This window comes from Echeneis naucrates, chromosome 1, assembly GCF_900963305.1.
Source record: "Echeneis naucrates chromosome 1, fEcheNa1.1, whole genome shotgun sequence".
Lineage (NCBI taxonomy): Eukaryota > Metazoa > Chordata > Actinopteri > Carangiformes > Echeneidae > Echeneis > Echeneis naucrates.
Genome location: NC_042511.1, coordinates 13996561 through 14118456, shown reverse-complemented (window position 1 = coordinate 14118456; position 121896 = coordinate 13996561). Strand labels below are relative to the sequence as shown.

Below are 121896 nucleotides of genomic sequence, written 5' to 3'. Positions count from 1 at the left end.
CCTGGATGTTCCTTCACGTGACTTGGAGATGTGAATTTATGACGAGGCAATATCCTATTTCATAGATACTTGTAGTAGTTCAGACTGAGGGACTGCCATGCCTGGTCCCTGTTTCATGTCTCAGCCTGAGCTTTTCTGAATGAGCCACTTTTAGAGGTGACGAGCGTAATGTCAGATCCTTTTAAGAGTTTGAACTTGCTCCTGTGCTGCGTAAAAGCTGCAAATCAAGTGTTACAAACTGCATAAAAAAAAAAAACCAACCGCACTTTAAAGCGCAGCTGCTGCGGAGGAGGCGGCTGCAGCTCCGTCACTCCTCCACACTCTGACAAGCGGATATTCATCATTTTGACTTTATTCCTCCCTCGGTTCTCCCCCAGCGGACTTCAGAAACCAGGTCTCGGCCAGTTTGTGAGCGTGTGTTGGCCCATGAGCGGACACCGGCAGCACCCCGGGGTGCCCTCGGCCTCTGGCTGTCGCCCATAAATAACCTTTTGGAGAGCGTCAGGCTGTTCGTGAAGGCGGCAGCCAGCATCCGCCCGCCCGAGGCTCACACAGGAAAGGTAACCAGCTATTCTTTGCCTTCGTTTTACTTCAAATATGTTAAGACGCTCTGAACTCAGCTACTGGCTTAAATGTATAATTAGAATAAAAAGTCAGGTTGGCAAACTTCTGAACTTGCTTCAAAAGCAAAACCGTTAAATGAGTGAGTGAGATATTCATGATGTGTTCTTTGACTCTTAATTTCCTGAATGTGTAAAATTATATTTCACTGTAAATGGCTGTAAAGATTAACGTAGGGGTATTATTATTTATTTTATTATTATTATTATTTATTTTTTTTTGGTGTAGATTTGAACTCAGGGTTTGATCCTTGTTTTGTTTTATTTTTTTCATATTTTTTGGATTCATTTATTGTTCCTCTAATATTCACTGAGAACAAAGAACCGAAGAGTCTCTTTGTGACAGCGTTTGACATGAACGGAAGCAGTGGAAAAACCAGTGATTAATGTCCCATCAACTTTACCAGGGGTCTTTCCATCTAGATGAAGTGGCAGGTGGTTTTGAGGCTATGACTTCTTGTCTCCCTTGTTTTTCGATTCAACGGTCACGATGATTTCAAACTGATAAGAAGCCACTTGTAGGAATTGTTTCATCGAAAGCCATAGAAAACGTCAGCATATATCTGTGACACAGTTTCAAACAGTAACACATGCAGATATCCTCATCCATTATCCAATGTTCGTTTAGTGTGTGAACGGCAGGATTAGGACTGGTTCTTAACTAAGCTTTATATACACAGCTAAATATATTACCATCATGGCAGACAGACGTGTCGGATTTAAGAGCTTTGTAATACAGCACAACATTTTTTTGTTGTTACATAGCACCTGTTAATGTCTCCAGGACCGAGCTTTGAATTCTGGGTCACACCCAAATATACAAATCTATACTTCCGTATTTAATCTGTGCGATGTCATATATCTAATGCCTTGTACGCCTAAATTTCTCTGTAAAGATGCTTTCAAAAATGAAAAGCTGAAGCCATTTATTACATTCAGTAGTCTGGCAGTCGACTACTAAATTGTTTAAGCAGATATATCTGCAATGAGACACAAAATGTATCACATTGAGAGCGATGGTGCTGCCATGTGTCACAGTTGGCTTCATGGTGTATGAGAACAATCTGCCGGCTATCCGGAGACACTTATAACTAAAGGATAATTTAAATTAACATTTTGCTGAAGAAATTCAGCTTCTAACTGTTCAGCAGTCTTAAGACGACGTAGCGTGTTAACAGCTGCTTCATGTTCATTAACCCCCACCCCTCCCCCAATCTCTCTTTCTCAGCAGAGTTTGCTCGTCACTGCTGAGAGTTTAGACTTGTCAGAACGGAATGAGGGTCTTCGAGACGGAGACGAGGATCAGACCCTGACCACCATGCTGCAGAGGCCCACGGGAAGTGCAGCTCGCCGAGAGGCCTGAAGACCTAAGAGGTGATATGAAGCCTTTATAAAGCTCACAGCTGGCACACTGCAGACTGTCTACACCTGCTGTGTATGAGAGATGAGTACAGAGTAGTCACAGATCAGTTTCACAAGATGAATGGCCGATGAAATGTCTGTGGATGGACATACCATAAGGCAGGTCTCAAAATCGTGCTGAGAAAACTGAGCACGGAAGTACAGAACAGCGTGTTAACTGGTTTTGACCTGCGGAACCAGCAACCAGGACAAAGTTTAAAAAAAAAAAAAAAAATAATAATAATAATCAAAACAACAAAAAACCAACCAACATTAAGACTTTTTCAACAGCCACAGCAAGAGGAGAGAAATTCCCATTGGCAACCATGAATGACCTGGCAGAGATGTCGGTGAAGTGTGTCCTTGTTGGGGACACTGCAGTCGGAAAGACAGCGCTGTTGGTCCGCTTCACCTCAGACACCTTCCCGGCCACTTACAAGCCCACAGTGTTTGACAACACAGGGGTGGATGTGTACATGGACGGGGTTCAGATCCGCCTGGGGCTATGGGACACGGCAGGTAATGACAACTTTCGACAAATCCGACCAAGGTCGTACCAGCACGCCGACGTCGTTCTCATCTGCTACTCTGTGGCCAACCCCACCTCGTTCGCCAACGTCCAGCACAAATGGATCGCTGAAGTTCGGGAGAACCTGCCCCGGGTGCCGGTGCTGGTTGTGGCCACTCAGACGGACTTGCGGGAGGTGGGAACCCATCGGGGCAACTGCATGTCGGCAGCAGATGGGCGACGTTTGGCTCACGATATCCACGCCAAAGGTTATCTGGAATGTTCTTCCATAAGCAACAGAGGTGTGCAGCAGGTGTTTGAGTACGCTGTGCGGACGGCTGTCAACCAGGCCAGGAAGCAAACCAGGAGACGCATGTTCAGCATAAACCAGTGCAAGGTCTTTTGACTCTGTGGTTTGACTTGTGCTTTAATTAAATAACTTGTCTAGTGATGTGTTGGTGTGCCGTGGAAACTCTATCAGGCCTTGTAAATACACAAGAACTCAAAATCAGTTTTTGTTTTTTGTTTTTTTTTTTGCTAACCCAGTGTCCTGACTACACCCAACCCACGGGTCGCCTCAGTTCATATGTAACTGAGAATACATTGATTTAATGATAGACCTAATACACACTCAAAGCAAATGGAAAGTGTACTTTTGTTTGATTCAAGGAGCAATGTGCAGAAAAGAAATGATCTTTGTTGTGATCTGTTTCTCAAGTGAACCACAGGGGAGGATCTCAAATATGCCATCAGAGGATTTTAATGTGAATTACACAGCATATTGTTTTTAAATGATTTTGCTAATCACTGATGTAAAGAGGGCAGCATAGGGGTTAGCACTGTTGCCTCACAATAAGAAGGTCGCGGGTTAATGCATGACGTACGTTTGGGTTAACTGGTGAACCTAGTCTGTGTGTTGGCCCTCTGATGGACTGGTGACCTGTCCAGGGTGTACCCCGCCCTCGCCCAGTGTGAGCTGCGATTGGCTCCAGCACCCTCCAGGGCCCGGAAACAGATAAGCGGTAGAAGATAAATATTGAAAGTGCAGTGTAAAGCAGATAAGCTCCTTTGCCAGCACAAATAAAGTTACACAACCCATACATTTTTTTATTTATTGTTTATATATATATATATATATATATATATATATATTTCATGTTTATATCAGATGAGGAAAACTTTAGTCTAACGCTCCGAAAACTTTTAAAATCGTGTGTATGCGCTGCCCAGCTGTGAACTGTTTACTGCTCAGGGAGCACAAAGGGACAGTTTTGCAGTATTGGGCTCCATCACGCTGTTTCTCTACTGAATTTTTGTGTTTCCTTTAATATTAGATATGACTAGCGATGCCTGTCCACACATCAAAGAGTAGACAAATGTGCCGTGGATATTTCTCTTTGTCTAGTAAATAACTGTAAACACCAAAGTTACCTCAAACATTTTTATTCATTGTTCAGTTTAACACAGAGAAGGCTGATATCAAACACGCATGCAAAAATTCAACATACTTTCACCAAATGTTGCTGCTAGTTGGATCTTTTTATTTAGTCCTACTGGCAAATAAACAAATGTAACTGAAAAATGGAGGAAATGAACCTTACAGAGTTTTTATGTTCTGAAGGGGAACAATGCAATTTAGAATATGTTCTAAAATAAAGCAAACGAACAGCATCAACATCAGAAATTTTTATGCATCACATTGAAACCAGAGTGGCTGCAGTGAATTTTTGAAAGTCACTGCATTCACTTGAATTTTTGAAACTTATATATATATATATAAAGAAAACTATGGATTGAAGAAATTTGTTTGTCATTTACATCAGTGAACAATTGAATACAGGGGAAGGTAAAATCCTCCCGAAACATTGTTTGCCTTGAGCCTGCATTAGCTCCCTTTGGTATATTCTACTTTGTATGTGAACATATGGTCTGCTTTGTGTGCGTTGTGTGACAATTTCATGGTCAATAATAAACAGGTTTTATTTTACTATATGTATCATTGATATGCTTACGATGGTGGGATGGGGTAGAGGCTTATGTTGTGTTTTGAGTGGCTAAGGATGACAAGTACACCACAGCCTTTTCAAGGTTATGCCGACAAGCACCTAACCACATCTCAGCACACACGTACACACACAACTGTGCATTATACAGTCATGCAACACGCACATGCAGTGACTTATCCATTCATTATCCGTCCAGACACCATTTTAGAAAAGAATGCTTTGGGAGAAATAAACCTCATCTGTCACTGTGCTGTCTCCTACAAAATCCACGGGACGTGATCCCTCACCAAACCCTGTTAGCATCTAAACACTAAAACTGCAATGCTGATTTTATAATTCCCATAATTGCAAAGTAATAAAATGACCTGAATTTAAAGGATAATGTGAAATCTCAGCAGCCATTTTCACATTACTGATAATACTGATGAAACTCTTTTCTGTCCAAGTGTCCCAGTCAAAAAAAAAAACAAACAAACAATGAATTGGTGGCTGAATTCCATGTTTGAAATTCAGCCACCAATTTATTTAGTCATTTACACGTGTGCTTTTCCTCCTGTAACATGTTAATGTTACGTGTTTAACAGCTTCTGGATTGCTTTGGAACTCAATGGCAAAAAGGAATAAAATGAACCAGCTTCTGTTGCACCGTTGACTATACTTGTTGGTTTGATCATTTCGTTGTTGGACTTTTTGTTTTCACAGGAATCGCTGTGCAAAATACAGAATAGGCTTGTGTTACTCATGCTTCTCAACATTTATTAACAATTTAAAGCACTGCATAAGTGAAAGGACGTCCTCAGTATAGTAAAGTGATCGAAGTCCACCAGACTTTACTGTGAACTAGTGAGGGACAGTGAGTGTAAGGTGTCTTCACTCAGAGACACCTTAATAAAAAGAACGCACATTGAAACCTTCAGTTGGATTAACAAAGAGCCCCAAAACATAGCTTGGCTTACAAAAAGCTCATTTTCAACTCTTACACTTGTACAATGACACTATTTCTCTCTCACACACACACAGGAAACACCTGTACTAGGCAAGCTCAGTACCACAGAAACTCAGTGACACATTACCCATGTTGTACTGCAGAGCAAGTGGAACAATATCAGTCACATTTATTGTTGAAACAATAATTTTGTGAGACATTTTTTGATTAACTGTAATCTTAAAGGATATTGCTTTGAATTCGGTAAATCCCAGCAATGACGCAACATAAACTACAAATTAAAAAAAAAAGAAACAGTCGAGTTTTTCAGGTACAGCTGTCTTAGTTTTTGTATAACACAGAACCAGATACACATTCAGAGTCAGCCCTGAAACAAAAGTGACAACGATAGGGATTTCTCTGTACTCTGGGTGTACATTTCACGTTTCTACATACAGTATTATTTCACTTTAAAGATAAAGTCTTTAAAGCTATGCATAGTGGCGCTCTACCCTAAAGTCGGCTGAGAGAGCCAAGCACACGGCACACTGTGACATGCTGCAGATGCACATAACACAACCTAATACACTGTGAACCAGTGTCAGCTCTTTCTCAGGCTCAGTATCCATGCCAGATGTTTAAAAAAAATCCTAAACGGGCGAGAATCTTACTGTCTGTTACTGTCTGATCTCCCCAAACTGTGTATCTCACCCCATCCTCTTCACAATTTGATTGGAGGTAGACAGTACGTAGACAGTACGTTGTAATTGTGTCAAATTTGCGATGTAGACACTTGGTGAGCGGCAGGGGAATCGAAAACCTTTTAGTTCACCGCAATATTTTTCTTGTAAATAATTGTTCTTTTTTTTCTTGTCTTTTAAAGGTTTTTGACTTTGTTTGCTTTGGGTCCTTAATGCTCGCATAATTTTACTTGTAGATTTAACTGTCGTCTGATTCATGCAAAGCGAAACAAAAACATAAAGCAAAAGTTTAGAAACATCAGTGTGTGTAGTTACATGGAGACAATAAGATAAAATAAAATGAACTACATTATGTCATGTATCAAGAGTTCATCTTTGTATGGTCTATGATGAGAACATAAAATTGTTAATAAATAGATTTCTCTTTCTCCAAAGTACAACACTAAAGCTTCAGTGCAGTTGTGTGTGGAAACCAGTGGAAATGGTCAAGGTGAAGAGGAAACAGTATCAATTAGACAAGCAAACAACTGTTTAAGACTTTCAGTAGGATTTTTGAATATTGACACAGAATATTGTTCCATAAGTGGAGCAGCTCATTTCAGGTATTTCTTAGTTGGTTGCAGGCTTGGCAGATGAGAAACAGGATGGTGAAGGGTAAATATGTTCAGACAGAGAGCAGACCTTTAGTTTTAGAGATTTAAAACCAAAATGTAGCAGTGTGGATGAAAGTCTTTACAGATAGAGAGAGAGAGAGAGAGAGAGAGAGAGAGAGAGAGAGAGATGAATGAGTGCATACCAACTTACCTCTAAACCTTTAAATTGTTGTGATTGCTGGGCAATATTAAAAAAGTCTTGTTAGAGAGGATGAAAACTAATGTTATCACCGATCTACACCTGTGAACAGCTTTAATGCTGACCTTATGTTAGACATTCATTTTTACAGGGTTCATACCTTGTCTCACATGCTGACACGTGTGAGTGTATTCATCTAGAGTGACCTAAGCATCATTAAGAAAGTGTCCCTGTATGTGTGCCACTGACACATGTCATTAGCTGTGTAATGCAGTAAGGTTCAGTGTGTTCGTGTGTGTGTCATACAGCTGGTTGTGGTCATGTACACAAGTGGATAAGGCTGTAGGCATCACATTTCACCCAGTGTCTCTGTGTTATGTGATACTGTTAGTGTACCTGCGTGTGTGTGTGTGTGTGAGAATAATACCCCCCAGGTCTTGTTCCAGAGCGGCGATCACACACATAGAGTCAGTGACAGAAGCGAACTACGACTAACAACCAGTGAAGCATTCGATGCTTCTGACAGGATGTAAGATTTCGAGAATTTTCTGTGGTTTCGGCTCGCTCTGCTTCAGCAGGGGAAGATGGAACTGACAAGAGTGAAGCTGTGAATTCGGATTGTCCAGGTTGTCCCAGTGAGAACTTGCTGAATAATTGATCCCTTGGCTTGTGACTGGTTGAAAATGAGGAGGCCAGTGTTGATGGTTTGGATCAGCCTTTTGGTGCAAGGTCAGTTCTGCACGAGGGAGCAGTTTAATGTCTATATGCCATCAGTTTTTGCGTGTTTAGTCTCTTGTTTTGTTTGTCTGCTCCTTCGCTTGTCCCGTTTCTTCTTCGCCATCTTGTCCCATCCATTGTATGCAATCATTTTTTTCTTTGTGTGCCTTATTTTGCTCTTGTCCCTTCAGTGTCCCATGGTGCCCAGGGCCATTATGCCCGCAAACTGCTCAATGACCTGATGGAGGACTACTCTAATGCTCTGAGGCCCGTGGAGGACACAGACAAAGCCCTCAATGTCTCACTGCAGATCACGCTGTCTCAGATCAAGGATATGGTGAGTAGAGAGGAAACCAAAATATATCACCCGGCATGATGTAGAGCTACATCTGCACCTGTTCAGTCTGTTTCAAAGCGCCACCTTTACATCACATGGAGTCCTCAGTTGCAGCCGCTTCATATTTTAAGAATGAACACTTAACAATGAATGCGATTATGAAGAGATCAAGATCTACAACCACGGAGCCAAAGTCCAAAAATTTGCACAATTGATCCCATGATCACATAGTATGTGGAATAAAATCTGGACTACATCTTTTTTAGGCCAAAGAATTATTGTTAGAATGGGAGTGAAAATACTGAGGATAGATGAACAATAAATGAAATCTGTTACAAAACACCCTGAGGTGGAGAGCCATCCAAGTTGATAGAGCATATATACCCATTAAAACATGCACAAGCTGCTCTGCCATGAAGTCTGCTTTTATAATGCTCATGTGTCACAGCATGTGGGTCACAGATGGTGATAGTGCTGCATGGTATTCAGTATAATGGAGTCCGGTCCGACACCACCGTTAACTTTGCCTACGCTTTTCTTGCAGTGTTATGAGATTGCCATTGGAAATAATCAAACTCTAAAGATTTCCCAAATAAACAGGTCACAACTGAACTGCAGCTACATGAGCTAAGACAAGTAATTCAATGATCAAGTATTGAACTTTTATAAAGGCAGAGAACTTGGACGAACTGAGTAGGAAAAAAAGGTCGACATCAGCTCATCCGGCAAATTACTTTTGTTCTCAATATTTTGTAGGCTGATGCTTCAAAAACATTGATTGCCTTCACATTATGCAGCCTGTTTGGTCAGACAATCCCCCGCTGCTGAATTCTCACATCTACATTCTCCTTAGTGGCATTGTGTAGCTCGAGCGTCGGCCTTCAACGCAGAGGCTCCATGTACAAGTGTCCTTTGAGACTGCGAGCTGCTCCTGTTGACCAGTGAAATCGGGTTAAGATGCAAAATCTGTGGATCGCTGGTTTGATTTGCTTTTGTTACAGCGGCACAAACACGTCGCTCTCAAAAACTCTCATGCCAGCAGAGCAAGCATTCAACCTACTGTTCAAGCAAAGGCCACCAGAGGCCAGCACTAAAAAGCACTGCAGATGATGTTCAGTAACACCCTGCTGCTTTGCACCTCCTGCACAATTTGCCTGCCTTTATCACTTCACAGGGTTCAGCAGTTTTTAATGTGCTCTCTGTTAATGTGTTTGTTTGTTTGTGCAGGATGAGAGAAACCAGGTTCTAACCACATACTTGTGGATCAGGCAGGTGTGGCATGACGCCTACCTGAAATGGGAAAAGGAGGACTACGATGACCTCGAGATGATCAATATTCCCAGCGACCTGGTTTGGAAGCCAGACATAGTGCTCTACAACAAGTAAGGGACAAGAGCCAGTTGTGAAACACGGAGTGAGAGAGAGAGAAACCGAAAGAGAGAGGGGGGGGGGGTGCAAAGAGAGAAAGAAAGCAAGATGCATCGATTTGAAGCATCTACAAATGTGTGCTTTCCGCTTGATGCCATTTCAGAGCAGATGAGGAGTCGTCAGGGCCGTCCAGCACTAATGTAAAGCTGCGTTATAACGGTGAGATCATCTGGGACTCTCCAGCCATCACAAAGAGCACATGTGTCGTGGACGTCTCTTACTTCCCCTTCGACTGGCAGCAGTGTAACCTGACTTTTGGCTCCTGGACCTACAATGGCAATCAGGTGTGCATAAAGAGTCACTTTCAAGTTTTGATGGTCAGCAAAGAACAAGAAAAGAGTTGAAAAAAAAAAAAAAAGACAACCGTCCCACTTTTTTCGTACCTTATGAAAAACATCCAAGTACGCTTACAGAGAAAGAATTTATTTTTCCTGTGTATGTCGTCCATGTTGCTCCTTTTGCTGGAATAGAAACTCTGATTCTTTGTTTGGGGCGTGACATATGTGATGCCAACAACTTTCACTTGGTTGTGTGCCATCTGCGCAGGTGGACATCAGTTTGGGCATGGACAGCGGAGACCTGTCAGACTTTGTGGAAAATGTGGAGTGGGAATGCCACGGCATGCCCGCCGTGAGAAATGTTATGATGTATGGATGCTGTTCGGACCCTTACACTGAGATCACCTACACCCTCCTCCTGAAGCGCCGCTCCTCTTTCTACATCTTCAACCTGCTCCTGCCCTGCTTCCTCATCTCATTTCTAGCCCCGCTGGGTTTCTACCTGCCAGCTGACTCTGGGGAGAAAGTTTCTCTTGGGGTCACTGTGCTTCTGGCCCTCACTGTGTTCCAGTTGCTGGTGGCTGAGAGCATGCCTCCTGCAGAAAGCATGCCCTATATAGGTCTGAACTATTATATATTATTAATATGACCTAGCAACTATCTCAAGTATGAATTCACAATGAGAAAAGATTTCTACTGAAAGCTCAGTTATGTGACTGAGACAAAATAGGCCAGACCTCTAAATAACCTGCATATGGCAGGCGTATATGTATTTATATCAGGATATAAATGGGACCAAAGATTTCCTGATCCCTGGTAAATGAGTGAGGAAGTTGTATGTAATGTCCAATTCTTCTGTCTTCATAAATTTGTCTCATTGTCTGCTTTCTTCCGAAGGGAAATACTATATCGCCACCATGACAATGATCACAGCCTCCACCTCTCTCACCATCTTCATCATGAACATTCATTTTTGTGGCGCTGAGGCAAAGCCAGTTCCCCACTGGGCTAAAGTGCTCATCATCGACTACATGTCTAAAATCTTCTTTGTCTACGAGGTGGGGGAGAACTGCACTACCCCAGAGACCGAGAGGACCCCGCTGTACCCAGAGGAGCCCGTGAGTGATAAGGATTGCTACCACGACGAGCATGACAATGGCCCCTACATGTACAGCAATGGCCACACTGTGCACCACAGCGACAAGCGCCACAAAAGCCAGGCAAACAGCACCGCCAACGGCAGGGCTCACCATTATAACAACCACAAGAACCACACACCCAGACTGGAGAGGGGTGAGGCAAGGCGGGAGCCTGCGAGATGCTACCACCACATCGGGCGGGATGAGCTGGACTACCAGGTTCCTCCGGAGCTACAAAGCCTCCAGCACCTCAATGGCGGGCTGAAGGAACAGCTCATCTATCCCGCAGAAATAGTTCAAGTCCCAGCCTGCCCCTGCTGCTGCCCCTGCCTCCAACATAAACAGGTGCCCCGCCACGGCCGGCTGTGACTCACTTGGCCTCTTCTTTTTAAAGTTGCTGCAGTTTACAGATCTGTCTCTTCCTCAGGTGGTGAAGAACATCCAGTACATCGCCAGCTGTTTCCGTGAGCAGAGAGCTACATGTGTCAAGGCGGCAGAGTGGAAGAAGGTTGCCAAGGTGATGGACAGGTTTTTCATGTGGATCTTCTTCGTCATGGTCTTCCTCATGAGCATTCTCATTATCGCCAAGGCTTCCTGACAGCCTCTTCCCCCTCATTTTTTCACATCCATGGTGGCATTCGCCTCGCCTCCCTTCCGTTGCTGGAGCTCAGCGTCACATCCTTTCTACTTTACCGCGGTACATCAATCCAAAAAAGTTTACCTTCAAGGAGACACGATATGACAGCAACATGTTTGTGTGCGCATTTATGTCAGGCTAACCTTTCATTCTGCTCTGACGTAAGAGCACAAGGAAGGTCACACAAAATCGTCCATCTAACCGCACAAACACACACACACAATGAAATTCATTCAAGCCTCTCAGTTACTTAATGTCAGGTGTGCTTGCATGTGCCACAGAGCAGTGGAGCAGTAAGACAATCCAGGCCTGGTCTCGAACATGCATGGACTCTCCATTATTGATGGCCTGACTGCCAGACATGCATCTATGGGCTTTACATTACAGCGTTACATCTTAAGCAGCTAGAGAACGCTGTTTTTCAGAATTGGATACATTGAGCACGGCGGCAGAACGACCTTAAATACAACAATTTTATGTACTGTTAAAAATAGGGCCAAGGTCAGTTACAGATTCTACAGGCTGCGACCAGCCGTCAAATCACGTGTCCTTATAATAATATCATATTCGTGCAATAATTGTCATTGGTTGTGATCGGGCTAAGCTTAACTACAGGCGACACTGTTCAAACACTTTTGCAGTCTTGATGTCAGCGATCTGTTTACATAAGTTGTAAATACTTGAATTGTAAGTGAAAGGATGAATGTTTACTTTTCTTCTATAGGACCTCTTACTTTTTATTGAAACATTCAGACCTTGCTGCCTACCTCCAGAGAAAGAAGGCTGGTGATACCTGTTGATTACCTGTCAACGCTGTGTTTATTGGTCCAGTGAAAAATAAATCTGATATACTGTCATTAATACAGATTGCACTCGCTGCACTGGGATTTTACATTTTGATGTGGTTTTAAATTTGTTTTTTGGAAGATTTGCATAAATTCAGCCGTAATGATCAAATGTTTACACTCAGTCGTTATGCATTTAAATAGCCCCACAATAAATCCTCCCTTCATGAAGTATAGAGAGCAGACAGTTAATTCTTAATTCTCTTGTATCTGCATTAATTTTGTCTTGCTGTGCCCAAAAAATAGCTAAATGAGTATAAACTCACTTAACAGGAAGGTGAAAATAAGAATAAGATAAATCAACGGTTTTATCACAATGTGTGAAATTATAGTGCTCATATAAGGCAGAAGTCATGAATGAGAACACACACAGACATATGCACGCGCACACACACACACACACAGGAAACCTCCCACACAAATTCATAATGAATGACTGAATTCATAAATGAATGAATGAACTGGCGAATGAATGGTTGAATGAATGAAGACCACACATAACTAAGTGAAGCTTGAAGTACATGTTCTCAGTATTCTGCTTCTGATTGGACAGATAAAGGTGTGATCCAAAATGTTTACACAAATGACATTATGAAAGATTTGATTTTGTTTCAATAAATAAAATCTCTGCTGCCATGATTATTTGTCAAATCCAGATGAGCTGAGGCTCAACATGTAATTCATCACAATTCCTACGACTAATTGTTCCCATTTACTGCATCAAAATGCATTCTCTTGTACAGTCCCTGAATATCTTTCTGTATGTTAACATATTAAAATAATAAAGTGACAAAAGTGGAATAAATGCAAACGCAATCATTCAACAATCAAAATGCTGTCCATTTAAAGTTCACTCATAATCTTTGGTCCCTGGGTTTCCAAAGCTTAGACACAGTCTGTTGCCTCTCCTCCACAACATGATAGAAGTCAACAACTTGTTTGACACATTGGGGGTGGGGGGGGGGGGGGGGGGGGGGGGGGGGGGGCACTCACCTCTGCCTCCCTCTAGTGGACATTTGCAAACAAATACACAGCATACACGCTATATATTATATTAGCACATTTTACCCAGTAATGTTAATTTACAGGAAAAACATATACATAATTGTCTTTGTGTGTCTTAAGTTGGAGCTTTGTGTCACACCGAACACAAAATGTATCAAGTGCTGCCCAAAAGTCCCCAGTGAGATGACAGTCTGCATACAAATGAAGGAGAAAATGTTATTCTCCTCCTCACTACGTTATCTGTCAACATTTTGTCCAGTCTTTAAATATTGCAAATCAATGTTGTTCATTGATTCTTCATTATTTGTAATCAGCAACAAATATTTACAATAAAGCAACACAACTCTCAATCGGCCTGTTACACATAGATCACACTGGACTCAGTTTATTCTTATCATCCCCCTTCTGTTTGGACTACTGCAGGATCTTCGACTCCGCCAGATGATGATCTCCGTGCTGGAGCGTGTTTAGTCAGAGATAAGGTGTGTTGTGCTGATTGTTACAGAGACAGACTATTGGGCAACAATTTCTCCAGACTGACATTGTAAACATGGTGATGGTGATGGTTTGAGTTCAGAGGGGATTAACGTGTCATCGGGGCACACACACCCACAATGTTGGGATGTACATATATACACATATATGCACAGAGAGACAGAGAGAGAGAGAGAAAAGATAGTGAACAGAAACAACATGTCATCTCTTAGCAGGCAGCTGTCTTCCATTAGCTGTGCAGGTAAGCCCGGCCTTTGTTTGTGTTTTCCTGTTTCTTTCATTCCCACATAACTAATCTTTCTCCTTTTCTGTTTCACCAGGCAGGCGGCCAGCTCCTTCCTTCACTGAAATCAGGCTCGTCCTGCTTGGGAAGACTGGCAGCGGAAAAAGCGCCACTGCCAACTCCATCTTGGGGCGTAAGATCTTTGACTCGAAGGTCAGCAGCTCCTCTGGCACCCAGCGCTGTCGCAGAGCAAGTGGAAAATTTCACGGACGACACCTCACGCTCCTGGACACTCCAGGGCTGCTGGACACTTCTCAGACTCCACAGGAGGTGCAGAAGGAGCTGAGGAGGAGTGTCAGCCTCCTGTACCCAGGGCCCCATGTTTTCCTCCTTGTTATTCAGATCGGGCGGTTCACTCAGGAGGAGAAGGAGGCAGTGCAGCAAATCAAGCAGGCCATGGGTTCCCCAGCTTTGAGATTCTCCGTGGTGGTTTTTACCCGTGGAGATCATCTGGAGGAAGGGGCATCCGTGAAGCAGTGTCTGATAGATGAGTGCAAGGATCTGGCTGAGCTAATAGAAGAATGCGGGGGCAGGTATTGCGTCTTCAGCAATTATAGCTCCAAGAATAAGGAGCAGGTGTCCGAGCTACTTGCCTTAGTTGACAACGTGATGCACAACAATGAAGGAAGCTACTACACCATCAAGATTCTTCAGAAAGCAGAGGAAGACCTGGCTCAGGAGCTGCAGGAGGAGAGACAACTGCTGAAGGAGAAGGAGGAGCTGGTGAAAAGGAAGCAAGAGGCTGAAATAAAAGAGTGGTATGAAAAGGAGCTGAAGATTGTTCAGCAAAAAAGCCTGATGGAGATTGAGGAGCTGAAGATGAAACAGGAGCTGGAGAAACAGAGTGCAGAGAAACTGATGAGAGATCAAGAGGAGGCCTTGAGACGACAAATGGAGGAGCATGAGAGGATAGAGAAGGAGAGAAAAATAGAAGAAATGGTAAGACTGATGGCGATATGCAGAGAGGAAGAGGAGAAGAGGGATTTGCTTCAGGAAAAACTTGACAACGTTACTAAAATGCTGGAGGATCAGGCTGAGAGCGGGGAGAAAATAAGAAGAGCAATGGAAGAGCAGATTAGAAAGGAGAGAATGGAAAACCAGAGGAGAGAGAGAGAGAAAGAACTCCAGCAAAGAGAGAAGGAGCAGGCCATCAGGCAGCGAGAGGAGATGAAGAGAGAAGTTTTACAGAAAGAGCTGGATAGACTGATGGAGGAGCAGAGCCAGAAGGAAACGGAGAGGAAAAAGCACATGGAAGATGTGCTCAGACGTGAGAGGGAAAAGAATCAGAGAGAAAGGGACATTCAAATGGAGAATCAGAAAGCAGAGAAACAGAGAGCGGAGGCCCTGAGGCAGGAGTTGATAATCCTCAAAATGAAGATAGGACAACAGAAAAAAATTGAAGAAAGCCTCAAGAAACAGCTGGAGGAAAACCAACGCAGGGGGAGAGAGAAGGACAAGAAAGAAATCGCCGAGTTGATAAAACAGCATGAAAAGAAATGTCCAGAGGCTACGAAGAAGAGGCCTGCTGAGAAACACAGCACGATGACAATGGCAGTCGGATATCTGCAAGAAATGGGACTGGTTGGGCTGAATGCAACCTTAGAAACTATTGGTGCTCCCTGCTGTATACAATAACAACCTGACCATTACTATTCCATTTATTGTTTTACATTTCTGTACATGAGGTGAGATATACTTGTATAATGGCACAATAAGTCGTCACTTTTAAATTATCATGATAATTATATACAAGTATGCATTCACAGTTAAGTAAAGAAAGGAAATTAAGACCCACGTGAAAGGAATTTTAACAAATGGATTTAATTCCAGTGTGTCCTAAATCGGCAAATGCACAAATGTAGTACAAAGTCTCAAACGCGATGGAGATAATCTTATCTCCATCAGCACCCGCCGTCTACATCTGCCTGTCTGTCTCTGTCTCCATCATTTAAATCTGTAGTCAAACAAAACCCTGCTGCCATTAATAAAGAAAACAGATTGAGTGCTATTTCAGTGTTCCTCGCCGATGCTCCAACTTCAGCACTGCCATCTGGTTCTGTCCCTGGCCTGAAAGACCGCTTTTATCTACAATGGTGTCCTTTGTGTCTTTAAATGTGTGTGAGAGAGAGAGAGAGCGAGAGAGAGAGAGAGAGCTGTGGAAGCAGGGATATTAAATATAGAGTGCACTGTCATGGCAGTTTGTTGTCCGAACAATAATGGCCATTATGCAGCACGTAGAGGAGAGACAATGCAGTCATCATAGAACATACTGGAAATTTGGGCAAATGCTTTGAGAACTTAAGAGAAAGTATACGTCTGTTCTTAAATGACAAGTTCTCCACCAACGCCTTCCTGCTGTCGAGGAAGGGAGTTTAATTTGTCCTCTAACATAGGACTCATAAGGCAGCTGATCGTATGGTCATTCTATCTGATATCACTGAAAGACAATAGATGGAGATCTTGGCTTTGGCGTCATCAACATGACCCATTCCCACGCTATTGATTGAAACATTTTTGATCAAATTTCACACACATTGCACTTTAAAGACTCAATTAAAAAAGTGGCCCTAATCTGCTTATGAATTGTTTACATTAATGTTTAAACAACAAAGGTTTTGTAAGTTGAGATGTGCATCACCAAATTCAGTGTGAGGATGAACAGATGACATTTGGGAAAATAACGCAGAGTCCTCAAGAAAAATTAAGATTGGTGGGCCGCTGAGCAGGTTCTATATTTGGATATTTCAGGAGGGACCAAAGTGCATGAGCATTTAGGGAAACATCCACACATCAGGCTGTCACATCGACTTCACCACCAACGAAAGTTGAGTGGAGAGTGAAGGGGGACTGCAGTAAGTTTATAACATGGAGTCATCCTCTGTCTCTCACTCTCCTGTACACAATAAAAAAAACCAAAACTCTTTAGTCATACATCCACACATAAACTCTTCTGGGAGCTTCTGGAGAAGATGATGAAGAGAAGGAAGGAAAAGGGATTAAAACATCACAGTACCGTCGTGCTCTACACCTGCAAGCCTTAAAGTGTGGGGCCGCAGACACGACGTGCGCAAAGAACTGGGGGAAATTTCCCCTTTCATGTCATCTTTATCGATGCATTTCTTTATTGACGACAAACATCCTATACTAAAAACGGCCACACGTAAACAAAGTAATCATTATTAGCCTACATTTATCCCCAAAGAACATTAGCGAGGCGGAAAATGTAACCCGGAACCAACGTGCGAAATTAACGAACAACGTCGGCAGGTTAATTGCCGCGGAACAATAAACAAACTTTCACGCGCAGAGGCGGCAAGCTAATGTTACTTCACAGCGCGGATTAATCCGCGACACGGACCACAAACGCCGGCGATAGATCGTATATCCTGTTAGTTTATTATTATTAGTTAAAGCTGGCGTGTTTCATTGGCATTAGCGTTTTGCTGGGGCGATGGAGCCCCTCCGGTCAAAGGGGATAAGCACCGAAACAGTTTGAGGATCACTGGATTACAAACACTTCATGTAGGTAAGTGGCTTTGTAAGTTTTGAAATAAACATGACACATTGGAAAATTCAAATACAAGCAAACAAACATAGTAGTAAAAACATAGTATTGGATGAATGAGGTAAAAAAGCGAAAAAGAAAAAAAAAAATAAATCGGGGCAACATCAGACCTGTTTTTTTTTTTGTTTTTTTTTTTACACAGAGGAGAAATGAGACATGACAATTACAGAAGCTAGAAATAAAATATTGTATGGCAGGCAAACGATATTATGCAATATGATATAAATATATGATGCAAGTATAAAATTATCATAGGTCAGCTGGGTCCAGTATTAATTCAACAAACAAGCTCAAAAATGATTTAAATTAAATACAGTCTTGTTTCATTTATTACTTCACAGGCAGCAGTCGATTAATTTTAGATACATTTATTGGTAAGTGAGTTTGTGTTTCTGTTAAGTGTTTTCGGGTTCTGCATGATTTGCTTTGTTCATTTGACCTTTTCTTTCTTTTATTGGTGAACGTTTTGTTGATTTATAGTGTTGAAATTTAAAGCATTTGTCCTGAAAGATTTAAGAGTAAATAAAATGACTCATAACAACTTTCTGATGTTAAGCCAGTCCTAAATACCAATGGAACTAATGGGATGTCTTCACATGCAGAGTGGGAATTAGGGGAAAATGGGCGCTGGAATATAAAACGGAAATGCAGATTGAAAGTATTAAAGTAAATAAATCCAGTGATCGTGGCTTGGCACGCCTGTCTCTGCCAAAGCAAAGTGTGCGTCTGTGCGCGGTGCAGCAGCTGGTGCTTCATGTGCTCCCTGTAAATCTGCTCTGCACTAGCAGCGGCGGCACGGAGCGGTCCGGACGCTCGGCCTCCGCTCCCGGCGACTGTTAGTTTGTATGAATGGTAGGAGCGAGCGGGATCCCTCCGCTTTTCGTTTCACCTATGGCCGACCGCTGCACCGGGCGATGAACAGCACCGCCGGCCCGGCGCTGGTCGGAGCCGACGGTCGGGAGGAGTCACCGGCACACCGGGCTCTGACCGGCTGCGTCCTGGCGCTGCTCATTGTTTGGACGCTTTTCGGCAACTTCACAGTTTGCGCGGCGGTGTGCCGCTACAGGCACCTGCGCGCCAAAGTGACCAACATCTTCATCGTGTCTCTGGCTCTGTCGGACCTCCTGGTCGCCGTCCTCGTCATGCCCTGGAAGGCCGTGGCCGAGGTGGCGGGTTTCTGGCCGTTTGGTGGTTTCTGTAAGACCTGGCTGGCCTGCGACATCATGTGCTCCACAGCCTCCATCCTCAACCTGTGCGTCATCAGCGTGGACAGATACTGGGCCATCTCCAGCCCCTTCCGCTACGAGAGGTGCATGAACAAGAAGGTGGCCTCCGTTATGGTCGGGGTGACGTGGACGGTGTCAGTGATCATCTCCTTTGTCCCGGTGCAGCTGAACTGGCACAGGGCGGATATCGGTGATCCGGCTCTCCACGGCGACGCGAGCGCAGACGGCAGCTGTGACTCCAGCCTGAGCCGCACTTATGCCATCTCCTCCTCCCTCATCAGCTTCTACATCCCCGTGGCCATCATGGTGGTCACGTACAGCCGCATCTACAAGATCGCCCAGATGCAGATCCGGATGATATCCTCCCTGGAGCGCGCGGCGGAGCACGCGCAGAGCTGTCGCTCGGATGGCGGCCCTGAACTTTTTCCTCCCTTGTGCTCGGACTTCAGGGACAACTCATACGAGTCCCACGTCGGTCACCACTCCGTGTCCCAAAGCACCGCTCAGTCACACCGGGAGCTCAAAGTGTCCATTAGAAAAGAGACCAAAGTCCTGAAAACTCTGAGCATCATCATGGGTGTTTTCGTCTGCTGCTGGCTGCCGTTCTTCATCCTAAACTGCGCTCTGCCCTTCTGCCCTGGACCAGAGGCCCCGGGGGGCCAGCGGGGCCCCCACTGCGTCAGCGAGAAAACCTTCGACGTGTTCGTGTGGATCGGCTGGAGCAACTCATCCCTCAACCCGGTCATCTACGCGTTTAACGCGGATTTTAGAGACGCCTTCCTGCGCCTGTTGCGATGCCGCGGAGGAGGCTGCTGGGCCGCTGTGAGCGCGACGGTGGAGACGGTGATGGCGAGCAACGTGGCCGGGAGCCTGAAGCAGGAGAGCTCGCTGGGCGCCTGCGCCACGACCGCCAGGGGAAGCCAGGATAGCGGGAGCACCACGGTGACGGTGTGCTACCTCAGAGGGACCACAGCGGAACCGGCCGCGGACACGGAGGAAAGCAACGACAGAGACAGGCTGAATCAGATCCCGATCTGAGGACGCAGAGGGGTCAGGGAGCAGGTCACAGTCAGACACAGCCAGTATCTTACAGTGTAGGCCGTTAAGGTCATGTGTTGTGAGCATGGACCTTATTAGGTGGGACTGTTTATTTATAGCTTTCGTTTTTGTTCATATTTGTCAACAAAGATGTTAATGTGCGTCATAATTTGATCAGAATTTGAGGTGTGTTTATGCTTTTCTTTGGACAATGCAAGTTTCGGAAATATGAGATGAGGCCCTATGTGCAAGATTAAGGTCGAATGGTTTGTTCAGGTTTTTTTTATTTTCTGCAGTCTTAATTAAATAATTTTTCCTGGATGTTACAGACTTGAGAAGTCTGTATGTGGGGAAGCATTTTATGACAGATGCCTGTTTATGGTCTTCAACCTGTAAATTTGCCTCACTACTAGATGTTCAATATGGATGACATAACACCCTAAATTGACATTGCTGTGCAGTAATTTCAAGAGATTCTGCAGGAATACAGCAAATAAGGAAGCGATACAAACCCAAACCTGTTTTGTGATTGACAAACATTGAATTGTTGACCTACCAGTAAGGATGACAATTTGGCATTGGCTTTTGCTCTCTTTTGCTCCCCATCATAGAAAGAGAGTTACTGGAGTTCAGGATTTCTCTGAATCTCTCGAAATGGGATTATGTAAGTAATTCACATTAGCACCCGTCAGCTATGCATGTGCAGTGTGCACTCTGCCCCCCCCCCCCCCCCCCCCCCCCCCCACCCACCCCAATCCCCCATCTCCTGAAAGAAACAAACATGAATAATGTATAAAGGTTGTTCCTGTGAACCACGCCCTGGCCAGTGAGAACATGTGACAGCAGCTCAAAAAAAAAAAAAAAAAAAGGTGACAAACTCCAAAAACAGCAGGATGCGATTATTGTCTACGCATTGATTGATGCATATGATTATTATGAAGCTGATGAAGGAACATGCAGAGACCGCACATCCTGCTCTTTGATGAACTTTCTACTGTTCTAACATCAGTTCATTGCTGCTTACTCAAACTTCCAAACATGAAATGAAAGCATGTGTTACAACCTCAAGGAGCCAAAAGCCTTAATGGAGTCAACAAGAACTATGAGCTTGTCTTGAGCTTACATGCTGGTTGTGATTTGATTTATAGAGAACGTTTTTTGTTTTTTTTTTTTGGTAAAAGCACTTCTTTGCATTTTTGTTAGTATTGAGAAGATTCATGTTCTTTCATGGTTTTGCAAAATATGTAGCTAACAGAGCTGGGTGTCGTGGTTTAGTGTAAAAACTGTAAACAGCAAGCTTGGCTCTGTGTGATTGGAAGGAGGAATAGTTCGGCACAGAACTTCAGAAAAACAAGTGATTGCTGTTTTTACACTTTATGTTGTTAACAATGGCCAGAGTGAAGCTCACTGTTGCTAAGCTCCACTGTTAAATTGTATGTAAAATGCTGTGATACATAGCAAACACTAACACTAACAGCTAACACCAGTTTGGAGAGCAGTGCAACAATCACAGGCAGCCTATTCAGGACCTAAATGGAGACTTTTGGACAGTGTAGATTCCGTATAATAATTAGTAGAATTTATTTAACAATGAAGGAAAAACAAAGATTACAAGCGGTGAAGTGAGGAAGTACATGCAGAGGAAGCAGGAAATACGAGTCCAAAACACCGCAAACAAAAATAGAAGCAGTAGGAAAAGTCAAGAATACTCAATGGATTTCAGTCTATTCCTTTCCTCTTCTGACGTTAGCACACTAAAAAGTTGGGCCTGTCCAGTCCCCTTCTATGAGTCACTGAGGAAATGAGAGGATGCTCTTTCGACTCGACATGAATAAAGATGGCAAAATTTCTAATCCAGCAATAATTGAACCTCAGTTAGAGCAAACAGTGACCTTGTTTAACATGTAGGCATGCAAAGTATATTGATGCCATTTGGGAGGTCAGCTTGAGGACATTTAATGTACTTCTGAATAGCCATAAGATGAAAAGCTTCACTGATAATTCCTGTATGACAATTACAATAATGAATCTTTCATAATGAATAGAGAGAAATAGTTGTAATAGTGCTGCCCAAATGTAACATTACCTATCCAACTCATTATATATTTTTTATATTTCCAGGGGATTAGGCACAGTGTTATTAGGGAAAGTTGGTGAGAAACCAGCAAAATGTCAGAGAGTCAGGATTGAACGAGTTAAATCGGCCAGCTATAATGTGTTAAGAAAGAAACCTTGGTGGGTCTTTAGTGTTATTATATTACCACATAAATCTGAATTACATTTCCCAAAATGCCAAACTATTCTGCGATGGACCGCTGACCTGTGTACCCTGCCCTTGCCCAATGTGAGCTGGGATTGGCTCCAGCACCCCCCGTGACCCGGAAAAGGATAAGCAGTAGAAGATGATCGAAATGCCACACTATGTTGGAAATCGCACATGTTATGGATCAGTGCAACAACTGATAAGCAGTTACCATTTTCACTTAAAATGCATACACTTAACACATGCATGACCTGTGTTAGACACCATTGGTAACACGTTTTTGTGTGTGTGTCTACTCTGATTATGTAAGAAGCTGAAGACACAAAGATGGTCGTGTATACTCTAATTGTCTCCAGATTGGAAGAGTGTGTGCAGCCTTATGGTATTCGCTGTGTAATGGGATTTTAACTTCCACAGAACATCAGTCACCTGTAGGCTGCTTCTGCTGTGTGTAAGAATAGTCACCATACCAAAGATGATTAATAAAACAGCGTTCAAATGAAATTTTAAGAGCATGTCTGCCATTTACAGAAGCTACACGTAGGTTACAGAGTGAGAAGTGTCATTAGAGGCCTGACTGGAGCCAGTTCAGAGAGAAGTGTGTCGTATATATTTGCATACTGTTCTCTGAAGAGTGAAGATGTAATTACATCTATTAATACTGACTCACTAATAAATGTCTGTTTCATTCTCATGTTTTCCTAAAGGAGCGCACTGCTTTATAGTTTCCCATGAGAGTTGTGACCGCCTGGAAAAGCTTTTAATGGACTACATCTGCCCACATCGAATCTGTGAGACTCAAATGAGCTCCCATGGCTGCAGGTAAGACAGAGATTGAGACAGTCTCATATGGAGTCCGTGCTTCAGCTGGAGCAATTAATATAACAAATGTACTGTAACTACTGCTGTGAGGCCTCGCCATACAGATATTTAAAAAAAAAACCCCAGCTATTTCTGTCCCTTTGTCAAAGCTCAATGATTTGTGAGCAGCTCAGATAACATGATTTTCTTGCTGGCTGTTTTTTCCCCCTCCTGTACCTCAGAATTGTCTTTCTTGAGGCAATGTTTAGCAGACCTTTCCGACTTTGGTCCCTTGAAATGAAGCAGTGATATATTATTTATCCTGTATACCTGCTGGAATTTGGAAATTGCTGCTTTAACAAACATGTTTCTGTATAGTCACGGAGAGTCAACTGAATGCAGGGTCAAATAAAGTCAACAGGTTTTAAGAGCTGCTATTAAATAAAAGCAAATCATCGATTTAAAATGCATAGGATGGCTCCTGCCTTTTCACGGATTGGTAAGGCACAGAGACATTAATTGAATACTAACAAATATAAAGGTTATGTAAACTGCAATGTATATTGCAAATATAGTAGCGATGGAAATGCGTTAGTATATCATACGCACTGATACTGGGTAACGGATTTACTTTACATCACACACTGTCCCTTCTACTTTGATCCAATTTGTGAAGTCTTTCCTTGTGAAAAACCTTGTAATCCCCTCTGGTCTCTTTTGGGATATGGGATCAGGTTGTTTCTGTTCCTGCAATAATCCTGCTTTTCCAGAGGGAGACATCGTTGCTCTCACAGATATTTGAAGACTATTTTTTACACAAATGTAATCTGCTTATAGAAGTGATGAAACTCTTTATATCTTTTATGTTTAGGAACAGTCAACGAATGCCTGAAGACTGAACAATTTGTTTTTGTATTTTATTTATGATTGTACGCGATTTAATGATTACGAATTATTTCTAGTAGAAAAATGAATTAGGTCACATAAGATGAGCAGACCGGACTCAGAAAGGAAAGCAAAAGGCAGATGGGAGAGAGCATGTGTTTATGTGTGCGTGTGTGTGTGTGTGTGTGTGTGTGTGTGTTACAGAGAGTGTGAACTATAAAAGACATGAGAATTCAAGAGGGAAATATTTTTTAGGTTAGATTTTTAGGGTAGGTGTTGTAGGTTTAAACAAAGATTAAATCTGAACTAAGACAAACCCAGTAACACAAGAAAAGCCTTAATATTCAGTTTTTTTCAATCTTAAAAGCACAAGGTTTTTCTTCTTCACACCTTTTCTCCCAAAAGTGACTATTTTCAAAGACAGCACATTGCCGGCCTTATCATATACACTTCACATCAACATTTACATGTATAAAACAACAATTATCCTGCTAATCCAAATGGAAATGGAATGGAAAACGTAGTTCTGATAAAAAAGATCGAGAAACTTGTATAAAGCCAAGAGAACGGAAGTTGATAATCAAAACGCTTTCTAATTATTATTAATAAGAAGTGAATATTTCCGAATGGTCACATGTAGTTGGTGCCGATGGTGGAGCACAGCTGGCTGCTGGTTTTCATTCCTTCTGCTGTGTGAAGGAGCTGAATTATTAGTGTGAGGCATCAGAAAGCCTGCCACTCCACCCCTCCCTGTGTCCCTTTACCCTCTAAAAATAGACCACAGAGGTAAAGAAGGAAAAAGAGGGAAGGATTTGTTATGGTTTGTTTCCTACTGGCCAGAGAATGAAGATGTCAAGTTAAAGAAAACGGTGAAATGTAGTAAAAGAGGTCTGATGTTGCGTTGGATATAGTCGACCATCACAAAGTTCAATAAAACCGTTCTGCAAGTGCACCTTTTTTTTTGAAGGAGTATGACATTTGTCATTGACATGAAATAGATTCACAACTTAAACTGAAGTGAACTTACACTAAATCACACATCGCACTCAGTGCTGGGGAAACTACCTTTGAAACCAAAGCTTGGATGGTACCACTTACTGCATGAAATTTCATTACAGTAAAGCTTTCCATGGCTGAAATGCAGTCTGGTCAATTAAAACTACTGGTGATATTATGAAAAAGCTAGTTCTAGTGGTTTAACAGGATTGGCATTGCCAGCTTTCAAAATGTGTTTACCAGATGCCGTGATAATTGACAGATTTTATAAAAAACAACAACAAAAAAAACCCATCTGCTTAAATCTGTTTAACATTAAAGTGTCAAGTAATTAAATGAAAAAACTAATAAACGTAGTTCTTTTCTCACTGGAGCTCTCAGCTTCCCCATCCTTTCATGGGCTGCAACTTGAAGATGTTAGTTTTTACAAACAGGGTAACATATATTTTCTTTTTTTAAAAGAGCAAAATAATACACTGAAACAATCAAGCAGTGTTACTTCAATACATTCTTAGATTTAATCTTTGTGATTTATTAATTATGATAAATGCAAAATATTGTCAGACTTCTCTTTTAAATAGATGTTATTTTTATTTCTCAGCTTAGATTTTCCAAATTACTTCAACCTGTGTGTTGAATGCACAACTTTCAGATTATCGCTTCACAATAGATGTATGATCATAGGAAATATCATCAGCCTTACTTTCAAGTAGTGGGACTGGACTGTTTGTGCTATACTTACAGTAAATTGCCACAAATAGTATTTGTCACAAATGCAAAGTCAGTGTGGAGGAGAAAACGGGATCAAACTTCAGGTGAAACTCAGGCAGCTGAGGTCTTTGAGGAAGTGACAGAAAAGGATGGAAAAAAAAAAGGAAAAGTGAGTATGAAAAATAATAAAATAAAACAGTTTATGCTGTTGTCTCCATTTTATGCACATCACCCTAAAAGAATAAGGAAAGGTTACTGTTGTGGTTCAAAACTTTATTAATCCTTCTCTTCAGTATGTCATTGGGGGAGGGGGGATTTCTGATTTGGACCTCTTAGTGTGACAAAACAGGCAAAGGTGAGAAATGTGAGGTAAATATTGTGTTTAATAAACAAACATCAGTCAGGGAACTGACATTAGTCTGGGGATGGAGAAGGGAGGGGATATAAAGCACAATGCACATGTGTAGAGGTGGAGGGGGGACATATTTATCTGTTACACAAGGTGCCCCCTGTACAGTAGGAGCAGGAAGTTCTATATAACATACAGATCAGGATCCAAGTCTACGGTACAAAAACTTAGCAGCAACATGTTAACATCGGGAGACCAAGGGGCTAACAAAGTAGTTTCATTTAGAAAAAGTCACAGTATTCTTAAAGCATAAATTTGTTAAAAAGGTAAAAACAGTTCTAAGCATCCTCTAGGGTCAATGCTACTCACAAGATCTGTGTGTGAAATACATAGGTAGGGAAATTATCTATACATTTATACTCTAATATAAAGACCTTCTGGTAATGGCACAGTACAAACTCTCAGGAAACGCGACAAAAATATACAATGTCTTCACGTCACATTTGCAGATTAAAATGTAACTAAGGTCTCTGGCAAGCACAATAGTCTCAGTGATCAAAAAACAACTTCTCTTCAACCAAAATAAAGGACACCATTTTGTTAGTTCAGCTATCTTGACAGATTATGCCTTTTTAATACAAAAATAAGGACAAATATAAATTAATATATATTAAAAGAATCAGATTGATACATGGGGGATCTACTGAATAAGCACAGGTATTTATGGTACAATAAATACTTGTCATTCATGACTGGGGGTAGATGAGCAGAGAGTAGTGTATTTAACCTGGCAGGTGATGTTTAACTCCTCTACAGGTGAGAACATACAGTATGTGTGTGTGCCTGTGTGTGTGTGTGTGTGTGTGTCTGTGTGTGTGCGTGTTGTTCAGTAGCTGTAGAAAATACCACACGTTTGAGCACAGCTGTGTGTAGGATGGTGCGCACAGTCTCAGAGGGTTCAGGAGCTCTGTTAAGGGAGGCTGCACGCTACAGTGGTGGTTTCTTGTGTTGCTGAGGGTTATTGCTGCCCGCCCTCTCCCATGCTTTAACTCAAGCTCCTCCTAGTGGTGAGTCTGTGGTACTACCAGTTAAGGTTACTCCCTAAAACACCCAACTCACAGACAGGAAGCAGGAGGTCTACAGGAAGCGGTCAGCCTTGAGCGACCAGTCCAGTCCTCCAGGGAAGAGACAGTGTGGCACACCATTGGAGTCATCAAGACCAACAGAGAGAAGTAGATGTAAGGAAAAAGTCAACGCTTGTGTGGGTTGTTTTTTTTTTTTTTTTTGTCTTTTCTCCACTTCATAATAAAAAATAAGTCTGTTTTTGTACTTTACAATACAATTCAACATCCCCACCGAGGAAGCATCAATCATCAGTCCAGCACTGACAAGGAAAAAAAAAAAAAAAACTTTTTTTTTTTTTTTTTTAAGTTTCTCTTGTTTTTTGACCTTTTTCAGAGAAAAAAAACCCAAAACGAAATCAAACAAACAAACAAACAAACAAACAAAAAAAAAACAGGGATGGTGGTGGGGCAGACAGTAGGGGGTGCGGGGTTTTCTCAGGAAGAATCAGGATGGACATTGGGGATGAGGATCAAGTAAGGTGGGCAGGAACGCAGAACATAGCTGGAGAGGAGGAAATCTGAGGATTTTGTCTCTATTTTCGTTTTCTTTTTTTTTTTTTTTCTTTTATGAGGGGCAATTTGTACAGCCGCACTTGACCACTTTCTCTACTTCCTGGACAAACGAGGAGCCGTCTGTGCACTGAAAGGTGTATTTCCTGCGTTTGCTGCGGAGGGGGGTGCAGCAGGTGCCCTGTCCTTCTGCTCCCCCCGGGCAGCTGCCCCGACACTCTAGACGGGAGACCTTCTCCTGGGTTTGGCACGCCGTGTAGCCTTGCTGTCTCTGGTAGACATCTCTGACCCGTTCCCCTCGGCAGGCCACCTCTGTGAGGATGAGCCGATGGAAAAGTTACAAACTATCCACATTTTTACTGCTCTTCTGATGCAACAAAGACAACAGTGATGACTGCATGATGAGAACAACGTGATAACTTGAGAGAGGACTTTTGGGGGAAGGTCTGATGGACAGTTAGTGGAGGCATAGGGCCATGTAGGAAGTGACTGCTGACTAATGGTTGGGTCTGCAATGTCATGTCTGATTATCTTCCCCTCCTTCAAAGAGCTGCACACCTCCCTTCCTGAACTTCCCAATGATCTGGGACCATTTCCATGCAGTAGATTTAACAGATCAGAACAGATAGGGGACACCACATCTCATTGCGCCAACCCTAACCCAACCCTAACCCATTTTAATATTTATTTAGCATGAAAAATGTCAAAAAGAAGCTATTCTACAATAAAATATTCAGTTTTCCTTGAACTTGCAGTGCAATGCAACTATGGCGGTATACATGAGGTGAAAAAAAGGTGAAGCAGATGCAAAAGATGCTATAATCGTAGAGTTACACTGGAGCTAAAACAAAATGAAAAAACAAACAAACGGCAGAGTGAAATGTAACCAGGCAGTCTCACCTGAGTAACTTCCCATGTGGGATTAAGAGGAAGCTCAGGAGATGCTGATTTAAAAAAGCAGTTAGTTGATTTAGTGTTAATTGCAGAAATAGAAAACAGACACAGACAGACGACTGCTGAGAGACTTTAAGTGAGAGTTTACAGGTCACAGACAGCAAAGCAGGAGCATAAACAGAAACATCCAAAAGCTTGAGCTATTGTAGATAGAATTCAAAAGTCAATCATTCCTACACACACACAATATTGACATGCACTTGTTCCAAATATGCAAATATATTACATATATGTTTTTCTTACCTCTGTCACAAGCCTCTCCTGTATATCCACTATTACACTCGCAGTATGCTTTGCCCAGGCCTGACACTCTACATTTGCCATGTTTGCAGCGGGACAGACTGCAAGGGTTAGCAGCATCCGGATCCTGCTCATCACAGAGCACGCCGGCAAAACCAGGCTGGCAGCGGCAAGAGTAGGAGTAGGAGTTGATAGGAAGGCAAGTCCCATGGATACACCTGCAGAAGGACCGGGGAGATAAGGATGTGGTCAGATATAAACGTCTTCCACAGAACAACAGAACAACGGTGCTCTGCTCGCTCTTGTTTTACAGCTGCACAAACACAAACTAAACACTCACTTATTGCCATCGCAGGGGTTGTTGACTTGCTGGTCACACAGTGCTCCTGTCCAGCCCGGGTGGCAGGTGCAGGTGAAGCCACGGTGCCCTGTTGCATGGCAGTCACCCTGGACGCAGGCGCCTCTCTGGCATGGCTGGCAACCTGGCTCCACCCCGTGGCCCAGCCACTGTCTGCTGCTGCTCTGTGACGTCCCAGAGCCTGGAGCACCGGGGCCCAGCCCGACCCCAAGGTCCTGGAGCTTCCCATTAATATACAGGTTGCGGAGGCAGCCGTGGAAGCCGGTGCCGTTGTGCCCACCTGAGCCGTGCTGCAGAGCTGACAGTCCCCCAGAGGCTGAGGCTCGCTCAGGCATCCCTGGAAGAAGACAGCAATGATTAGAAAGGTCACAGCATCACCGATGCATAGATACATTAACTAGACATGCCAAAGTACACAAAGGAGAGGAAAATGTTACATAAAGACTTTTCCTCGATTAAAAACCCATTAAGGGTAGAGATGGACTAAGCAGTTAAACTAGATCAAATATATTTAGTTTTAAACTGTGTGATGCTCTTGCCCTCTTTTCATTTGCAGGTTTTATGTTGAGGAACAATTATAATGCCTCTGCCAGAGGATCAGTCATGGTCACTTAGGGACACACTATGAAACGTGTCATACATATACTCATAAAGCGACCAACAATGTCTCTGCTGCTACTCTGGTCTCTGTTGGCACATGTGCTGCAGTGTTCTGCATAAATCAGCAGTTTGTCTTTTTCTTGGGTACTCCCACGAAGAAAGTCTTGCAGTAATCAAGACAACTAGCGATAAAAGGGTTTTGCAGTACCTTTCCATGATAAATGGCTGTTTGTTGGCAAAAGGCCTCAGATGATTAAAGGTACGTTTGGTGATTATTTCTTGTGAGTTTCTGTTTTTCTTGCCAGGGATTTAGTGCGAGTTTATCTTTGCTTTTGTCAAATCTATGTGACCATCAATGCACTGAACCAGAAGAACAAAAGAGAGCACGAAAAGGGACATTTGAGAAGCACAATTAAACGTCTTCGTCACACACATATGCACATAAACCATAAAGCGCTGGACATTACCTCCCAGGTAAAGTGGTGAATCTATGTTGAGAGTGGATTGTTTGCTGATAGAGTTGATGGATTTGGGTGCACCACCATCAATGGACAGAGACAGAGTCTGGTCTGACGCTACCAGCTCTACTGCATGAAAACTGCCATCATTCACTGTCTCCACGCTGAGAGAGAGAGAGAGAATGGAGAGATTCTGTCATCCATCACATGCACTTGGCCTCAGTGACGTTTCTGCTTGCATTAGCATGTACCTGTATATAGCAGAGGGAGGGTATGTCCCAGTATCGTAGCTGACCCTGAGGCGTCCCCTGTACAGCTCCATGGCAATGTGGTCATTGTCCCCTTTATATAACAACACGCCACTGTCCTCATCTGTAGCAATCTGAAAAAAAAAAAAAAAACAACAGCAGATGAAACAAATAGGACGATTGCAAAAACGAGAAGAGGTAGAAAAAAAAATTCAGATTTTACTAAATGCAGAGGTTTTTGTTTTTTTTTACTTTGTGAAAACTAGGAGTTATGCCATAACTAGTTAAATGGAGTCTTAGTAGATCTACGAACATGACGGTTAAGCTGAGCGGGTGTGCACCTGTAGGCTGATGTTAGTCTGTGGTGAGAGGAGATTGGAAGGAAGCTGCAGGTAGGACTCGCGGTTCACAAAGTTGACGCTGACGAGCGTCTCGCAGCGCTCGCCTTCGTAACCGTGTAAACACTGGCAGCGGGGATCCGTCCCCACGACGACGCACTGCGCACCATTGAGGCACTCGTGGTTGTCACAAGGGCTGGTACGAGGAAGAACCATCGGAGGAGAGAACTCGCAGAACAGCCCACTGCAGCACACAAATTTACACACACATTGGATATAATCTCTAGCCTGGTGATGAAATAGTGTTTTTATAGATGTTCCTTGATACATTAAGGTAGATACAGTCAGGAGGCTCAAAATGAGCTTGAAATTGGGTGTCTGTGTTGCGTCTTTATTTCTGGTTTGCAAGACAAAATCTTCATTGATATTTTGAAGTTTTGCTTTTCATTTGGTATTTATGTCTAGTTTTTGTTTTTTGGTGTCATTTTGAACAGTGCAGAAAGCTAAATTTTATTTTATTTTTTAATAGATCCTCCATCCAGAACTACCACAGTTTACCAGACCGAGTGAATTTGTTGTCTGCAATAACTGCCAGGAAACGCAGGGGGGGGGGATCCCCCAACACCACACACTGTAAATATATACTTTCCATATTCTTTTGCCACAGACACTGTTGTTCCGCTTAAATGACTTTGATACGTTTACGTTTGTGTGCGTTCCTGCTGAGGTGTGTCGCTCACCTGTATCCCTCTGGACAGACGCAGGTGTATCCATTGACAGCGTCAATGCACTGACCTCCGTTCTGACACTTGTTCTCTTCACAGTCGTCATAGTCCAGCTCACAGTGCTCACCTACGTAGCCTGGAGTGCACTCACATCTAAACACAGACACACAAGGACGCTTATGAATACCGACCTTTTCATTTAGGATTCAGACAATGAAGGCTGAACACATACACTAAACGGACCACAGTACACATCATGGGAAAGGAAAAATAAAACAGGATTCAGATAGAATCAGGACATGAACCCTGATGAACCCAACAGCTTCTCTTCAAGCACACCTTATCTCTGCAGGGAAAAATTGGCAACTAATTTAACTGAGTATGAGGAGTGTTAGTAGAGGGAGAGATGCAAGAAAGAAAAAAATGAATCGTATCTCTACGTATGTGCGTAATGTGTTTGGGATGTCCACTCACTTGTATCCCTGAGGGGTCAAAATGCACTTTGAGTCGTGTTGGCATGGGTTCAGTTCCGGAGCGCAGAAATCCAGTTTCTCTTCACATAGCTCCCCTAGGAACACACACAGGCGCACACATGCACAGACACACACACACACACACACACACACAAAGCCAAATTCATCTAAACATTTTTTCAATACTATAGATACCAGTGACAAAAACAAACAAAATAATAATTTAAGATAAGATATCAGTATTTTCCATCTTATTCATGGTGTTTATGCTTGTGCTTCTTAGTATAAGTACCCTCTGTGTGTGTGTGTGTGTGTGCGTGCGCGTGTGAACTGCATGTCTGCACTGCTTGAACAGAAATATGTATATCTGCGTGTTTGTGTGTGTCTACTCTGATGATGGATGAATCTCCCGTGGCCAGAACCAACACAGTGGTCTGATAAATGATCCCTTCTCTGCAAATGTCATATTCCTGGTGTTCCTAAAACTCCAAATGAATCACTGATGAGGCATCAGAGAATAAACTGATACTCCTGACAGCCAAAGTCTACTCCAAGATGTGTGAAACTATTGGAGATGAGCTGGCACGCTTATGCTCTGGAGCTTCTATCTCAGCTGTGCTGCCTGATTTAGAAGCAGACTCACTGATTTAATAAATTCAATTTCTAAAATACTTTATAATTAAGTCGTAGGTATCTTAGATTTGAAATGTTGATTGCAAAGGTATATATATATATATATATATATAAGACAAAATGGCTGCCACCAAGAGAAGGTGAGCTGTAGCTAACTGTGAATACTGACATGTTTGACTTTCAGTAAAATATATTTGATACCAAGAATAAAGGGTGGGATGGTGTTAGTGTAGGACCTGGATAAAAAACAAACAAACAAACAAAAAGAAAAAAAAAACATTTAATTTCAAAGAACTTGATCTATAAAATAAAGAATATCAGCTTTCTCCTTTGACAACATTTTTTTTACCTGCAGTATAACATACTTTCCTATGGTAACAACGTGCATACATAAACCAGCAAACAGAATAACCACAGGTAGCTGAGGGCGTGAAAGCTCACCGGCCCATTTGAACATCAAGGACATGCACTGCTAACATGAAGCATGACTAGGTTTAGTATGTCCAATCAATACTGTATATTAAATTTCCAGAGAGCATGAAGAAAGCAGAGGGAATGAGTGAAGGAAGGAAAAGCAGGAAGGTGAGCAGGACAGAGAGAAGAACAGACTAACCTCTCTCCACCTCATTGGTAGCAGCTGCAACCACAAAAAAAAAAAAACAAAAACAAACAAACAAAAAAACCCCACAGACGATAGATGACAGAAAGCAGAGCGAGACAGGAAAAAAAAAAAAAAGACAGTGAGACACAGAAAGACAGAGAGAACACCGCCACAAAGGTTAGCAGTCAGAGATGATTAGCACAGTGCAAAAGCAGACAAAACAAGTAGCAACAGACCAGAGTTAGTCAGGAAAAATAGGATTTACCTGCAGTTCATTATTAAAAAAAAAGGTCTTCCCTATCAGTGTATGTAAATTTCAGCAGACACATCAGAGCTACTAAACACAGTTTGGTTCCATTCATGCCTGCTATTGATGGGACTCTTGGTCCTGTGGCTGGGATAAGTCTTTCGGACCAAAGATCAATGAGTGTCCAAAGAAAATACCTGGTTCTTGATGATAAGCAGCCAACGGTCCATAAAAAGTTAAAGTGGTCGTGAACATTCTCTAAAGAGTCCAGAAATCAGTAGTGAAGGAACTGAAAACTCAATCGATTAGTCTTAAATAGACTTCTGGAGATAATGAAGATAATGTGCAATTCACCTTTTCAAATCAGTGCTTCTCAAATGGAAATTAACTCCCATCTAAATTCTGGATCAATTTCAGATGAGGCCAATCAATAATATTGAATTTACTTCACCTGGATGACCTCCTTTGACTGCCTTCCGCTACATGGTGACAACAGCTCAATTGTGTTTTTATGAAATTTTCACGGTGAGGCACTTTAACTTTCTTTTTTAAGAGATTGTGTCATACAAATAACCTTCAGTACTTAGACAAATCCACTTAGTCAAGATGACGCACAAAACATGCTGAGTCAGAAAGTAAGTTGAAATAATTGAAACTAGAGGCAGTCTGACAAAATAAAAGCCCCCCCCCCCCGCCGCCGCCTCCTAATTCTCCATTCACGTGTCTTACCTGTGAATTCTGGAGAGCACATGCAGGTGTAGTTGTTGATTCCATCCACACAGGTCGAATTGTTCTCACAGTCGTTGTCCTCACAGTCATCGATGTTGATCTCACACGCATCACCTTCGAAACCCTCCGGACACACACACCTGAGACATACACACACGAGGAGGGACAAAACACATGTTGGGCTACATACTGAATACTGAAATCTACGAAACACACACACACGCACGCACACGCGCGCTATCCATGTGCAGCTGTTAACAGCAGTGTCAGCCCTATCTACATATTCCCAGAAGAGAGTCATTACTCTGTTAATGTGAGCGTGACTCAACTCTGTAACTATTACTCAGGTTTATTACTGTGCGCGTACACACACACACACACAGCCGATCCTTGCTGTATTTTTGGGGATGCGTCACTGAGATAACATCCCCTCATACAGCCATTTAATCTTGTGCCTTCCAGGAATTTTATCCTCAAAAGATGTCATACACAATAGTATTGTAGATTCCTGTTTTTTAGATCCAACAAATATGGTAAAATATGGCCACACATACACACACAGACACACACACACACACACACACACACAGATATAGGGCTCTTATGCAGCGCGCACTCAAGAGGATGAATATCTCATTATATAGTCGACGACAGCTCTTCACAAAGAATATTCCATCCCCTTCCAGGGGTGAAGGAAAAGATCGCAAGCAATCATACAGAATGTACAGAGAGAGAAAAAAGAAAAAGTAACAGAAGAGACAGAGTGAAAGAGGAGGAGCTGTGATCTTTGGCCCGTTTAATTGTCTTTGTGGGTGGTTAAAATCTGCCTGGAATGAACAGCCAAGCATTAGACACCCTCCTGTTGATATCAAATAGCCTAATGAAGAGGAAGCCATTCTCACAGTGGGGCCATCCAGCTCAGAGACACTGAAGACAAAATTGCTCCCCTGAGACAAATACCTCCTGTAAATTCATTTCCATCTGTCATTAGTGGCGCAGCATCCTAGATGGAGTTATCTGCTGATGGTCCACTGATCGCCTGCTGTGTCTGATACTGTGATCTTAATAATCAGGCCCTGATACTTTAGGATTCACCTTGTCTTTATGTAATCATATTCACGTGTGTATACGTTTCATTTTCGGTTTAAATACAGGAATTGGACCGGATCTTTTTGCAGCCACCATTTCTTTCTATAAAGACTAATCATTTGTCTACCAGCTTGAAGATGTGAGACTGCTGCAGCAACAATCAACCAAAATTCTGTTTAGCCAGGATAGAAGAGTCAAAGCGTGTGAGTGTGAATGTGACGTTTTACAGTCGTATAGAGCTGCTCATTTACTCCACTTTAACCGCTTCACCCTAATACATGTGTGTAGATATAGTTATGCAAAGAAATTGAAAAACTGTATTTTGAATTCTTGCCATCATTGCCAAATTGTATTTGTTTACATGGGTAAGATTTCTGACTTTGCCCTTAGCTTGCACTTTAGGCTTTCTGTTGTCTGTTTTGTCAGACACAGGAAACATTATGCAACAGATTTCACAGATAATACTACAAGTTCACTCATATTCATTGGAACCGTAAAAAATATATTAAACCACGAATTGTTTAACAAAAGCCATTTAACTATAATGATAATTAAATGAAAAATTAACTGCCTTACCAAAAGTTGCTTCCTTCTCCTTCCTTCAGGTGACATGTTCCCCCATTTTGGCACGGGTTACCAATACAGGCGTGAATGGGCTCCTCACAGTTTTGGCCCTACACACACAAACACACACACACACACACCAACCAATACAACCACTTTCAGAGCTTTTGAAGGACAACAGCTTCTTACTGTTGCTGCCATTTATCTGTATCTGTTGTGTCCAAGATAACATTATTTCACCCTCTGGATATTTGAAAACTCTATCGACAGTGAACATCAAAAAACATTTTTGTGAGGCCCATGTTGGAAGAAATTGTGTTTGTGCGTGTAAGTATATGCGTATGGAAAGTCAAAACAGTCCTGACAACAGACAGACCCAAAAGTAACATTAAAGATTGACAGCATCTATAGATTGCAGGTGTTCATTTGTGGACTTAAAAAAACCTTAACAAAGGTTTGTGGTTAGAAAAGACGCGGCCCTTTTGGTGTACTATAGGGTGTGTACCTTAAATCCATAGGGGCAGGTGCAGCGGTAGTAGTGCACAGGGTCATTGGAACAGGTGCCGTCATTCTTGCAGGGGCTGGACAGGCACGGCTCACATTTAGCCTGGATACTCAAATCCACTGGGCCTGTGCATTGACACACCAACCCACACACACACAAAGAGAACATACACAACAGAGACACCTCTGGTTTTTATTTGGACCTCTGTGTCTAATCCGTCAGAATACACAGGTCTGCAAAGACTTGGACAGCTGTACATTGTCAGGGCCCTGCAGAAATCCCACATCCTCAGAACTGTTCTTCTGAAGTGTTTCTGCATGACAGGGGGTTGTCCCCCTTCTTGCTACGTGTGTTTTTAACAACTCAATTTGTCTCAATAAAATACTGCCGACCATGATACATTGGCAATATGGTGGAGTTTGAATAATATATGGCCAATATGAGTAAATGAAAGCGGGGTTGGGGGGTCTTTACAGCATCATTAGGTAAGACAATACTTTACAATACTTCACGAAGGTCACATGAAAGAGCTGAAGAGATGTTTTTGCACTATAAATGATAATATAATAGATTTTTTTTTGCAGGACCATGGCATGTACAAACAGAGAGACAGACATATCCCCAGCTCTGCTTTCTACATCAACATTTAATTGGAGGGCACATGATGCTGGTCAGAACATGAGGACAGGTCAGGGTCCAAAGGATAAGAAAAACTGGGCTGGGACTGTGTCGGGGGTTGAGGGGGCTGGGAAAGGTGACTGAGGTGGAAGTACTGGTATATGATTGACTACTTTACCTGGCACCAGAAAACCACAAGGCCCCGGGACTTCTACAGTGTGTCAGTTAGATTAGGTTAAAAATAGGTTTTAGTCATGTATTCAGGGATAATGTGAGAATAATGTCAAACGTTAGTAACATTTTGTAATATTGCAGCCAAGATAATTATCACAAGAGAAATCATTGGATTGTAGGGGTTGATATAAATTTGAATATCAACATTTAGTACGAGCCCTAACTCCCCCTAGCCGTAGCACTCGCCCCTAACTCCATAAGTGACAATCTTTAGCTCATCTGAGTAATTTAACGTATATATTATAGAATATTATCCTATTTCTTAAATTAAACCAAATACATTTTCTAGAATTACACATAAACAAAAAAAAATATCTATAATTTGCATGAAAGGCTAACATTTTACAAATACATTTACAAATGGCAACTTGTGGTCTCCTCTTGGATTCACTGAGTGTCCCAAAATTTGTCTTCAGTTTGTTGGCTGTATGTAATTCTGCTCTGCTTGTTGTGTAGGTTTTTGTTTTCGGACAGTAAAGCAAAGTGTACCCTTCACATACATGTGTGTCGTGATCATACCTGCCAGTATGTGCGTGTGTTCCTGTGTTGCTGTATGACAGCGTGTTTACCTGTGCAGGTGAACTTCTTGGAAGGCGTGGTGAGCAGTAATTTGTCGGTCATGTCGCCAGGCCCAGCACAGCGGGCTATACCAGGTTCCTTGTAGCCACTCTTCACCCAGTCTGACAGCCACTGCATGTGGCAGTCACAGTACAGTGGGTTGGCACCCAGAGCCCTGGCAACCAGAGTGACAGCTATGTTCAGATATTGGAGGAGTCAGTCGCTTTAGCCTCGGAGTAATTTTTTTTTTTTCCCAGATCAGTTTCACTCAAGAAGAGAGCCAGAACAAAGGAAAATGGGTCACTACCTGAATACTATCAGTGTTTAATCAACTGTAAAACTGCAGTGTGTTTCTGCCACTAATAACTGTAACTCAGCGAGACAAGAGGGAGCATCTGTGTCACACTGACGGTAGTTTTATTTTTAGGTTGTGTTTCTCAAACTTAACACACTTCCCATAAACTAAACCACACATTTCATTTCCCAAATTATTGCTGATGTTCTAAAGCTCTATATAAATCAAATATCAGTAATTTTGCAGGAACTGCTAGAGGATTGTGTTAAGTCAGAAAATTAGTAAGCTGCTTCATTCATACTTCACAGTGAAAGATCCATCAGCTTGGTGATTATCTGTCTAATTATCAGTCACATTGCCCAGCACCTGGCTTATGCTGCGAGGTTTTCGGTGTCATGATGTGATCAAATTCTACCTGGTCAATGTTGTACAGTTAAATTTTATCAGCGTTCACGTTTGTGCTTCTTATCGGGGACTAGTTTTCTCAGCCTTCAGTTCTTCATGCCTTGCAGTGACCTCAGCCTCTCCTACTGGTCTGAGCTGTGACACAACGTACTTTGTTTCTTTTTGTTAAGTGGTTTTATGTAAATGCAGTGGTCAGAAAGGAAGTGCCAATCAAAATCACAGACTGTAGAATAATAGAGTCCATTTCTGTGGTCTGCAAGTTTTATATAAAAAAACAAAAAAAACCACTGTCCATTATGTTGATCCCTGAGTTGTTGGCACTCTCTCTTCAGCATGTAACTAAGATTATCCTCGTCTGGGACACTATGCCAAAGGACAGCATCAGTAAACTGAAGTGAGAGAGACAAAAGTAATCCTGCTTTCTCTCATTCTCTCAGGATGTAATTATTCTAGTTATTATTATTATTTTTTTTTTTACAAAGTATGTTTCTAATTGGACTGTTGTTTCATGGCTTGAAGACATTCAGAATGTCTCTCCTCTGCTCAAGTGTTTCACATTGTAAAAGCCTTCTCGCAAAAAAAAAAAGGAAAAAAAAGAAATTTATCTAGCAAACAACTAAAACTAAAAGTTTTGCTTTCGCAGCAACAATTATTGGAGTACTACATAGAAGAGGAAAGTACATAAGCATCCCACTATGCACACCCTTTAATTTCAATATCATTATTTGTTACCTTAGAAAAAGCAGAGATATATTTAGGATAAGGAGTAAACTCGTAGCGTAAAGTCCATTAAATCGAAGGCAAGAAACCAGAGGAGGCTGTAGAAGTTGCTTGTGATCATTATCTGTTTTCAATGAAATTATTTGAAAGATATAAATAGCGGTGAGTGTGTTTATATGCTACTCACAGGTGGGAAAGCGACGACAGGTCTTTGAAGGCTCCTTCTGGTATCAGTGAGATGTCGTTACCATGAAGAGACCTTAGACAGTCCAAGGTGAAGGGGAGGAAAAGGAATTCTGAGTGTTAAAAGCCTGGGCGATATCTTAGCGCGAGTCTGAATCAAGACACAAGACAAATACTCACAGCAAGCGTAGAGACCTGAGTCCATCGAAGGCCCTCACTGGGATGCAGCGCAGACGGTTGTAGCTCAGGATTCTTTACACACAGAATAAAAATGTTTGCATGGAGCCAAAGGTAGAAATACTTTCAAGATATCTTCAGCCGCAGAACAGACCATGACCCTATTTATGACTACATTCCATTGAAAAAATAAGTCGAGCAGATGATTAAACATATTTCTCGGAGCAAAAGGCATCCATACATTTGGAAACACACACGCTTAAGCATACGCATGTCTCCCGAGCACAAACACCGAAACAGGCATTACAAAATACATTTTTTTCCCCTCCACTGATTTTTGAAGACCTGTGCTCTGGAACTAGAAAACAAACTGATTCAGTTGTTCTCCTCAGTCACAGTGAACCACACACATTGCTAATGTAAAGCCAGACTCACAGGGTAAGCAGCTCAGACATGTTACTGAGGCTGTGGTTGGACAACGTGCTGATCTGGTTGTTACTCAAGTCACTGGAAAGGAAACAGATACATAAAAACACACATGCATAACCAAATGCACATACGTGCCCGCGCGCACGCACACACACACACACACACACACACACACACACACCAAACCGGGTCACATCAAAAGTGATACAGCACAGAACTCTGACAAAATACCAGTCAGTTAGTTTTGGTCTCAAAAAGTGCAAAGACTGCAAGGAACGCCACGGCCAAGTCATGATCCTGATTTGAAGAGTGCCTGTGAAAAACTCTGACCTTCTGACCGCTGAATTGAAATCTGAGTGTGTGTGCATAGTTTGTCTGTTGAGGTAACGTGGGCGAGACTTACATGAGGGTTAGGTGTTTGTAATTGGAAAGCTCCACAGGAACCTGTGTGAAGTGATTACCATCCAGGTACCTAAGAGGCAGAAAGAACGAGACAGCAGGCCAGTAGAGCAAGAGATGGTTTGGAAACAAAAGAGAAATTAAGGAAGACGTGGAAGATGTGAGGAGGATTGAGAAAGAGAGGGGGAGAGATAAAATGAGAAGGGAGAAAATTAAGTTACTTAACCATGTGGGAAATTCCTCATCTCCAGCTATGTGAGCAGTCATTACTGCTGGAGCCATAATAAACACTGGAGTTTAATATCCCCACAGGCATCCTAATCGAGTATAGCCACCCTGTCTCGCTCACATGTACATACACACTCATGCTGCACTCAGATCCTATTTCCTTTGCTGTGTGACAATGTGCTATTAATACAGTGTATTAATTAAGTCTTTGTTAATATTGGAAGGAGCAAATTCCCCACAGGCGAAATAGTGAAATGATAGAAAACACCATCAAGTGCTTTTTCCCCCCGATGTTTAATTTAGAACTATAATTTCCTGATCATCAGGGATTTTATGCGTGTGCATGTGTGCGGTCTGAGTATTAAAAAAAAAAAAAGCAGTCTGCTTGCTTGTGTGTCTATGAAAATGTGCATTAATGTGGACTTTTTCACAAGTGGTCTGACGGACTGAGCAAATGTACCATCTCTCCTTTCTTTGTTTTGAAGATAGTTCACAAATGTCCTTCCTTTGAGTCTACACTGACACTTAGAGTCTGAACTGTTAACAAGGTCCACGAACAACCACAGCACCACAAATCCAATCTTGGTGATTTGAGCTATTTCTAACAGGCAGTAACTTTTTATACGCTTTTGATTAGTCGTGGATCTGTTTTAGTGACTTAAAAGAGAGTTCGAAACATGGTTTTCACAGGACACGCATGAGGTGTGAGGTACAGCAATGTACCATCTGAAAATCACCGTAATTGCTAAACCACTGAGGTTAATACTAGATGGTACGCTGGTCCTAAACTCACAGTTCAGTGGTCTCTTTGGGCAGGCCTTTGGGCAGTGTGGTGAGACCCTTGTTGCTGCAGCGCACAACAGTATCCAGACAGGAACACTCTGCTGGACACCTGAGTGCTGGAGAACAGCTGTTCTCATCATTGCCTGATCAGGATGAATGAGCAGAAAGATGGAAGAGCTCAGTGGAAAACAAATAGAACGTCTGTCAGGGCTGCGGGTTTTTCCATCTGTGAGCATTTGCCTCATCTTACCATCTTCACAGGCAAAGTCCTGGACAGCGACATCCTGGATCGGGATCTCTTTCAGAAAGTAAGGGCTCTGGCAGCGAGGGTTACCGGTCACGATACGTTTCCTCCTCAGCCAATCCCCGAGCCAAGCCAGGTGACAGTTACAGTTGAAGGGATTGGCCAGAAGGTTTCTAGAGAACACAAAGAGAGGATGAAAGTGCTCAGGGACACATTTGACCTGCTTATTGTTTTTTTTTCTGCATTTGAATGGCTGTTGTACTGTTTTCACTCACAATGTGGACAGAGAATGCAGAGTGTCGAAGGCCCCGGGGTTCATAGAGGTGATCTGATTGTCGTAGAGCGACAGGAGACGCACTGAGCTCAGCCCCACAAAGCTGCTGTTACTCACACAGCTGATCCGGTTACTTCTCAGCATACTATTCAGATGCGCGCGCACACACACACACACACACACACACAGAGGCACAAATGATTTAACGCAATGTTTATTTTTTACTGCATATTGTGTACTGTGCATGCACCCACAGTGTGCGGAGGCCGCTCAAGCCCTTCAGCATGCGGTGGTGTATGTTCTCCAGTCTGTTGGATGTCAGGATCAGCTCATTGACTCCTGAGGCTCCTTCAAACGTCCCCTCTTCTATGTCAGTGATACGGTTATTACTCAGGTTACTACAAGGAGCAGGAAGATGGAAGGGAGAGAGGTAGAAAGAATGAAAACCATGAAAACAAAAGAGAAGAAAGATGTAGAGAGGACAAGAGGAGGACAAAGGAGGCAAGAGGGAATTCAGCAGAGACGGGGTGAATATTAAAGAGGGAATAATGTGTATTGACAGACTCGTGGTTCACTTTCATGTCTGTTATTTGTACAACCGCAGCTTCTCTTGATCCGAGTCTGACTTTCTCACAGCCACATGTGTTCTGCTACATTTAAAACATATCTGACTCACATCTTCCTCAGCTGAGGTAACTTTTTGAAGATCCCTGTCGCCTCCAGCACAGTGAATTCATTGTTGTTGAGACGTCTGAGACAAGAGAAAAGAAAAATTGCTCAGAGACAAAAGGCAACAGAGACGATGGAGGGTTATGCAAAGGTACGTACTGCGCTAGTCCAACCCAGCATGACTTACAGTTCAGCGGTGTATTGAGGAATGTGATCGGGTATTTTGGCGAGTTTCTGGTTGGAGCAGTCGACTGTAGTGCCTTCACAGCGACACTTCTCAGGGCAGGCCAAGTCAGCGAAGCAGTCACCTCCTAGCTTGCTGCGGTAATCTTCGGTACCTGATTATAATCACAACCACAGCGTCACTGAACCGCCTTCACCTCGAACGGGTTGAACTCTAGAGTTTACTGGCACTGGTTCCAACTCAAACTCTGCAAATAGCCAAGGTGAAGAATGTGTTGCAATGGAAGAGTTTTGAGACTTTGCAGAGCGGCTGTGCTGCTTTTGTTTAGAGTGGTTATTGTCAACGTGAACCAAAGAAAGACATTGCTAATTATGATCATATGCAACATTACTCATGACCGTTAGGCGCCAAGTCAAGAAGAAAACTGTCTCGATCAAGACACGTATACAGGCACACACGCACACACAGTACAAGTACAAACAGACTGTTCTGTCCATTCAGAATACAAAGCAGCAACTGTTAGTGTTAGAGGCCACAACACAAACAAAACTGCATCGAAATTTTAATCATAGCCAGCCATCTATTACACTGTATGCCCACAAAATCCTCCCGCTCTCTCTCATATGGACACACACACACACACACACACCCACCCACACACAGACTGAGGTTGCCGGGGGACAACAGGAGATTGCTGTCTCTTGGCCATGCTGTAGGGTGTTGCAGGGCCGTTCCATGGTGCTTGACAGAACCATGTTCCACTATAGGAACCTGGCAGCCACATGGTTAGATCAAGCACAAAGGAACAACCTGCTGACTGACTGCTCCTCCGCTGGAACACGGGGATGGGAAGGAGAGAGGGAAGGGAGGAGGAAAGGAGGATGTAGGAAGGAGAGGACAGGTGAGGTTCAGATGGATGGCTAGAGGACAGAATGAAAATGACAGAAAAAAAGATGTAGGGAGAGAGAGGAAGAGGAGAAAAGGAGGGAAATGAGAGGAAAAAAGATTATCAGAAGGAGAAGACAAACAAGAGGAAACAATCAGCGGAAGAGAAACAAAGAGATGAGCAGGAACAGAAAAAGAGAGGAGGGCACAGGAAAGGAGAGGATATGAAGAGGAAGCCGGAAAACAGGACTACCTAGCTTCCGTAAATGTATCACTTGGAATGAAGAGCGAGGGGGAGAGCAGCGAGTGGAAAGGATAAGATCAGACAGATGGGAGAAGTACAGGAAAGGGATTAAGAAAAAAACAGGAGGGAGGGAAAAAGGAAGACTCGAACATCGAAAGACGACATCTAAACTCACAGACAGACAAATCACAGGAGAGCAGGAGCAGTGGGAGGAGAGTTACAGCAGCACTGAAGGCAAGAGAAGCCCTGACTTCTAGAAATACCCCCCACCCACATGCGCGCGCGCACACACACACACACACACACACACACACACACACATACAGATATAGAGACCAATGTAACTTCACGTGTTCAAATGTCATGAGTATTCTTAACGGTGTTGGTTGACAGACAAGAGGAGTTACAGAGGGGTCAAAGGTCACCATGGTGGAAGTCAAAGGCCGGCTCAGGGATGAGAGGTGAGGGACTCAAGAGTTGGTTGTAGGTGTTTTTGTGTGTGTGTGTGTGTGTGTGTGTGTGTGTGTTACTTACATGGTGTTACATGGTGTACTCCTGAGTGTGTGAGAGAGGCAGTAGGAGAGAGGAGAAGGGAGTTGACCCGTTTATTAGAACAGGAGAGAAAAGCTGATGGAAAACTGAGAAGAATAACTGCAATTTTTTGTGTCTTGTCCTGAGGCAGTGATTCATTTAAAGAGGTAATGACTCGTGAATAGTGAGAATCGTGCTGGCATAACATGACACAGGGTGGACGCTTTCATCCGACACACATCCCAGCCTCGTTGGCTTCAAGCACGGCTGATTCAAGTTTGGTTTTAGGGCTAGATGGCAAAAAGCACACATGGCCACGTTAAATCACAAGTAGAGATAAAGAAATAAAAAAGAAATCCAGTTCTATTGAAAAGGAAGTGCAAGTTGGCTATTTTGTTTTACACATTTTCTGTGACATCTATCACTTCAGCAGGTTCGATTTAAAGATTTGGTCGGAGTGCTAAAACTGCGAGTACAGATATATGAGATAGGACGTGAAATAATGCCCCATATATTATTAGATGTATTGATCTAAAGCATAATACCAAGGTTGTCCTACAGAATAAAACATGTTTATTCAAGTTTTCAGCTGCAAGTGTTCTTTAATTATTCAGCTTTGGCCCATATGTGGTATAGGGGCACTGAAACCTCGTCCCCCCGGTGAGCTTCAGAGTTAATGATTGTAGTGGGTACACACACACACACACACACACACACACACACACACGTCTCCTCTGTGTACTGCCGTGGTAATGAATCCCTTTAGCGCTGCTACTGATCTTGTATGCGTGTCTGATTTACATATTTCCCAGCACCCCTCTGAGCATGGTGACTGTGACCTTTTGATGTTCTGCGGTGGGCAAAACAGACACAGATGCACACGGACGCACGCTCATACATTAGCTATCATTACATGTGTTAAGAAGCAAGGAGGACTGGTATTAAATACGGTCCCTTTGATCACTCTGCCAATCTGCTCTTATTCATACAAAGCTTTGTGTGCAGTGCCATGCAGTTGACGGAGATCTGAGCTTATTAATTCAATAGTTTTTCTTCCTCTACCATCAAGGTTGTATTTATTAAAAAAAAAAAAAAAAACAGTGCAAGGACAAGAGTGATTATTTGAGGCCTGGTTAAACATAACGCATCATGATGTACTTTGATCATTCAGAAAACATCTCAGCATTCAAAAGGCATCAGTCAAAACAAGTTACTGCAAGTGACGAGTGTGCGTGTTTGCAGCTTTCGTGCACCGTGAATGACCAAAAATGATTTAACACACACACAGACACACATACATGCTCAGTGTACAATACCTGGGATGAAATACTGTTCTCTAGCTAATAGAGAGACAGAGAGAGTCAAATGAAAAACAACAAAAGAGCAAAACCTAGACTAGACAAATGTGTGTGTCTATGCTATATATGACGAGGGTTGTGGTTAGTAAAGAGGCAGAGAGGCTGAGGGAAAATCCCAGCAGGAAGACACAGGGTGAAAACACAGGAGAGGACAGTTTATCTGTGTCTGCATGTTTGGATAAGATAATGAAAAGAATCAGTCTGTACAAATATACATATTTACTACATATAACTTTCTATGCGTGTTTATAGTGTTGTGTGCGTGTGTGTGCGTTCATACCGGAGCAGCGGAACTTCTTGCTTTTGATTTGTCCGATTCGTTTGTTGGCGAGTCGTCGCGGGCTGGTGCAGCGAGCACCACTTGTCTCGATGGGATTGTCCTGCAGGTAGTCAGCCAGCCACTTCAGATGGCAGTCACATATAAATGGGTTCTGGGCTAAGTGACTGTTCCCGCACACATCCATCGCACGGACACACAAAACACGAAAAAAACAGATGTTAGGTAAGTATATATTTGCAAACGTGCTGCGTTTCCTCAGTTTAAATAACTTCTGACTGGTTCCCTGCTGTTTTCCAAGACTTCCTGAACTCCAAGTCTGTTCAAGTAAAAAACAAAAAACCAAAAAACCGAAAAATTGTTTCTATTTTAATGACACCAAAAAGTAAAAATTTTTATTATTTCATGAAGCTAAAACTAAATTGTCAGCTATAATGAAACAAAACAGCACTATTTCAAAGAATTTAGTTTTTGAATGCGTATAAAATCTCTTTTATATACTTGTTTGTGTGATATATGCTGCTTGCTCATATGTATAAAGTTTGCCTCTGCACACTTGATGTGAGCTTCTACAAAGTTTTAATACTTTAAAAAGGGACTTAATCAGATCTAAATACGGCCAGAAAGCAATAACCTGGCTATATTTAGCTGCTGGTAGCATAGCAACTATATTTCTGCTTCTGCCATGGGAGCTTTACATTTTGTTAACAGGTAGCTCACAAGTAAAAGAGACTGATCCAGCAATTAATTAGATTATAAATAGCGAACAATATACAAAATATTATTAAAACCATAACAGGCCAGAAATTATGTTGAGGTAATTGCTGAGCAACTGCAATTACTTGTAACTTACTTTAATTATACAATCCAACTTCATCAAAGGTGCAGTTGAACGATTCTTTTAATCCTCTGAACCCACGCATCCATCTCTCAATACCATTTTCTAACAGGAGTCAATTTATTATACCTTAATATCCTGCAATTAAACTCTGGATAGTATAAGATGAAAGCTCTTATGCGTGAACCTCTTTTGTATTTAATAGGTATATTGTGGTTGAGCGAGCGGACAGCCGCTGTTTCAACAGAAATCTGCTGCCCATTCAGCAGCGAGCTTTGCCCCGATTGCTGCATGGCTCTCTGGAGGTGTGGACCTCAGCTGTGTGTAGCCATGCTGCTTGCTTCCTTTTTGAAACTAATATTGTCATTGTTGTTTGCTTTTGTTTGACCACAGCGTAATTATTGTCTCCATGGTGAGAATAAACTAACCAAGTTGTTTTTGCTCCAAAACTACCAAAACCTGGCTGTTCCATGAGGGTAGCTGTGCTTTTATTATTGTTACTATGACAAACAAGGTCCAGTATTGCACCACCATTGTACTTTACTGTAACCAAGACCATTTTTCTCCTGAGGAACAACTGATGACTAACTTATCCAGTCACATAATGAGGGTGAGAAGACAAACACCTTTGTATTGAAACCATTAGCCTGACCACAAAATCTTAAGAGGTGAACTTTGTCAACCTGGTTTCAGTTAGATGAAGACTTATAATTTCACTTGGAATGGTAAATGGAAACAGTCATCCTTGAACATAATCCCTGCGTGTTTTACATTATTGTTGTGTATTATTGGAGATAAATAATGAAATGAACTGGAGCTATAGTTACTGCATCTGCCCAGATCAACATACTGCAGGTTAGAACAAGACTTTTTTTTTTTTTTTTTTTTTTTTTCAGCCAGGAAAAAGTCTTGATAGTGTTGAAATGGGTTTATATAAGGTCCCACAATGATGAAAATTGTGCAATAAAAAAAAAATAAAAATAAATAAATCTGTGTAAAACGTAGCATTTAAAACAAGTAGTTATTCTAATTTTCATTCAGGTATTCAGAAAAATAATTAGGTGGTTACATATTTTCTGGTGTTGTGTCATGATAAGGGCCAGCTACCAGTCAAAATTTCACTGCTTATTATTTACCACTAACAGTCAAGCCTGTGTGTGTGTGTGAGTGATGACATACAGTGTTTGTATGGCTCTTAGTGATGAGAAGGTTCCCTTGGCGATAGTCTGGAGCTTGTTGTCATAAAGTGAGAGCAGATTGAGGTTGTGGAGGTCTTGAAATGCATCCACCCGCAGACATGCAATCTTATTAGCATTCAGCAACCTGAAAGAAAAAGTCAGAGCAAGAGATAGAAAGAGAGAGAGAGCACGGGAGTGAGAGATGAAGGATAACGCCTTTTCCTGTTATTATTCCTCGATGAGTGTTTCAAATGTTACAGGTCAGCGATGATGACTTTTAATCATGATGTCTTCACTCTGATGACAATGTTTTAGCTAAGCACTGTTCAGCAGAATCTCAATGAGCTGCCGATGTCAGCTCTTAAGTTGGTGTGTGTGTGTGTGTGTGTGTGTGTGTGTGTGTGTGTGTTTCTACTCACAATAACTGCAGTGAAAACAGACCCTCAAACAGTCCTTTGGAAATCTCAGTGATCTTGTTCCCATACAGTACCCTTTGGAGAAGAAACACAGCATTAATAATGGATGAATAAGACCACCCATATTGTTTATTAATACCATGTTGTCTTAAAAAGTTCCAAGAAAAACAATGTTTGCTGGGAAGGGAAATAAGAAAATACATTTCTTTAGACGTCCAAAAATGGGGCTTTTATGTGTTGACAGAACGAGTGACAGATTCATTCACTCAAGTCATGTTGAAATAGACATTTATTATTTCATAATAAATAATCATGAATCACCAGTTAATGAATTGTTTTTGCTGACAGTTCATATGATTTATATGTTTTGGAAAATCGGTAAGAATAAGATTTGCAATAAATGTTGTGGGGAAAGAAAACTGTAAATTCTCGCTGTTGTGGAGTGAAATTATACAGTCGGGGGTTAAAGTGGGAAAAAAAAAAAAGTAAAAATACAAGCATATCAAGTTCAGAATTCAAACAAATGTAATTACTTTCCACACCGGCATATACAAATATGTCTCATGATAAAAGTAGTAATCATTTGCTGCTTATCTGATGTGACTTTCCTAAAGATGGGTGCGACCATTTTGATTCGATGCTTGAATGTTTCCAAATTGCATTAATGGGAGGTTTTACACTTTTTCCATTGCTGTCAGCATTGCCTGAGTACAGCATAACACTAAGCGTTTAGGACTTTTCTTCTTTACTGAACAGAGAGCAAACATCCAGAGAAAAACATCAAGTACATGATAAAGCCTTTATTCAAAGGTGATAAGACCCTCTTTGCTTTTTGGTTTCCAAGTAAGACACTAATAAAATGCTACCAGCACCTATACACTAATTCCGTCTGACAATGTGCCAACACCTGGCAGTATATCAAAACTCAAGACATAAGATATAACTCCCTGTGAGCACTTCTCTACACGTCTCAATGAAAAAAAAAAAACAACCTGACAGAAATCTGGCTGCGGCTCCAGGGTGAGGAATGTTCGCTGTTATCAGAGAAAAGCTTTTTTAGAAATACATCAGATTACATACGCAAACAGATCAAGGCTGAGACTGCCGCTGCCTTACCCAGCAAATACCTGAGAAGCAGCGCGTACACACACACACACACACACATCAGATCACATCATGCACATTATCAGTCATCTTTACGCTCCACGCTGAGTTGAGTTGTGTATGTAGGCAGTCTAAAGACATATGTTTTAGATTGGCTTTTATTTCAGTGTGCTGAGTGGCTGTCCCTGCGAGACCTGAGGTTAGGAAACACACGATGGGGGAGTGGACGCCTCATTTGTCTCGCTCTTGCACACATACACACCCACACACACAGCAAAAACACATGCACACATAGACTACGCTAACCAAGTACGGAACGCGTTTCGTAAAAACTAATTTTTGTTTTTCATGGACTGAACGTGTACAAAGAATCTTCTTGATGCGTTTCCAAAAACATTATGTACCCAGTTAAAAATCTACTTTGATGATAATCATAGTGCTGCTGTTGAGTGGCCAAAATACACAACTACCCAGAAAAATCATAAAATATATATTATGTGTATGGAGAGAGAGAGAGACAGAGAGAGGTAATAAATAGCGAGTAAGTAATATTAGAATATTAGTAGTTATTAATATTGCAGAATGTTAGTATGGTTGCAAATATCAAATAATCTCCAAGGTCTTATAGATCTTTGTTGTAAAACCGATTCAGGTTCCTGTAGGTTTCCATCTCATAACCACTGACTCTACAGTGCTGCTGCACATGCATGCCTTCAGGCCATGACTGCAAATTATTAGCCCCCCCCCCCTCCTCCAATGGCTTGTATTAGGAAAAAGGGGCAAATACACCTCTAAGGGAAACATCTAAGAAATGTATGGTATTATACTGACTTAATAACAATATGGAGTGTGAATTAAAAAAAAAATGCCAGTGCAAGTCTGTGTCCAACACTTGCAGGTCCTCTCTGGATCAAAATTGAGACTAAAATGAAAACTGGGCTTGCTGGGCTTATGAAAATAGAGCATTTAAGGTATGACAGTGGACCTCCAAAATGTCCCCTGAGCCACTGCTAGTTAGTTTCTATCTAAAGGGAGTGTGGGAGCACATCCACACACGGAGCATCACAAGATCAATGGCTAATTTCCATCCTTTCTTAACCAAACATACAGTGAACACACGGTGCAGTTTAATGTGAACACAGTACTGTGATGTGATGTGTCAGCATGAATGTGTGTCCCATTCTCTCTGTGGTGAATGTGTAATGAGGTGGCAAAAGCCTCCATTCAGCAATTCAGCATTTATGAATTATTGACTTTGGAGAGACGAGAACTTAATATAACTCCTTCATGAAATAACTCCTCGTCCCCTCACTCACTCTCTTGCTCCTGTTTCTGTCTCCCCCTGCAAAGCCTCACACGCAAAGCAGATGGTCCGACTGCAGATTCAAGCCAAAGAAAAAGCAGCCACAAGCAGGCCGCATCTAGAATATCTTTTAGAATTAAATTCTTGTTTCGAATAGTGCTGTCTTGGTCTTTGACATATGTTATCAACTTATACTTCAAATGAGAGGCTACATTGAAAAGATAAATCTTTTTTTTTTTCTCCCCCCCAAAGACATGGAATTCAAATGCATCTTCACATGTCAATATATTTAAGAAAAGAGAGAGAGAATACTTGGGTTTGCACTACAAAAAATATATCCCATAACACTAAGACTGTGGTCTGATTTGAAACATGTCCACGATGTATCTTAGGTGGCTCACACTCCTTCATGATTAGCTCATTTGAGACAGATGTTGCCAGGTTTGAACAGGCCCATAACAGTTTAAGTATCCAGGATTAGTGTTACACTTGCTCCCATGCAGTTAATCTGTCAGACCTGAGTGTGGTTTTCCTCAAGATAATCAGCTGTGCTAACATCTGTTTTTTGTTACGCAGGAAGACTTTACCTACTTTACTTTTGCATAAAATAAAATGGTTTAGATCATTTAGATTTAAAAAAAAAAAAAAATCTTTAAGATTTGTTGTTGTGGCTGTTTCTGCATCTTGTGCTTTTCATTTGCGTCGTCGTCGTGTTCATGGATCTCAGAAGAAGCATGTATAAGTGGTGACTAAAAGTACAAAAACAAGACGCATGTTCTAGTTTTTGGAGTGTGTGTGAGAAACACAACTTATCACGCAATACTCACAGAGAGTTCAAGGAGCGCAGGCCTTGGAAGGCATCTGAAGCGAGCTCTGATATCTGGTTGTTGCTCAAGTCTCTGTGAGAAATAGAGCAAAAAGAAACAGAGAGGAAAAGAACCACATACAGTCAATGAGGGAGAGAGACGTACAGTAAGCGAAACATGAAGGTCAACACAAGCCACAAACAGGATATTTTTTTTTTTTTCATGGATCACTGACATGGTGCACAATGCACCTATCTCTCATCTACTCACATCCTGCGCAGCTTCTTATAAGGAGAAAAAGCCCCAGCTGGGATCACCTTGATGGCGTTCTGCTCCAGTCGGCTGGAACCAAACATACATACAGACCATTGAGAAGAGACATTAACATTCCGCCTATCATAGAGCAGAGCTATCTGCGCTGTATCGTCGACCGCTGCTCTTTCCTGGGGCCTGTGGCTGAGCAGAACATTTCCAGATAAGGTGCTTTGATGTCCCATGCCAAAGTCTGTCACATTTCTCAGATCTTTTGCCCCCTTTAGCATGTGTACTGTGAAACACACACACACACCCGCCCACACACACACACACAAACACTCACAACTATCTGGGCAGTGTTCCATTAAGTGCCAGTCAGACTCTGCGTCAGTCAGGCCCAAACAAATCAAGTTGGGCCAGCAGAAAGAGAAAGAGAGGCAGAGGACAAACAAAAGAGAAAACAGACCCAAACAATGGTTCTCTAAACATTTCACATGTTCAGTCACTGTGACAAGAAAGGCGGTGGAACATGATTTGCAAACCAACCACTCGATTGCAAAACATTTCCCTAAGATGACTTTGTTTTTCATTTGCTGGTCTCGTCTGTTCTGGTCAACTCTAAAATGTTTGAGCCCAGTGTTTTACTGTACTGTAATATGGATTTTTATCTTCCAAGCCAAGTCTTGTCAAACAGCTGAAACAAGTGCAAGTCAAGTCTTCAGTTTTTCCATGGTGAGTCAAGTCTCTAAACAATGGGCATCTAAACATGGCCACGGCTAAGCCTTCAAAACTTTTCAAAGTAGATATCAAGTCAACTACCAAGCCAACCAATAAAAATTTGACCCCAATCGTAAAATCAACCAATCAACACTGTTCCAAGGCTCAGAGGATGTTTCAAGCCAAGTTTCAACAGCCTAACATCAAGACCAATCCTGACATGTAATGTTTTCAGTCTGATCATAAATCAGTCGACACCAGCGTAAGCCAAGACTGAGTCCAAGTCAAACACAGAAGAAACTGAGATGAGTAAGTCAAGTCTTTTTTATCGAAGCACGTTTGAGGTCGTAGGGAGGAGGAAACGTTACTGAGAACTCAGGTCAAAACATCGCAGTCAAACATTTCCAATTCCAAGCTTTGTTGCAAAAGTGTTATATAGTAGATATTCATTTGTGATTTGTGAGCTCTCACTTGACATTTAACATATGTTCACCAACGCCTGTCTGCATTTTTGCACTGACAGAGGTCTTGTCTTTACAACCGGGTCTCAGAGCTTTCTGGTCCAAGAACACCCGATTCAAAACTTAGACCATAGACCTTTCCTGTTTTGTCTTTTCACACAAGCTGACTCTGATCGTTCCTATTTTCCTGACGCCTCCTTTTAAATGGAGACATGATCTCTCTTGTCCTTGAAATTAAGCTTTAGATTCTTCATTCTTCCTCATCTTTTATCCCTTCATTATTTTCTTAAGCAGGGAGGAACTGCATGACCAGGCTTTCTCATTTCACAGATGTGTGGTTTCATTCTACTACAGTGAGAAAGAAGTCGTGAAACAGAAAGGCAGAAAGAGACAAAAAAGGAATTGGAGAGACGCAAACCCGAAAGAGCAAGAGAAATATCACTGCACAGAAGTGTGTGTGTGCAAGAGTAAATGGTTATGCAAGCCGCATAAAACAGGTGTGTGTGTTTGTGTAGTTCCTTACATTTCAGTAATGGTCTCGGGCAGGTTGGTGGGTATTTCCGTCAGTCCCTTTCCTCTGCAGTCCACAATGTTGTTACTGCAGGTGCAGGACTCTGGGCACTGTAACACACTGCAGGAGGAAGATGATGACGACTGGTGACCTACACGGAGACAGAGGGCCAGTATTATCGGTGGATAATAAGATATTCCTGGTGTAAATTACAGAGCTGTTGAAGCTGCCAGATTATTCAGTGAGGAAATTGAAATTGTGAAAGTAGCCAGTGGCTAGAAAATACTAGTGCGAGAGGGATCCTTGTCCCTAAAGCTGGTAGTGTCCTTGTCTATCAACAGTGTAGTGTAGTGGCTCTGTCTTTTGAAATACTCTAGAAAATGATCTGTACGTATTTCTGTAAATGCAGGACATGAGGTTGAAGCAAAGCGCAGCAATGGAAGATGACCACTTGCCTTCATCCCAATCTTGAAAAGCATGAGTGAAAGACAGTCAGAGAAGCAAGCAATAGAAAATAAAGCATGGTTTTGTCACTGTAAAACATCAAGCAGATGTAATGAAAGACAAGAAGCAGGCAACGGAGTGAATACTTCTGCACACACAGAGACACACAAACGTCTCTTAACCTACCTGTGCAGACAAACTCCTTCTTCTGCACCTCCGCCACGTTGTGCCCCCTCAAGTGTGGTGGGGCCATGCATTGCGTGTAAAGACCCAGACGGGGGCGTTGTCGCAGCCACTCTGACAGCCAGGCCACGTGACAGTCACACTGCAGGTTGTTGGAGTGCAGGCGACTGGGGGGGAAGGGAGGAGGGAGGAGGAGAGGAGGAGGAGGAGGGGGGGGAGGATGGGAGTATGCGGTGATCGGAGATAAGAGGGGGTCGACAAGTGGTGAGAACAGGTATATGTGAGGATGAGGGAAGCAGGAGCAGGGACAGGTCAATCAATTATACAACTGGGCACGGATGAGAAAAGCCCCCCCCCCTTCCCAGGGGTGGTAAAGTGTACAAAATACTCAGTGGTTCCACTTACAAGGTCCTGAGCTTCGGCATGTGGTTGAAACTGGCCACGGACAGTCGGCTGATATTGTTATTGTTAAGAGTGCTGAGGAGAGAAAAGGAGCTTTTTTGAAACCACAGCGTTGTTTGGTGCTGACACAGAGAAGTGACTTAGTCAGCACAGTGGGTGTCCAGGGGCTCAACTCAAGTGCTGGGTGTCATGCAATCTGTATGATAGGAGCTAAAAATTAACTCTGCTCAGAGGTTAAATCTGATTACATTAATATTTGAAAAAGCAGCGCCTGGTTAACTACAAAATAGTCTCTCACCACAACAGTGTAGCTACTTTCTAAACAGCTCCCTCCACATGACTTGTTCAGTTAAGATCGGATGAAGTTCCTGAAGCTTGTCGTCTTGTTTTTGTTAACCAATCAAAAATGGGCCTTTTTTAAATTCACAATTAGTGCCAACAAATTAAGGCCACAGTGAAGTTGACACGGCTTGTGGCTCGGCTCAGCATTCACACTACTTACTGAGTGTGTGGCAGACATCTTTGTCTGTATTTGTCTCATTGTGTCGCTGATTTTATAACTAATGACAAAACTCCCCATAGAAAATATTGGTTGATTCTGAAGCCACAGTCATCTGCATCTGCTTTGCATTGAAATGGAAACGAACATCTCTTTTTCAGAACATCAGCAGGCATTTTAGTGGAACAAGACTGAGCTCAGAAGAAGAGATGTTGGTACTGCTTCTGAATATAAGTATGCGTGTTCATTCATTTATTTATTTGTGAGAGAGGGTCCCAAACGGTGCACAGGCAATGCGGTGTTTTAAAGGTCAACACGGATATGAGCTGCACCGTACCCCACTGCTGTTAGCGCTCATCACTCACCAGCTCGTTGCAGCTGTTAGCAGGGTGACTGAATAAACAGGTACTCACAGCACTTCCAGGTCACGTAACGCTCGAAAAGCTCCATCCTCAATACAGCTGATGTGGTTGTAATCCAACTGGCTGCATACACACACACAGGGGAAAAAAAAAAAGAAATAGGGAAGCTGTAAAGTACAGTATATCTTCAGGTGAAAGTCAGACTAAGGCCGATGAAAATGCTTCAACTCCCCTGGCCAGAGTCAACAGCAACCTCCCTCTGTCTCCCTCAGTCAGTCCCTCTTTTGCTTTTCTGCCTCCTGATCTCTTTGTTCTTTTTAGATGTATTTCTAAATGTATTTGTCTCTGGCTCCATTCCCGTTTCTTGCTCTCTCCAATCTGACATCTCATTTGTATGCGCTGCTCTTTACCTCTTTACCCCTTCTCTCACTTTTCCCTCTCGCTCTCTCACTTTCTCAGAATTGCTTTGCTGAAACAATTTAATTAAGACATAAAGACAGTAAATCATGTGCTGTCATCCGCATGCTAATGTACACACACGCACTCGGGCACACACACACATACACACTTTGCGCTGCCCTTTTATAATTATTGCAAACCATTTAAAAAAATTATTTGATGTGGACAAAACCCAGGATGCAGCAAAATTATTAAAAAATCCATATTTATTGACGTACTGCTGGGCAATTAGTTTACCTACAAAATGGCCAACAATTATCTTCAATCATCAAAACTATGGCTGAGGCAAAACAAAGAAAGAAAACACCAAAGATGCAAGTGATGTGAATACACACACAGACACACACACATAATTGCTAACGAGCAGCAGTGCCAGTCAATACACCAGGCAGGAGGCACATGACATTTAACACAATTAAAAATTGATGCACAGGCACATGGGGGTTGTGCACATTTGCAAACAGGTGAAAACAAGGGAAAGATATGAATGCGCATACACACAAATGTGTGCATGCGAAAACATACACACATGCACACGCATGCACACACAGAGGGTGTTGCCAAAGCACTACTTACAGATTCTTGATCTCCACAGCTCCTCTGAAGGCTTTCCTAGGAACCCCCTGAATCTGGTTCTCGCTGAGATCACTGGACAAAGAAAGAGAGAGAGAGATGTAGAGTGGAAGAGTGGAAAGAGAAATAAGGTGACAGAGAGTTAAGCTTTTGCAGGAAAAGTACTTGATGTAATCTCCAAAATGCACTGAGGGAACTTCAGAGCGAGACAGATCATCTGCAAAATTGAGTTCTTTGCACACAGAGCACTCCACCGCTAAATATAATCAGCTGTCTCTATTCATCCCTGAGTGACACAAAAAAACGCTCCTCCGACAAGTGTCCACGTATCTCCAGCCTGATGCAATTCAATTGTCTGCTTTGAACATCCACTCAAGTCAAGTATAAGAGGCTCAAACAACCTGTAGGGGGCACTGGTGACCTCCACTTCCCTCAGAGGTTTCTGCACCTCCTCTCATCACTCCCACTCATCTCTCCCTCGCCCCCACCACACACCCCCGTCTGCTTTTAAGGACTGAGTGATGGATGTGTATGCCAGAGCACTGGGGTTTACGGAGATTTCATTTTCAACCACTTTAACTAAGCAAGTGCTTGAAATACAAAAAAATTAAATAAATAAATAAATAAAAAAAAAAAACAAAACACGCACGCACATACACACACATATGCAGAAATGTATGCTAATGCATGTTACTGCACACACGCATTGACATACTTGAACAGGTGTCTCACATAGACGAAATCTGCCTGTAGCCAAGTGAAACATGTTATCAGTGGTTGGAAAAGCAATTTGATTCAGTGAAGGGCACGTGGGTGCTGAAGGATTAGGCACAAGGCAAAACTCAGCTTTCTGGTGAGTCAAGACGTTCAGCTACTTGATAGTCGTGTTCTGTGTGTGTGTGTGTGTGTGTGTGTATGTGCGTGCTTTCCGCCACCAATATAGACCAAGAATCCAGACAGACTATTTGACCTTTCACCCTTGACCTTCCAGCTCCTGACCCCAACTGCGGCGCTGCGACCTCCACTGTGCTAATCGGCTAATGGCTAATGCCCAGCCACATTCCTTGCATGCCTGTGGCTGTGATTGCTTTTGTAATCAGGCAACAGGTAGCATCCATTGCCTGCGCTTCAATTACCTTGCAGAACCTCAATGTCCAGTTGAAATGGCAAAACAGTTGTTTTCCAATCTGGTGCACGGCTCTTTGCCTTACAGTCAAAGCAGCCAAGCTGTGAAAGTTTGAAGGGCGAAGTAATTGTTTGTTGCAGCTCCAGTAAAATCTGTTCACTGGTTCTGTTTTCCAATGCTCCTCCATCTGGTTTATGTCCACAGTGCAACATAAGCAAAAGGTGAATTCAAACTGAATAAACAAACCAACCAATAAGGCTAAATCAGTCAATTAGTAAAACATTTTAACGCACACATACTGTATATATGCAGGCGCCTGCGAATGGAACAGGAATAAGTTCACTTCAAGTCATTAGACTTTACAGAGCAATATGAAAAAGGCTTTGCCACAGTTTTTTTTGATACATGCAAAACAAATAAACGTCTGCATCTCCACATGCACAGCACACACAAACACTGCTGGTCTGAATCAAGTAAAGTGAATCCTGATACTGTTTTTACAGGACCAGGGGGGTTTGGAAAGCAGCTGTGCTCTTTTAACCGCTGGAACTCCAAAACCAAACAAATACTCTTAGAGTGCTCCTTAACCACACACACACACCATCATAAAGGTAACTTCCACTTACACACAGGTTGCATGAATTACAACTGCTTATCAGACATAGAAATCAGTAAAAACTTGTTAATGTGTCAGATGCGAGGAGCTGACAGTTTGACAGTTTGTATATCTACATTTTAAGCTGCACACAAACCTCACAGTAATCAACAGTACACAACTAACTCTAACCTTGGATAGAGTGTGTTTACCCACACACTTGACATGTCCACTTGAGAACATAGAGCGCACACACTGCTCTGATGCAATTATAGTCCTTCAGCTAGCATGCAGAGTTGTGTATAAAAATGTGTGTGTGATGGTGAGTCTGATTGTCTCACCTAAACATTCATCTTTTGAAGTACTGAGATGATGGGAAATTGATTTTTCATGTCCCTCTGTCTGTGTGCTCTACAACAAGCAAGCCAGTGTGCACACATACACGCAGACATGTGATTGGCAGTTTGGGTTAGTGTGGGGCTGTTAAGGAAGTGCAGGAGGCCACTCTAAACCCTATTCATCACTCAGACCACCACAGAGAGGGAGTCATTGAGAGAGCGAGACAGCAGCTGAACATTAAGTTTTACCCCAATGAGGAAATTGCCTTCTTTGAGACTTAAGCATGGATTTTCTTCCTCTGTTTGGCGCCAAGGCACCTGATTCAATTTCATCTTTAGCTTAATCTTTTGGTTGGCGTTCTCCCACCACTTTTTTTTTTTTTTTTTTGCCTCTCCTCCTCTCTGCCTCTGTGGCTTTCTCTTTCTTGATCTCCCCCCTTTTCATCTTCCTTTCCGTGTCCTTTCCTCCTCTCCTAAATTGATCTTGTTTTTGGACTTCCCCGGGATTTAGCCCATCACCTCTGCCCCTTTGCCTAAACTGGGAGGTTACCTTCATTAAAGTTGGCTCCTGCTGAGCCCTGAATGTGTCTGTGTGTGTGTGTGTGTGTGTCTCCATGTATGAGGCTTTTGATGGGGCCGGAGGTATTAAAGGCTCAAAGGAAGTATACCATGCTGCTCAGTAAGGAACTTTCTCAAAGTGGAAATACACACATGCAATATACATACAGACACACACACACACACAGCAGAGTGAAAGGGTATATTAAGCTTTTTGAAAACAATGACGTATGCTGTGGTCAGGACTATGTAACGTTGAGATACCATTTTTCTGTTGCCTCTTACCCTCACACATTTTACATGTCATTATAGCTGTCAAGTCAAATGACTTTGCAGTCTTTATTGTGATCTGGTTGACATGTGAATGCATCAGCGCTAGACAGTGTTGGACTAACCACAAGCCATATAAACTGCAATCTAATCCATATTTTATTCCGCGATACAAACCAAAAAATGTATCAAGTGAGGAGCAGGAGAGGACAGAACAGCGGTTTAAACAATCGAGAGGCAGTTAAAGTTAATACGAAGAGGAAGCTGGACTTTCTGAAAAAATATATATCAGTGTTTCACCCTGGACAGAACTTTCCTCGTTTGTCTGCTTTTCTCATCTGTGATGGCTCAGGATGTGTATATGTGTTTGTGTGTGTTCGTGAGTGCGCGTGTGCGTGACAGAGTCAGGTCTCCAGTGTTTAGAGCTTAGTACTGCTTTTCTAAAGGGTCCTTTCAGTGTGAGAGGAGCTTTTGACGCCCTGCGTGTCTAAGAAGACCTGGGCATGAAAGAGGCAGCACTCAATTCTCACACATGCACCCCTCCTTCCCGCTCTTTCTCTCTCAGACTGGACACACACACACACACACACACTCACTTGCTCTCTCACCTACTGTTATACAGTTTCTGAATCCCTTTTGTGCAAGAACCACTGCCCCAAGGTTCTTCCCGTGTGCTTTCTCGTCGATCGATGTACGATCTGTCTGTTTGCATTTGTGTGTGGCAGGGTATGGGTCGGAGCTGGCAGAGCAGTAAACTAATCATCTTGTTCAAATCCCTTTCGGCGACCTTAATCCTATTAAGTGTAAGAAAGTGTGAATGGGCAAAGAAGGAGCTGGAAAGTGTCACAGAGGAAAAAAGGGGAAAAGGGTTTACAAAGTAAAGAAGAGAGGGGAAGAAATGTGAAGGTGAGACTGATACTTTTTTTGGGGGTTTGGTAGAGGTGACTTGTGGACAGGATGGTCAGGGAGAAAGGCCACGATGAGACTGAGGTAGACCCCCAAAGATCACACTTCTGCGAGCAATTAGGAGGAGAAAGACTCCCGAAGAAAAGAGAGGAGATGAGGGGGAGAAAGGATAGGGAGGAGAGGAGGCCTGCTGAAGACAATGCAGAGGATTACTGGACACGCAGAATCTGGGCTGGCACCTGGGAATGTGGAGGAATGTGTGTGTGTGTGTGTGTGTGTGTGTGTTACATCATTACATCTCATTGCCATTCCTTAATTTTAAAACGGTGTGCTAATAAAAATTGTCCTCAGTGTTTCTTTGCTGAAAAGACTTCATTACTATGCAGAATCATAGATGCCCTCCCACACTTACCCCGAAAACACATTTACACATTTACACACGCACGCACACACGCACGCACGCACACACACACACTCAGATGACCAGATCTTTCAGCCTCCTCCTTCACTCTCCTCTCAACTAATATTGACTTTGGTTGTGAATGACAAATCTTCAGTCCTCCTCACTCTCCCTTTCTTCCCATCTCATTGTCTTTGTCCCTTATTCCTTATCACGCCTCACACACATGCTTTCAATGCCAGGTAAGAGGGTTGCTATGGTTACTGGACCTGGGTGGACACTTAGGGGACATTTTGACCTGACAGAGTGGATGTCCCCTGAGCGGGTTGCCTGCCTCTTGACGGAGGCCGGAAAAGGTGTGTGTGTGTGTGTGTGTGTGTGTGTGTGTGTGTGTTGACTCCGTAGCATTACATGACAGACTACCTAGTTTACAAAATATTTTGCGGTAATAGTTAAGTTTTTCTTGTTGCTTTCCTGAGGAGTTGTTATTTTGCAATGTTTCCTCTGAAAACAAACTGGAAAGCCAAGATAATTGCTTGCTCGAAATGCTACATTCTGCCTACTGAATTCCAACTTAAATAGCTCCTGCTCTTTCCATTCAGCTACCAATAGTTTTGTAGTGGGCACTTAACAAAGCCAGCTGTAAGCTGCTCATGAAACTTGTAGCACCAGGCTCTTGTTGCTGAGGAAACAACATATTCAACAGACACGTCCTCATCTCATGTCTATCTTTAAATTGAACGGGTGACATAACAAAGCTGAAGAAATAAACGCTGGTGTGTGTGTGTGTCTGTGTGTGTGTGTGTGTGTAAAACCAGACTGATTACGTTGCTTTCCAGCCCAGGAACAGATTAGTCAGCGGTCTGAGACCATGACATCATAAAAAATGTTTACACGTGTAATTATAGACAAGTGAGGAATACATCTGTTGCACGCACGCACACGCACACACACACACACACACACACACACACACACATACAGAAGAAATAGACAGTGGCATGCAGTAATACAATAATTGCATATGAGGAGAGCTAAGAAGCACTTAGTAATGGGGACATGGCTTCCTTCTAAACATTTGATCATGATATTTAGATTTGCTACCTCAACAGAACAGCCTGACACACTGCACTGTGCACCTGTGTTCCCACTTGCATGATAGAAAACACAGTTCCTCGTTCATTTTTGCACTAACTTCAGGATATACTTATAATTCTTATAATTATAATGAAGACGATTGCAGCTGAGCCAATACTTCAGAGATAAAGGCCTTCTGTCTCTTTTGTGTGTGTGACATGTACATGAGTTCACTGAGATGTGAATTCTTATCAGTGCTCAGATGGAATGCAGAGCCTCTCAGTCCTGTGCAGAATCGAGCTGGTCTCTCATAATGGTGCTTAGTTTTTGTTATTGGATGAAAAGAAATTTCAAAAAAGAACCCCCCCCCCCCAAAAAAAAAAAAAAATACTGTGTTGGGAAATGACTGGTCGCTAAAGTGGAATTTGGAATTACGTTTTTCATCACTTGCATTAATGCCTCATAAGTCAACAGCCAAGTAGAGTGCAATCATCCAGAGTCCAACCAACCAAGGATTTTTCAGTCTGTTACTGCTATTCATAATTTAATTTAATGACTAACTTGCGAGTTTTTTTTTTTTCTTTCTGAAGAAATTTCCGCCCGTATTTTACAGTACAATTTCTTGCACTCTCCACTGTGTAAAACTAAATCTGTTTCTAAATGAGCTTCAACTTTTTTTGTTTTTTAAATCATAAATTTGATATGAACGGTTGTGCTTTGCTTATAGAATGAAAATATCATCAATAATTAATCTGCAACACAAAAATGGCCATTGCAGGAACATTTGTTGAGTTAATAAATACAATCATTCAACAATGAGTAAAATATTGTCAACTCTTCTTAGAAACAGTCCTTGTGTTGGTTAACAAAAAAGTAGCTCTGTCACGTCTTTGGCAGTAATTCCTCTGTTATTACCTTTTGAACACCCTCTACTGCTCAATTTAGAGAGTTTAGCCTCCTCTGGATTCTCTGGTGTTATTACAGTGTTGAGTGCAGTCAGCAGAGGCAGCGTGATTGATTTTTAAAGATTAAATTAACCCCCTTCTTGTTTGATATTACAAACACAGAGACACTGATCGTAACCAAAGATTTCAGATGTCACATCTTCGATCTCACCTTCCCCTCACTTCCTCTTACATTTTGCCCTCCTTCTGACATTTCTGTGCTTGTGCTTTGGTTTCTCCTTTTCCTTTTTAGTCTTCACTTCACTCTCTTCTGTTGCTCTCTGCCACATCCTCTCCATCCTCCACCGCCCTCCTTTGCCTGCTCCCTCTGTAATGAGTCTAATCCATCAGCCAGACAGTATTAATCGTATTCCGATAGCACTGTGTTCACTCGGCGCTCGCTGCTGTCTCTGTCTCTATGAGTCAATAACCTCAGCTCTAAAACCTACACACGGGCTCTCTGAGATAGACTTTGTGTGTGTGTGTGTGTGTGTGTGTCTCTCACTCTTCCTCTTTCTCACTCTATTTCTGTGTGTCTCCATGTGTGTGCATGTGTGTGTGAATTTTAAAACCAGCTCAGCACTATGACCAAATTTATTGCAGTCTTTCCCAGCAAGTGTGTCCAAAACACACACACACACACACCACAGCTAAAATGACCACCACTGAATGTGTTGCCAGACCACTGACAAACTCTTGGTTAGTGACATCATATCCTTTTCCTGTTTGCCTCTTACATTGCTATACAATAATAAGTAGAATAGATAAATAGAAAGTGACAGCATATTTGTGGGGGTTTGTGTATTTGTCTGTGTGGGTGTGTGGGTGTGCGCGTGTGTCTGTTTGCCCCAGTCTACATATCCCTTGCCAGGTCAAAAAGCCTTTCACCCACGTCTTTGACCTGATCTGCCACAAACTCCATGACCCAATAAGCTGAAGCAGCCTCCTCCCTTCTTGTCTCTCTCCTTTCCATTTAGAAGCACCAGCGTTGTATTAAAAAAAAAAAAAAAAAAACCCTCCGTAGCGGATAATGTATCAATCTGGCGCCCAACGATCCTTTGTCATTTTCAGACTTAGCTTTTCCATTTATTTTTCTCCCCCACAATTTGCTTCATCCATCATTTGCTGCACTGTTCTCCTGATTGCTCAATCATTGCATCACTCTTTTCATCCATCAATCATTCGTTTTTTCTATGAATCTGTCACACAACAATCCAGCTCAGTTACAGCAGCAGAAACACTGGATTACAAGTAAAGTGTTTAAGTTTGGAGAGCGAAGAGAGAGACAGCGTGACAATGTAAGGCCTCATCCTGTAACTGCATTGTGCCAGTCGAGATTCATGCTGTCAAACTACGTCCATTAACAGCCCAGCTGCTGGTGTGTAAAGTATCGATGTGGTAAACAAACAGCCAGAGTTCGCATCAAGATAAACAACTGAACAGCTCATAAACAGCTTAATAACTGCGATATATTGAGGAAATTTTTTTTCCCTCCGAAAATATTTTCAGTGATTGACAGCTGAGATTCGAAAAAAGCTGCTTTGTGGTCGATGAAAGAGTGTGTCTGTACATCAGGAATGAGGGGTTATGTCATGTATCAGTGGAGAAGCGCTAAATGTTCGTGTGTGTGTGTGTGTGTGCGGAAGCAGAGGACTGCAGTGATGATGACTTACTCACCCTGGTGTCATTGTTCACAGTTTACAAACCATGACATGACAGGCAGAGGCAATCACAGACACACACACACACACCTCTTAATTCAGCTCTGTGTGCGGTTTTGTCTTTCCTTCCCTGTGTTTACACAGCAGCTTAGAGTGACATGGTGGTGAGGCTTCCCCGCACACAAACACAGACGAGTGCGTGCACGCACACACAGCGGATAGTTGGTCAGGTTCACTAGTGTTGTCAGGCTCAACTACCAAATGTTAATGTGCCAATAACTCTCAGGTTTTCAAACTGTCAGACGAAGCTCCTCAGGGGTGCACGGAGGAGTGAGGGGAAATTGCCGCAACTAAAGACTCTTTTTATGACTGCAAAATGTCCCTCGAATCATCGCATACTAAAGTTTGCTTCACTGGAGGGCTGCACTGTCAGGAAAACCCTGCACTTACTGAAACAACCAACTGTCCAAAACCCATTACATATTGAGTTCACTATTCTAAAGTACTCAGAACATTCCTTTTAAGGAGTGAGAACTATTTATTTGCACCTGATCAATTATTAAAACAAATCAACTGCCTGTCAATTGACAAAATAATAAATCTACAGCCAGTTATTGTTAGAGCTCTAGAAAATACATTACGATGCTTGCTACTTCTTTCCACCAACAGTAAGATGCCACGTATCTCTCGTGGTCATACATATGCCACTCGGCATCTCCTCTTCAAGCTGCTCTACAGAAAAAGGCTGCGCAACATATTTTGGTTTGAATTACACGTTTCTAATCAGACAGTAAAATGCATCTTTTGCTGCACAGAGCTTTCCATCTCAGTCAAGTGCACATGTAATCTTTTTTGTTGTTGTTGTTGTTGTTGTTGTTGTTTCCATCCAATGTCTCTCTTTATGTATACATTTAAAACGCACATTAAATCAGGTGGGTGCACATGTATTCACAGTCAGAGTGAGAAACAGCGTGGTCATTACTGGTTCAATAAGAGCTCAGGCTGATCACATTTCCCCCTCCGGCACTGCTGGAGTGTGTGTCCGTTTCTATCTGCTGTGTGTATATTAGAGAATGAATGTGTTTCCTTCCTCTCACTTGAACTCATGTGATAATGAACTTCTTGTCAGTCGTCTACTCTACTGGCATGTTTAGGGAAATGAAGAACTCATCAGTCAGCCGTCCAGCTCTGAGAGGGCCGGGTCAATTTACAGTATCTGACCCAACACCTGCACAATGCTTTAAGGCCAGTGAGAAGAGGGTGTGTGTTTGTGTGTGTATGCTGGGGCGGGGGGGGGGGGGGAGTGTGTGGGGCCAGAGGGGAGGACAAAAAGATGGAAGAACAACATTTGTGGCCATCAGAAAGAAATCCAAGTGCTATTCAGATTTTTTTTTAAAGAACAAATTGGCAGAAAGGCATAGTTTCTGCTTTTCTTTTATCACTACTCCACCTCCTCCTCTTTGTCTTGCTCCAAATCTATTCAAGATGTCTCCAGACCCCCAACCCTATCGCACCTCCCCCACCCCTCTGTTTGCCAGCTCCTGGCAATCACAGTCTAGCTGAAATATTCCTCTTCAAATACTTTCTCTCCGTCAATGTTGTCTTTCTTTCTTTCACCACCGTAGAGGCTCGGGTCACACACACTTGTCACTCTGGACCAGCTGTCCTGCACCATCTGTCCACTGTCCGCTCTGCGTGCGCGTGCGCACACACGCACGCACACACACACACACACACACACACACACACACACATTGCACAAACATTGAAACACTACTGCTAAAATGTGGCAGTTACTGGCAACGACCGCTATGCCCAAGAACAATTTATGTTTATTGGGCTGTGTCAAAATAAATACAATATCTGACAATGATAGAAAGAAGACAAAGAATGTATGCTGGTTGGAAACTAAAGAGACAGCGCAAGAAAAAAAAGAGAGCAAACATTTTCAAACAAAAGCTGAGATGCATTTCCACATGGCCAACGGTGAATATGAGAAGTCATGCATATTGTGGACCACTTATTCGTTTTCTTGATTGGTCATCGGGGCCTTTTGTATGTTTGCACGGCATTTTACCTAAACACCATATGTGTTGACGTGAGCAAATTTACTATGTGCGTGTATGTGTCTATGCGTATGTTCTGCATTCCTGCGAGCAGCGGGTTGGAAAGACAGGCCATGAAAGCAAACAGTGTTGGCCATTAAGTCTCCTGGACACCAGCCAGGCGACACACGGCAAACACGCGCATGTGCGCACGAGCACACACACAGATAATACATAAGTATGCATATGAATATATATATATGGATGTGTGTCTTTGAAAACTGGCTATATATTTATACATAATAATTTATCAAAATATCCCGTAACCCTAATAATTTTACACCACTAATGTAGGACTTTGGGTAAACTGTGCTATTTTTACTTACTGCTTACTGCTCCTAAAAGGGCTGCCATTATTGTTCACATTCTATTACCTTGGATAAGCTTAAAAAAAAAAAGAAGTGGATAAATAATAATAATAATAATTAAAAAAAACATACAAATTGCACATTTCACTGTTGTGCACTTTTACTTTCATTGCAGTCAAAAGACTGATGATGAGGATCTAACATTTTTTGATGCACCATTAAGTGATTTTCTCCTTCAACACCAGACAAGTTTGTCTCCACGGTGTTTGATCGCACACACCCCGTCTAAGTTAGAACAACGCGTCGCATTTCCATCGGACAAGTTCAGGCACATCAGCTCGCAGCCAGAGTTAATTGATGCCACTACTCGATTTACTAACCATGGCACAACACAAGCTGCCCTCTTCAAAGTACAACCTCCTGCGCTATAATGCCAATGATGAGCTCTGTGTGCCAAATACAGAGAATATGTCTGAGACAGAGCGGCATGAGTGGAAGAGAAGTGAGACACAGAGAGCAGCAGGGATGTAGGGGGTGAACGACACCGACACATCAGACCTCTTTTTGTGAGCTACCGCTAAATTAGATTAGCTGGGTGTGTGTATGTGTTTGTGCGCGTTCGCGTGTGTGTGTGTTTGTGGGTGCAAAAAGAGTGTCATATTAGTTGGTAATGCATTCAACAGCTGTGACACACATATCCACCCACACAGATACCAACACACTTGCATACACATAAACTGATTAACATTACCAGAATACCAAACGCCAGCCTTGACCTCTAAGAGACTGACTGACAAGGCGACTGTTTTTAAATGCATACATATATGTGTGTGCAATTGAAAGGGCTTGTCAGTGTGTGTGTGTATGTGTGTGTGTGTGTATGTGAATGTGCAACAGTATCATGGTATTCAATATGTGTGTGTGTGTGTGTAATGGAAGAAGTGGACTGATGTAATGAGGCTGTAATAAGGCTGAAGCTTAATCCTGGTGAAGACAGACATAGACCTCTCACCCCTGCCTACACACACACACACACACACACACACACACTTTACACTTTACCCTCTCACCCTTTCCTTACCACTTATTCCTCATTCTCCCCTCTTCCTCTTTTCCTTCCCTCACAACCTGCCCCTTTCACTCCCTTGTCTTCCAGACTGCATCTCCCTCTCCCCCGTTTCATTGCTTGCTCTTTCATCTCTTCCTTCCTACACCCCCTCTCTTCTTTCATTGTGCCTCCTTTCCTTCTCATTTGCTTCCACTTACAAGCCCTCTTTTTCCTCACTGTCACTCTTTCCTCCCTCCTCCCACACAATTCCTTCTTTTCCCTCTTCTTTCGTCTCATCTGTTTTCTTTCTGGGCCTCCCCGTTGTCTTTCCTTTACACCTTCTCTTTACTTCTTTCCTCTCCCCTGCCCTCTTTCATTCCCTGCACCCTTTCCACCTCCTTTCCTCAGTCTATTCTGCTTCCTCCCTTCTTCTGCCTCTCTCTCTCTCTGTTTTTTACTGAATACCACAGAGGGCATGCATGCTTCCTTTAAGTCCTACACATTAAACAGAGTAATAAAATATGAGCAGATACTCACGCGCGCACACACACACACACACAAACACAAACACATACACACAAAGTCTAGTTTAAGAAGACAAGCCTCTGTGGTTTCGACCAAATAATCTCAGTCTATTTTACGCGCCAGAGACATATTTCCCACCACAATTTACAGTCTTGAGGTGGCCGAGGCTGAGCATATATACTCCCCTTCACTGTCTCTCTTTCACACACACACCTAGAGGCAAAAAAAAATCCTCATGAATTCCTGTACGGTTCAGGGTTTTGTGGAAAGAGGCTATTTTCTGACTTGGCTTACAGAGGAGGAAAGGCTTCCCTAAGTTTTCATGCAACAATCATTTGTACAGCTTTTTGAGAGGAATACATGTCCGTTCTCCCTTTTTCTGTGTGCAGCTCGAAACAAGAGAGCAGCGAGTGAATGTATGTGTTTAAAGGAGCCTGTAATCTGTGCTGTGGTTAACAAATTCACATTAGTCAGTCCACGATCCACTGTGGTGGCATTCATAACATTTCATTAGAAATTTTTGACAAATGGTGCCACCCGCTGACTTTGTCGTCTGTTCTTTTTTCTTTTTCTAGAACATAAAAAGCGGAGACAACCACAAAATCACTTAAAATTTTTGACAAGAGATCTAAGCAATGTCCAGTTGTGTTGTCAGTTACTTAGCAACTGTTTAACCACTTGAACACCAGTCATACTGCACATTCAATTTCCCATGTCGACAAACCGACCTCACGAGTTTTGTATGAAAGTAACATAAATTTTTCCCATGAAAAGCTCTGCTGTTGCTCAGGAAGTGTTGCATTTATCTTTCCAGCTGCAGTAACAGTGGTTTGCTTGGAATAAACAGGAGAGCCACTCTGGGAAGCAACAGGCAAAAGTGTGCAACCTCCAGGGTTATCAGGTTCACAACTTGATAAAACTAGTGTGCACAGACTAGATTTAGTGGAACATTACTTACAGGGTGCTTCAGACCATTCAAGACAGTGTAATTGTGTCAGCTCTGAAAAAAAAAAAAAAGAAAAGGCTAATGTCTAGTTCTAGTGACATACAGCGGCTACAGGGAAGGCAAAGCAAAGATGCTCCAGATTGGCTGATTTACTGCCTGACTGACAGGTGATCTGTGAGAGGTGCAGTGCCAAAAACAGCACAGAAATGGCTGCTTGTGTAAAACTCCCAGGAATACCACTTGAATGCAGCACAGACCACTTTCAAGGAAAATGGTGCAACCTCGACCGCGTTGGTCATATTCACTGCAGAAGGGGCTGGTAGGAGCAGACTGGAGAGGCTGGCGTTGTGACATTGTTTCCTTTTACCACGGGGGTCTTGGGAGGCCTCCGCGGAGGCCATAGTGAGGCACTGGAGCGGGCTGCCTGACGAGAAAGAGAGCACTCTAAATACTGACAGGCAGCACTTGAGACAGGCCTGGGAGTGCAGGGGTCCTACTGAGCTATTGTCAACCACCACACAGGTTAACAAGACACTGCACCGGCCTCTAACCTCGGCCTTTCACTTTTTATGTACTTTGTCCACTTTTGTTGGCTTCACGCTTACTCACAGACTCACATACACACTCTTCTATAACCTTTTATCTATTTCAAAATTTCTTCCTTTCTCGTTCTTCCCTCCAGTTTCTCAATTTTCTAGATAAAGGAGAGCAGGCAGAGCTATGAATAAGAAAACAATTCACCTGTCAGGAACTGACGGACAGATTTCTCACCTTCAATAATGACTTCATTCTCCCTAAAAGTTTCTGATTGAATTACGCTGAATTATGTTCCTTTATATTCCATCCCATTTATCTCTCTCACTGTCCCGTCCTCATCTCTCTCTCCACCTCATTTTGCTTTCTTTGTATGCCTCTCACTCTCACTTTCTCTTTCCCTCGCTCTCATGTATACCACAATTCATAACTCTAGGTTATCATTTCAAAAGGCTTTCAATCCAAGCCCTCACAGAGGAGACAGTATAAAGAGGTTGCCCCAGGGCGGGCATGCAACAATGCACAGGCACTTGCACAAACACACATAGACACACGTACACATGTTGAAGAACGCACACTGATGGATGCATGCAAAACAAGAATAACTGCACATGTATACAAACAGAACAAACATACACATTATCAGGCAACATTTTTTTGAAGATAAAAGCACACACACCCTGTTCGTCTCAGGTAAGTATACAGATGCCAAGTGGTACATAAGAGACACCAGTAATTACACACACACACACACACACACACACTTAGTGTGGGAGGGAAATCCCTGATTCTGAGTTTATTATTCTGTGATGACTCCATAGAAATAAGACTGTTTTATAATTTAAATGTTCTCTATTTATTCCTCCCGTCTACCGTATCTCGTTTTCTTCTCTCTCTTCTACCATCCTCTTCATTTTCCTGTCTGCGTGTCGGTCATGCCTGGCTGCCATTGTGTCAATGGTCCCTGTTGCTCTTTCTCTAAAAGCCTTTCACTGCCCTCAGGGCTCAACTTATAATATTACAGTACACCTCAAATCTCTTTCTCTCTCTCTCTGTCTGCTTTTATTTCTGACAGACAGACACACACACACACACACACACACTAATACACTAATGGAAGAAAGACTTACAGCAGCACTCGGTGAGTAAAGAGCCACTGGACACGGTGAAAGGAACATCTTAAAGAGCCATTTGGGTCCCTCCCTGTCTGTCACACACACACACAGGTCGGATTATCGTCTTGGACCTCTGGCCAGATCTGTAAGCTGTATGATGCATGTGGTAATGTGTTAAAATGACCTTGAATTAATAAGCACTTTTGGGAGCAATTAGGAAACAATGGTTGCTTGGGAAATTATTTCATTTTTTACAACAAGTTGAACTTCACAGTCAGCTCCGTCACACTTCCTTCCGTTCCTTATTTTCTATTATTGTTTAGTATTAATGGGTCCCAGGGAGATTAGTATTTGCAAGCCTAGCTAATAGGAATCCCAATAAAGCCGGAAGTGACACACTGACTGAATATTAACACAAACATACACTGATGAAATCAATGTAGAAAAGCACAGAGTACAAATGTACACATCTCCATTCAATACCAGCCTCAATCAAACCAAAGAACAAACTGTTTCTCTGCACTGCAGCATACTGCGTACTGTGTATGCATGAGAGGCTGTGCATCTGTGTGTGTGTGTGTGTGTGTGTGTGTGTGTGTGTGTGGGTCTAAACCGCATAATAGTTAACTGTATCATACCTTAACCATGGGAAATACCCACTGCACATTTCAATTACTCACGTGTATATGTGTGTATGTGTGTGAGTGTGTCTGGACGTGTGTGCATGTGTATGTGCATGCATAAGTGTGGCGGGGCGTTAGGAACTGCTCTATTGATGAGAGAATGAAGTCATTTTTCAATGTGGGGTTAAGCGCTGCATTATTGCCGCCTCATTTGGCTCCTGTGGGCCACCATAGCCCTCCCGTCTGGTTTCCATGGCACAGAGAGAGAACAGAGAGGGGAATGTCCCTGCTTACCAGACTGCAAGTTCATCCATCAGCTCTCTCGCTCTCTCTCTCTCTCTCTCTCTCTCTCTCTCTCACACACACACACACACACACACACACACACACATACACATACACATAGGGGCAGGCAATAAGGGCTTATCCCACTCACAGTCAACTTTCCCACAAAGTTGCAACAAATCAAGAGCAGCAGCGCTAAGTCTCCTAAAGCCATCCAATATCACATTATACGCTAGTTGTGCCTGGGTATACAGAGCTACTCAGAGTGGTGTGCGGCTGTAAAACCAATTCACCTAAAAGGATAGTGTTTCTGCTACAGTTCACACAGTCTACAGAGGCTCAGATGTAAACATAAGGAAATCTAAAAGAGACCGTAATGCTGCAGAAGGGAAATCGTTTAATTTCTTAGTCGACTCATGTTTACTGATGAGCTTTCGTGCTTGCTCTTCGGGGCACATGTGTGTGTTTCGTGCACATAGATAAAGATTTGTTCTGCTTTGAGCGACATAAACATGTACCAGTTCACAAACACTGTAGGGATTGTCTGCAGTAATGGGATGGGTGAACTGGCTCAACATGCACATGCACCTTCATGTGTGCGTTTGGGGAGCGTGTGCATGCTGGTTGTTTGAACAAGCACTGAACATGAGCCAACCATGTCAACGAGCATTGGCAGTTCACATAATAAGGGCATTCCTTCATGAGGACATCCCTAAGGACATATCACACAGTGCACATAGAAATCGGCTTCACTGTAAAGACGCAGTGAAACTGGATGAACTGTCCTCAGTTTATAATGCAAACTTTTGCCAATTTCTTTATGCTTCACAGTGTTCAGTTCAAACATCCTACAAGTGGGGACCTTCTTTCACACTCTCTAATTCTTTCTCTTCGTCCCCCTGAGGCTGACTCCCTGTACTTCTCTGAGTTTACTGTAAACATCTCCATGTATCACTGTCATATCAGCTCATTCATCTCCTATAGATGGCCATCGTTCCTGCAGCGCACCATTCACACTCTTCCACCCGCTCACGCTGAGCATGGAGCCATGCAAACACAGACACATAAGGTTCCTATGAGCGCATGTATGTGCGCATGCCAACACACGTATACACACCCACACACAACCACACGCACGCAAATGTCTCCAACCTATTGTGCCTCCGCCTGTGCCATTTTTATCTTTTAGAGTCCATTTATCATGTAGACAAAAAAGAACACAAGAGCACGCGCAAAATACAATCCTGAATGCACAAATATACACAGGCTGTTAAACACAATACATCACAATGCCCGTCATCACTGGTGCCAAATTTAATACACATCATTTCTCTTTGTTTTGAAAGTTGGATGGACTTCCTTGCAAAAAAGAATTATATCTCACGGTCTTAAAAATTGGCCTCCAAAATGCATATTCCTACTATATATCTATTTTAATATTGAGCATACATATTACAAGTATGTCATTTATTTTGTAGTTGGTAAATAAAGGTCACCCACCCCTTTGTTCAGCTATTAAAAGGGGAGTAAACACCCAAAACAAATAAACAAACAGTCAAAAATATCCCCTCAGAAATGAAGAGCAGCAGCAATTTTATCATATTTCTCGCCTGCAAAGTTGTATTGTCTTCATCAGGGCAAGTTTTGACCTCAGTGAGGTGCCAATTATTGAAAACGAAGCAGATGCCCACTTATGTTTTCATGCTGACAAGAGGTACGAGGGGCCCTTTTAGGCAGAGGTGATCCATTTGGATCGGTCTTTACTTCCCCGGTGCCTATAAAAAGCTAGGTGTCACATAGTGTGATCTCCTGTCTCCTCTCCCAGACTCTCTGATGAGGTGTCAACCCTTCTCAGCTGCACCTGACACAGGAGCCACATACCAAACATCCCCATTCCTGTTTGTGTGTGTCTGCGGGGCCTCACGTCGCCTGTGTTATCACCTTCCTATTTGCGGTTTCTATGTTTGTCCATCATGTTAGGGCCTGACAGTAACAGACAAATAAAATTATTGCACAGGCTCTACTTCGTACTTTGAGAAATAGCAGCAGAGCAAATGGGAAACACTCGGCCTTCCCCTGTCACACTGAGAGGCATTTGGTTCAAGCCCGTTGGTCTGACAATCAAAATGTAAAGCCATCATCACACAGCAGCACCCCCGGCAACTGTATCACATTCACTCAAAGGACGCATAACTTTATTAACTCACACACAGCGTGACATGACTCTGGAGCAGCAGGCAGTGCGAGCCGCTTGCCATTCCGATAACATAACTTTATTAGCCAGTCTATTGACACAGTCTCCTTGCGAGCTCAAGAAGTTCATTAAGTCATTCATGACTGGCTTTCAAAACAGCACAACTTTATCACGAGCAGCAGTTGCAGACATGAAGACGGCAGAGGTCATGCTGCCTCGGCTGCCAGACAAAAGTCTTGTGATACAGCATGGAGACAACAGAGGGGTGAACTGGAAATGTATCCACTCTGTAAAACACAAAGACACCAGCCTGAGGCTTTCTTTGCTGTAACTGTGCAAATGGAAATGACTTTAAGAGGCTAATAACATCCCACACAGAGAAAGAAAAATAGAAGCGTTACATATTTAATCACGCTATTGTTGTTCCTGACAGATGTTCATAAAAAATATATGTTGATAAACTTCAATTGACACAGTTTTAGAATGAGTGATTGAATAAGTTTAGGTACGTTTAAATATAAAACTAAATATAATCTCGCACACATAAAAGTTTTTGCTTTCTCAGTTACGTAACTCATCAGTTGTACCTCGCCCTTTTATTTTACACGGTTATACCTGTCAGAACAAAAGAAAAGCACAATAGTCTGAAAATAACAATACCGTATCAGTAGACCTAAATATCCACCCTGTAACATGAAATGATATTGTTTTTAGAAACTTTTTTAAACTCAATTAGGGTGCGGCATAATTTAATATTTTCAGGTTAGTCGTTCCAGACGTTCACCGCTTTAACAGACAGACATTTCTTTGTACTGGTTTGTCAAATAGTAATGCTACTCTGAAGTTATTTTAAACAATTTCTGGATATGTGAGGGTAGAAATCTTTTTTTTTTTTTTTTTTTGCGTTGTACATGGTTGGAATTTGATGTAGTCAACTCTGTCCTTGAATTCAAGACTTTTCTGACAAATAAATAGCTGGCTGGTTGACTCAGTAGGCTTCTTTCTTAAGATTTGTATGGATTTTACATGAACATATACACAAACGCACACACATACACACACTTCTCTCTCTCTCTATATATATATGTATATATATATATATATACACACATATATATATGTAGACTGTTTTGTGCGTATTTTCGCAGACATATAATGAGCTATCAATGAGTAAGTGGTTAATGAATTATGATGATGAAAATCTCAGGCTTTATACAGAATTTCTAAGGATTTTTATATTTTGGGTTATATAAGGTTGATGTGCAATTTCCATCTTAATTCATACAATAATTGCTCCAGGAAATTTGGTTTCAGATACAGTTTTAATTTCAACATTATTTATTATTAATTTTCTGAATAACTTTGATGATTTATTTCCAAATATAATGCACTTTACCGAGATGAAGCAAAACATTTGTTAGAATCAAACCATTGTTGAGTATTTGCAGTTCCTTCTCCACTTTATCCACAAGTTGCCCCAAATGATCCCCAAAACAAAAGACAATCATAATCAACAAATGAAACCAAACTTTTGTCGTTAACATAGAAACGGAGCATCAATGGACCAAGGACTGAGCCCTGTGGCATCCCACATATGAGCTTAAAGAATTTGCTTTGTTAATATGGACATGTTGATACCTGTTTTGAAATCGATTTTATTTTGTCTTTCCTGATCTGAAAAACATGCCAGGCCCTTTCAGCAGCAAGTGGAGACAATCTTAAAAAGTCAATAAATTTTAAAAGACCAATGAGTACATCTTAAACCCAGAGGTGAATGGAAACAAGTCCAAACAAAGACCACATACTTTTGCTCAATGTTTTGTTGTTGTTGTTGTTGTTTGTTGTTAGTGTAGGCAATAAATCAAACGAGTGCACTAAGCATGTCTGTACACAAACATCTGGGGACACACAGGAACAGACAAGCACACACAGTTGGATTCCTCGACTCGGTACCATGTGGCATTTACTTATTGAATGCTTTCCTCTGGAACACATTCATAATTTATGGAGAGATTGGATCTGTCTCCATGACACACCCACCCTGACTCCCCTCCCTCCACTCCCCTCGCCACCCTCCTTCTCTCTACCAATACACACAACAGACATATGACACAAACTTGAAGCAACAAATTTCTTTAGAAAATTGGTTTTGATTCATTTGATTGAATCTAATTAGCTAAAATGAAACTAAAATTAACTGATATCAGCCCTCTCTTTCTCCCTCTCTCCATTTCTCTCCCTCTCTCTCTCTCTTGATCTCTCTCCCCCCAGGGATTTGGGAGTAAGTGATGTTACTAATTGACCAATCAGGTTGCACTAACAAGGCTGTCAGAGCGTGTTAGGATCATCCACCAATCATGGCCTGCTGAGTTGTCTCCCTGGGCAACTGTTAGCCAATGACCTGCAAGAATCTGACTGGGAGCAGTTGCAATCAACCACCAGACTGATATACAAAGTGAAAATACACAAGCACACACACAGCCACACCAAACATGAACTACTTCACAGAGGACTGAAATACAGGCATGTTATTTATAAAGCGTGAATAACCATACCTGCATGTGTGTGTGTGTGTGTGTGTGTGTGTGTGAGCCATTACTCAGAAACCATGTTCCTGAGGAACAAAGACTTCACTGCCCATTAGTGGCCAAAAGCACGAGCACAAGTATACAAGCGCACACACACAAAACCTGCATGCTGAGCATTGTTCATTTTAATGTCTTTTAAGACCATCTCTGCCTGAAGCGTGTAGAAGTTAGAGCAGCCTATTTATGTTTCCATAAACGTGCATGATGCCCCCCCCCGCTCCTGCTCCATTACTGTGCAGGTCTTTAACCTCCTTTCCTCCTTTTCGTTTCCCTTCTCACTCTCTCTTCACCATCACTGTGCGGCCTTAAAAAAAAAAAAAAAAAAACTACAACAACAACGGCAAAAAAACAAAACAAAACAATCCTTTCTATGCCTCTTCACCTCTTGTCTCTCATCTGCTGACCTTTCCTCCATTTTGGAGCACTTTCCCATCTTTCTAATTCATCCCTCTCCATCATTCTTTCTTTCTGTCCTTTTCCGTGTCAGTATTTTGCTCCGAGGGAAAAGGATTTGTAAAGATGCCACAGCTTTTAAATGACAGTGGGTTGCCTCTTCATGCCCCACTCATGGCCAGTGGAGCCTGTGTGATTAACACACACACACACACACACACACACACACATAGTCAAAATGCACATAGGCTCAGATTCAAATTTGTCCAATGACCATAGTGGTAATCAAGAATTGACACACTCGCACACATATGCACAGGCAGCTTGTTAGTATGTTAATTTTCACTGTCCGTATGAATGATCATCTGAGCGCAAACAAACACACACAGTGACCATCTGCTCCATTGAGGTGTGTGTTTTTGTGTGTGTGTTTGCCCATGTGTTGTTGCTGTCCTTTAAATGTTGTCATTTGCATGGAAGAGGAAATGTTTATTCCTCGCAGGGAGAAAGAAATGAATCATAGTTTACAGTATATGTTTACTATGTTTACAAATCGACAACCGCATAAATATATGGTCAACCTAAACATACACACACACACACATACGCACACACACACACAAACACACACACATGCACAAACTCATACCAGCAGTTGGAAAACCAGAGCCCTGGGATCAGCGGAAAAAAAGACTGAGAGCATGACGATAGCTGACATTCCAGGGAATGCTGCAATACCTCATAGGAGACACACACATTGAAAGAGAAGATGCTTGTGTAATGGAGACAGATAGAGGGGTAATCCCAATTTCATTTTTCCAGAAGGGCAGTGGATTAGAGGAGGATTAGGACACTATCATGACAAGATTATAACACATATGAAGCTCTGCTGCACTAAGCTCATTACCCCCTTTTCTGTTTTTTGGCCATGTCTGTGTGTGTCTGTGGGTGTGCGTGTATGCATCAGTTCAATTGAGTGAGTGAATGTCTGTCTGCCTCAGTACGTTCTACAGGATGGCAACGTGTGGAGCCGGCTGTTGAGCTTTTAACTCAGGGACAGCACAGACCGGATATGCAGGAAAGTTTGTGTGTGCTGGGTGGCGGGGTTATAGCAGTTCAGATGTATTTCTGATGCTTTATACCACTTATGGGTCACTGCCGCTGTCCCCCCGAGGGCGCAGGAGGGGTAAGACATTTGGGTTTCGGGGAGGGACAGGCAACATCGGCTATCTTCAGTCTGTACTTACTTTGAACAAGGTTCACTGAGCATTCGAGTGACGAGACATTTAGTTGCAAAAGAAAAGTGGGGGTTGAACCCATTCAGGCGTTCATGAGTGAATTGCACTAGTGATGAGCAAATGGAAGTCTGTGATGATCCGATCAGCAAATAGGAAACAGACCTCCGCTGCAGAGCTCGGGTCTTGGCTTGTACAGTGTGTCTGTGTACAGTAACAGTGTAGGCAGCATGGAGAGCTGTTAAGTTTATGGGCTATGTGAGAAGGCAGCAATGAGAGATCTGACAGTGTGTTGTTATTTTTGGATTCAGGGTTCTTAGGTAACTAAAGGACAGACACGGGCATACAGACATGATGATCGACCTGAGTGGGAAGTAAAAGTTTAAACTTGTTGGTCACAAATTGTCGATACAACAAAGAATTCAAGTCGATTTTGCTGTCGTCGTTAATTAGTAAACTTTTGGAAAACAGGTATAGTGAACAACCGGCAAACTTCAGGAAGTGGTCATAATGTGATGAAGGTGAAATCCTTATGTGGCTTATTTCCTTACATTTGACTAAATGTTTTTTCAGCTCCTACTCTGACAACACAAAATCTCAGTCAGTATCAACATTATTCAGTCACCTAAAATGCAAAATATTATCTCATTCCTCTGTCAAATACATGAGGATTCTCTGCTTTTCTTTCACATATACCCATGTACAAAAAGAAAATAGAGAGTTTAGAGATTAGAGGCATACCAAACACCAGTTTTATTGAATTTTGTCTTTTATTTAGAATTCAACTTGTGGGAGTCATAAATTATTTTTTTTGTGTGTTTAATTGTGACTCTGCACCTTCTCTTTGGTTCACAATTAACTATATCTGTCACTTAAATCTATACTGAAGTCATATAAGGACCAATAGGGAGATAACTTATTTATTATTCTGGCCAGCTGATCACTTCATTTCCTGCAACCAATACCCCCTTCATGTATGGGTGAGATGAAGAGGAGGGGTCAGATTTTAAGGAGCAAAAGAAGCTTTTAGCAAAGACGAGTGAGTAACATGAAGAATGAGATGAAGGATAATGTTGGCACAGCGAGAGGCGGCTATGTTATGACATCAGATGTCCTTAACCAATTAGAGGGGGTGTTGCAGGAGAGCGGTCCCAGCAGGCTCTAAAAGCCTCTGTGTCGTTAACCTCAGGAAGAGGGAATTTAATAACAAACAATCTTTCTTTAGTTGTTTTTTTTTTTTTTCTTCATCCTTTTTTTTGTGCCAACAGCCACTTCAGTAATGGCAGTCTTTGTGTTTCCTGAGCTGTCGGGCCCTTATTTATGTTGAGCTGAGCAAACCTGCCCATCTGGTAAGAAACCTGAGGCCCCAACTGCTTAAACTCTGTGTCAGGACCACAGATTGTTTGCTGATTACTGCTGGGTTTTCACATGACCAGATTAGCAATTAGCTTTAATGAGCTTCGGTCAAAAGGTGAAGCTGCAGAACGATCTCATTTGAGTTTTCAATTGGAGGCCAGTTACTTGAGCTTAACTACAGCAAAGACCTGGTTAAGTTGTTCAACTCCCAGCACAGAGAGGGTCGCTGGTTGAGGCCAGTCACTGAGGAAACTGAGGCAGATGACATTGGCGGCTATGAAGACAGATTTAGAGCGAGTGTGTGTTACAATCCATTTCATTACAGTGGAGGAAATCTCTTTCTTTGAAACTCTCTTGCTCATGTAAGAAGACAATCTGTCCCAGAGCTCTTAAGTATTCCCACAAACACACACACACACATGTGTAGTTACAGCACAAGAACAGCTGAGCCTTAGATTGCTCCAAAATCCACTGTGACTATGAGTTTGGGCCAGAGGGGTGAAATAAACTTACCACCTGCTACTGGTAGTCCACACACATATACAGATATGCGCACATACACACTTTTCCCTAACATCTGCCACTGCAGTCCCTTGTGTTTTGCCAACACCGGAAACTTTCAGACTAATAGTCACAGCTCGAGGCAGCGCTTACAGTTTCCCAGCTTTTAATGGCTGTTCGCCTTACATCATTAATGCATATCAATCACCATAAACACACACGCACACACGCACACACGCACACACTGTGCGCGAGTGTGCACACACAGCAGGATTTGTATCACTGAGCTGTGAATAACAGCGCTGAAAGCTGCGCGTATTGAGCTGTTAAAAGTTCAGAGGGAGCGAGCAGAGTGATGGAGGCCGGGGCTGAGAAGGAAAATGAAACAAGAGAGCACAAGTACCTGCAGCATTCAGGTGAATACTCGGGCTATTAAAATAACAAAAACACCTTTTAATGCAATGCAGCAGCTCCAGAGTGAACACCAGTTCAGTGAACTCATCTGGCTGTCATTTTTTAAGTGCCATTGCCCAAAACATTATCATATGAAAAGCAAGGCTACTACATCACAAAATGCACCTGTTATTTTGAACAAAAACAGGGGGCAGTGAAGCGTTATTTATTGTGCCATGCACATTCCTCAAGGAATTAAATGCTGAGACAGAATAATGCACTTTAATCTGCCCATTCAGTCATCAGTTAACCTAATAATTGCTTGATCTTTTTCTTTTTTTTTTTCAGCCCAGGTTACCAAAGCCAGAGCCCCAGGTGACATTTCAAATTATTTGTTTCGCTCAAGAAACTCTTTGCAATTTAAAGGCAGGGGTGAGAGCGTTCACAGAGTCAAAAAAGAAATAATCACTAATCAAAATAGCTGCCCGGTGAGACACCAGTGAACGGTATAAATGTTTCTATTCAATTAAAAAAAAATAATTGCAATGCTAACAAAAAAAAAGGTTTTTGTTCCCTCAGCTCTGCAAATAAAATCTGCCTAAAATCTGCAAAGCTTCAAAACCCAAATTAACCAGAAAAAAAAAAAAAAGAAAACTCAATTGCACATGAAAAACAGAACCCACCTGTCTTTAAAGCAACAAGCCCACCTGTTTCCATGCAGTAGCTGATGGACCCGAACACAACTGTACACAACTGTCTTCCTCACACATGAAGCTCAGTTGTCCTGCATGAGAATATGTCTGACGAACTATAACCTGTATATGGCGTATTTGACATTAGTGTACTTGAAAATACAACATATTTGTGTTTGACGAAGAGACAATTATAGCGATGTGCTAACACAGACACACAGATGTAGCCAGACACACATGAATGGCCATAGAGGACAAACGGTGATCAAACGTCCAGCACCTCTTGTCTGATCCTCTTTCATCTTTGCATGCTAATTAACCTTGACCTGAAACCTCCTAGCGCTTAATTGCTGCCATGGAAACGTTTTGTCATTTGTAGAACTGTGTCCACACATACACACACACACACACACACACACACAGTGTTCAATTAGACCCATCCATTCTGCTTGACTAGTAAGAGTCATCAGCATCAGCCCATCAAATATCACCTGTCTCTGTTCGTTTCTGCCTCATCGACTGATTGAGAGAAGCTGCAGGCGAAGAGGAGGATGGCAAAAGAAACAGCATACAGGGCATGAATGTTGGGCATGAAAAGGCAGTAAGAGGCATGTTTCTACGATGCTTTTAATGCTCTGTTTATGAAAAAAAAAAAAAAAACTGTAACAAGTGCCTGTCTAACGGCAGAGAATGGACAGTGTCACATCTGCAGGTCTGTAAGATGCGTTGAGAGATTTGGCACCTCCAAGAAAAAAATCTGCCAGAAGAAAAGGCTAAAATATGGAAATGAGTTTGAAGGTGAGCTCAGTGTAAATGCTATAAAAGTCACCCAAGCCAGACCAGTGGCTGATCTCTCATGAGCGAGCTGACTGAGGTAAATGAAGCAGGAGATGGGAATTTAACCATTATTTTAGAAATGCAAATTCAAAGTCCCTCTGACTGCCTTAATACCAGGAGACACATAAGGACGGTGATATATTTAACAGAGACAGTTCAAATGAGGCTTAGCGTACGACAAAATGGAACCAGCATGCTGCACAGACATGCAACCACACACAAACATGCAGACACAAACACACTGATATTGTTGCTCGTGGGTTTGTCTGAACATGCTGGTTGTCAGGTGGTAATGCAGTATGCTGTGGTTAATACACTTTCCTGCTCTCCTCCCTCTGCCTTCATCCAATCACTCCGTCACTCCCTCCCTCCCACTTTTCCGTATTCCAGGTGCTGAAGACCAAAGGGATTCTGGCTGCTGCACAAAACACACACACACACACACACACACACACACACATGCAGAATACTGCATCACAGCTTTTTAAACAAACTTCAGGAAAATTGACTTTGCTGCCACTGGTTCATTTGCAGCCACAGTGATTGATATTGATGCAGCGTATTCTATTACCAGTATGAGGGTGGAGCCGGTGGAGCCAGACGAGTTTAAGTAGTAAAGTTAGATATAATCATAACATTAAAGCTTTCAATTCTGCAGTAAAAAGTCAATTTGCAGCCGGAATTGGAACCTCAGTACATTTGATGAAATGTGCACTTTGCAGCACAGACTGACTACCAGTCATCACTTTAGTGCTTTATCTCTTCTTCAAGAGTTAATTTAAATGTTAATTTTGTGATTTTTCTTCATCTTTTTTGTTTGGTTCAGGAATAATCCTTTTAAAGCTGTTTGTGTAAATCTTGTGTTGCACAAATCCAACACAAAGTTGGTTAGTCATAGAAAAGCATACTTTAAATTCATATGTATATATTTTTTTGTCTTATCGCCATTTACAGAAGTTAGAGTTATTTTTTTGTAAAACGAAAAAATGTATCACAACACAGCCCTTGTGAAGGAGTATGTCTGTTCAACAAAAGCAGTGCTAGCTAGGTGAACAGCCAGTTTGTCTCTGATTTCTCAGAGAAAATAATGGGAACAGAGAGGAAACAATAGAAATTGAAGTTTCACTTAAAAAGAAGGTTTTTTTCCTCCTCGGAGCCACCTCAGACTGTCCAGTACGATGTGACACGGCTTCAAGTCCATATCCTCAGCTGCTAAGATGTCTGGGAAGCACCAAGTGTTACCTAGCGGGTCACCAAGGCAACTCTGACAGGAATCTTATGTGCACTGTTGAACACACACACGCTCTGTAACCCACCCACCCAGAGCGCTGCTTGTAATTATGAGAGCTGTAAAACAGGCTGACATCATAGCCTTGGGTTGCTTATTCTGTTGCTCCCCCTCATTCAAACTCTGTTATTATTGTGTGTGTGTGTGTGTGTGTGTGTACTTATCCAAAAGTGGACCTCCTCCCAATTGTTATACACTCACCGACAGTGGCCTGATGAGCCAACAGGGGACGTTTTGGAAGTTTTATCGTGCTCTAAATCACACTGTAATCATGTTTAAAACTCAGAGTATTTTAATTTTAGCCAAGAGCCCTCTGAGGGCTGGATTCCAATGACTTATTCACACGTTTTTGGATTTTTTCAATTTCACATCAACCAGGACTGCTGGCTGATGTCCATCTCCAATTATCCCTTTTGATTATTTTCCATGGCGTCCAGGTCCAACTGCAGATTGTCACCTTTGGCCTGCTTATATCTATGATTTGGTGCTTTGAGCTCCTCGGACGTCAGTGTGGAGCGATACACATTAATGCCCTATAGTTTGTGGTTCTCTCTAATAAAGATGTCACTCATTCGGTGATTCAAGTAATTTTGCAGTGTTACAAAATGTTTTTTTGTGTTTTTGCTTCTTTGGAATGGCCCTAAAAAAGTGATCCACAGTTGGCCGTCGTACTCACCACTGCGGGTGGAGGAATGTATGTGCGTGTGTGTGTGTGTGTCTGCGTGTACACCCTCCAGGTGTTTAGTCGGTCTATCTTTCACTGCTGGTTCTCTCTGCAGCAGCCAGCTATAGCCCAGTACCCCCAAAACATTATATAAGCACCTCTGTCTTCAACAAGCATCTTTAATCTCTTACTCAGCAAACCAGTAAATATTGAACACATAGCCAATGGGGATGGTAACAGATGGGAGATGACAACAATGAGGATTTAAATTAAGGGGAATTCACGGCAGGCCAAAGCAAACAACATCATTACTGATTTCATTGCTGTTGTTATTGGCCTACAAATTGGAGAAAAGCACAGAGTTTTGAGTGAAGAGATATAACATGCACTGACAATTCGCTCGTCAGTATCTACAGAAAGAGAGGAAAACCTGCTGTATAAGGAAGAAATGAGCTGGGTAATAAAACATAATAATGCAGGAACTGAGACAGATGAAGATTTTTTACTCCAGAAAAAAACTTGATGACTTCCCAAAACAGCTTGAATCATGATCTGGCCCAGTAGTGAGAAAACAAACAGTTAAAATTCCTCTTTGTGAGCTCGTAAATATTTCTGCCAATGAGCGGACAAAAACGACCCCCTGACTTCTCATTTTTGACCTCTAAACCCACAAACAGGACAAAACCTGCACACCAACACACTTTCCCCTCTGTCTCCTCCTTGTTTCTCCCTTGCTCTCTCCTTCAATCCCCCCGCAACCCCTTTCTGTTTCTACATGTCCTGCAGTAGTTCATAATTTAATTTCTCTGAATGGTGAAGATCTCCCTTTGTGCTGCCATCGCACTGAACCCCGTCAAGTTTTGCAATGAGGCAAAATCAGCACACACACAGTCAAGGAGAGGAGAGGCCAAGAAGCCTTCTAAGCGTGTGAAATATTTAAGAGGGCCAGTGGAGAGAAAAAAAAAACCCACTGTGTTTCATTTTGTGAAAAAGTGATGAGAGAAATGCTGAGAGCGAGTGACAGAGAGCTTGAGAAGACCAGAAACCGCAAAAGCTCTCCTTTGACTCGGCCCATTTAGGCCCATTTAGAGACAACACACTTGCAAAAGAGCGAGACTGAAAGGATGAAAAAAGAGGAAGCGTGAAGAGGGGAAGCACATTGCAAATTCATTGACATGAAGACTGACAAACTGTTAGATGAAGAAAAAAGGAGGAGACAGAAATGATATGATACATGCATACTTTATCTGATTACTCTTTCAGATAGCATCTGTTTTATCCTGCATTACACAATCTTCCTGGCATCCTATGTGCCTGTGTGTGCGTGTGTGCATGTGTGTGTGTGGGCGTGGGTTTACATTTGACACTTGCTGAGAGGTCAGAGTTCTTGAGAGCAGCCGTCCAATTACGGGGGGCATGGTGTTACCGTAGAGATGAGAGAAAACTGTAATTGGATAATGACACGGCAGGGCTGGAACCTGTTATTAGACACTAGCATGGACGTGCGCACATATACACTAGAGGGTGTGCACACATATACACACACATCAGGTCAGGTACCAACCTGTGGTTGCAAACCTGCTGATCTATCACTCGTCCACGGCTACAGAGCTACACTATCAAATTCAAAACTTTCTTCACGGAACCTTCATGTTTCATTTCCTCTGGCAATAGCACTCGTTTTGTGTAGCAACGCGCTTTAATTGTGCGTCTCTGATTTTAAACTCTCTTAAAGTGACAGTGACTGATGTGTTGTGGGTCCGTTTCTGGCCTGTGTCCTCACATTACGTAAACATAGTGCGTTTTAATGAGCCTGGGTCGCTGTGGTCACTTCAAACACACTCAGCTTTTGGTGAAATAATGTGAGAGGCTCTAAACTTGTGAGCAACATCTCTGGGAGGAATCACCGGTCAGCTCCCAGTTTCCTCTTGTGGTTTCTTCTGCATCATTACCATGGATGAGGGTCTTGCATAAGCCTCTCCAAACCAATGTGTTAGGTTCGGGGGAGAGAGCTGGGCAGGGGGGGGAGTGGGGCGAGAGAGGCAGGCAAGAAAGAGTGTGAGAGGGAAAAGACTTAAGATAAAGGTGCTGGAAAGAGAAAAGGAAGATAATAGTGGAGCGGGGAGAGAGAGAGAGAGAGACAAGGAGGGGAAGAAAATGGGGAAACCAAAAAAGACCAAGCGAGCAGGAGAGGTAGAGGGGGAGGGAGGTGAGGTTTTCTTTTGTGGTGGTTGCAGAGTGACAGGGGTGCCAATGGAGTGGCCAGCGATGACAGTCCCGCTGGAGAATGCCGGCTATGCCAGTGGAGTGGCACTAATGGAGCCAGAGAGGGGATGCAGTTGCCTGCCCCAGAGGGGGGATATTGTGCGACTGGACAAGGCGGCTTGAAACAGAGCCAAGATGGAGGATTAGAGAGGAGGGAGGGAGGCATCCAGGGTAGAGAAAGACAGCCATGTTAGGTCTGCTGACTGATTGACATAAACTGAACCCTAGTTTTCATTTGACTGGCAAGAGTGCGCCGCTACTGAAAAGTTTCGACTTTTTCTGTGGTTTTCTGAGGGAACAAGGACTTGGTAACAGGTGAATTGTGTTACTGTTAATAAACCATGAATACAGGTTTGTCCTTTGTTTCCCCCTGAATAAGCCATTATTCAGTGGCATTGTTATAAAATACATTTTCTGGGTGTCTTCTGCAATAATTCAGTCATTCCCCCACAATGCAGCCTGGCAAAGATTCAGTCTGACGTATGATTTTATATCCTTGAGAAAAATGAGATCTCTAGAATTTTAAATAAGGTTTGGCTGGTTTAAACTTTTTTTTTTTTTTTTTTTTTTTGCTGCACAGTGAGCTGATCTTGACTAAGTCAGTGGCAATCTCAAACAGTTTGACATTTTGGGAAATGTACTTAACCCTCTTACCAACAGGGTTTGTGTACCCAACTGTTTCTTGGCCAGACACACAAGTTTCTGTCCAGCCACAAAATAATCTGTTTGCTTTGCCAAGTGATTTAGTGTGTTAATTTCTGAGCTTTAAAGGTGCTGGTACAACCTTAAATTAACAAGGCACTGGTTGTTTAGATTCACCCCACGGCCACAAGAGTGGTATCAATCTTCTGGTCTTGTTCTGAACAAGAAATAAAATATTTGTACAGCTAAATCTAAAGAGGTAATTCCCAGTTACAGTCTTCCACCGTACAGAAAACACGCATGCCAACAAGTGTAAAGTCAGAGCTGTCTCTTCCTCCTCTTCCTCCCCCTCCTCCTCCACGTGGATTTGCAGAGCAAGCAGGGGTCAATATTGCTGAGTAGCTGTGATTAGGGTGAGTAGAGGAGCGTTGCATGATGAATTGTCGTGATTATTCCGTAATCCCTACCATAATTCATCGGCCAGGCTGACTCATCCATCAGGACAAAGCCCGGATCCATACGTGCAGTTAGCCTAAAGAGACAAGTTGCTGCATAGGGAAAGGGAAATATCCCGATAATTCCCCAGCTGCGTAACACCAGTGTTAACTTCATATTATTAAGTTAAGCACTGAGGCTAAAGTGAATGAAAGGATGAGAAGAGGCAGACGTAAAACAGAGTGGCGGAAGTGGAGGGGATGCAGGATGATTTAAATTCTTTGTTGGGAGATATTACTGCACACAGTGACCCTTAATCACACACAGGCAAGGTGGGGAAATGCTTTGATGATCTAGACGACCCCACACACGCACAATGATTCACACACACTCTTCTATCATGACTACTTGCTTCCAGGTAAGCTCTTCCTGGCGTTGGATAGGTATGTAACCCTCCCTCGCAATAATCCACACTCGGGTTACGCATCGACACACATACACACATTTGCACACATACACACCTCGGAACTTCTGTCTGACAGACATGCTGGCTCCAGGCTTCAGGCTACCTGCCATCTACAGTAAGTACTGACATACCTTTCTCCTTTCCTTTTCCCCTCTAGCTCTCCTCCTGTCTTTCCTTTCCCTGTCCCCCACTTTTTACTTCTTTCACTACTTTACAGATCTTTCTTTTTTCTTTTTTTTTTTTCTTCACAGTTAACTCACAATGGAGCAAACACTTCTGTCTTCACCTTGGTAAATTCCTCCCTGCTCTTTTTTTCCACACCATTTAAGAGCGCAAACATGTCTCTAATCTTTCCTTTAAATACCCTTCATTCAGTCAGTCTGTCTGTATCCATCCCTGCTCTCTGTCTCTCTGTCTCTTTTTATTTATTTCTTTTTTTTTTTTTTTTTGCCCTAATGCTCTCGCCTCTTTCTGTAATCTGATGGGCAAAGCAATGGCGTCACTGCTGGCTTGTCCATTACCCTGGATATCTCATCAGCTGATGATGATGCTCCCTGACCTTTCACCTCAGAGCTGTGACCTCTGACCCTCACACACCATGAGCGACAGGTGATTGATTGAGCTGCTTTCAGGCCACTAAATTAACCAGCATAAAACTGAAATTTGTATGGTGGATTAAAACAGATCTTAAAATATGTTTTAGGTTAAGCATACACTGCATACAATGTATGAAATGATTGCACTGGAAATAGTTTAAAAAGATTTTGGCTTTTACAAATTGAACTCTCTCTAAAATTAGATTTGACTAGCGTTGAGTTAGTCACAAAAAAAAGGATGGGCGGACCTACAGAACCCCAAGAAACACACAAAATATTTAAAATTGAAAGTAGTGTGTACAGTCCTTAATATCTTTCTCCTTATGGTCATAGCTGTATCAGAGGGAGAATGTACACGGACTCCTCTGATAAAAATGATAAAAAATGAAGTGAATTAGAAAAACTTAAAACTGAAACACCACGACCTCCAAAAATATGAAACTACATGTACTACGAAACCAGTGAAACTAGTGAAGGTTTTGCTATTTTGTACAAATCTGAAGATGAAACAAAGTTAACCGAATAGCAGAGTAAAATTAAAAAAAATAAATAAATAAAGCAAACAAATACACAAAACCCTTCCAGTGCTCAACTGTGGAGTGTACTTTAGCCGTGGTCAAAGTCAAGCAGGGCGTTTTCATATCTTTACATTCTGTCTTTATAACATAATCTTTTGTACTGGTGCCCTCATTGTAATGCCAGCTCAGCTGCCCTCTCCCAATCACTCCAAAATGAATTACAGCATTGTGTTGGGATTTGAAAGGCCAAATCACTTCTTAGGAATGAGTGGCCTTGAGCAATTCAGATAGGCGGTTGTATGATTCACATGATGGTAAGTGAGTAAGTCACTGACACTCAACACCTCAACGCTGTTAGTTTATAAAGAAGGTGATTCATATCGCGTACACAGATGACATGGAAATATCCGAAAACACAAACTCAGCCACAGGAAAAAAAAAATAAAAAGACAATTTTCCTGTTTGGCTGAATACAATCTGCGGGATCCAAGAGTCCAAATGAAAACATTTCTTGGACAATATGGCTTTGTATATGCTGAAAAGAGCTGTTTTCTGTGTGTGTATGTGTTGTGTTGGTGTGTATGCGTGTGTGATAGTGTTTATATCTGTTAAAAGTGCATTCAGAGGAACAGGAGGGGGCAGGAAATATTGCTGAATGGTAAAGCGGTGTGTTTGTGCCAGTATGTGTCTATGTTTGGGAGGGAGAAAGGAAGAGGGGAAGAGAGAGAGAGGGAGAGGCCCATCGATGGAGGCCTCGGGCTGCAAAGGCTTAACTTCATTTCCTTCAACAGACATAATGGCAGATATTTGCATATACTATGTACACAAAGTCAGTGGCCAAGTAGCTTCTCATCCTAAACACTGCAACCAGCCTTGCAACCAGAAGATACTGATCTTTTTCAAAGCAGCAAACGTAAATAATCCTTTTCAACGTAAATGATCAGACACAGAAGTTTTCTTCTGCGTTTCCACACAGGAATACAAAGAGCCAGTATGACCTTGTGTTACTGTGGATAAAATAGCAGGTAAATTCGGTCAGATTGGAGCACAAAGGTACAACTTTTGCATCAGCCCTACAGAGAAATTTCCGCTGGGAACTATCTCAAAGAAATTTGTGGGTTTGACAGAGTTTTGTATACTTGCAAGGTGTACGGAGAATAAAAGCCGAAAGTAACAAATTCTTTAGTCTATTTATTCTAAGTGCTCTCCAACCTCTCTACCCTGTCTTCTCCACAAAAACATTTAGCTACTCACTTCTTTTACAATTTTATTTTAAAAATGCCCAGAAAGAAATTTAGTATTTCAGTAAAAGTATCTAAAACTAAAAATTTATCTGGGACTGTTTTGTGTTGCAGATTCGATACACTTTTAATGTGCTAAGAATTCTTGAAACCACAACAGTGAATAGCATTCGTTCATTCATCCGGGAGGATTTATAAAGTATTTCTGATTCTGAATATGGGAAATAAACCGCAAAGCTCAAAGTCTCGGCAATGACAGAACATGTCTCTTTGTGCAACAGCTTCTCAACAATGGAGGCCTATGGTACTGAGAAATATGATACGTCAGGCTTTGCCAACACTTGTTAGTTGGATCAGCTCACTGTTGATTTCTTCCCTTCATAGGATTTTTTTGACAGTAAGGAAAAATGAGTCATAATGTAACATTATGAAACTGAACAAGCTTTGGTTTGCAATCACTTGGCCCTGAACTGAAGTGATTGAATTAAAATGGATGATATATGTGTGAATACCCAATGGCTGATAATGTCTTTTAAAAATCATATTGGTCTTGTCACAAAGTTGTTTAGAATATAATAAACTCCCAGATAATCTCTTCCCATAAAGAGAGGTTTAATTTGTCATGATGCTTGTTAGTGAGTGGAAGGAGATTCCTCCTCCCCTCTTCGATAAATCATCTCCTGCTTAGATCCCTTGACTGAAGCATTCTTCACCTTTGACCTCTGCAGGACCCAGAGGTCATCGTCACTGTGGCAACTAAAATGCCAAATGCTCTCTGTCTTAATGAAAAAACATTATTTACTCAGAGAAAATTTCATTTTCACTACCTTTGACCTCTCTCTTCCTTTTCCTTTCTCCTCCCCGTCCTCCTCCCTATGTGTTAGTTAACTGTCGACATGCTGGGAAAGCCCACATACTAAAAGACGCCTGCGCTCTTGTGCCTATTATGTCAAGCCTGTCATCTCGGCCGAGGTGGTATGTGTGTGTGTGTGTGTGTGTTTGAGAGAGTGTGTGTGTGTGTGAAGCGAGGTTAAGCTCTCACAGAAGACAAAGCCACATCCTTAAAGGCTGCTAAGCAACAATGCCGCCTGGTGAAGCCTCATCAGGGCACCGTTTAGCAGAGGATTAGAGACTATTACGCACACATAAACACACACACCCAAAACTCTTTAATTCAAACCCCATACCACTTTAACTCCGTTCTATGTGTGTGTGTGAGGGTGCAGTGAGTTGACTTTTTTTTGTGCGTTGATGATGAGGATTGAGGTCCAAGTAAATTTCTTGAGCTCTCTCACTCTCTTTCTCTCTCTCACTCTCTCACACACAAAAATACATCATCTTGTTTTCTCTCTCGCCTTTCCGTATGTTTCCTTTGAGCTGTTTTTAAGTGTAAATGAAGACAAATACGTTAGATCTGTGTGGAGTGATAAAGTCAGCATGAAAAATATTTTGCGTTAGATTCTGTTTATCTTTGCCTGAACAATGACTGCTGCTTCTTTGTTGCAGTCTTCTTCCTGCACCAACGTCACTCATTTGGACAACTGCTGCCGCCAACACCTTGCCTCAATGCACCACACTACTAATAAATACATCACGGTTTTTCATTTCTTTTTGCTGATTTCCTGGAGGTTTTTGAATCAGTCTTCCACTGGATCACGGCTTATCTGAGCCTGAATTGTATGCACATCTTGGTATGTTACACTCAGGGAAACGCAGTGAAAGCTGCCTTGGTGGGATGTTGGAGAGAAGCGGCCAAGTAACAAAATAACACAAGCAAACACACACTCACCCGCAAACACACACAAACACTGTCCCATCAATCTACTCTCATACTGAAGCATAACCAGACTTTTCAGCGGTGGAAGCAGTGACCCATTCTCTTATCCTCCCATCACCCCATCCCTTCATCAACCCCTCTTTCATCTCTCCCTCTTTCATCTCACTACTGATTTCTGCCCAGCAATGGGGAAGAGAGAGAGCTGGCAGGGAGAACGAGAGGAAATGTGTCTGCACTTTCGGCAATATACAAAGGTTAAAAAGTATTCATAGTGTCCAGTGCTACAGTCGTAGTTTTAAAATAAAATGAATATGGGGATTATCGTATGTGATGCATTCCTAATTTCTTTCATCTGTAGTGCTGTAGTAGCAACCAATATGTCTTGTCTTTCCTCTTTGTTGCTGAGGGTCACTTTCAGTTGTTTACTTTTCATTTAATCTAACAATAATATGCGATCTGGAATCTGGAAGTTAACACTTGCTGTCTTAACTTCACAAATTCTGTCATATATTTGCTTTTTGCCTTCAAATGCTTAGCGATTTTCAAAGCTTATCTGATTTAATCTTGCACGGTTTAAAATTCGTGATTGGTAATCACAACAAAAGTGGAGAGAAGAGGGAAATCAGTGAGACCAGTCTCAGTGTCGTGCCATATCACTTTTTACTGCCACCATCAGAAAAACATACTTCCATTCGTGTGCGTGTGTGTGTCCGTGTACGGGTTGCGATCTCAAGGTCGAAACTTTGATTTGCCTGAATGGGGAAAGTCTTGGTTGTTGCCCAGTGCCGTGAGGTTTTACTGGCCCGTCTTGTTTTACAGAGTCTTTCTAATGAACTGTGTCTGTTTGAGCCATTGTTCAAAGCGTCTCACTGCTCTCCTCGTTCCTTTCTTTGTCTCTCACCCCTTTCACGGAGCAGACAGTCACAGCTGCGGTCTTCAGTATTACTGTGGTGTGGATACAGCGATCAACAAAAGGAATCAGGAGGCCTGTCTCTCTTTATGTGTGTGTGTTAGAGAGACAGTAGTTAGTTGTCGGGGACGTGCCCACCACATGGCTTCTCCAGATGTGTGTCTACATAACCTAATAGAGTCTGGGCCCTTGGGTGTTGGGGGGAGGCTTAATTTGTGTGTGTGGTTTGGGAGATGCAGGGTTGGGGGTGCAGACGCAGGTGTTTTAAATGAGATGGATGAGGACACAGGGGTTTTATAAGAACTCACTTACTGCTCTCTCTCTGATGTTTTTCTGTCACATATCTGTGTGATGTCGTTCACTCAGAAACCCTCTCAGTCAGCTGGGAGGTCTATTCGTTTATGAACAAATTTAAATGAGGAAATGTATTTTTGATGACATACAATTGATGCAGCCCGCGTTATAATTTGTTATTATTCTTTTTTTCTTTTTTTTACTTTAGCATCAACATAATTGGACAAAAACACTGAATGCATATGAGAAATGACGAGATATTGCACTCACCTTACTTATGGTTAGGTTGAGATGACTAAAAACTGCTAAGGTTAGAGATGAATGACCTTGATGAGGCAGCATGATGTTGTCTAATAGCCTGCATTTTTGAAATATTTACATCAAGGCCCAGAATATAAATAAAGTCTTGGGCTGTGTTCTAGATCAGTCCCTTCTCCACTCACTCACTACTCCCTTTACAATAGACACAAAATAATTCACTCTCTAGTGAGCAGTCAATCTGGATTTGAAACACTTATGAGTCATCCTCATGTGAGGTCATCGCTCACAAGAGTAGTGCCACAAGAGGTTAATTTTCTTATCTACAAACTGCAATGCATTGTGGGATTGTTAGCAGTGAGAAGTCTAAATTCGAATATGTGTTTACTGCAGAACTATCCAGTTTGAATTTGAACCAAACGATATTTATGACTACCTTATGAAAAGGAGAGCAAAAAAATAACCAAAGTTTTATTTCACCTATTGTTAACCAAACTATTCAAATTTCTTTTTTTGAAGTGTGGCAGTTTATAGCGTATGTGATAATGTCCTCAGATGGGTTCTGGTAGACCCAAGTACAACTTCTTGGGCTAATTTATGTTCTCACTACGTGCCTGCATTATGTTTAGCTGTTCTGTGTTTTGGTGCATTAACATTAAGCACGTATTTGACAAGCTGAATGTCATTTCGTCTCTTATTTTCATGCGTAACTTCATCGATACAGAAGTGATGATACAGCAGTACCTTTATTGAATGCCTCAGATATGCTAATGCAGTGCTCAGAGCAGAGCTGATGGCGTGCAGCAGATGACAGCATGAGCATTTCATCTGAGACTTGGGACTTGACTTGGATTTGCAAAAACGTGTTGTTTCATTCCCACATTGAACCAAACTAAACTGAGCAAAAAGCTTGTGGTTCTGGTTAATTTTGAAAAATCCGTCTTGAGCAAACGTTGAACACATAAAGCACATGCTCACACACACATATATACACAGATTTTCCGAGCCCCAAAAAAGTGAAAACATAATTTTCATAATAGCAGGTTGAGCAAGTGTTCATTTATAGCAGCAATGTCGCAAAAACCAAAGTCGGTGCAGTTTACACATATCTTCTGACCTCAATATAAAACTTAACAAGATTCCACTTCAGAGGTTCTCAAGGGTTTCTTGTTTTGTTTGCTAAAAATACAAATATGCTGTTGGGGGTGTAGGAGGAGACATAAAATTTAATATTGGCCAAACATCACAAAGTCATATTGGCTTAGCCTCATGGTTTTCATTCATTTTGAATAACTTCTATACGTTTGACAAATCTGCTCGCAGCATTATGGCTGCAATACAAACATTTTGGCAACCTGCATTTTCATTATCATCCAGCAATTTTCAAAAACAAATAAATAAAAAGTTTCTCTGTGGGTTTCTGGTCTTAGCATACCCGCTCCTAAACATACACACACCTGGGGAGGTGAGGCTCTGACATACATGCAGAATTAACATGGATAAATATAAGCACTAAAACTCAAAGCGCACACACACGCGCGCACACACACACACACACACACACACCAACACACAGAGGCCTCTTGTCTGCGACAGCTGAGCAGAGAGCAGTATATCCGAGTTGTATTTTTACCTCAGCCCACACGCTGAGCAAAATGCCAACTCTCGGCCTTGAGAAACTCAGAGGCACACACACACACACACACACACAAACACAAACACATTCAGAAATGCATACGCACATTGCAGACGCACACCCTCAGACCCGACAGGTCAAGACCAGCCAACCACCGTAGCTGCCACAGAACATAAACAACTTTCACACACTCTGTGAATCATCTGAGCGTTTCAATATTGTTTTAGATAAATATATTCGGCCACATATATAAATATATGGAACCATAATTACTCCCCGAGACCACAAATAACCATGACGGGAAGTTAGTTCCCACTGTTTCAGCAGCATGGCAGCCCAGCCCTACAGTACTGGAAATCCACAGCCTGGTTTTACGGTACAGACAGCCAGGCTTAGAGCAAAGAGCGGAAGGCGCTCGACAACAACAAACAGCGATTTGAACACAAACTAGAACTCGTATCTTCGCCTGTGAAACACAAGATGTGACTTCAGAAGAGAGAGCTGCTTCTAGGTTTCACTGCTTATGCCTTGATCTGTCATGTTCACTTTCTCCACTCCATCCTCTCACACACTCATACACACAAACTCACACACACACACACACACACACACACACACACACACACACACACACACACACACTCCCAGTGGGCAGCAGCTGTTGGAGTGCTAATCTCCATTAGCTACTGAACTGGCTTCTATTGAGAGGGCCATGTAAAATCTGTTCACTCACTCATCTAACTCCTTCATCCAAGTAAAACAGCTCGGCTGCATCAGCAAGAAAACAGTTATTTTTTCCTGCATGACACAGTGTCTGTAACATATTCCGACAAATCACTTCAAGTCATCGTCAATATATTTTAGACACAAACACAATACTACTTGCACCAACAATTCATCTGAACGACTTCAATCCACTGGCGAAATTGAAAAATATTGTAGTAGCCAATGCAGAGGGATAGAGTGATGATAGGAAAAAAAAGAAATAAAACAACACTTACAGTCTGTAAAGCTTTGTCGTTCCCAGGAAAAGCAGCTCAGGAAAGACGGCCAGATTATTCCGATTCAGGCGCCTGGAAAAACACAGCATAAATTAGAGAATAAGGTCTATCAAGCCACTTCCAGTCAGTATTGGTAAAGCGGTTACATGTGTGTGTGATTAGCTTTTTTTAATGTTAGATTTGTATTTCCTGATCAGCAAATCCAATTTTGGTTTCATTTCAATGCAAATCAGCTTTCTTTGAGGAAGTATGGAAGTATTGGAAGATTAATAGAGACACACACACATACAGTCATGTATGGATTCTTAAAAAAAAGAAAGAACAGAATCCAGGTTACTTGATTTAAGGGGTACAACATGGCTGCCAGACAAACAGTGAACTCTGGAAGGATGAACGGAAGGTGGGGAGAAAGATGAGAGAAGGGGTTTGGATGAAGGGAAGGGGGGACTTTTTACCACAAAGGCGGAGGAGAGGAGACGATGTGGGAAAAACAAACAGGCAGTCTGGCCGGGCTACCGAATGTGTGAAAAGGACCCCACTGAGTAAACAAGGCCCTCACAGGGAAAGAACTCACAACAACCCATCATCACATACACTCACACACACACACAGAAGAGTTGCGAGAACTTGGGTGAGTTTAATAATCTGGGTGCGATCATTTAACCCTATTTGAGTGGAGTGAAGAGGTTTGTGTGCTGGTATGTGTTGGTGTGTGTAGCAGTGCCTTGATGTGAGTTAAAGAGTGAGGCAACTGAGTGACACAGTGAGAGACAAGCTGCTGAAACAGTTTAACCCTGACACACACACACACACACACACACACACACACACACACACATTGACAGGCTCCACAACATTGCTGTGCTGGCTGCTACAGCAGACGAATGATGAAGAGATGGAAAAATAGAGGAAAAACATTAGAGGACCGATGTCAAACGAATAGGAAACTTAGAAAAGTCATATTGATTGCAATGCCACAAACAAAAATGTCACAAACTCCATTCAACGCTCTTAAAAGCCTCTCTCTAATTCCCCCCCCCCCCCCGTCCTCGTCTTTCACCTGTTCCTGCTGCACTACACACTGCGGTGGACTCTCCTTAAATAACGTCAGCCCCTCTGTGTCCATCTTCCACCCACAAGTGCACCAATATATGAGCGCACTCAGTCACATGCACGCACATTCACACTCTACAGTTACATCAGAGGCCACTTAAATATTTAACATCCCGCAAAAGTGATGTGTCTGAATTATTCACTTCTCTTCGGTTAACGCCGGCTCTGGCGGCTAAGAGCCCCACGTGGTCCCGCGGAGAGGTCCACTCCCCCTTCGGGCCATGCCCAGCCACGAGCACCCGTTAGTGGGCTAGACCTCCTCTGGGAGTGTGCATGGACTGGTGCTGCAGGTGGGGAGGAGGAAGGAGGACAGAGAGGGGGTATGATCTCATCATCTTAAAATAGATGCAATGCTGTCAGACTGGGAGACTGAGAAAATGAAGTATAGATAAAAATCGGTCTGGCTGCTCTGCATTTAAATGCTTTTTAGAAATTTGAGAGCTTGAGCAGCTTATTGTCACCTCAGGCATCAGGCGTTTTAGGTCCACGCTCAAAGTAACACAAAAATGGTTTATTAGGCAAGAAATTTAAAACTGATTGGGCCTGTCTTGCGTAACGTTTTCTTTTTTCTTTTGATTACATTTATCACTTAGGGAAGCATCATTGTTATGAATGTCCCAACTTGATGTGATCAACATCACACTACATTTACTGAACTAGCTCAAACTCAACGCTTTCATTAACTGCTTTGAACAAAAATTTTGTGTAAGTGTGTGAGGTGGAAATCGGGCATTACTTTGAACAATTGGACCTTTTTCATTTATTCATCTTCCACCGCTTATTTGTTTTCAGGTCGCTGGTGTGCGGGAGCCAATCCCAGCCTGTATTGGGTGAGGGCGGGGTACACCTTAGACAGGTCACCAGTCCATCACAGGGCCAACACACAGAGACAGACAGAGACCAACAACCACTCAGACCTACGGACAATTTAGAGTCACCAATTAACCCAAACATGATGTCTTTGGTGGGGGGAAACTGGAGTACCCGGAAGAAACCCACACGAGTAGAACATGCTAACTCCGCCCAGAAAGGCCCCAGGCCTGGGAACCAAACCCGCAACCCTCATTTAATGGGGCAACAGCGCTAACCCTGCCCTGCGCTGCCCTGAATTGTTTTTATCAGTGCCAATGTTTCAGTGTTTAAGGTTATGTTGTGGAGCAACGTTTTGATGTGTTGTATCCTGTTTTGTTTGCTCATCTGTGTGGCTGGTGTGATATGTATTCCTTTGGTCACACTATTTCAGAAATCAATGGGGTGATGCCAAGTGCCATGTTATTCATACAGTCCATTGGCTGGACTACAATAGAACGTTTCTTTGATTACTTTGATTAGTGCTTTGGTTCCAGCCGTGAAGAAAAGTATATTTCAAAGCTGTTCCCCGGTGCGCTCATGTGTTTCCCTCTGTGTGTGTGTGTGTGTGTGTGTGTGTGTGTGTGTGTATTGTAAACAGCCTCAAAGTTCTTCCGCATTCATGTCTCATTAGTCAAAGTCTGGCTGAAAGTGAATGAAGACAGCGTAGCCAGCAGTCTGAGGTGTGAGACTTACTCCACTAAGCTAATGTCACACTGCAGTGTGGTGATAATCCCTGCAGTCATAAACAGATGCTAGAGGGCCACAAACCACACAGTAAACACGCACACAGTAAACACGCACACACACACACGCACACATATTTCTACAAATACATTCTGTGTGCGAAATCTTTGCACACACATTCAAAACCACACAAATATAACACACCCATGAGCCTCATAGGTGTGCAGTACTATAATACTACACACTCTGGCTGAAATAGGAAATAACAAACCACCTCAGAAACCAATTATTCCTCGACTGATGCAACTGCTGCCAAAATACACATTTTTCACAAATGTCTGTGGCACACACAATATACAGTACATATGGTGTGCGTCTGTATCTAGACTGCCAGTTTATGTGTTTGGTTCACAATTTGTGAATCTGTAGTGAACTAAGTCCATCATCCAAGCAAGGTTTACAAGATGATCTGCTTTGTCATTTAAACACTAATGATAGATAACATCTCTGCCCTAAAACACAAACATGAGGAAATGTAGTCTTCTCACCTGACCCCTGAATTCCTTCGCTATCACCACAGACCATTTAAATTCAGGAGTACTGGAAAAGACTTTCCTCCAAACTGTGAGCTAACTGCTGTTTGCCAGCAAACATGGCATACACAGAGCCATGGCACAGACAGAAAGGGACCTGAGAAAATCTATCTCAAATTACTTTTTAGACCGAACTGCTGTGTTGAAATTGTTTTTCTGTGTGTATCTTCAGAGCGCAGATCATTTCAAGTTGCTCAATGAAAATGGAAAAAAAAAACAACAAACAACAAACAATAAAAAATCAACAACAGTGCAATCTTCGCCCCAAAGGCTTGAGAACTTATCATTTAGCACTAATCCAGGGCTTTTGTTTGAAATCTATTTCCGTCTTTCTGGCCTCACTGTTACAACTATCTTTAGATATTCAGATTGTCCTCACATATTACAACATAATCACTTGGTTTGAGATGTCATTATCTAGTTTGCTATCACTCTTAGACATATTTCCCTACCTGTAATCAGTTTTTCAATTATTCATTGCCGTTGGAATAATCTTTTAACATTGTAATTATTCAATTACATGCTAATTATCTCAGTCTTTATCTCACTGTTCTCTGAAATCATTCTCTCCACACCTGTAATTACTGTTTTGTTTCTCTCTGTATCTCTGTGGCTCTTATCTCATTCCATCACTGTGAGATGGAATGAGATAGAGGCTATAAACCAGTCAAATGTGAGAGGAGGATAAGAGGATCAGGAACTCCTCTCTTCCCTGTTTTGCACCCACAGGCAGGAGGTTAGGAATGTATGACATGCACAGCACAACCGAGGGTGAATGAGATTGGTGGGTATGGAAGAAAAACACGAGGAGAGGCTGAAGTATGAATGAAAGAGAAGACAGGACACTTGAGTGTGTGTGTGTGTGTGTGTGTGTGGGGGGGGGGGGGTCAAACATGTGTGGTCAAAATCCAAATAAATCCAAACCTGACGGAGCAGCCTAGCATAAGTAAGTGCGCATGCATGAGTGTATCCATACCCATGGATGTTTTTACATATGTGCATCTATGCATTGTGCCACACCCCCTTTTGGCCACCTACCCCTCCTCCATACCCCCCAGCTACTGACCAACACCTGCCCCCGCCCTGCCCAGGCCTGCAGGGCCAGTCGCAAAAGAGGATGAGACGGGGGAACCGTTTTCCACCCTGGTGGGGGGCAGTCAATGTGGATCCGTCACTCCAGCTTAGGGCCCTCTCCTCTGGGCAGCGGTGCCCAGCAGGCCTCTTCCAGCCCCCTCCAGGGTACAGCGGCCTTTGAAATGAGCCCCCAGACTCCAGACTCCGGAGATGTGCCTTTGTTCAGCGGCTGCAGGGGGGCATTGATGACTGACTCCATCTTTGTGTTTGTGAACATGCCACGCTAGAGACGCTGAATTACAGTTGAAAACCCTTGTGGGGACAACACTAAACAGTCACGTTATGTCAGTAAGTTAGCTTCTGTCAAAGGTGTTTGTAGCCGGCAGAGGCAGGACAGAGTAAACGACTGGACTAAACAAGCATATAATCTGACTGTACATGTCTCAGGTCTCATCTGCTTTTGACTGACTAGCCTGCATTATAAGTTCAAGTACTGCAGGCACAATCTCTTTGTACAGGGCATAATCAGTATGAAAGTTCACTGTCAAAGCAGCAGCCTAAGCAGTAATATTGACCTCTTTGTTCACTTCTTTTCCCAGAAGTGCTTAGCTGGACAGAATCCAGTGTTGGCTTCATGAGAAACACTGGCAGATTCCCTATATCAGTCCACAGAGCTGCTCCCTCAGTCAACAAAGAGCAGCTATAGTGCAGCATACAGCGGCGGTCATGACGCGATTCTTTTCACCCTTCAGACTCTCAAGAATTACCCAAAACAACTATCAACAGGATTAACTGTCTTCTTTTGATTTATGCACATCTATGTATGCGCACAGGGGGATAACGCAGGTATGGTTCATGTCAACGCGTGTGTGTGTGTGTGTGTGTGTGTGTGTGTGAGCAGCGAGGACATTTATACGTCTTTAATTAAAAGCTTGTCTCTAAACCTTCTCAGACTCGGTCACAGTCTGCTGCATTCCTGCAGGACACTGGCTGGCAGTCAGGCCACAAAACACGCAAACACACATACATATATGGACAAGTCACACATCAACCAAAGCTGACAGTCGACACAATGGACATATCAGCAGTCAGGGGTTCTCGTCCCCCTTCTGTCTTGCTCCCTCTCAGACACCCGAGACTTAATTATGCCATAACTGCCTTGGGGTCAGCTTCTGAATACCAGTGATTCCAGGCCAGTGCCATAACAACTTCTAGCTGCTCCTCAGTCACTCAGTCCTGTGAATCAATCTAAATTTTTTTTTTTTTTTTTTACACTAAGAAATCAGCAGCATTGTATCCTGACAGTCAGGTTGAATGATTATGAAGACAGGGTGATGACAAATTTAGGGAAAAATCGGAATAAATGCGAGCAAAGCTAATGAGAATGGGAGCAAAGGGAAGCAGAAGGGTCGCAGTATGAACTGAGTATGAAAATTATGGACAATTTCAGGGAGTTCCAAACAACTGTCAGTTGCAAAGGAAACATGATTTTTTTTGTTCGTTTTTTTTTTTTTTTTAATGTGTGTGTGTTTTTTAGTCCCCAATCCAAAATGGTGACTGCTGACGCAGATTGCAACCAAGATTTTTATGAAACGTATTTCACATTGTGTGACGTGCAATGATCCTGCAAGACTGCAGTTTCTGCACACTCTGTCAGGACCTTTGAACATCACTCTTTACTCCCGTCATATATCTTTTGGAAAAACTGCGCCCCTCCACCTGAGTTACCATTATCTTATTTAAACACTTGAAGGGGCTTTTCGCATTTCATTTGTCACCCATTTGTCCATTTCAATGTGCATGCACCTATGTGAAAATGAAAAACTGGCATCTGCTTGGCACGTTTTTGGAAATGGATCCTTTTGAGGACAACCAATGTAAATATTACAAATGGCGAAAATGTGTTTAAGGACAAAATGGCGACTGCTTGGACAAAATAGTTACTCACAGTCTCTCTAGCTCCTTCAGGTCCTGGAAGGCTCCTCTCTCAATCGTAGTAATTTTGTTCTCCATTAGCTGTCTGGAAGAGAAACACCAGGAGAAAGTGAGAGCAGAAAACTGGTGGGAAAAAAGAAGAGAGAACACCAAGTGATAGAGAGACACATGGAGCGTGAGAACGGACAAGAAATAAATTGTACGGTGAAACTGTGAGAGGCCAAACAAGAGGAGAAAGGCTGGATGGGGGGGTCAGATAAGAGAGAGGGAGAAGAGGAAGAGCAGCTGAAGGAGAATGAGATAGGAAACAAGAGAAGCAAAGAGGGGTGAGAAGGAGGGAGAGATTGAGAAAATAGGTGACAGTGTGTGTGAAAAAAAAGAAGAAATGACAGATTGGTGGAGATAGTCTGAAACAGCAAGAGAGAGAGAGAGATGGAGAGAGGGGACAATCAACAGAAGGTCGACAGAGCCCCAAAATTGACTTTAAAACTGGTCCATCAGTTAGACAGCGACTCATCTATCATCCAATTCATTCTCTATCTAAACACAAAGCAGTGACTACTCATTCACTTACACTAGCCCAACTCCATCGGGAGCAGTGTGCTGACCAAGCCAAGCAGCCACACACACACACACACACACAGACAATTTCGTGGGCAGGAAAAGAAGGTACAAACATTAACAGGCTGTATGACTGGACAAGAAAGCTGCAGCTTGAATCATTTTCATTATGGACTCATCTGCTAATTTTCATTTTCCTCATCTAGTCGATGAAATGTCAAAGTGTTTCACGGACAGGCCCTCGCAGTTCTCCTGAAGCTATACTGATGTGTGTTACAGAAACCCAAAGGTATAATCAGATGATGACAATATGCTGTGTGTGTGTGTGTGTGTGTGTGTGTGTGTCTCAGATCCACTAATCAATTACTTTTTAGTTGCACATGTTCAGGGGTGTGTGTGGGTGCCCTGCAAACAGTGCGAAGACACACACACAAATAAGGACATAATCTCTGGTGGAATTCCAACAATGTGTATTCCTTTTAGCAGCTAAACAACACGCACACACACAAACAGAGGTTATCCCTGCCGCGATGTTGGAGCGGGCGAACCCTTAACCTGGATTCATCCCAGGTAGGAAACCTGTTGTTACATGACTCTTCTTCTTCTTTCCTTTCCTTCCACCCTTCCCTCCTTCTCGGCCGCATTCCTCCCGCAGCGGTTACACCTAATAACCGCTATCTCTTTCCCTCCTTGCCCTCCATCACTTCCTCGCCAGCGCGTTAATCACTCCAGCACATGGGCCCCGGGGCCCTGTGGTTAAAATAAGCCCCTCCTGACACTTCCACTGGCAGATTAGCGCGACGGCATTAACAGGTGCCGCTTGCTTTTCCGTTTAGACACATAACCCACATACTGAACGGATCGCCGGTGCAGGCGGTGCTGCATGCTGCAGCTCCAGCAGCTCCAGGAGCCCTGATGCTGAGCGGCCAGCAAACAGTTAAACCCGTGAGTGTGTGTGTGTGTGTGTGTGTGCGGACGGGGCTTCTTGGAAATGCAAGGTGCTGCTTGTCAGGGCTGTACGTGAAAGTATGTTTGTTTTCGCCTAAATGAGGAAGGAAGAAAAAAAAGGGGGGGAGGAAATAAAATAGGAAAACGAAAAAGGACACTTACAGCACTCTCAGATGCCTCAGTCCAGTAAAATCCGTCTTGGTGATTTTGGTGAGGTTGTTTGCATTCAGATCCCTTGGCAGAAAAAAAAAGTGATTGTCAGTACAATTTGGTGTCAATAAAAACAAGGACAAAGCAGGCGATGGTGTCTGCTGAACGGATTTTTTTTTTTTTTTTTTACATGATGTGCCGTGCTCAGTGCACAAACTGTCATTGGAGCTGCTGCTGTTGCGCCATACTGGGTAAATTTTAATTTCATCAAAGACTCGTGGACTAATAAAATACGGCCCTTTTTCTTTTTCTTTTTTCTTTTTTTTTTTTCAACTGAAAGCCACTTGTGCAAATCCGTTTTTGATTAACTTGCTGGTCTCCAGACAAACCGATGTGGTCTACAGAGGCTGTGCTAATGCAACAGTGCGAAACCACCGACACAACCGCAGCAGTGCCCCTAACTTCAGCTGCGCGACCAGCATTGAGATGTCCTTACATTTCACACAGGCCATCACAAGTCCAGCCTTTTTTTTTTTTTCTGTGCAGTTTTTTAAAATCATCACTTCACTTGGATGAAAGCACAGCTCACATTTAAACGCGCGCCTAAAGGGTAGGGTCTGACGTGTTAGTTTAAATCTGAGGTTATTAAGATATGGCTCCCAAGAGAGGAAGAAAAGTGCACCAATGGGCTATCAGCGTTCTGTTTAAGAGGATGAAGTATAAACAACTAAGATGTTCATCTCTATTTCGGCAACAGCAGAAAAAATGGCCATAAAAATACTGTCAGTGTAAAACACCTGACAGCGTGGTAAAATTGCTATGAACTCTTTAAACCGCTTCAGGAGAGAGGTTGAATTCAAAGCTTCTTTTTTTTTTTTTTATTTAAAGTAGGATAAGATTGGTGCATAGTTGTTACTCGGATGAAAAAATGAGTCATGTCCTGATAATTTTCCCAATGAAATGTGCCCAGACTGTTGGGACACCTGGGTTGCGCAGATACAATCCAAACTGCGCTGTTTTGAGCTTTCTCCCCTCGGTACTTACAGCCTCTCTGCGTTGCGGGGTATGTTCCTGGGCACGCTGCGGAGCCCTTGGCCGTGACAGTCCACCGTGGTGCCGGTGCAGGAACACTGGGCCGGGCACGGCTGGCCGTCCGCTCCGCCGGACAGGACCAGGACCAGGACCAGGACCAGGGCTGCCACCAGCAGCCCCTGTGCAGTCACCGGGGAGCGGCCAGGGCCAACAGGGCTCAGAGCTCCCACCATCACTGCGGCAAGTAGGGGTCCAATGTGAGACCCACAAAAAAAAAAAAACAAAAAAAAAAACTGAGAAAACACAAGGGCGTTGAAAAATAAAAGCCCCGCAATCCCTGAGAGAGCTCACCAAACTCTGCACGCAATGGGATGCCGTCCTCCTTCTCGCTGTCCACCCTTTTTTTTTTCAGGCGTGTGTTTCTGAAATTTATCGGCTTTGAATTTACATTTGGGTTTTCTGGGAGGGCTGTTGGTGTGTGGAGGCTGTGAGCCGGGAGTTTGGTCCCTCCGGGCAGGCAGGGGGAAGGTCGACTAGGCGGTAGACCGGCTCTCTCGCTGCGCTACAGCGGCGCAAACTTCCACATGTCCTCGGCATGCGGTGTCCAAATCCCCCCAGTGTGCGTTGTGACTGTGTGCGTACGTGCGTGTACGGTGTTTTTTTTTTTTTGTATGTGTGCCTGCGTGTGTGTGTGTGTGTGTGTGTGTGTGTAATGTCTGCGCGTGTGTCTGCGCGGAACCAAACCGGTGAAGCGGCTAGATCCTTGACCTGATCCAGAGAAACGCACTCTTTCTCACACACACACACACACACACACACACACACACACACACGCACGCACACACACGCGCGCGCACACACACACACCCACACACACTCCAGGTGAGGTTGTCTCGGTGGTTATTAATTCACAACACGCGTCCGGAGAGCAGAGCGGCGGCTGCGCTCGGTTTTCCCCCCAAAAACTGAGCAGAGGTCACCGCGGTGGAGAGGTATTGATTCCGATCAGATATCGATAACCGGTCAGTGACCGCAAGGGTGGAGGCGATGCGAGGGAGAAAAAAAAAAAGAAAAGCCCAGGGAAAGACCAGCGCGCAATACTATAATCCAACTCTGCGTGGTGCGTCAAAGCGCTGCTCCCGAGAGTGTGTGAGGGAGAGAGAGACAGAGCGAGAGAGAGAGAGAGAGAGAGAGAGAGACGGGAGGGGGGGGCGGGCACGTCTGCCACTGCGTCTGTCCAGGCAACTCTCTCTTTCTCTCTCGTTTTCACACACACACGCACGCACGCACGCACGCGCGCAGTCACAGACACACACTGCGTTTTCCCTGGAGGTAGCAGCAGGTTTCCAATTGGCCGTCTGTCAAACAGCAACAGTTTGGTCTCTGAAGGGGACTCCGCTTCTCTCCGCAGTGTCCCGGTCACCTGACGCCTCATTCCTCCGGCCTCGGGAAGGCGACAGAACTTCTTACAGACATTTAAAGTGGAGAATAGCAGAAACTCAATCGGACTGTCAAATCCCCCCGACTGTGTGTCAAACATCGGCTCCTCTGCAGGGAAGCCTCCGTTGGTCGGTTCCGTGTAGACACCTGTCTCCTGATTGTGGGGTCACTTCGCCCTCTGCAACTTTCATTTCCATCGTAACTGCAGTGCACATGAAAACTCAAACGAAGGTATCTGTAATCGTTATAAATAGAATCTGCTTTCAGTTTCAATTAAGAAAGTCTACAGTTGGCAGCAGCTTCTTAAATTAAGAATAATGAGGTACCGGAAATTAAAGCATTAAGTTAAATTGAGTAGGCATGCTGTTGCAGCAGACTTTCCAGAGCTCAAACGTCTTCCTTCATCTCACCATTCTTTAGGTGAAAGATATGTAAGGATGAAGGATGTCACTGGGCAGCTGGGAAGGACAATACATTACGCCAAAGATTAAGTGGAGAAAAAAAAAAATCCCTATCATATGTGAATAAAATGAATCCTTTATTGATGCCAGACAGATTATTTCCTCAGCGAGTTTCAACTAATTGTGCATGCAATGCTTTTAATAGACCATGCATATATTTTTGTTACTGTTTAAAGACAATAAGGGATCAGTTGTGTGAACATGTGTAGGCTACATGTGAACATTTGCTATATTACAGATTTCATTGTTTATATTTTTGAAATAGATATTAATCCTATGTTATGTAGGCTACCTCAATGGGCTATCTATATTTTGAAAGCTTTTGAGACTTCTATCCTCCCCCAGTTCTGGGTTGCAGATGGTTTACAGATACCTTTTAGATAGGTACCTCTCATTTAATTTTAGGGATGACCTCACACTTGAAACCTTTAGTTCACTCTCTAAAGATTGTTTTCATTAATTTGCATGTTATTTCCCAGTGTGTGCTTGTTCACGTTTTTTTAACTTTGCATTAACAACTGTGTTGTGCGACATGGATTATATGAATAAACTGGCACTGTATTATTCTTTACAAGTCTTGGAACAATGCTGTCTGACTTTATGAGCATAGCAGGAATATTTCAGTGGTGCTTCATTAGAGGTCAGCGATATCTCGATGAGATGAAGAATATGTGGCGCTTTCCTTTCGCTGTCTCTCTTTCTCTCCCCTTTGATCCTTCTCTGGTTCCCATGACAGAAGACGAACAGCCGTGTGTGATTGTAATGTTGATGTGTCCTGTGTGTGTGCCTCTTGCACTGCTCCCCTGCTTTGCGGCATCCTCAGTCCTACCCCGCACACCAACACACACTCCCACAGTCCCGTACAGTCTATTCGGAGAGCTCTTCTTTATGGTGAGGGGAGGCAGATGAAGGAAAGGCAGAGTTCTTATATGTTTAAACAAAGGGGAGGATGCAGACATGCAGATGTGTGAGAGAAGACAAACAGAGGCTGGTCATCGATGGTGGTTTATCATAGCTAAAGTGAGGGGACAGAAAAAAGAAAAGGGAAGCAGAGGGGTGGAGTCGGAGGGTGGCTTCCACCTCCTGCAACGCAATGACGCTTCAGGGCACATGGCTGGTTCAGACACAGCCTCACCTGACCTGCCCTGGCGTTACACACGACACACACAGACCTCGATAGTTCCAGATTACACCTAAAGCGCACGCCAAGCCAATTCGACTCTTACCTGACCACGACAGTGTGGAGTCAGTGACAACTGTTTTCCGCTGCTGTAAGTGATCAGACACTTTTTCAGCTCTATATTTGTTTGCAGCTTCCAGAATATTTGCTGAGGAACTTCATTATCAAGCGGAACAAACATTTTCATTTCTAGGGTTTCAAACTCACAAGTCAGCCAAATGAAAACACACTGGTCTTTGTCGTTAGACCTTGATTCATGTGAGCAAACTGCAATAAAAGGCCAAATCAACAAACACCCCTTTTAATACAAAGTACAATGTACTATACAATACAGCAATAACAGATAAATTGCTATCAAATAAATTAAAATGTAAGAGGACAGAAATAAATGTCTGTACTTTAAAACTTCATGGTGAGAAGCATACCAGAAGCAAAACAGCAAACATATCTGAGCGAGAATTAGCTGTGAATTCTTACATATAATCAGTTCAATTCAGTTTGAAGTTGTTGTCCTCACGATGTGAACTTGTCAGCAACAAGAATCTATTATTTACTGAACTCATGAAGTTTTATTGCATTTCTCAAAGCAGTGCATGCAAATTTCTTTCGTGTTTTACCTCACCAATGGATATGAACAAGAGATTTTGCTTCAGAAACATTACACACTGATCTTTGACGCGACAAGTAATGCTTTATTATATTTCTTCCTTGAAGTATTAATCCCACGCCACAACTCTGGTTGACTGCAATCAATAGTTCCTGTCAAGCTGTTAAATCTATCTTTATAAAGAAAGTAATCACAAGTGAAGTTCGTCTATGGAGTACAGAAAGACTGACAATAGATTTGTGGACCAGCGAGCTGGGCAAGTGCCATTCATCCAATCCGTTTTTTTATTATTATTATAATTTTATTTTAGATGTAGTCTTTGAATATGAATTGAGGTATACTTTTAATTTAATGGCCCATCCCACACTGAACAAACTGAAGTGACAGAGGAAATAATTGCTGCACACCACAAACTATACAAGTTCCTGTAAAAAAAAAAAAGAACGAGAGGCAGGCACAGATACTGAAGTCAACCTTTAAGCTTCATTCAGGGGTCTGTATTTTTAAAATTATAGTTCAAGGAAGAACATTTCACATCCAGTGATGCTGCAGTTGGCAGGTTTGGAGGTTTCCAGAGCTGCTAATGAGAAGTGAACTGTCTGTCGTCTGTGATGTTGGTACTGCTCAATCCAGCCTGTTGATTTAGGAGCTGTTTGTGTTATCTTTGGTTTATGGCCATGCAGTAAAGCCAAAGGTGTGTGTGTGTGTGTGTGTGTGTGTGCGCTGAGGTCAGTTCAACCACCTGGCCTCTGGACAGCTGCTACTGAGACACATGCTGCCTGGAGTCTGCCCTACTGTACACACACCCAGACTCACACGCGCATATTATGTCTGGCTTTGCTCTTTTTCACTGATGCACAGAAACAAAATCACATAGCAGAGAGGATTTATACATACATTTATTACACATATGAATGAATTACCTGTGTATGTGTGTTGCTTAATGATCACATCATTAAAAACCAATGATGTTTGTGTTTGGATTGGCGCTGTCAACATAGGAGCTGGTTACACAGCTGCACAGTGACACAAACCCACAGACCCCCACCACACACACACACACACACACACACACACACACACACACAGACAAACACAACCAAACACCAAAACACACAGGAACATTGAAAAAAAAAAAAAAAACTCTCCTGTCTCAGATGCCTTTCACTCCCAGCTGCCAGTTTCGTGCTGATGTGATCTGTACATATAGTGTATTGAAACTGGATCGAAGCCCTGAGGTGTGCGAGCTGCTGGCTACCTTTTTGTTGTGATGGGGCTGTTGTCTGTTTCCAACACGAAGCCTCTGGGGCCCCAGGAGATACTGAGGAAGTGAATAAGATCCCATGAAGCACTGGTATGTTGGAAACTTTCCTCTTCTCTTTCACCGGAGAAAGGTGTGTCTGGTTTCACATGTCAGGTTTGTGTGTGTTTAGTAGTTGTGTTTGAGGGGGAAAATATCCATCATTGTATGTAAATCTGAAAGACAGAGACACAGAAGTGGTGTAAAGGGGGCAACATTGATACTAATACATATCATTAGAGTCTTTGTTGAATATAGAGTAAAAGAAGGTCAGCTTACATGGGGATAGTCAACCATGCCCTTGGACGAATCTCTTGTAAAACACATTTCTGTTATTTCTGGGTTCACACCCACCCAAATGACCATCCAACAAGTGATTTAGTTGAGGCATGCTACGCCCTAAGGCACCCTATGGATTTCCTCCCTTCCTACATGCACTGAAAACCTAAGAGGGTTGCGGTACGACACTGAGCTGAGCTGCAGCCATACTCCATAACTGGAGAATCTTTGTGTTGTATGTAAAATATGTATCATTGTTAATCGCATGTTCTCGTTCTAAGTGAACTGCAGTCAGCATCCTAATGTGCTGGTGCTCAGTCAGGGATAAGTGAGCATCCTGAAAAAAGATACATGAGACTGAAATATACTTTTTTAGACTTGAGTTTCCAGCACTGTCAAAGGGCTAAACTGAAGTGTGGAGATAGGTCTGCTCATGTGAGACTGTGGTTTGGCTACTGTTATGTTATGACTCATTAGGTGAGCGCCCAAGGTTGACCTTAGTTTTCACTTGTTTGTCACATTCCCATTCGACCAGATGGGCTTTGCTTTTTTTTTTTTTTTGGAGTTTTCTGTGTGTATGTGGAGTTTATGTTGGAGTCTGTTGTCCTGGAAATAGATTGTTCATGTTCGTCCAGGGAGGCAGTTGTTTCTTGACTGTGTAAGCTAACATTATCCGGTGTTGCACACTGAGCCTGAGCAGAGGACAGGCACTGAGGCAGGATGGTCACAAGTGAGCCTTAATGTAACTTCCTTTTGCTTTCCCAGTGCAATTCAGTCTTGTTGAAGGCTATAGATTGTTAAAAGCAACCAAGACGGTTTAGAACGCTCAATTTACAAGTTACAGTTAAAGTTACATCACATCTGTTCACACACTGGCAGTAAAAACGCAAGAAAAACATATAAATTGCTTCATATTTTACATATAGTACCTCAGAGTAAAGTTTCTGAATCTGTTAAGTTAATAAGACATGTTATGTTCTGGATGACTGTTTGAATGTGTGTTTAGCAATGACAGACGTTTTCCATCCAGACATGATACTCTTGCATATTTCACCTCATGGTGCAACAATAGAGTCTCAGCCATTCTAATCCTTTTACACAATTACCCCTCAGTGTTTGTGTGTTTAAGCGCAGCTACTCTGACTGCGGCTTTTCCATGGACGTGAACCAAAACAACTCAACTGCCATTATCCTAAAATAGCCATAAGTACAAGATAAACATGTGTGTGAAACTAATTGTGCGTTGTGAGGAGCTGGCTTGTTGAGGGGCATTGTTGTGACAACAGATTAAACATCTGTCTCAACCCACTACTGAACCCAAATTAAGATTAAGAGGGAAATAGAATATATCCCATATATCCCTTGTCTCGCCAAATTGGAGAAGACGTAGTCTGTAGGTGACAGCAAGCATGCAGAAGCAGGCAGAGTAGATTACAACAATGGCTATTCATCTCCTGTTTTTTTCTCTGAATCAGAGAAACAAATAAAGAGCAGTCTAAAATCATTCTCTCCGTCATAGTTTTTACCACCATGCTGAATCACTGAAAAGCCACATGGAGTTCATAACTAGACACATAAAACACTGCCTTCTCACATGCACATGCACACAGTCATGCACATAACACACATAGTCTCAGCCGTATGCACACTCACGCACACACACACATGGACTCAGACACACCGACAACACTTCAGCAATGGTGTCCATTTTGGAGGCATCTGTTTATCACACACTGCAGGATCTAGAAAGCCGTCAGAGGATTTGTTCATGTGAACTGTACTGCCAAAGAACAAAAAACCAAAAAGAGAAAGAGCCAAAGTTAGGCACAGTGAGTGCTGCACACCACAAACACAGTGAAATGAGGCTCCAGCCTGATAGGAGGGAGGGGGACGTGAGTGAATGATTTATGGTCGGTTGTAAGTTGCCATGAAGAAATGGCTCTTAAATGCTGAAACTGAATATGATTCTAGGAGTGGAGTGTTTTCTTTCAGGTGTGAGGAGTTCTGCATCCTTTGAGAGGGGAGGATAAGTAAATCATCTGAGGTTCAGGACACCTTTTAAGTGCAGCCCAGATATTCGTCATTCCTTTAGAGATGATTTTTGTGCTGTTGCACTTGTGTGTAGAAATCAGTCTGAATCTGAGCTAACCTGAGTTGGGATCAGTCAGTGCTGCGGCGACAGCCTGGAGAGGAAGCAGAGAGATGGCGGACAATGGGAGGAGTAGCACGAAGGAGTTTTAGAAGAAAACAAGTGAGGTTTGACAAAAGCGGGGGAGAAGGAGAGAGAAGGGAGGAAAAGAAAAATATGGTGGTTCCTTTGGAGAGAGAGAGAGAGACAATAACACAGAGAGAACTGGAGGAGACAAGAGGGTGAGTGGGAGGTGTATAGAGGGAGGAGTGTGGGAAAAATCAATAAGCTCTCTGGAGCAACTGGAAGAGACAATCAGTCCTGTCTGACCCTCGTCTCCCCTTGGTGTAAGAGTGTGTGTGATGGTGGATGTATGTGTGTATTTATGCATATATTTTACTCACAAATTCCTCCTTGTGTCGGTGAGTAACATGCCTGTGTATTGATTTTCAGTTTGAGTGGAATTGTACTGATATGTGCAACTGGGCACATGTGGTTGTAATCACACTTGTGTGTGTGTGTGTGTGTGTGTGTGTGTGTGTGCGTCCCTGTCTTCCTTGTGTTTGCTGTCCTCAGCCGAAATATGTTTTATTGGCATGACTGCTGAGGGCAGGAGAATGACGCCAGGCAAGCTAATTGGATAAAAGCTCATTACTTCCCCTCGATCAACTTTATGAAAAAGGGCCGATCGAACAAAGAGCGAGCAGAGTTGAAATGGGATGAGGCTGTCACATCCACAAATGGACACTCTGGTGACTCTAACTGCCACTATATGTGTTGATTCTTGGTTGCAGTCACATTCCTCATCCAAGTCCATCCATGTCACTGCCGCGATCACACAGAAGCCAAAGGCTATGGGCCAGATCGTCCATAAGCTACTTTTTCAGAAAAACTGCCTTGCTTGGATAGCTATTATTATTATTATTATCAATATAAAGAGAGCCCGTGCGCTCGCTCTCCTTCTCTCGATGTATATTTATGTGTGTGAGTGGTTAGTATTTTAGCAAGCCTTGGGGCTTGCGGCTTTCACAAGCCGTCCACTCGACGTTCAGAGTTTGTAAAGCTGGCTCAACCTGCCATTGTCCGAGTTCCTCTTGCTGAATTCAGTTTCTCCATCTGCCCCCAGGCGCCTCTCAGTGACGAGGGGGGGGCTGAGGGGGTAGATGGATAGATGAAAGAGCGCACGGGAAGAATACATCTACTCAGAGAGAGAGAGAGAGAGAGAGAGAGAGAGAAATTTACCAATCAGGAATCCACTTTTCTCAATCTCTCTATCCCTCCTCTGCCACCGTCACCCAATCACTTGTGTTATTCTCCGTTCTCTCTGCCCTCCTCCCTGCTCTTTCTCTCTACTGTGCAGTTGCAGGGGGTTAATTGAGGTCTGAACAGCAGGGGGCTATTATGACACCTAAGCAAAAGGGACACACTCACCAATGCACATACATACACACACACACACACACACACTCACACACACTCACAGATACAGCTATAACTCATGCATCTTATAGCAATAATCAAAAATTAAACATTGTAGCGATAACTAGCGTAACTATATTATATGTGTGCGTTTGTGTGTGTTTCAGCCCCGGGGGGGGGGGGGGGGGGGGCATGTCTGATTTAATGGTTTCCACCCTTTGGATAAGACTGCCATAACCCAAATCAGGAACCAACTGAATAAATCACACAATTAATCCAACAAGTCAGTGTGGCGTATCGAAGCCCTCAGCACACAAAACAGACTAGATTGACAGGTGTGTGTATGTGTGTGTGTGCGTGCACTTACTCTGCATGCACTGTTAGTAGCAGATGGTAGGCTGGTGTTCTGTTGCCAAATTCCCTGTGTGATCATGTAAATGATCACATGCACACCCACACTAACAACAGTGCAACCACAGCAAGACATAAACAAACATATGAGCGCACACCCACACACAAAGCAGCGCACACGCATACATACTCATCCAAACACGGATGCAGGCACCTGTAGGTGAGCAGGATGATCATCGCTGTACCGTCATCGATCTAAATTAGTCTTTTCTTTCTTTGACTCTCCTTTGTCTCCTCTGTCTCGACTCTCTCATTGTGAGGTGTTTAATGAGAAACAGTAACTGTGCTGCTGTGTGTGTGTGTGTGTGTGTGTGTGCTGCAGTTAAGACATTGATTGAAGCTGAAGTTTAACAGTAGGAAGCTTTACATCAAAGACTGACATTCACCTTTCATATCCTCTCCTTTTGATGCATGGAAACACACACACATACACACACACACACGAGCACTTCATGAGAATCAAGAACCAACAGTTTCACTAAATCAAAAAGTGACATTTGCTTCGAACCTCTGCAATGCAGAGTCCCATATGCACGCACAGACACACACACGCACACACCCACACATAAAGCAGAGATAAGGCTTTCCTACAGAGTACTGGGCCCCTTTTGGCACAAATCTATTTAAACAGAACACTCCTTTTGGCACAATGAACACAATATATAGCAGAACACACAAACTCTCCTACACACATTTGGCACCAACTGCATCAGGCGACAGATGCTTCTGAATGAACTCCTTTGCTGGGCATAATTCATAGTGTGGCCGTTGAAATTTTTTTTTTGAAAAAGTCAAGACATTGCAAGACATTCATAAGCATCTATAGCTCCCTTTGAATATTTACAGCTTGTAGGCTCCACTACGTACAAACTCGAAACGGGATTCATACATGGATATATAAAAACACACAGAAGAACCTCCATCTTAAACTTTGTCTGCTTGTATTGTTTAAAATGATGGATTGCAAGCAATTTATGGTATTCAGATGAAATTTTTGGAAAATTCCCCCTCCTAATGTCTGTGGTCTCTGGCAGAAATTGCTTTCCAGGATGAGACTGTGTTATGATATGATACACATAACTTTGATCTCAGGTTAAAATAAAAACAGTAAGTGTCCTCAAATGCCTTTTGAGAAAGCCCCATTCCTCATGATGGCTCATCCATAAACTTGAAACATTCGGGCAAAATCAACCCCAAGTTTTCATCTCCTCTCCTTTGCCTATTGCTCCTCAAGGGATTTCATCTCATGCTCTTACAATGAGTCATCTTCAGCCTGATGCAACTTCCAAATATCACCCTTAAAATGATAGGTTGTTTGAGCTTTACCTTTAGTCTGTTGGCAGCTCCAGAGGTGAGAAAATCTTGAATGAATGAAATGTTCAAATCGAGTGAGGTTTCACCGATAACGGCATTTCTCAGCCCTGCTTGCACGACTTGCTTCCAGATAAGATAGAGAGCAGAATGCTGCTTGCTTGCAGGTCAGATTGCATTCTAATTATGTTCATTAAATACTGATGAAATTTGTGGTGTTTTATATTATATGCTTTTCTATTTCCTTTAATTCCGCCTGTCATGAAACAAAGTGTTGGTGACAAAATAAAAGCATTGTTACTATGGTAACCAGAAGCCAACTGAGATTTATTTACACTCTTTGACATATATTATTAGGCGCATAATGAAGTCCTGGATACTAGAAGAAAGAAAATCACCTATTTGAATAGATGTAAGTTGTTGGTTGGTGGTTTGAATGCTGATAGGTTGCAGATAGGCTGATGCATCGTTGTTGCATTGTTGCATTGTCACATGCAGCTGCAAATTAATCATGAAGCCATGATCCTCTTGTGAGTCAGGTGAATGTTTTCAGACCAGTTTGCCAGCGTTTTTCATTTTCGTACAAGTGAAACAGTCCACTTGGATTTACAGCTGTCTGACAAAATCACAACAAAAAGAAACATCTTCCAAATAACAGACACAACTTTATGAGCAAATTAGTGATTTGGAACCAATTGATTATTGATTATGTGTTTGACAACAGCAGTATGTAGTATGCAAAGAAATCCCAGACATTAGACTCCTCTCATGAAATACACACGTGTATAATACAATGGAACATTTAATTAAAAAAAATTGCTTTGTTTTTTTTGGATGAAAACCACACACAATCATCTCATCATGAAGGCCACATCTTGGGTTTTCCCAGACAATGGCTAGCCAAAAAAAAAGCAAACTAACCAAATAGAGAGACTAAAAAAGAGTGACAAAGAAGCAGAGGAAAAGAGGCGAGAAGTTGAAGCAGACGTCCAGGTCTTGATTGAAACCAGATGAAGAATGAGGAGCGATGAAAGCTTTGGGAAAAGCACCATTAACCAATTAGCTTTCCCAAACAGAGTTGTCTCCGTCTATCAGACGGCCTTACCCGACAAGGTCACTGCAGGAAGCAGGTGATGGGTTGATTGACTTACAATGCAAAAGTGTCATTTTAAAAAAAGAAAAAAATTTGCCACAGATTGAGACAATCTTATTCAAAACTAGTTTAGAGTTTGTTTTTGTGACTGTTTTTAACGTCACACACACCAGCACAGTCCCGCCAAAGAATCATCCACATCGCTGCTTTGGATTTTCTGCTGCATTTTGTCTGTTCCCACTTGAAGCACGACACGACTTCATAGATTTCTGCAAGTGGACTGTGCGCGTTTGCGTGCATGTGCGTGCCTGTGTGCGTGTAATGTGCCGCTGTGTAAAGCACTACTGTGTGATCTTGTCCTTCTTTCTCCTCAAAACAAATTCAGACCACATGTTCTTCAAACAATGAATTCAAGGCAAGAATTGGGAAAGCACCTTACAGTTCCTCCCGTCCCTGCCTCTCACCCTGTCACTCCCTCTCCACCTCCTCTCGCTGTATCCCACTTCTTATCACTCAGTACATCCATATGCCTCTCCTTAGTATCTCCTTGTACGTCTTTTCTCATGTGTCACATCTCATCTCTCACTTTAGAGGTTTTATCCCATCACAGCATGAGCACAGCTCCAACTCAGCATGAATTGGATGAAGGGAAATTGAGTTCCCATTGAGAGTTTCTGTCGACCAATTGTCTCAGAAGAAATGCAGTGGGAGAGGATAGGATGGAAGTATACACTTGCTGAAGACTGTAAACAAAGAAATTGTCATATTCTTCTCTGTGGTTACGAAAAAGGATGAGCTGGGCGAATACTCAAATGCGTCTCTTCCGATGATCCTCAGATAAAAAAGGAAGAAATGGGAGAAGGAAAGCGAAAAAAGGGCAAGCAGTGTCATCATGATCTTGAGCGTGTGTGTGTGTGTGTGTCAGAGTGCGTGAAAGGAGTCTGTGTGCATAAAAAACTCTCAAATTATAGGGATTTTGAATTAGGATTTTCATTGTTGTACATAAACATGCCTAATAGGAACAGACAGACACGCATAGTGCACGGTGACACAGCGAAGACACCACCAGAGTGGGATTAAAGGATTTAATGTGATATTCTCTGTGTCTAAGAGTGGGTTTGTGTGTCTACAGAGGGGGAATGCTTTGGCAGCGATCCTGGTTGCGTGTGATGGAGAGCTCAACAAATTTCCAAACAAACACTCTGGAAATAATTAAGAGTGAGAAACATGGAGAGACAGGCAGATAAAGAGGACAAAGAGAGAAAAAGAAAAGGAGGCAGAGGCAGACTGGGAGAGACGGAGACAAAACAAACTTTGGTTGCAGGTTATAAAGAAAACAACTATACTTTGCACGTATCAAGAGCAAATGACTTCCATGGCTCTCAGACTAAATTGCAAGATACACACACAGAGAAATTACACAAGCACGCTGCCTAGTCAATTGGTAATTAACAGAGGCAATGTGTAGCATCTATGAAACAATATTCCCAGATCGCAGGAAATGATTATTCCCAGATCAGGCAGAGTGAGTGGAACCATCAGTCTGAAGCTCTGGAGAGTTGTCAGCTCCAAAAAGCTGCAGACACACAAATCTCCACCTGCTGCTGCTGTTGTTTCCCTCGTGGTTTATGTCTGCGAAACGGAGACACACAAACAGACAGCACACAAGTCTCCAGAAAAAATAATCAGTAACATCTTCAGTACATGTGTAAACTTACATTCGCTGTTTTATAACATGTAGTCTGGAGGTCTGGGAAAAAACCTTATGAGATATATTTTTCATTTCAGCGTATCTCTCATAAATTAACATGCATGCAAACAGCAATAATAGTTTAAAAAAAAAAAGTACAGCCATGTCTTCATTTTTTTTTTTTTTTCAAAAACACTCAAAGAAGTATGTCCTAATAAATAATGGAGGGTGATTGTGATGAGCCTGTCGAGCCATACGAGGAAAAAATTATTGCATGCTGGGCATTGAGAGCCACCATGACAGATAGGACAAAGTAAGCAGCACCACCTACACAAACTCACACTCCACAGAAACTCAGGGGAAAAAGACATCACTCTAAGGGAAGTACAGTGACTGTGTATCATTTATCATAGTGCCAAATAAACATTTCTCATTACAACTTTGTTTAATATTATTCATGCAATCGTAATGCCTGCGTGTATGTTGTCCGTGTTCTCACCCTCCGAGCATCTGCTCAGGGCAGTGACCTCATGTCCATCAGCAGAACTGCTGGTCCCATCTAAACATTCGGTGATAGATGCAGCAGCTAATCAGGACAGTGGTCACACAGCCATGTTTTTACTGCCCCAGATCAGCGCAGACACTACGAGCCAGATCCCGACAGGTGGTTTAATACTGCAGAGGTCTCTCTGATGAATCACTTTTAGCTTGTGCTGCACATGTTGTGGTGAATGTACTTCCAGTTTCTTCACAGCAGCTGTCTGTGAAAGATCATTTCATGTTTTTACTCTGTTAAGCGTAAGGGGTGGGCACTTGTGTTTTTTTTTTTATGATGAAAATATAAATAGTTTTCTTCACACACAGCATCTTCGCCTCATGCAATCCTGTCCCCTATAAATGACTTTTAATATTGAACAGATTTGCATCAAATATGTTTTGAAGGAAACCTAATTGTGACCAGATCATATTTTACATGAATGCAGTGGGGACATGTTGCTGATTTATGTCTTAGCCAGGAAATATGTAAATATTCAACCCATCAGTAAAATGTTCACAGATATCATGCTTGGTTTTTATTAAAATATCTGCCTTGGTGGTGCAATATCCACTTGTAGTGACTACAGCGCTGTTAAACATTTTTTATTGTTATATTTAGGAGCTAACAACACTTTGCTAATGTTGGGGAAGTACAGCTGTCTGGTTTCAGTACAGAATAAGTGAACAGCGATTTCCGACACAGAACATGTTTATTTTCATTAAACCAAACCTGCAACCTTTTCCTAACCTTAACCAAAATACTCTAGTTGTATTGTTCGTTTGTAGTGAACGGGTTTATGTGCTTTACTGGATGTCCTCAAACATAACATGGCTCTCTCTCTCTCTTTCACCCGGATTCATTCCAGCATCTCCATCTTTTCTTCTGTTTGATCAGCTCATCATTTGGGCGCATTAACATTCACATGACTAATGTTCCTGACTGTCTGACTCCATGTGTGTACTTGTTTCTTAGCTGTTTACTTCATTAAAATAAATCCAACATTTTAATCGGCCACTCTCCAGCGTGTCCAGTCCTCTGTTTGTCATGGCCTTGGTGCTGGGTTGTGACAGCCAAAACCCAACCTCTGTTGAACTGCGGACAAAGACTGCTGTCTCCGATATTATTTGTACACCAAACACCTTCCCAAACATTTTATTTTGAATAAATCCCTGCAGTTCTTCATTGAACAGGCGGGGAGCTCGCTTCTGACAAACAGTGGACAGTGCTGCCCAGTGGGGGACCGTGGTCTTGGCCTATCAGGGTCCTGAGATTAGAGGCAAAGATGTAGTTATGTCCATTTCCTCAACGGTAAATGAAAACAGAAAGTAATTTAAATGCTTGAGTTTCTTCAAATGGTTCAATTTGGCAGATTTAGGAAGAAGTGGGCAGTTAAACTTAAAGACTTTTTTTTTTGTTTTTTTAGATTTAATTAATTCAGAGCTTGTTGTGGAAACTATGAATCTTAACTTATTCTTGGTTCTTTGTGAGTTGGTTTTAATTTTTTTATAGTTTTTTTTTTTTTTTGGTGGGGGGAATCCTGCGGTGGGAAACTAAAGAGCTGTGAGAGTTGAGTAGCTTTAGATCTGCTATAATATTATAATCAGGGATAATGCTTTGTTTTTCTGTAATCAGTGTAATATATTCAAACATTTATGGGTTTGAATACTTGTGGATGTGGATGTGGAGTCACAACAATGCATGGTGAAATGACAGCTGACAGCAGGAGAGAGAAGGGATTTTAAGTTCAAGGGCAATAATGTGACAGGCTGTTTGAGGTTGGGTTAACGAAAACATCTGAAATCAGATGATAACAAAAAATGGGACGAGAGAGAGAAAGAACTGTGAATGAAAGAGACCTAAAATGCAGAGTTCATGTTCGAACTTGTGCTTAGTTTCCATACATCACCAACCACAGTCAGTTACTGGTGGAACAATTTCCGTGAGTCTGACACATGTTCATGAAAACAGCCAATTAAATCCTTTTTGTATGTTTTCACTTGTGGTTGCCTTTGTGATCCAATGGCCGATCAATGTAAAGCATTTTCTCTGCAAAACCGCCGCCAGCAACATGGTGAAGGCCTGCTGGCAATTTCATTTCAAGTTACTTAGCAACAGCTATGGAGCAAGACTGTGAGCCTGAAACATGTGTAACTAAAAACTTCAATAAACTTTCTATATTATCAGCTCTTCCTTTGTGAATAAAAAAAAAAAAAAAAAAAAACATCACTCGATCTGCTGACTCTATCCACAAAAAGATCAGAGAACAGACAGTTCGTTCATCCGTCCATCCTGTCATCCATTCATTCCTGCGCTCATAGAGACAATAGACTGTTGTTGTTGTGTTTATGGTCCCTGTTTGTGAGACTTTCTCCCAGGCCCAGTGTGCCGTGGACTCGGAATGCCTGCTCACTCCTATAAAGTTTAACAGGCCTGTCTCAGTCCCACAGGACCCCGAACACTCGGGACAACAGCAGAGCAACGCTGACTTTCATTATCTCAAGCTCCTATGACCTAATTATATCCAATCTAATCACCACCGCGTCCCACATTGTATGGTTTTCATTACAGAAATGTGGTAAACTGATTGACAGTGATGATTTAAACATCTAAGACTGCAGAGTATGACTCAGAAGAATTACTTAATTACACGCTGATTGCTTAATTTGTACCACAGAGATACTGTCGCAGATGGAAAGAATTTCACTCTAAAGACTACTAATGAAAATTGTCACCGCTCTCTTGTCTCGCAGTTTGAGTGGCCAGAGAGGTAGGTTGAATAAAAATGTGTATGCTCGCACACACATGCATCGCTGTGGCAACAGATTAACCACCGACCTCTGTCTGAGGTCATGACAGGAGCCGTCCACCCTTGTGAACATTTCAACCTAATGGTTACTGTATAAACACTGCTCTTTCTCAGTAAAATGCTCCATTCGTGCTCCGTCTGCAGTTTTTCTTTATCCTCTTTTCCACTTTATGTCTTTGCCCTCTGTTGCACCA

At 42.5% G+C, this 121896-nt stretch overlaps 4 protein-coding genes across 10 annotated transcripts; 3 read left to right on the top strand and 1 right to left on the bottom strand.

The window, feature by feature from the left end:
- Positions 1-279: 279 nt before the first annotated feature.
- rhoh (ras homolog family member H) lies at positions 280-5029 on the top strand. 3 transcript variants are annotated; one of them, XM_029502063.1, is made up of 3 exons: positions 280-560; positions 1849-1994; positions 2313-5029. In XM_029502063.1, the coding sequence occupies exon 3, from the start codon at positions 2348-2350 to the stop codon at positions 2933-2935; it is 588 nt and encodes a 195-aa protein (XP_029357923.1). In that variant the 5' UTR covers positions 280-560; positions 1849-1994; positions 2313-2347; the 3' UTR covers positions 2936-5029. The 3 variants fall into 3 exon arrangements, with proteins under 3 accessions (XP_029357923.1, XP_029357914.1, XP_029357906.1); XM_029502054.1 differs by having other exon boundaries at positions 281-560; positions 1852-5029; XM_029502046.1 differs by having other exon boundaries at positions 281-560; positions 1849-5029.
- A 2516-nt stretch (positions 5030-7545) lies between these two features.
- chrna9a (cholinergic receptor, nicotinic, alpha 9a) lies at positions 7546-12330 on the top strand. Its single transcript, XM_029499872.1, has 7 exons — positions 7546-7682; positions 7862-8007; positions 9235-9389; positions 9539-9719; positions 9982-10333; positions 10611-11197; positions 11280-12330. The coding sequence occupies exons 1-7, from the start codon at positions 7637-7639 to the stop codon at positions 11448-11450; spliced, it is 1638 nt and encodes a 545-aa protein (XP_029355732.1). The 5' UTR covers positions 7546-7636; the 3' UTR covers positions 11451-12330.
- A 1702-nt stretch (positions 12331-14032) lies between these two features.
- On the top strand, positions 14033-20482 carry LOC115039292 (uncharacterized). The gene is made up of 4 exons (XM_029497294.1): positions 14033-14075; positions 14155-14800; positions 14912-15056; positions 18468-20482. Exons 1-4 carry the CDS (start codon positions 14033-14035, stop codon positions 19944-19946), a joined length of 2313 nt encoding a protein of 770 aa, XP_029353154.1. The 3' UTR covers positions 19947-20482.
- Positions 20483-27184: 6702 nt separating this feature from the next.
- Positions 27185-106117, bottom strand: slit2 (slit homolog 2 (Drosophila)). 5 transcript variants are annotated; one of them, XM_029499034.1, is made up of 38 exons: positions 105052-105314; positions 104020-104091; positions 102362-102433; positions 96098-96169; positions 56557-56628; positions 55573-55644; positions 54664-54735; positions 54262-54425; positions 54087-54098; positions 53644-53782; positions 51958-52029; positions 51709-51780; positions 48478-48549; positions 48060-48203; positions 46046-46209; positions 42751-42901; positions 42571-42645; positions 42149-42292; positions 41896-42039; positions 41627-41793; positions 41387-41519; positions 40370-40438; positions 39973-40044; positions 39541-39612; positions 39365-39436; positions 37769-37932; positions 36348-36472; positions 35855-35952; positions 34190-34329; positions 31981-32074; positions 31522-31659; positions 30785-31025; positions 30447-30577; positions 30205-30359; positions 29344-29474; positions 29120-29301; positions 28783-28997; positions 27185-27897 (listed from the first exon to the last, which is right to left on the bottom strand). In XM_029499034.1, exons 1-38 carry the CDS (start codon positions 105270-105272, stop codon positions 27641-27643), a joined length of 4662 nt encoding a protein of 1553 aa, XP_029354894.1. In that variant the 5' UTR covers positions 105273-105314; the 3' UTR covers positions 27185-27640. The 5 variants fall into 5 exon arrangements, with proteins under 5 accessions (XP_029354894.1, XP_029354812.1, XP_029354648.1 ...); XM_029498952.1 differs by lacking the exon at positions 54087-54098 and adding an exon at positions 45724-45747; XM_029498788.1 differs by lacking the exon at positions 54087-54098 and adding an exon at positions 105391-106117 and having other exon boundaries at positions 29120-29474; positions 105052-105274.
- Between the last annotated feature and the right edge of the window lie 15779 nt (positions 106118-121896).

What these genes read in the sequence shown, in the direction of transcription:
- rhoh (XM_029502063.1), top strand. Translation starts at nt 2,348, where the DNA reads ATGAATGACCTGGCAGAGATGTCGGTGAAGTGTGTCCTTGTTGGGGAC.
- LOC115039292 (XM_029497294.1), top strand. Translation starts at nt 14,033, where the DNA reads ATGTCATCTCTTAGCAGGCAGCTGTCTTCCATTAGCTGTGCAG. An exon ending in GAAGACCTGGCTCAGGAGCT is followed by an intron (nt 14,801 to 14,911) that starts GCAGGAGGAGAG and finishes TCAGCAAAAAAG; the next exon opens with CCTGATGGAGATTGAGGAGC. An exon ending in AGAGAAAAATAGAAGAAATG is followed by an intron (nt 15,057 to 18,467) that starts GTAAGACTGATG and finishes GCTCTGCACTAG; the next exon opens with CAGCGGCGGCACGGAGCGGT.
- slit2 (XM_029498788.1), bottom strand. Translation starts at nt 105,272, where the DNA reads ATGGTGGGAGCTCTGAGCCCTGTTGGCCCTGGCCGCTCCCCGGTGACT. An exon ending in ACGACAAAGCTTTACAGACT is followed by an intron (nt 56,629 to 96,097) that starts GTAAGTGTTGTT and finishes TTCTTTGTCCAG; the next exon opens with TGATCTCAGCGAGAACCAGA. An exon ending in TTACGTGACCTGGAAGTGCT is followed by an intron (nt 54,736 to 55,572) that starts GTGAGTACCTGT and finishes TTCTCTCCTCAG; the next exon opens with CACTCTTAACAATAACAATA.
- chrna9a (XM_029499872.1), top strand. Translation starts at nt 7,637, where the DNA reads ATGAGGAGGCCAGTGTTGATGGTTTGGATCAGCCTTTTGGTGCAAG. An exon ending in GATCAGCCTTTTGGTGCAAG is followed by an intron (nt 7,683 to 7,861) that starts GTCAGTTCTGCA and finishes TTGTCCCTTCAG; the next exon opens with TGTCCCATGGTGCCCAGGGC. An exon ending in CCTGCCTCCAACATAAACAG is followed by an intron (nt 11,198 to 11,279) that starts GTGCCCCGCCAC and finishes TCTCTTCCTCAG; the next exon opens with GTGGTGAAGAACATCCAGTA.